Raw genomic sequence first — 144,179 nt, forward strand, 5'->3', positions numbered from 1 at the left:
ATATTAACAGTCTTTTCTAGCATTATCACAGTCTTGTCTATAAATAAATGACTGAACATACCTTATTGCAGCCTAACCTGCAAACCGTTCCCCCCAACTGAAGTTTTCTTGTACTCCTCAGTCCTGTGTGGGAACAGCAGTGGATTTTAGTTACAACATGCTAAAATCATCTTCCTCCCTGCAGAAATCTTCATCTCCTTTCTGCTAAAGAGTAAATAGTACACACCGGTACCATTTAAAATAACAAACTCTTGCTTGTAGAAAATAAAAACTACAATTCTAACACCACATTCACTTTACCCTTCCGATTGCTTAGAGCCGGCAAAGAGAATGACTGGGGGGTGGAGCTAGAGGGGGAGCTATATGGACAGCTCTGCTGTGTGCTCTCTTTGCCACTTCCTGTTGGGAAGGAGAATATCCCACAAGTAAAGGATGAATCCGTGGACTCGATACATCTTACAAGAGAAACCGCGAATGCAGCAAATTACTCGCTCTGAAAGATAGAAAGCGGCCCTGTACAGCAGCGCCAATCTAAACAGAGAACCGCAAATTCGGTGACACTGCTTTTCAATATATACAATCACGGCGAGTTTAGTAAACCCACTTGCTGTTTCAAGGCATACTGGTGTACTCAGTATTAGCTGAAATACAGCCGGTTAAGTAACAACAACCAGATCCTGTTGAGGAAATGCCGGTCCACTGTACACTGACTCATGAAAAAGGAGACTGTCACTCCTAATATTTAAGTCTAACACCAGGGCTCTCTGTATTAGGTTCATCACAGTGTGGTGTAAATTTCTTTAAAATTAGACTCCACTGCCCATATTAAATCCCTTATGTATGGATGTTTCAAGGGATAGGCACTAATCCCCACTAGGGATCCTTGACCATATAATGTATAAGTGCTGTCCTCCCACCTGGAAGATAAAAAAAGGCACATAACTGATCTGTAGTAGGGCAGGAGCAATTCTAGGTGTGATAGATGGCCACATCTATCATGGACCTGCAGAAAAAGAAAGAACAGAGTAACCAACTCTGGCTTTCTACACCAAGGGCAGCAAATATGTTAGATAAGTGAGCAAGTACCACCTCACTACTTTCTAACTGCTTAAAAGCCACCACTACTCTTACTCAAAAGATTGACGTGGACACAGCTAAACCCAAATCCTTGCTTGAAGGGAAAAGTACCCAAAAAAGGAATCAATATCTTCAGACACCAAACTTCACCTACTCCATTGACAGAGGCAAAGAGAATGGCTGGGGGTTATGGGTAAGGGAAGTGAGACTTAACAGCTTTGCTGTGGTGCTCTTTGTCTCCTCCTGCTGGCCAGGAGTGAATATCCCACTAGTAATTGGAATGATGTTGTGGACTCTCCATGTCTTAGGAAAGAAAAAACAGTTTACATCAACTTGAAATTAAGGGAGTACAATGCTTCATCGACCTATATAGAGGTACCTGGCACTTTCGTGTTTTTCACAGGGTGACGTATAGAGCAGTCCCACCCACTCTATACGTATGTCTGAAACGTGCATCCGTGGAGCAATTATTTATGTGCATGCGTTTTTTATCTCAAATAAAGAGTTAATAAAACTCTGGAGAGGCTCTTTTATTAGAAATATATGCCCATTTCCGCATTCGCAATTGTCTTATACCCTGTCAGTGTCCCCCTAATTTGAATTAGTTGACAATATTGCGTTAACGACTATAGGTGACTTTACATTCACTTTAATTAGCCCTTTTAGGATATGCACAGATCTCAACCTGTTTTATGTCCATTTAAGCTCTTGTGTGGGTTCTTGGGCTCCTCCTAGTGGTGGGAAATATATCCCACATGTTATAGAGCCCAATAGACCATCATCATTATACAAAATAAATCTTTATTTGAATCAAGTGCACAAATGCTGGCATATCAATTTCACTCAAGTTCAATTTTCTGTAGTTATTTTAGGCACAATGATATTCCACTTGTAATCTAGTTCAATATCTTTTAAGAATGAACAATGAAAAGCTTCTCAAATGCACTATAACCCCTTGTTACAAAAGGAACACACTGACACAGAACACCTCTAATGAAAAATGCTGCATTTATTTACAAGCATCAACATACAAATCACTATACTGTACATCATTGAATGAGTCCCTATATGTTGGATAAAGAAAATAAAGAACAGTTCATATTCAAGGATCTGATAGGGGAAAGGATGAATCTTTATATATTTATATGACAATATAGTCTGAATAGTAGCCAAAGTCTAACATGACCTGCTTACAGACTAGAGAACCAATATTAATATATTATATCTTTAAGTATTGGCTTAGGTGGTTGGAAACGTTTACATGTATTTGCACAACTTCCCCATAAAATAATACTCCTGTGTGTCCATTATGTTACACTGGTCCTATTTCATTTTGTGGGAAAGGCTTCTGTCTTTAAAGGGACATAATACCCATATGCTAAATCCCTTGAAAGTGATGCAGCATAGCTGTAAAAAGCTGAAAGGAAAATATCACCTGATCATCTCTATGTAAAAAAAGGAAGATATTTCACCTCAATTTCTTCAGCTTATAAGAGTAAGTGCTCTGTTAACAGTTATACTTTTGTTAAATTTTTCAACTTGCAGCTGGCAAATAGCTAAACAATAGCCAATCAGCATCATGGTCATGATATACGTTGCTGTGATCTCATAATCTTTCACTGAAATCTCATGAGATTTCATAGTAAACGTCCATAAACTGAACAGGGAAATAACATGACGGTGCCTGCACATGCCAGATGCACACTCCCTTGCAAGTCCTGAGACTAGTATCCTGAATGGCTGCTTAAAAGGGACATAAACCCATTTTTTTTCTTTCATGATTCAGATAAGAGTACACAATTTTAAACAACTTTCAAATTTAATTCTGTTATCACATTTTCTTATTTTTCTTATTATCCTTTGTTGAAAAGCAAGGATGTAAGTTAAGAAGTGTGCACGTGTCTGCAGCACTATATTACAGCAGTTTTGCAACAATGTTATACATTAGCAGGAGCACTAGATGGCAGCACTGTTTCCTGTCATGTAGTGCTTTAGGCATTTGCACGTTGTCTACCTAGGTATCTCTTCAACAAAGAATATCAGTAGAAGGAAACAAATAATTATAATAGAAGTAAATTGGAAACTTTTTTTTAAATTGTATTCTCGAACTTAATAAAATAAATATTTTGGGTTTAAAGTCCCTTTACAATGGGTTGTGAATACTTAGGACATTTTGAGGTAAATAGCTTCCTTTTTTACATAGAGATGAGTTCAGGTGATATTTTCTAGTCAGCTTTTTACAGCTATGCAGCATCACTCATGTGCTTCCACACTTGGGTATCATGGTCCTTTAAATGGCATTACCATTTTAAACCTTTTAGGAATGTAACTTTTTGTAAACATTATGATAAACATTTATAACATGTTAATGCTACTACAGTCGGTTTATTAAAGAGACACCATGTGAGGGAAGCTCCTGATGGATCTGTCGGAAAAGCATAGAGCATTTATTCCTTTCCTGGGAATTTCCCAAGCTGTGGAACAGTCTCGCTTGCAAGTATAGGATGTCTCTTATCTGCTCTTTACAGTCCACCTTTGCAAAATAAGATTTAGCCTCATTGAGGTTAAGTATGGCTGACTCCAGAGCTGAAACAGAGACAGAAAACGAATATTAGTAACCAGTATAACATTTATAAAGTGTGTTCTACCTATCAAAACAGGTTTTATTCTCCAGAAGTCTCGACTGACATTTATCAATATCAATAAGACAAATCATTTTGCAGATAATCTTTGGTTGTGTTTTAAGAACTAAAACAACGTTGGCAAAAGCTAACAGTCAGAAGTTAATTTTGAGCGCACGAAAGACGAATGCCGAGATTGGACATAACACAATTTTGTGTCTATGCACTTGTTGGATACACTCATTCTCTTCATGAACCAGTCTACTTAAAAGTGTTTGTTTTACTACTGAATTTTGTTAACGGTAACATACCAATATAAAAACATAATTTATGCTTCTGCATAGGGATAGTCCACGACTTCATTCCTTAATGTTGGGAAAAACAACACCTGGCCACCAGGAGGCGGCAAAAACACCCCAAGCCAAATGCTTAAATATCCCTCCCACTTCCTCATTACCCCAGTCATTCTGCAGAGGGAACAAGGAAAAGTAGGAGAAACATTAGGGTATAAATGGTGCCAGAAGAATAAAATAAATAATAGGGAACTGCCCATAGAAAAAAAAAATGGGCGGAGGCTGTGGACTCTCCCTATCCGGAACGAAAGGAATTTATCTGGTAAGCATAAATTATGTTTCTCTTCCTAAGATAGGGAGAGACCATAGCTTCATTCCTTACTGTTGGGAAAACTATACCCAAGTTCCAGAGGACACTGAATTAATAACGGGAGGGAACAAAAAACAAATAAAGGAGAATCACAAGAAAGAGCAGAAAGTTCATAAACTCTCCTAGCAGAGAAAGGTAGCCAAAAGAAACAAAACCTTCCAGGAATGAAACTTAATATCCACCATGTGCATAGGCTTAAATGAAGGAGCCTATTCTCTGAGGGCACCACAGCCTGCAAAACTTTTCTCCCGAAAGCTACTTCAGCCGAAGCAAAAACATCAAACTTGTAAAATTCTGAAAAAGTATGTAAGGAGGACCAGGTAGCTGCCTTACAAATCTGATCCATAGAGGCCTCGTTCTTAAAGGCCCAAGAGGAAGCCACTGCTCTAGTGGAATGAGCCGTTATCCTCTCAAGAGGATGATGTCCCGCTGTCTCGTAAGCTAAGAGGATGACACTCCTTAACCCAAAAGATAGGGAAGTCGAAGTAGCCTTCTGCCCCTTACGCTTCCCTGAATAGACAACAAACAAAGAGGAAGATTGCCTAAACTCTTTGTTAGCCTGAAGATAGAACTTCAAGGTGCGAACCACATCCTAATTGTGAAGTAAGCGTTCCTTAGATGAAGGAGGATTGGGACACAAGGAAGGAACCACAATCTCCTGATTGATGTTGCGATCTGACACAACCTTAGGAAGAAAACCTAATTTAGTATGTAAAACTGCCTTATCTGCATGAAAAATCAGATAAGGGGGCTCAAATTGCAAAGCAGAGATCTCAGAAACTCTGCGCGCAGAGGCAATAGCCAATAAAAAGAGAACCTTCCAAGATAACAATTTAATGTCAACGGAATGCAGAGGCTCAAACGAAACCTGTTGCAAAACCCGAAGAACAAGATTAGGCTCCAAGGAGGAGCCCCAGATCTAAACATAGGTCTGATCCTAATCAGAGCCTTAACAAACTACTGCACGTCTGGAAGCTCAGCTAGTCTCTTGTGCAATAAAACCGACAGGGCCGAAATCTGTCCCCTCAGGGAACTAGCAGAAAGGCCCTTCTCCAGCCCATCCTGAAGAAAAGATAACATCCTGGCAACCTTAACTCTGTGCCAGGAAAAACCACGCTCTTCACACCAGAATAAGTAGGTCCTCCACACCTTGTGGTAGATACGCCGAGTAACTGGTTTACGAGCTTTAATTAGAGTATCAATGACAATCTCGGAGAAACCTCTCCTGGCTAAGACTAAGCATTCAATCTCCACGCAGTCAGCCTCAGAGAATCTAGATTTTGATGAACAAATAGACCTTGTATCAGCAGGTCTCTGCAACAAGGTAAGTTCCACGGAGGAGATGAGGACATCCCCACTAGATCTGCAAACCACGTCCCTCGCGGCCACGATGGAGCAATTGGGATTACTGATACCCGCTCCTGCTTGATGCGGGCCACCACTCGAGGAAAAAGCGGTAATGGAGGAAAGAGATATATGAGTGAACCTCCAGGGCACTGCAATCTATTAGATCCGCTTGGGGATCCCTCAAACTCGACCCGTACCTGGGTAGCTTGGTATTGAGACAGGACGCCCTGAGATCTATCTCTGGCGTCCCCCACTTGCTGCATAGCTCTGCAAACACCTTGGGATGGAGAGATCATTCCCCTGGATGGAAGGATTGCCTGCTGAGAAAATCCGCCTCCCAATTGTCCACACCCGGAATGTGGATCGCTGACAGCGAACAGCTGTGGGCCTCCGCCCACTCCAGAATCTGAGATACTTCCTTCATCGCCAAGGATCTTCTCGTTTTCCCCTGATGGTTGGTAAGCCACCGAGGTTATAGTGTCTGATTGGAATCTGATAAACTGGGATGAACCCAGAAGTGGTCAAGCCTTCAAGGCCTTGAAGATTAATGGTAGTTCCAAAATATTGATTGGGAGAGAGGACTCCTCCTGAGTCCACAACCCCTGTGCCTTCCTGGCACCCCATCCAAATAGGCTTGCATCCGTAGACACAATGTCCCAGGATGGTCTTAAGAAGCGATCTGGACAGAGCCACCAAGAGAGAGATCTCTCGACCGGCTGTCTAATACAATCTGTTGAGACAGATCTGAATGATCGCCGTTCCACAGATCTGAATGATCGCCAGGTTCCATCTCAGACCTTTACAGTTGTAAAGGTCTGAGATGGAACCTGGCAAAAGGAATGATGTCCATGCAGGACACCATGAGACCAATCACCTCCATACACTGGCCACAGAGGGACTCAAGGAGGTCCGGAGGGCAAGACATTCTGAAGTTAGCTTGCAATGTCTCTTGTCTATTAGAAATATCATCATGAATATGGAGTCTATTATAGTACCTAGGAATTCCCCCCTAGTACTTGGGATAAGAGATAAACTTTTCCAAGTTTATCTTCCATCCATGTGATCGAAGAAGATTGAGAAAGGACTCAGAGAATTCCTTCGCAAGACGAAAGGGTGGTGCTTGCACCAGAATATCGTCCAAGTATGGGGCTACTGCAATACCCAGAGTTCTGCCAACGGCTAGAAGAGCCCCCAGAACCTTCGTAAAGATTCTTGGAGCACTAGCTATGCCAAACGGAAGGGCGATGAACTGGAAGCACGGGTCCAGGAATGCAAACCTCAGGAACTGAAAGTGTTCCCTGTGGATTGGAACATGAAGGTAATCCTTCAGATCTATAGTGGTCATAAACTGGCCTTCCTGAATTAAAGGGAGAATGGACCTCATCATCTCCATCATGAAGGAAGGCACACTGAGAAATTTGTTTAAGCACTTTAGGTCCAGAATTGGGCAGAAAGTTCCGTCCTTCTTTGGGACCATGAAAAGGTTTGAATAAAACCCCAAACCTCTTTCTTTGATAGGCATCGGGACAGCAACTCCTAAGGAAAGGCATCCCTCTTTTTTGGTCTGGTAGACAGATTCAAGAGAAGGAATCTGCCCCTTGAAACAGTCTGCCCCATACATGATCCGATCCCAGATCGGGGCCGCCCCTTCATGCTGATTTGTTTTTGGCGTGCTTCTTATTCTGCATGGATTTATGCCAGGATTGAGCCAGCTTCCAAGTACTCTTGGGTTGCTCGGCCTTGGAGGATTGTTGTCATTGGGATTTGTCAGAACGAAAATTAGAAGATTGTCGTCCCTTAGACTTGTTCTTCTTATCTTGTGGTAGGAAGGCACTCTTGCCTCCGGTAACCGTAGAAATAATGGAGGCCTGGACCAAATAAAATATTTCCCTTTAAGGGAAGAGAAAGGAGTCTGGACTTTGAAGTCTTGGTCTGCGGGTATGACTTCTACCAGAGGGCACAGCAGGCTAGGACTGCAAAGCCAGAGGCATTTGCATTTAGGTGAAAAATTTGCATTTTCGCATCACAGATAAAAGAATTAGCAATTCTCAGAGCTTTAATTCTGTCTTGAATATCCTTGAGGGGAGACTTCACCTCAATGAGTTCCGACAAAGAGTTGCACCAGTAGGTAGCCACACCGGAAACCGCAGCCGCCGGTTGAAACAAAAATCCTGTATGTTGAAACATCTTTCTCAGAAAGGTTTCCATTTTCTTATCCATCGGCTCTCTGAACGAAGAACTATCCTCAAGAGGTATAGTAGTACGTTTAGCAAGAATAGAGATAGCACCATACACCTTAGGAATGGAGCCCCACAAATCCAGCTGAAAGTCCAGGACCGGAAACAACTTTTTAAAAGTAGACAAGGGGGAAAAGGAAAAACCAATTATTTCCCATTCGTTCTTAATAATGTTCGCCATCTTAACCGGCACAGGAAAAGTCAAAGGAACTTTCCTGTCTTCGTAAACTCTGTCTAATTTAAGTATCATAGGTTCTTCACGCAGCGCGGCCTCTGGAACCTTTAATGTAGACAGAACCTCCTTTAATAAAAAAACCGCCAGTGCTCAATTTTAAATCTAAAGGACGTTTTCTCCTCAGCAGGAGGCTTAGATGCCAAGGACTCCGACCCAGAAAGTTCACCCTCTGAAGCTACAGAGGTTAACTCATCAGCGGATAACTGGGGCATAATAGCTAAATCCGATAAAATATTTAGATGACTCCGGATCAGGAGAGCTATGTTTAACCTTTCTCTTGCGTTTGTTAGAGCGAGGTAATGCACTGAGGGCTGCTGACACCACCGTTTGTAACTGCACAGCAAAGTCCGCAGGAAGAAGGCCCCCTCCGAAAGGAGAATTAGATGTGCTACGGGGAACTGCATGTGGCGTGGATAATGTAGCAAGGGTAGTAATCTCACGGGACGCAAAGTCCTGAGAGGTAGATGGCTCAGAGGGACTAAGAGCCTTAGCAAACTTGTCTCCCTTCTTAGACTTTATAATGGTGTTAAGGCATGTGGAACATAATTGAGTGGGCGGGAAAACCACGGCCTCCTCGCAATATAAAAAGGTATGATTTAGTACAGAAGGAGTACCTTCTAACATGTCAGAGTCCTCCATAGCTTAAGTTATACCCACAGAAGGACATAAAAAAACAATTTTTTTATTAAAGGAAACTGCACCTTTATACTCCCAATGGCTGGGGCACTCACCACCTCCTAGACCCAGACAGTTAACAGAGGAAACGCTCTTCTCAGGTTCAAGTCTCAGCCAGAATGGAGGAAATGAACATAAACCACACCCGGTCATATGGAGTCCAAGACAGTACTTCCCATGTTATTACAAGTACAGCAAGTAATAGGAGCTGTGCAACACTTTCAAAAACAAAAGTGAAACTTAAAAAAGTGAAACCCTATTTGTTCCAGCCAAAAACACACAGTCTCTCAGCCCAGGAAAGAAATCACACAAAGCAGCATGTAAATAATTAATAAACTGATGAATTAACCCCAACTGTTCAATAAACCCCCTTTATAAGGATATTAACCCTGGATCCTATCAAGGTATAAAGGAGCCACACTGTGATCCTGTTACAGCGTTTTATGTGTAAAAATTGAAACAATCTTACCTCCAGGATCCATGCTGTGGAACAGAACACAGCCTCTCAAGTGTGACAGTCTTATAGCAGCGCTCCTGACATGGACTTGAGTGAGAGAAAGCAGCCAGTGAAACTTGTCAACACTGATTGCTTAGGAGCTGTTAGCAGTAGTCTGGATGGTAGCGCAGAAAAACTTTCCCTGCATCTCCAGACTCTAACTTTCATCAATACTCTCACTTAGAAGTTGACATGACTACTTAAAACTCCAGTCCTATCTCAAAGGGCAGATACCCTTTTTCAGGACTTTCTGAATCTTCTGCCACCTCCTAACGTTAAGAAAGGCAAAGAATGGGGTAATGAGGAAGTGGGAGGGATATTTAAGCCGTTGGCTGGGGTGTCTTTGACTCCTCCTGGTGGCCAGGTGTTGTATTTCCCAACAGTAAGGAATGAAGCCGTGGACTCTCCCTATCTTAGGAAGGAAAAAACAGCTAAAGTAAAATTCTTGGAAAAAAGGTTAACACAAAACAGTGTAAATAGGGGCGCTATCACTTTAAAATTGTGCAATTCTGCACAAATAGAGACTCAGATACTTAGTATGGATCGATACTAAAAATTCAGTATAAATACAATACAATATTGCAATATATCGATAGAATGTAGGTAATACTTTACTGAATTTTGACTAAATAAGTATGTAAACTTAAAGTCCAATAAACATATGTGTTGTGAGTCACACAAACATGGATAGGCTGCTCTCCTCAGGAAAAAGTCTGTCCACTTCAAAGTATGTCTATAAGAAAAGGAGAAGGCGCCAAGATAGCGTAATTCTGCAAAGGAATTGCTGAGTATATAAACTTAGACTAAATACACCCACATGTAATCAAGCACTGTAACGTAGTGCAAACTGGGCAGGCCGGATCCTCTGAGTTGTCCAGCAAACACTCCTCAGGTGCATATGACAAAACGGTGCAAAAGAGTGTGTTTCACTCTGAGATATGCTCTATAAAAGAAACAATCCCCACATAGCGTAATACTGTAAAGAAATATTATTTGATTGGTAGGTGGATAGTTTACAGTCACTTGTGGTCTAGCACTGTAATGTAGTGCAGACTAGGCAAACCGGAACCTCTGAGTTGTCCGGTAAACTCTCCTCCACATTCAAATACAACCAGGTGTGTTGTATGTCTTTCAGCTCACTCGCAGGGTAAAAAATGCAATTACCATTCACAGAATAGTGATTATTTGTGAGTGGGAAAAAATGAATAAGCCAAAAATAGCAAGTAATTTTAAAACTTAAAAACAAGTGTTTATTAACCCCTTAGTGACCAGAGCACTTTTCCATTTGTTGACCGTTTGGGACCAAGGCTATTTTTACATTTCTGCGGTGTTTGTGTTTAGCTGTAATTTTCCTCTTACTCATTTACTGTACACACATATTATATACCGTTTTTCTCGCCATTAAATGGACTTTCTAAAGATACCATTATTTTCATCATATCTTATAATTTACTATTAAAAAAATTATAAAATATGAGGAAAAAATGGAAAAAAAACAATTTTTTCAAACTTTGACCCCCAAAATCTGTTGCACATCTACAACCACCCAAAAATACCCATGCTAAATAGTTTCTAAATTTTGTCCTGAGTTTAGAAATACCCAATGTTTACATGTTCCTTGCTTTTTTTGCAAGTTATAGGGCACTAAATAAAAGTAGCACTTTGCTATTTCCAAACCACTTTTTTTCAAAATTAGAGCTAGTTACATTGTGACACTGATATCTGTCAGGAATCCCTGAATATCCTTTAACATGTATATATATATATTTAGAAGACATCCCAAAGTATTGATCTAGGCCCATTTTGGTATATTTCATGCCACCATTTCACTACCAAATGCGATCAAATAAAAAAAAATGTTCACTTTTTCACAATTTTTTTCACAAACTTTAGGTTTCTCACTGAAATTATTTACAAACAGCTTGTGCAATTATTGCACAAATGGTTTTAAATGCTTCTCTGGGATCCCCTTTGTTCATAAATAGCAGACATATATGGCTTCTACGTTGCTTTTTGGTAATTAGAAGGCCGCTAAATGCCACTGCGCACCACACGTGTATTATGCGCAACAGTGAAGGGGTTAATTAGGGAGCATGTAGGGAGCTTGTAGGGTTAATTTTAGCTTTAGTGTAGTGTAGTAAACAACCCCAAGTATTGATCTAGGCCCATTTTGGTATATTTCATGCCACCATTTCACCGCCAAATGCGATCAAATTAAAAAAAACTTTAAATATTTCACAATTTTAGGTTTCTCACTGAAATTATTTACAAACAGCTTGTGCAATTATGGCACAAATTGTTGTAAATGCTTCTCTGGGATCCCCTTTGTTCAGAAATAGCAGACATATATGGCTTTGGCGTTGCTTTTTGGTAGTTAGAAGGTCGCTAAATGCCGCTGCGCATCACACGTATATTATGTCTAGCAGTGAAGGAGTTAATTAGGTAGCTTGTAGGGAGCTTGCAGGGTTAATTTTAGCTTTAGTGTAGAGATCAGCCTCCCACCTGACACATCAGACCCCCTGATCCCTCCCAAACAGCTCCCTTCCCTCCCCCACCCCACAAATGTCCCCGCCATCTTAAGTACTGGCAGAAAGTCTGCCAGTACTAAAATAAAAGTTTTTTGGGGGGGGTTTAGGTTTTTTTAAAAAAAATAAAAAATTCTTCTGCTGTGTAGGACCCCCCTTAGCCCCCAACCTCCCTGATCCCCCCACCAAACAGCTCTTTAACCCCCCCCCCGCCGCCTTTATTGTGCACCATATTGGGTACTGGCAGTTTGAAAAATAATAATGTATTTACATTTATTTTATTAAATATTTTTGTAGTGTAGCTGCCCCCCCCCTCAACATCCAACCCCCCACCCTCTCCCAGATGCCTTGATTTGAAAATCCCACCCTCCCCAGTCCTCTCTCCCACCCTCCAGATCTACAGCATATTGATGCTGTTTGCATTGATCTCTCGTGCGCGTGCACGCGCACCAGCACAAGATCCCTCCCCCCTCCTCCACCAATAACTGCCCACCCGCCTCCCTGGATGAGCTCCCACCCACCAACGGTAATGGCTATCGATAGCCGATGCAGAGAGGGCCACAGAGTGGCTCTCTCTGCATCGGATGGCTAAAAACAGTTATTGCAGGATGCCTCACTATTGAGGCATCACTGCAATAACATGAAAGCAGCTGGAAGCTATCAGGATCGCTTCCACTGCTTTCAAAGACCAACGACGTATGGGGTACGTCCTTGGTCATTAACTGCATTTTTTTGCAGGACGTACCCCATACGTCGTTGGTCGTTAAGGGGTTAAACACATAAATTCAGCAACGCGTTTCTCAGTAATGTCACGGTTTCCTCAGGCTGATTACATGTGAGTGTATTTAATCTAAGTTTATATACTCAGCAATTCCTTTGCAGAATTACGCTATTTTGGCGCCTTCTCCTTTTCTTATAGATAAAGTAAAATTCTGCCATTTTAAAACCTTGACATGTTCCCCCAGCTGATGACAAAATTCATAAACACCAAAGGTTGTACTGCTAAAAAAAAAGTAGCTATAGTCTGTAGCCACATAGTGAGAGCTGGAAGTACTGAAGTAGAACAAAAGCAGTAAATACCATTGCTCCACTGAACAGCTCCTTTAAAGTGTAGTTACACTTCCTGTGCCACCTTTTTCTTACACGTGACAGAAGATTCCTTTCAGAGGCACAGTAGCTAACATCAACATGGACATTTATAAGTATTACTTTTTTTATTGAGGTTTCATGCCAAAATTGCAGACAGTTTAAAAAAAATTAAGTCGTCTTTTTGAGAATGCTTAAACAGTGCCACATGTTATAATGGAACCTTCTGCATTGTATATAGTAAATTCACCACTTTTTGTATGACCATGTAGAAGAGGGGATCTAAGAGTATCTCATGCTATACTAACATAGAATGTCAGCGTTTAATACTTCTCAAACCTGCCAATGTGGCCAAACCTCAAACAATAAACCAAAAGGATTTGTAAGCATCTTGTCAACTAACCTCAAGCCATTCAAAATATTTGAAAATTACCTGAAATCTGTTAAATAGCATATCTAAGCAAACCGTTGCTATATATGCAAAAATATATTTAAAAAAAAATATATAAATTTATATAAAAAGGGGGAAAAAGCTTGTTACAGAACAGGTTTTGCAATCCCTTATCTTAGATATTTTAGGCTTTTATCTAGACATAATGGCACATATATGAAATGAAAAGTAACCAAGTACAACAGAGCTTGTTACTCCACCCCACCCAGTAGAAATTAATCTGTTAAAGGTGGTTCTTGGCGACAGAAAAAATGTATACACCTAAAACATGAAAATATATAATCTTTCACAAGATGTTTGGACCATATTTAAATGTCAACTGCAATTGTCTGTTACATGAAATCTGACACATCAAGTTACTTGTATTAACATATGTACTTTACAGTATCTGAACAAAGAGAATCAGGACCTCTTGTCACTTTATATTTATAGAGAGTGAACATGACTCAAGTCTTTGGGGTTTACACAGAAAAGTAAATGGTTTTCAGCAAACTGGGCTTGGGTCACCAGCTGGGAGATGCCACTCACTATCCAATTCAAGGACACTATGTTTCTCCAAGACCATCTTACTTCAAAATAGAATAATCCCAGTCCGGAGCACTCCAGCAAGGCTTACAAGCAACCTTACGGGGGGGGGGGGGGGGGGGGTTAAAGATGGTAGCTCCACTGGCACAATGAGTCACTAGGCCTCAATATAGCTCCTCCACCATAGAAGTAATCAGCTGTGCAATGATCAGATAAAATCTACCTTGGAACTATGCTGGTGGTATAGTAAGGTGAAATATTGAAGGATAAATAACATCCAGAGCTCTATATGATTAAGTTCATGTCTGCCTCCTGGAAGTTCCCCATAAAATATGAAATTTTGCTGTCACTATTATTAATGTTGTCCTGAGCTGTTGAAATTTGATCAGGATATGTAGTTAGACAAAAAGAGAAAACATAATTTATGTAAGAACTTACCTGATAAATTCATTTCTTTCATATTAGCAAGAGTCCATGAGCTAGTGACGTATGGGATATACATTCCTACCAGGAGGGGCAAAGTTTCCCAAACCTCAAAATGCCTATAAATACACCCCTCACCACACCCACAATTCAGTTTAACGAATAGCCAAGAAGTGGGGTGATAAAAAAGTGCGAAAGCATATAACATAAGGAATTGGAATAATTGTGCTTTATACAAAATCATAACCACCACAAAAAAAGGGCGGGCCTCATGGACTCTTGCTAATATGAAAGAAATGAATTTATCAGGTAAGTTCTTACATAAATTATGTTTTCTTTCATGTAATTAGCAAGAGTCCATGAGCTAGTGACGTATGGGATAATGACTACCCAAGATGTGGATCTTTCCACACAAGAGTCACTAGAGAGGGAGGGATAAAATAAAGACAGCCAATTCCTGCTGAAAATAATCCACACCCAAAATAAAGTTTAACGAAAAATATAAGCAGAAGATTCAAACTGAAACCGCTGCCTGAAGTACTTTTCTACCAAAAACTGCTTCAGAAGAAGAAAATACATCAAAATGGTAGAATTTAGTAAAAGTATGCAAAGAGGACCAAGTTGCTGCTTTGCAGATCTGGTCAACCGAAGCTTCATTCCTAAACGCCCAGGAAGTAGAAACTGACCTAGTAGAATGAGCTGTAATTCTCTGAGGCGGAGTTTTACCCGACTCAACATAGGCAAGATGAATTAAAGATTTCAACCAAGATGCCAAAGAAATGGCAGAAGCTTTCTGGCCTTTTCTAGAACCGGAAAAGATAACAAATAGACTAGAAGTCTTACGAAAAGATTTCGTAGCTTCAACATAATATTTCAAAGCTCTAACAACATCCAAAGAATGCAACGATTTCTCCTTAGAATTCTTAGGATTAGGACATAATGAAGGAACCACAATTTCTCTACTAATGTTGTTGGAATTCACAACTTTAGGTAAAAATTCAAAAGAAGTTCGCAACACCGCCTTATCCTGATGAAAAATCAGAAAAGGAGACTCACAAGAAAGAGCAGATAATTCAGAAACTCTTCTGGCAGAAGAGATGGCCAAAAGGAACAAAACTTTCCAAGAAAGTAATTTAATGTCCAATGAATGCATAGGTTCAAACGGAGGAGCTTGAAGAGCTCCCAGAACCAAATTCAAACTCCAAGGAGGAGAAATTGACTTAATGACAGGTTTTATACGAACCAAAGCTTGTACAAAACAATGAATATCAGGAAGAATAGCAATCTTTCTGTGAAAAAGAACAGAAAGAGCAGAGATTTGTCCTTTCAAAGAACTTGCGGACAAACCCTTATCTAAACCATCCTGAAGGAACTGTAAAATTCTCGGTATTCTAAAAGAATGCCAGGAAAAATGATGAGAAAGACACCAAGAAATATAAGTCTTCCAGACTCTATAATATATCTCTCGAGATACAGATTTACGAGCCTGTAACATAGTATTAATCACAGAGTCAGAGAAACCTCTTTGACCAAGAATCAAGCGTTCAATCTCCATACCTTTAAATTTAAGGATTTCAGATCCTGATGGAAAAAAGGACCTTGTGACAGAAGGTCTGGTCTTAACGGAAGAGTCCACGGTTGGCAAGAGGCCATCCGGACAAGATCCGCATACCAAAACCTGTGAGGCCATGCCGGAGCTACCAGCAGAACAAACGAGCATTCCTTCAGAATCTTGGAGATTACTCTTGGAAGAAGAACTAGAGGCGGAAAGATATAGGCAGGATGATACTTCCAAGGAAGTGATAATGCATCCACTGCCTCCGCCTGAGGATCCCGGGATCTGGACAGATACCTGGGAAGTTTCTTGTTTAGATGGGACGCCATCAGATCTATTTCTGGAAGTTCCCACATTTGAACAATCTGAAGAAATACCTCTGGGTGAAGAGACCATTCGCACGGATGCAACGTTTGGCGACTGAGATAATCCGCTTCCCAATTGTCTACACCTGGGATATGAACCGCAGAGATTAGACAGGAGCTGGATTCCGCCCAAACCAAAATTCGAGATACTTCTTTCATAGCCAGAGGACTGTGAGTCCCTCCTTGATGATTGATGTATGCCACAGTTGTGACATTGTCTGTCTGAAAACAAATGAACGATTCTCTCTTCAGAAGAGGCCAAAACTGAAGAGCTCTGAAAATTGCACGGAGTTCCAAAATATTGATCGGTAATCTCACCTCCTGAGATTCCCAAACTCCTTGTGCCGTCAGAGATCCCCACACAGCTCCCCAACCTGTGAGACTTGCATCTGTTGAAATTACAGTCCAGGTCGGAAGCACAAAAGAAGCCCCCTGAATTAAACGATGGTGATCTGTCCACCATGTTAGAGAGTGTCGAACAATCGGTTTTAAAGATATTAATTGAGATATCTTTGTGTAATCCTTGCACCATTGCTTCAGCATACAGAGCTGAAGAGGTCGCATGTGAAAACGAGCAAAGGGGATCGCGTCCGATGCAGCAGTCATAAGACCTAGAATTTCCATGCATAAGGCTACCGAAGGGAATGATTGTGACTGAAGTTTTCGACAAGCTGTAATCAACTTTAGACGTCTCTTGTCTGTTAAAGACAGAGTCATGGACACTGAATCTATCTGGAAACCCAGAAAGATTACCCTTGTCTGAGGAATCAAAGAACTTTTTGGTAAATTGATCCTCCAACCATGATCTTGAAGAAACAACACAAGTCGATTCGTATGAGATTCTGCTAAATGTAAAGACTGAGCAAGTACCAAGATATCGTCCAAATAAGGAAATACCACAATACCCTGTTCTCTGATTACAGACAGCAGGGCACCGAGAACCTTTGTAAAAATTCTTGGAGCTGTAGCTAGGCCAAACGGCAGAGCCACAAACTGGTAATGCTTGTCCAGAAACGAGAATCTCAGAAACTGATAGTGATCTGGATGAATCGGAATATGCAGATATGCATCCTGTAAATCTATTGTGGACATATAATTCCCTTGCTGAACAAAAGGTAAGATAGTCCTTACAGTTACCATCTTGAACGTTGGTATCCTTACATAACGATTCAATATTTTTAGATCCAGAACTGGTCTGAAAGAATTCTCCTTCTTTGGTACAATGAAGAGATTTGAATAAAACCCCATCCCCTGTTCCGGAACTGGAACTGGCATAATTACTCCAGTCAACTCTAGATCTGAAACACATTTCAGAAATGCTTGAGCTTTTACTGGATTTACTGGGACACGGGAAAGAAAAAATCTCTTTGCAGGAGGTCTCAACTTGAAACCAATTCTGTACCCTTCTGAAACAATGCTCTGAATCCAAAGATTGTGAACAGAATTGATCCAAATTGTCTTGAAAAAACGTAACCTGCCCCCTACCAGCTGAGCTGGAATGAGGGCCGCACCTTCATGTGGACTTAGAAGCAGGCTTTGCCTTTCTAGCTGGCTTGGATTTATTCCAGACTGGAGATGGTCTCCAAACTGAAACTGCTCCTGAGGATGAAGGATCAGGCTTTTGTTCTTTGTTGAAACGAAAGGAACGAAAACGATTATTAGCCCTGTTTTTACCTTTAGATTTTTTATCCTGTGGTAAAAAAGTTCCTTTCCCACCAGTAACAGTTGAAATAATGGAATCCAACTGAGAACCAAATAATTTGTTACCCTGGAAAGAAATGGAAAGTAAAGTTGATTTAGAAGCCATATCAGCATTCCAAGTTTTAAGCCATAAAGCTCTTCTAGCTAAAATAGCTAGAGACATAAACCTGACATCAACTCTGATAATATCAAAAATGGCATCACAGATAAAATTATTAGCATGTTGAAGAAGAATAATAATATCATGAGAATCACGATGTGTTACTTGTTGCGCTAAAGTTTCCAACCAAAAAGTTGAAGCTGCAGCAACATCAGCCAAAGATATAGCAGGTCTAAGAAGATTACCTGAACACAGATAAGCTTTTCTTAGAAAGGACTCAATTTTCCTATCTAGAGGATCCTTAAACGAAGTACCATCTGACGTAGGAATAGTAGTACGTTTAGCAAGGGTAGAAATAGCCCCATCAACTTTAGGGATCTTGTCCCAAAATTCTAATCTGTCAGACGGCACAGGATATAATTGCTTAAAACGTTTAGAAGGAGTAAATGAATTACCCAAATTATCCCATTCTTTGGAAATTACTGCAGAAATAGCATCAGGGACAGGAAAAACTTCTGGAATAACTACAGGAGATTTAAAAACCTTATTTAAACGTTTAGATTTAGTATCAAGAGGACCAGAATCCTCTATTTCTAAAGCAATTAGGACTTCTTTAAGTAAAGAACGAATAAATTCCATTTTAAATAAATATGAAGATTTATCAGCATCAACCTCTGAGACAGAATCCTCTGAACCAGAGGAATCATCAGAATCAGAATGATGATGTTCAGTTAAAAATTCATCTGTAGGGAGAGAAGTTTTAAAAGATTTTTTACGTTTACTAGAAGGAGAAATAACAGACATAGCCTTCTTTATGGATTCAGAAACAAAATCTCTTATATTATCAGGAACATTCTGCACCTTAGATGTTGAAGGAACTGCAACAGGCAATGGTACTTTACTAAAGGAAATATATCTGCTTTAACAAGTTTGTCATGACAATCAATACAAACAACAGCTGGAGGAATAGCTACCAAAAGTTTACAGCAGATACACTTAGCTTTGGTAGATTCAGCACTTGACAGCGATTTTCCTGTAGTATCTTCTGACTCAGATGCAACGTGAGACATCTTGCAATATGTAAGAGAAAAAACAACATATATATAAAGCAAAATTGATCAAATTCCTTAAATGACAGTTTCAGGAATGGGAAAAAATGCCAAAGAACAAGCTTCTAGCAACCAGAAGCAAGAAAAAATGAGGCTTAAATAATGTGGAGACAAAAGTGACGCCCATATTTTTTCGCGCCAAATAAGACGCCCACACTATCTGGCGCCTAAATGCTTTTTGGCGCCAAAAATGACGCCACATCCGGAACGCCGACATTTTTGGCGCAAAATAACGTCAAAAAATGACGCAACTTCCGGCGACACGTATGACGCCGGAAACGGAAATAGAATTTTTGCGCCAAAAAAGTCCGCGCCAAGAATGACGCAATAAAATGAAGCATTTTCAGCCCCCGCGAGCCTAACAGCCCACAGGGAAAAAGTCAAATTTTAAGGTAAGAAAAAATGTTAAATTAAAATGCATTATCCCAAATATGAAACTGACTGTCTGAAAATAAGGAAAGTTGAACATTCTGAGTCAAGGCAAATAAATGTTTGAATACATATATTTAGAACTTTATAAACAAAGTGCCCAACCATAGCTAGGAGTGTCACAGAAAATAAGACTTACTTACCCCAGGACACTCATCTACATATAGCAGATAGCCAAACCAGTACTGAAACGAGAATCAGCAGAGGTAATGGTATATATAAGAGTATATCGTCGATCTGAAAAGGGAGGTAAGAGATGAATCTCTACGACCGATAACAGAGAACCTATGAAATAGACCCCTTAGAAGGAGATCACTGCATTCAAATAGGCAATACTCTCCTCACATCCCTCTGACATTCACTGCACACTGAGAGGAAAACCGGGCTCCAACTTGCTGCGGAGCGCATATCAACGTAGAATCTAGCACAAACTTACTTCACCACCTCCATCGGAGGCAAAGTTTGTAAAACTGAATTGTGGGTGTGGTGAGGGGTGTATTTATAGGCATTTTGAGGTTTGGGAAACTTTGCCCCTCCTGGTAGGAATGTATATCCCATACGTCACTAGCTCATGGACTCTTGCTAATTACATGAAAGAAATAATGTTTCAATTTCCAGACTTTTCATACGTCCCTTCTTAAAATGATGTAGAATGAAAAGGAGGCCAGACGTTTATCAAGCCCTGGCCTACTTGTGGCCTAACATGAACCACACATTACTTTTGATTAACCTAATTAACATTAATTGGCTATGGATCTACAGCAAATCTGGAAAAAACATAGCCACAAGTTACTTACTTTCAGTTTTTTTCTGTGGAGTGTAGGATGCTGCTGAAGCCACTTGACATTTTGCCACTAGTAGCATGGCTCGACCCTTGTCTAGTACTGCTCCATGAGCCATGATAGGTTCTATTGCCATGTGTAAAATGTTTAAGGCTTGCTCCGGGATTCCAAGCATGAGCTGCGGAATAAAGAAAGCTAATAAAGCCACTGATGTGACAACTAATAATGTCAATGCTTGCATTAAAACAGAAAACATATAAACAAGACACAGCACATTAAAAATTAAGATCTCTCAATATCGTATGGTAGATAGTACCTATTCACAACACAGGTGTGTATTGCAAGCGTTCTGTACATGCACTTCATCAGAAACCAGGGTTATTTAGGTTAGGTTTGTAACGGTATCTTTTATGCATACCTGTGAGAAAGCCAAGTTTAGTAGTATCTCGGAGGAGAGATACTGCAGACGGTATTCTCGGGAAAGAGCTAGAGCTTGTAGTAATACAGGTATTGCCACTGGATGACAGGATGACCTCCAGTACAGCTCTGCTAAGGACAGGAGGATACTGGAAACAAATTAAACAACAAAAACACAAAATCCTCAGATTTTTTATGATATATTTAAATGAGATGAACACAATGCTACAGCTGCAATAACAATTTATACCAAAATTCTAATGTTTGGGTACTTTTGGAGTTGTGCAATTTCTTATAGATTCAATAATAAATATTTTTTTGTATAAAGAAGATTAAATAAAACATTTAAATATGTATGGCTTATGCTTTTTCATTTGCATTATGGAACATTATGGCTGCAATTTTTGGTGATCGAAATAACTCTTAAAGTGAATGTAAAGTTGAATAAATAAGTGCCCGGTTTTTAAAAATATTCATTAATATTTACATTGAGGCATTTTTTTTTTAAATAAATACTTACCTTTTTCCTTAAGAAAGATCCTCCGCCCGCAGCTCCTCTGTACTTACATCAGCAATGACGAAACCGGCCTCCTCCAATCATGGTGTGCACCCCGAGGCATACAGCTTGTGAGGCCACGCAACGATTGGAGGAAGCCAGTTTCGCCATTGATATGCTAAGTACAGAGGAGCTGCGGGCGGAGGATCGCCGGTCTGGGTTTCCTAAAGAAAAAAGGTATTTAAAAAAAAAAAAAAAAAACGCTTCAATGTAAATATTAATGAATGAGTGTCCCTGTTTTTATAGTATTTTTAAAAATCGGCACTCATTCATTAAAATTTACATTCACTTTAATTTAGTGTGCTGGTCTACAGTTTAGAAAATCAGTGAATGGGCATTTTTTTAAAATCTGTTTAAATAAAAATCTATAAATGTATGTTGAAATATTGTCTTCTAGACAAGAGAGAGAAATAATATGTACAAGGTTTCGTAGAGACACTGCAGGATGCACAATATGTTATGACACTGTGGGGTTTACATTCTGCTACTTAACACTAAGAATTTTAGGCTCTCTTCTCTATATTAAGAGAAATAGATAAATTGTGTTAAAAGAATTTTAACAAATACATTCCCAACTTTAAATAATACTGTAAAAATGGTTTTGGACATTGAATATTAGTACATTTATGGCCATTCGTAGATACTGAACTCTCTTGGGTGAAGGAAATACTAATCCACCTAGGTCAGTCTACCTTTCCCTATCGTCTCTATTATCTGTCTTTGTCTTACCATTATATAGCGCTGCAGAATCTGCTGGTGCATTACAAATAACCAACAGAAACTTCAGATATTTTTTATTAAAGAATACGGAATTACATCTGGATAGCTACTTCCATTCAAGCAAACGAGACAGTTTTAACAACTCGGCCCCAATGTATGATGAAGAATTGGGACCTGTGCACTGCAATAACTTCTAAATAAAAAAAATAATTAGGGAACATTTCATTCTGTTCTCCATTTTTCATGGTCACCATGGAAACATTACACAAGAATCATACTTAAGAATATAACAAACAAGGAGCTGTGCTCACCACATACATTTTGCCAGCAGGGTGGCATGAAATACTTTTCAGTATTGTATTATAAATGTTACTTTACCTATTTAAAAACAGAATTTATGCTTACCTGATAAATTACTTTCTCCAACGGTGTGTCCGGTCCACGGCGTCATCCTTACTTGTGGGGAATATCTCTTCCCCAACAGGAAATGGCAAAGAGTCCCAGCAAAGCTGGCCATATAGTCCCTCCTAGGCTCCGCCCACCCCAGTCATTCGACCGACGGACAGGAGGAAAAAAATAGGAGAAACCATAGGGTGTCGTGGTGACTGTAGTTAGAGAAAATAATTCATCAGACCTGATTAAAAAAACCAGGGCGGGCCGTGGACCGGACACACCGTTGGAGAAAGTAATTTATCAGGTAAGCATAAATTCTGTTTTCTCCAACATTGGTGTGTCCGGTCCACGGCGTCATCCTTACTTGTGGGAACCAATACCAAAGCTTTAGGACACGGATGAAGGGAGGGAGCAAATCAGGTTACCTAAACGGAAGGCATCACGGCTTGCAAAACCTTTCTCCCAAAAATAGCCTCCGAAGAAGCAAAAGTATAAAATTTGTAAAATTTGGCAAAAGTGTGCAGTGAAGACCAAGTCGCTGCCTTACATATCTGATCAACAGAAGCCTCGTTCTTGAAGGCCCATGTGGAAGCTACAGCCCTAGTGGAGTGAGCTGTGATTCTTTCAGGAGGCTGCCGTCCGGCAGTCTCATAAGCCAATCGGATGATGCTTTTAAGCCAAAAGGAAAGAGAGGTAGAAGTTGCTTTTTGACCTCTCCTTTTACCAGAATAGACGAAAAACAGAGAAGAAGTTTGTCTGAACTCTTTAGTAGCTTCTAAGTAGAATTTTAGAGCACGGACTACATCTAAATTGTGTAGCAAACGTTCCTTCTTTGAAACTGGATTCGGACACAAAGAAGGTACAACTATCTCCTGATTAATATTTTTGTTGGAAACAACCTTTGGTAGAAAACCAGGCTTAGTACGCAAAACAAACTTATCTGAATGTAACACCAGATAGGGCGGAGTACACTGTAGAGCAGATAGCTCAGAAACTCTTCTAGCAGAAGAAATAGCAACCAAAAACAAAACTTTCCAAGATAACAACTTAATATCTATGGAATGTAAAGGTTCAAACGGAACCCCTTGAAGAACTGAAAAAACTAGATTTAAACTCCAGGGAGGAGTCAAAGGTCTGTAAACAGGCTTGATCCTAACCAAAGCCTGAACAAATGCTTGAACATCTGGCACAACTGCCAGTCGTTTGTGTAGTAAGACAGATAAAGCAGAAATCTGTCCCTTTAGAGAACTCGCAGATAATCCTTTATCCAAACCTTCTTGTAGAAAGGAAAGAATCCTAGGAATTTTTATCCTATTCCATGGGAATCCCTTGGATTCACACCAGCAGATATATCTTTTCCATATTTTATGGTAAATCTTTCTAGTTACCGGTTTTCTGGCTTGAACCAGAGTATCTATCACGGAATCTGAAAACCCACGCTTTGATAGAATCAAGCGTTCAATCTCCAAGCCGTCAGCTGGAGGGAGACCAGATTTGGATGTTCGAATGGACCCTGAACAAGAAGGTCCTGTCTCAAAGGTAGCTTCCATGGTGGAACCGATGACATATTCACCAGGTCTGCATACCAAGTCCTGCGTGGCCACGCAGGAGCTATCAAGATCACTGAGGCCCTCTCCTGTTTGATCCTGGCTACCAGCCTGGGAATGAGAGGAAACGGTGGAAACACATAAGCTAGGTTGAAGGTCCAAGGCGCTACTAGTGCATCCACTAGAGTCGCCTTGGGATCCCTGGATCTGGACCCGTAGCAAGGAACCTTGAAGTTCTGACGAGACGCCATCAGATCCATATCTGGAATGCCCCATAGTTGCGTCAACTGGGCAAAGATCTCCGGGTGGAGTTCCCACTCCCCCGGATGGAATGTCTGATAGAAATAATCCGCTTCCCAGTTTTCCACACCTGGAATGTGGATCGCAGATAGGTGGCAGGAGTGATTCTCCGCCCATTGTATTATTTTGGTCACTTCTTTCATCGCCAGGGAACTCCTTGTTCCCCCCTGATGATTGATATACGCAACAGTCGTCATGTTGTCTGATTGGAATCTTATGAATCTGGCCTTTGCTAGCTGAGGCCAAGCCCTCAGAGCATTGAATATCGCTCTTAGTTCCAGAATGTTTATCGGGAGAAGAGACTCTTCCTGAGACCATAGTCCCTGAGCTTTCAGGGATTCCCAGACCGCGCCCCAGCCCACTAGGCTGGCGTCGGTCGTGACGATGACCCACTCTGGACTGCGGAAGCTCATTCCCTGGGACAGGTGATCCTGGGTTAGCCACCAACGGAGTGAGTCTCTGGTCTTCTGATCTACTTGAATCACTGGAGACAAGTCTGTATAGTCCCCATTCCACTGTTTCAGCATGCACAGTTGTAATGGTCTTAGATGAATTCGTGCAAAAGGAACTATGTCCATTGCTGCAACCATCAATCCTACTACTTCCATGCACTGAAAAACGGAAGGATGAGGAATAGAATGAAGAACTTGACAAGCGTTTAGAAGTTTTGACTTTCTGACTTCTGTCAAGAAAATCCTCATTTCTAAGGAATCTATTATTGTTCCCAAGAAGGGAACTCTTGTCGACAGACAGGGAACTTTTTTCTATGTTCACCTTCCATTCGTGAGATCTGAGAAAGGCCAGAACGATGTCTGTATGAGCCTTTGATTTTGAAAGGGACGACGCTTGTATTAGAATGTCGTCCAAGTATGGTACTACTGCAATGCCCCTTGGTCTTAGAACCGCTAGAAGGGATCCGAGTACCTTTGTGAAAATCCTTGGAGCAGTGGCTAACCCGAATGGGAGGGCCACAAACTGGTAATGTTTGTCCAGAAAGGCGAACCTTAGGAACTGATGATGTTCTTTGTGGATAGGGATATGTAGATACGCATTCTTTAGATCCACGGTAGTCATAAATTGACCTTCCTGAATTGTGGGTAGAATCGTTTGAATGGTTTCCATCTTGAACGATGGTACTCTGAGAAATTTGTTTAGGATCTTTAAATCCAGAATTGGTCTGAAAGTTCCCTCTTTTTTGGGAACTACAAACAGATTTGAGTAAAATCCCATTCCTTGTTCCGCCGTTGGAACTGGGTGTATCACTCCCATCTTTAACAGGTCTTCTACACAATGTAAGAATGCCTGTCTCTTTATTTGGTTTGAGGATAAGTGAGACATGTGGAACCTTCCCCTTGGGGGTAGTTCCTTGAATTCCAGGAGATAACCCTGAGAAACTATTTCTAGCGTCCAGGGATCATGAACATCTCTTGCCCAAGCCTGAGCAAAAAAAGAGAGTCTGCCCCCCACTAGATCCGGTCCCGGATCGGGGGCTACTCCTTCATGCTGTTTTGTTAGCAGCGGCAGGCTTCTTGGCCTGCTTACCCTTGTTCCAGCCTTGCATCGGTTTCCAGGCTGGTTTGGTCTGTGAGGTATTACCCTCTTGCTTAGAGGATGCAGAATTAGAGCCCGGTCCGTTCCTTAAATTACGAAAGGAACGAAAATTAGACTTATTCTTGGCTTTGAAAGGCCTATCTTGTGGGAGGGCGTGGCCCTTTCCCCCAGTGATGTCTGAGATAATCTCTTTCAATTCTGGCCCAAAGAGAGTTTTACCCTTGAAGGGGATATTAAGCAATTTTGTCTTGGATGATACATCCGCTGACCAAGACTTTAGCCAAAGCGCTCTGCGTGCCACAATTGCAAACCCTGAATTTTTTGCCGCTAATCTAGCTATTTGCAAAGCGGCATCTAAAATAAAAGAGTTAGCCAACTTAAGTGCGTGAACTCTGTCCATAACCTCCTCATATGCAGTCTCTCTACTGAGCGACTTTTCTAGTTCCTCGAACCAGAACCACGCTGCTGTAGTGACAGGAACAATGCACGAAATGGGTTGAAGAAGGTAACCTTGCTGTACAAAAATCTTTTTAAGCAAACCCTCCAATTTTTTATCCATAGGATCTTTGAAAGCACAATTATCCTCGATAGGAATAGTAGTGCGCATGTTTAGAGTAGAAACTGCCGCCTCGACCTTAGGGACTGTCTGCCATAAGTCCTTTCTGGGGTCGACCATAGGAAATAATTTCTTAAATATAGGAAGGGGAACAAAAGGTATGCCGGGCTTCTCCCATTCCTTATTCACTATGTCCGCCACCCGCTTGGGTATAGGAAAAGCGTCGGGGTGTACCGGAACCTCTAGGAACTTGTCCATCTTGCATAATTTTTCTGGAATGACCAGGTTGTCACAATCATCCAGAGTAGATAACACCTCCTTAAGCAGTGCGCCGAGATGTTCTAATTTAAATTTAAATGCCACAACATCAGGTTCAGCCTGTTGGGAAATTTTTCCTGAATCTGAAATTTCCCCATCTGACAAAACCTCCCTCATGGCCCCTTCAGATTGGTGTGAGGGTATGACAGAACAATTATCATCAGCGCCCTCCTGCTCTTCAGTGTTTAAAACAGAGCAATCGTGCTTTCTCTAATATGCAGGCATTTTGGATAAAATATTTGCTATGGAGTTATCCATTACAGCTGTCAATTGTTGCATGGTAATAAGCATTGGCGCGCTAGAAGTACTAGGGGCCTCCTGCGCGGGCAAAACTGGTGTAGACACAGAAGGAGATGATGTAGAACCATGTCTACTCCCTTCATCTGATGAATCATCTTGGGCAACTTCATTATCTGTGACAGTACTGTCCTTACTTTGTTTGGACGCTTTGGCACAATTATCACATAATTTAGAAGGGGGAGACACATTGACTTTCATACATATAGAACATAGCTTATCTGAAGGCACAGACATGTTAAACAGGCTTAAACTTGTCAGTAAAACACAAAAACCGTTTTAAAACAAAACCGTTACTGTCTCTTTAAATTTTAAACAGAGCACACTTTATTACTGAATATGTGAAAAAATATGAAGGAATTGTTCAAAATTTACCAAAATTTCACCACAGTGTCTTAAAGCATTAAAAGTATTGCACACCAATTTCAGAGCTTTAACCCTTAAAATAACGAAACCGGAGCCGGTTACAGTTTTAACCCCTCTACAGTCCCAGCTACAGCCTTTGCTGCGACTTTACCAAGCCCAGAGGGGAATATGATACCAAATGACGCCTTCTAGGAACTTTTCCAACTATCTTCAGGTCCTCACACATGCATCTGCATGTCTTGCTCTCAAAAACAACTGCGCAGTAATGGCGCGAAAATGAGGCTCAGCCTACAACTGGGAAGGCCCTTCCTGACTGGAAAAGGTGTCTAACATAGTGCCTGACGTTAAAAAACGTTCCCCAAGTTTATAAGTGTGAAATACCAGCATAAACATGTATAAAATGCCCAAATAAAGCAATCGATTTTGCCCATAAAAGTGTCTACCAGTTTTATAGCCCATATTAAGCCCTTTATTCTGCTTGAGACTAAGAAAATGGCTTACCGGTCCCCATGAGGGGAAAAGACAGCCTTCCAGCATTACACAGTCTTGTTAGAAATATGGCTAGTCATACCTTAAGCAGAAAAGTCTGCTAACTGTTTCCCCCAACTGAAGTTACTTCATCTCAACAGTCCTATGTGGAAACAGCAAAGGATTTTAGTTACTGTCTGCTAAAATCATCTTCCTCTCACAAACAGAATTCTTCATCTTTTTCTGTTTCAGAGTAAATAGTACATACCAGTACTATTTTAAAATAACAAACTCTTGATAGTAGAATAAAAAAAAACTACAACTAAACACCACATACTCTTAACCATCTCCGTGGAGATGTTGCCTGTGCAACGGCAAAGAGAATGACTGGGGTGGGCGGAGCCTAGGAGGGACTATATAGCCAGCTTTGCTGGGACTCTTTGCCATTTCCTGTTGGGGAAGAGATATTACCCACAAGTAAGAATGACGCAGTGGACCGGACACACCAATGTTGGAGAAAAGGGATTATCTACTCCAGAATTATTATAGTTTAAAGCGAAAGATAACAGAATTTATGCTTACCTGATAAATTACTTTCTCCAACGGTGTGTCCGGTCCACGGCGTCATCCTTACTTGTGGGAAATATCTCTTCCCCAACAGGAAATGGCAAAGAGTCCCAGCAAAGCTGGCCATATATTCCCTCCTAGGCTCCGCCCACCCCAGTCATTCGACCGACGGACAGGAGGAAAAAATAGGAGAAACCATAGGGTGCCGTGGTGACTGTAGTTAGAGAAAATAATTCATCAGACCTGATTAAAAAACCAGGGCGGGCTGTGGACCGGACACACCGTTGGAGAAAGTAATTTATCAGGTAAGCATAAATTCTGTTTTCTCCAGGTTACCTAAACGGAAGGCACCACGGCTTGCAAAACTTTTCTCCCAAAAATAGCCTCCGAAGAAGCAAAAGTATCAAATTTGTAAAATTTGGCAAAAGTGTGCAGTGAAGACCAAGTCGCTGCCTTACATATCTGATCAACAGAAGCCTCGTTCTTGAAGGCCCATGTGGAAGCTACAGCCCTAGTGGAGTGAGCTGTGATTCTTCAGGAGGCTGCCGTCCGGCAGTCTCATAAGCCAATCGGATGATGCTTTTAAGCCAAAAGGAAAGAGAGGTAGAAGTTGCTTTTTGACCTCTCCTTTTACCAGAATAGACGACAAACAGAGAAGAAGTTTGTCTGAACTCTTTAGTAGCTTCTAAGTAGAATTTTAGAGAACGGACTACATCTAAATTGTGTAGCAAACGTTCCTTCTTTGAAACTGGATTCGGACACAAAGAAGGTACAACTATCTCCTAATTAACATTTTTGTTGGAAACAACCTTTGGTAGAAAACCAGGCTTAGTACGCAAAACAACCTTATCTGAATGGAACACCAGATAGGGCGGATTACACTGTAGAGCAGATAACTCAGAAACTCTTCTAGCAGAAGAAATAGCAACCAAAAACAAAACTTTCCAAGATAACAACTTAATATCTATGGAATGTAAAGGTTCAAACAGAACCCCTTGAAGAACTGAAAGAACTAGATTTAAACTCCAGGGAGGAGTCAAAGGTCTGTAAACAGGCTTGATCCTGACCAAAGCCTGAACAAATGCTTGAACATCTGGCACAACTGCCAGTCGTTTGTGTAGTAAGACAGATAAAGCAGAAATCTGTCCCTTTAGAGAACTCGCAGATAATCCTTTATCCAAACCTTCTTGTAGAAAGGAAAGAATCCTAGGAATTTTTATCCTATTCCATGGGAATCCCTTGGATTCACACCAGCAGATATATCTTTTCCATATTTTATGGTAAATCTTTCTAGTTACCGGTTTTCTGGCTTGAACCAGAGTATCTATCACAGAATCTGAAAACCCACGCTTTGATAGAATCAAGCGTTCAATCTCCAAGCCGTCAGCTGGAGGGAGACCAGATTTGGATGTTCGAATGGACCCTGAACAAGAAGGTCCTGTCTCAAAGGTAGCTTCCATGGTGGAACCGATGACATATTCACCAGGTCTGCATACCAAGTCCTGCGTGGCCACGCAGGAGCTATCAAGATCACAGAGGCCCTCTCCTGTTTGATCCTGGCTACCAGCCTGGGAATGAGAGGAAACGGTGGAAACACATAAGCTAGGTTGAAGGTCCAAGGCGCTACTAGTGCATCCACTAGAGTCGCCTTGGTGTCCCTGGATCTGGACCCGTAGCAAGGAACCTTGAAGTTCTGACGGGACGCCATCAGATCCATATCTGGAATGCCCCATAGTTGCGTCAACTGGGCAAAGATCTCCGGGTGGAGTTCCCACTCCCCCGGATGGAATGTCTGACGACTCAAATAATCCGCTTCCCAGTTTTCAACACCTGGAATGTGGATCGCAGATAGGTGGCAGGAGTGATTCTCCGCCCATTGTATTATTTTGGTCACTTCTTTCATCGCCAGGGAACTCCTTGTTCCCCCCTGATGATTGATATACGCAACAGTCGTCATGTTGTCTGATTGGAATCTTATGAATCTGGCCTTTGCAAGCTGAGGCCAAGCCCTGAGAGCATTGAATATCGCTCTTAGTTCCAGAATGTTTATCGGGAGAAGAGACTCTTCCCGAGACCATAGTCCCTGAGCTTTCAGGGATTCCCAGACCGCGCCCCAGCCCACTAGGCTGGCGTCGGTCGTGACGATGACCCACTCTGGACTGCGGAAGCTCATTCCCTGGGACAGGTGATCCTGGGTTAGCCACCAACGGAGTGAGTGTCTGGTCTTCTGATCTACTTGAATCACTGGAGACAAGTCTGTATAATCCCCATTCCACTGTTTCAGCATGCACAGTTGTACTGGTCTTAGATGAATTTGCGCAAAAGGAACTATGTCCATTGCTGCAACCATCAATCCTACTACTTTCTGACTTCTGTCAAGAAAATCCTCATTTCTGAGGAATCTATTATTGTTCCCAAGAAGGGAACTCTTGTCGACGGAGACAGGGAACTTTTTTCTATGTTCACCTTCCATCCGTGAGATCTGAGAAAGGCCAGAACGACGTCTGAGTGAGCCTTTGCCTTTGAAAGAGACGACGCTTGTATTAGAATGTCGTCCAAGTACGGTACTACTGCAATGCCCCTTGGTCTTAGAACCGCTAGAAGGGATCCGAGGACCTTTGTGAAAATCCTTGGAGCAGTGGCTAACCCGAATGGGAGGGCCACAAACTGGTAATGTTTGTCCAGAAAGGCGAATCTTAGGAACTGATGATGTTCTTTGTGGATAGGGATATGTAGATACGCATCCTTTAGATCCACGGTAGTCATAAATTGACCTTCCTGGATTGTGGGTAGAATCGTTCGAATGGTTTCCATCTTGAACGATGGTACTCTGAGAAATTTGTTTAGGATCTTTAAATCCAGGATTGGTCTGAAAGTTCCCTCTTTTTTGGGAACTACAAACAGATTTGAGTAAAATCCCATTCCTTGTTCCGCCGTTGGAACTGGGTGTATCACTCCCATCTTTAACAGGTCTTCTACACAATGTAAGAATGTCTGTCTCTTTATTTGGTTTGAGGATAAATGAGACATGTGGAACCTTCCCCTTGGGGGTAGTTCCTTGAATTCCAGAAGATAACCCTGAGAAACTATTTCTAGCATCCAGGGATCCTGAACATCTCTTGCCCAAGCCTGAGCAAAGAGAGAGAGTCTGCCCCCCACTAGATCCGGTCCCGGATCGGGGGCTACTCCTTCATGCTGTTTTGTTAGCAGCGGCAGGCTTCTTGGCCTGCTTACCCTTGTTCCAGCCTTGCATCGGTTTCCAGGCTGGTTTGGTCTGTGAGGTATTACCCTCTTGCTTAGAGGATGCAGAATTAGAGCCCGGTCCGTTCCTGAAATTACGAAAGGAACGAAAATTAGACTTATTCTTGGCTTTGAAAGGCCTATCTTGTGGGAGGGCGTGGCCCTTTCCTCCAGTGATGTCTGAGATAATCTCTTTCAATTCTGGCCCAAAGAGAGTTTTACCCTTGAAGGGGATATTAAGCAATTTTGTCTTGGATGATACATCCGCTGACCAAGACTTTAGCCAAAGCGCTCTGCGCGCCACAATTGCAAACCCTGAATTTTTCGCCACTAATCTAGCTATTTGCAAAGCGGCATCTAAAATAAAAGAGTTAGCCAACTTAAGTGCGTGAACTCTGTCCATAACCTCCTCATATGGAGTCTCTCTACTGAGCGACTTTTCTAGTTCCTCAAACCAGAACCACGCTGCTGTAGTGACAGGAACAATGCACGAAATAGGTTGAAGAAGGTAACCTTGCTGTACAAAAATCTTTTTAAGCAAACCCTCCAATTTTTTATCCATAGGATCTTTGAAAGCACAATTATCCTCGATAGGAATAGTAGTGCGCTTGTTTAGAGTAGAAACTGCCCCCTCGACCTTAGGGACTGTCTGCCATAAGTCCTTTCTGGGGTCGACCATAGGAAATAATTTCTTAAATATAGGAGGGGGAACAAAAAGGTATACCGGGCTTCTCCCATTCCTTATTCACTATGTCTGCCACCCGCTTGGGTATAGGAAAAGCGTCGGGGTGCACCGGAACCTCTAGGAACTTGTCCATCTTGCATAATTTTTCTGGAATGACCAGATTATCACAATCATCCAGAGTAGATAACACCTCCTTAAGCAGTGCGCGGAGATGTTCTAATTTAAATTTAAATGTCCCAACATCAGGTTCAGCCTGTTGGGAAATTTTTCCTGAATCTGAAATTTCCCCATCTGACAAAACCTCCCTCATGGCCCCTTCAGATTGGTGTGAGGGTATGACAGAACAATTATCATCAGCGCCCTCCTGCTCTTCAGTGTTTAAAACAGAGCAATCGCGCTTTCTCTGATATGCAGGCATTTTGGATAAAATATTTGCTATGGAGTTATCCATTACTGCCGTCAATTGTTGCATAGTAATAAGCATTGGCACGCTAGAAGTACTAGGGGCCTCCTGCGTGGGCAAAACTGGTGTAGACACAGAAGGAGATGATGTAGAACCATGTCTACTCCCTTCATCTGATGAATCATCTTGGGCAACTTCATTATCTGTGACAGTAGTGTCCTTACTTTGTTTGGACGCTTTGGCACAATTATCACATAATTTAGAAGGGGGAGACACATTGACTTTCATACATATAGAACATAGCTTATCTGAAGGCACAGACATGTTAAACAGGCTTAAACTTGTCAGTAAAACACAAAAAACGTTTTAAAACAAAACCGTTACTGTCTCTTTAAATTTTAAACAGAGCACACTTTATTACTGAATATGTGAAAAAATATGAAGGAATTGTTCAAAATTTACAGAAATTTCACCACAGTGTCTTAAAGCATTAAAAGTATTGCACACCAATTTTCAGAGCTTTAACCCTTAAAATAACGAAACCGGAGCCGGTTACAGTTTTAACCCCTCTACAGTCCCAGCTACAGCCTTTGCTGCGACTTTACCAAGTCCAGAGGGGAATACGATACCAAATGACGCCTTCTAGGAACTTTTCCAACTATTTTCAGGTCCTCACACATGCATCTGCATGTCTTGCTCTCAAAAACAACTGCGCAGTAATGGCGCGAAAATGAGGCTCAGCCTACAACTGGGAAGGCCCTTCCTGACTGGAAAAGATGTCTAACATAGTGCCCGACGTTAAAAAAAGTTCCCCAAGTTTATAAGTGTGAAATACCAGCATAAACATGTATAAAATAAAGCAATCGATTTTGCCCATAAAAGTGTCTACCAGTTTTATAGCCCATATTAAGCCCTTTATTCTGAAAATGGCTTACCGGTCCCCATGAGGGGAAAAGACAGCCTTCCAGCATTACACAGTCTTGTTAGAAATATGGCTAGTCATACCTTAAGCAGAAAAGTCTGCTAACTGTTTCCCCCAACTGAAGTTACTTCATCTCAACAGCCCTATGAGGAAACAGCAAAGGATTTTAGTTACTGTCTGCTAAAATTATCTTCCTCTCACAAACAGAATTCTTCATCTTTTTCTGTTTCAGAGTAAATAGTACATACCAGCACTATTTTAAAATAACAAACTCTTGATAGTAGAATAAAAAAACTACAACTAAACACCACATACTCTTAACCATCTCCGTGGAGATGTTGCCTGTGCAACGGCAAAGAGAATGACTGGGGTGGGCGGAGCCTAGGAGGGACTATATGGCCAGCTTTGCTGGGACTCTTTGCCATTTCCTGTTGGGGAAGAGATATTTCCCACAAGTAAGGATGACGCCGTGGACCGGACACACCAATGTTGGAGAAAATCCCTTTAATACCCATTCCCCAGTTTTGCAAAGCCAACACTGATATATTAATATAGTTTTTACCTCTGTGATTACCTTGTTTCTAAGCCTCTGCAGACTGCCCCTTATCTCAGTTCTTTTGACAGACTTGCATTTTAGCCAATCCGTGCTAACTCCGCAGAAATGAGCATAATGTTATCTATATGACACACATGAACTAGTAATGTCTAGCTGTGAAAAACTGTCAAAATGATAAAAGGCGGCCTTCAAGGGCTTACAATTAGCATATGAGCCTCAGGTTTAGCTTTGAACAAATACCAAGAAAACAAAGCAAATTTGATGATAAAAGTAAATTGGAAAAGTTTAAAATTGCATGTTCTATCTGAATTAAAGTTTAATTTTGACTAGACTGTCCCTTTAAAGCACAAATTAATTGCATAACTTAAGACATTGGTTTTTATAATAATTTGTGCAACTGTATAAATTTAATGTTAGCTCATTTCAGCTTAAAGTGAAGGTCCATTTTGATGAATTAGTGCCCGGTTTTTAATAATCCTATTAAAAACAAGGGCACTTTAATTCATCAAAACTGATATTTCACTGTTGTCTTCAAAAACTTACCTTTTAATCCTGGCAGCTGCTCCAGCACTTCCCTCCGCCCGTCGCAAGCAGTCTTCTCGGGTCCAAAATGACGAATCCGGCTTCCTCCAATCACAGCGTTGCAACAGGCCAAGATTCCCCCGGGGGGGAAGCTGTGATTGGAGGAAGCCTGATTCGTCATTTCTGACGTCTGCAGAGGCTTCCGACAGCTGGGGGAATCGCTGGAGCTGCAGCAAGGATTAAAAGGTAAGTTTTTGAAGTAAACAGTGAAATGTCAATTTTGATGAATTAAAGTGCCCTTGTTTTTAATAGGTTTATTAAAAACTGGGCACTAATTCATTAAAATGGACCTTCACTTTAATATTGTCTTATATTTTAAGCGAATGGTAAGTAAAATCAGCTACAGGATACAAAATAGACAATTAGGGCCATGAAGACATTGCATAACAAGTTTTGGTTTGGAGAACTCAAGTGGCTTGCATAGAACTGTGACCTAAACCCTATTGAAAACCTTTGGGATGTATTGCAACTCCAAATGAAAGCCTGACCGCACACAAAAAATCTTTTGGGTGAATGGGCACAAATTCCTACAGATACACTCTAAAATCTTGGGGAAAGCCTTCCCAGAAGAGCGGCAGCTTTTATATCAAGAAAGGGGAGGCAACTCCATATTAATTCCCATGGAATAGGATGTCCAACAAACTCATATAGGTGTGATGGTTAGGTGTCCATATACGGTACCTTAAAATATTTCAATAAATCTCCATATTCTAAGTGGGATTGATGAAACACCAATTGCTTTTTAGGATTTTTTAGGATTCTGCCAAGTCACGTAACTTCATTAAAAGAAGAAAAAAAAAAATCAGTGATATACAGAGGATCTAGTAAACTGCAAGCCATTGATTGTCCACCACCTTCATTGATGGCCCCTAGCCCAAAAGGTTTTACAGCACAAACTGTAACCCATTAATTTTTCTTTATCAAGATGGTCACTGAGTTGCAACATTTTCTCAAGTACTGAGGATTCCCTGCTCATAACTGTCTGTTGCTAAATGGACAGGCAAGGATTTATGATGACACTACCTGACAGTGCCCTGGGTTGACACTGGACATAATCAAGTTACATGTCCTGTTGGAACTTCAAACCAATGTTAAGTTCTGACTTGCCCAGACCTATGTGGAAACAGATGCCAGGCTATAGATCAGTTCTAGTAACCTTCCAGCAGCCCTGTGAGTAAGACCAAAGCAGGGCCGACACTAGAAATTGACCATTGATAAGGCCATTCCCCCCTTTGGCATGTGCAATTTTTGACCAAGTGACTAAAACATATATGCACTTTATTCTTATGTGTAGTCAAACTTGGAAATGTAAAGGTAGTAACACACAGACACACTCATACACTGAAACACACACTCACACATAAGCATTCACATATAGAGACACTCTAGCAGACACGCAAAGAAACACACACCCACTCAGACACTCAGCACTTGTTTACATTGACCTGACAAGTAATGAGGTAAGACTACAGTTTTGTCAAAAAGAATATTTACAAAACAAAATATGGAGTTCTGATTATCTTTTTGTGAAGGAAGATGACAACTATATGATGACAACAGCATGCAGTGGTTGAAAGGAAGGGCCCTGAACTGACTAAACAATAATTTAAAGGTTAATTGGTGACTTCCCGGAAAGGTCTCAGTCTCAAAGTCTGTAGAAAGATGTGAATAATCAGTAAGGTCAAAATGTCCACACACAGACATCCACAGAAAAAACACAAAGACATACACATATACACACACCCTCACAGAGACACCCACATAAAACACAGACATATGCACACTCCCTGACAGAGATATCCACAGAAAATACACAGACATATGCACACAACCTGACAGACATCCACAGAAAATAGACATATGCACACACCATCACAGAGACACCCACAGAAAACAGACATATGTACATACCCTCACAGAGACATCCACAGAAAACATACATACACACACCCTCACAGAGACACCAAAAGAAAATGCACACAGACATACGCACACACCCTTACAGAGACATCCACAGAAAATGCACAGACACACAAACACCTTCACAGAGAGACCCACACACAAAAAAATACATACACACTCCTAGAGACACCAACAAAAGCATAAAAGACAAACACAGACACTCACAGGAGGTACAATTTCTGCACATTGCCATACCCTAAATCAACAGTGTGTGACATGCATGATAAAAAATAGCAGAAATGAAGAGATCACTTTTTAAAGAATATTTGTAAATGTGCAAACAAAAATACTTCTATGAATTCAAAATTGTACATTAATGATCTGTCAGAATGGGTAGATGACGAAAAGTACTTTTTAAAGGTAGACATATGTTTGGGTTACCCCCCACACACATTTTTCCCAACCAAGAGCACCACTTCAATTCTGGTGTACAGATGTTCCCATCTGTCAGGTTATGGATTTTGAAAATGCTGTACTCTATATGGTCTTGGTGGAACCATAAGCTGTGGTACTCAGTCTCATACCATTAGATCTGGTTAAATGCAGGATTTAGGCTTGTTTGTATGCATTTCAAAATGAAGTCAACTGTAGTGTAAACTGAACAGTGTTAATTTAACCTGTCTCATTTCAAACACTGAGCAATCTTAGCCTGAGTGTATAAAATTTTATGCAGATGTAAAAATCTTAGATAAAATGCCTCCTTTCATCTGGAAAGTCCTTGCATAAAGGGGCAGTAAACTGGAATGATATATATATATATATATATATCATCTGCCAAAAGAGCACCTACCACTTGTGTATTGAGGGGGAAACATTTCTGCATGGTTTTAAATATAGAATTTCAACAGCATTGTCAAATAATCATAAATACACTGCTGCATATTGGTAAAAAAAAATTATGGACCCCTGTCCCCACCATACAACTACCACACTGAAGTTACAAACCCAAATTGTACAAAGAAATAAAAAAACATTTACTAAGTAAGTCCTACCTCCTCTGCAAATGAAAGTGATCTGCCTTCTGACTCAGGCACACACTGTACAAACTAATAAATTAATAATAGTTGTGCTTGCCTCATGGGGCCCCCTGGCCCAGTGGACCCCTGACAGGAGTCACCCCTTTCAACCCCTGATGGTGGCCCTGGACCACAAACTTAAGCAAAGCATCTTGACATATAGTCATTTGTCCCTGTATTTGAGGTTCTGAACATCCAAGTAAAAAAAAGGAACGACAGTTGGAAAAGTACTGAAGGACTTTGATGTTCTCTTTTAGGGCCTGATAATCAATCTATTGCTGCATCCAATGAGAAATGTTAATTTCTGTCTCGATAGTCTCTGCATGGACCTCTGCATACAGAGAAATTGTTGTTTCTATAGGAAAGTATAGGTCTCGCTACCTTAGAACAATCTGAAATCTTTGCTAATGCTTTCAAATGTCAGGTGCATGGAGGGGGCATATTTTTTAAAAGATGTTTGCATACGATGTAAAGGTGCGTGTCAATCTGAAAACTGATTAGGTGGGGATAGAACTATCCCATTATCAACGTTCTACATGTATCTGAGCTGAATACATAAAATTGTGCCAATTAGCTTTAAAAGCACCTGAATACTTTTAAATTTTTCATACAGTAATAAAACAGATGACTAGGTTCATATAAATTTTTCGTCTTTCAGCCAACCTCTTGGGAAAAAGGAAAAAAAAAAAAAAAAGTAAAAATGTACAGAAAAAAAACCTCCAAATAAATCTACTCTTATGAGGATAGGACAATTACTGAAGTGGGTAAGGTTTATTCATGGACGAACTTATGATCTTGTTATATCAGAGTGACTGAAGGAACTACTCAGACAATGCTGGCATGAGGATTAAAAAGTAAAAATGAACTGCAAGACCAGTATGCAGAAATCTTTTATCACAACTAGTGGATTACTCAGAAAAGAATGAAAAGCCTTACAATTAGGGTTGCACCGATACCGTTTTTTTTACCAAGCACAATACAGACTAATGATTTAAGATAACTTCTTTATAATTATGAACCGTAACTCAATGCACTTTTAAATAATTAAACCTTTTTATTTGTTTGTTGTCACAAAGTCCACAGAACATGTTTATAAATAAAAATATTACAATATAATATATTAATAATAAAAACAATAAATAACAGCTGCAGCAGTTGGGGTTGGAAAGCTACAATTTAAAGGGGTGATTGCTGGATGCAATTGGGTTGTAGGATGCCTATATAACATCAATCAGACATTTGTATTTAATATAAAGTAATATAATTTAATTCTAAAAAAAAAAAAAATGGGGGAAGGAGTGTCCCAGTAATCCCCTTTGAGAAAAATGGGGCATTTGCATTCTACAGACTCAACAGAAAATAGGGCTGGTTTTCATATTTTTCCAGGGTTGCTTTTTATTCCTAGTCCAGCCCTGGCGAGTACAGTATCGTTTAAGCACAATTGTTCAAGATGAGAACTATCAGTATAAAAGGCAATCTAGCAATTAGAATAATTTTTCTAAAGTTAGTGGCAAGTTTTTATTAAGGAACAGAAGCATCTCTGCATGTTCAGCTAGAAGTCTGTTTCTTTTAACAGTAAGGAAGTTGGACGCTAAACTGAACAATATTTAATTTTTCACACTACTGCATGAGGCAGAAAGATATTTTTGGGCCATTTTAGCCAGAGCTGGAAATCTCAGTTTATTAACTGCCCAGTATTTTAGGGGTTTGTCTGAATGAGGTACAGTGATCTATCTCAGGTATGTATGTATGTATGTACAGTATGTATGTATTGGGTACTTGTAAAGCGCAGCTAATCACCCGTAAGGGTCTAAAGGCGCTGCTCATTTTATCAACTTTGGAAAGATGAAAGGCTGAGTGGACCTCACCTGGGATCAAACCTGCAACCCTTGGGTTGCTACAGATGAGAACTATCAGTATAACCCGTAAGGGTCTCAAGGCACTGCTCATTTTATCGACCTCGGAAGGATGAAAGGCTGAGTGGACCTCATCGGGGATCGAACCTGCAACCCTTGGGTTGCTACAGAGCTCAGTCACAGTGCCTTAGCATGCTGAGCTATCTGTACGGTCTCCGGTAGGCTTCTAGCTGTATAGTAACAGCTTTTGGAGCACTGCTCTCAAATGTACAATAATACAAATAACAGCAATTTGTATTGGCAGAACAGAAGCGAACAATATTTAGTTAAATCTTCACTCCAGCTTAAAATTGAATGGGAACATGCAGTTTGAAAAATGCCACAAGAAGTGTATGGGTAGGAAGTGGAGGTATCGGTTTAAGTATTGGTGCATTTGCATGAGTACAAGTACTCATGCAAATACTTGGTATCGGTATCCGTGCAATCTTACTTACAATTACCTTAATTATACCTTAATTATACCAAATTACATAAAATGGAACTATCACCATCCAGACAGCACTTACCGTATCATCATCTCAATGTTCTTTTTCTTTTGGCAGTGGGTTAAGAGCACCTGTAACATTTTATGGGCCTCTGCAGTTTGATTCTTAGCTTTTAATACAATGGCTTTCCTGAAAACGAAAGGAGTTATATATTTTTGGTAAACAACAAAGCATATAAAATGTATTATTTAAAAAATTAAGACGCCAATCACAATCTATTGGGAGCAGCGTTTTCTCCTCTTTTCCAGCCAAAAAGGCTACTTTTCAATTGGCCAGGGTCACAATATTGTTTTTTTGTGCACTCGCAAAAAGGTTTTCAGAATCTCAAAAAAAAGTGCTATTCTCCCAATTGAGCTGAAAAGATCTCGGCTATCAAAATATTTTCAACTGCTTTTCGAAACTTTTTTTGGCTTATTGTATTTGATGCCTCTAGGCAGCCGATAAGTCCTTGAAATGGCATTTTGGACTTATGTTATGCACTCAGAAATGGCCACAGGAGACATTCTATAGGTTTATTAAAATACGTGGCATTGATTCATTAAAGCTCCATTCATCCCTACTGGAGAGGATGTATACAGGGAACACAGAACAGAAGAGATTGCTTAGTTATCCATTGCAATCCTTTTCTATTCGCACCACTGCTATCCATCAAAATGCATCCTTGAAGTTGTCAGGATGGGCAGACTGTGCACTGTTGTTCTATCGCTATATGGCTGCTTTCCAACTTTCACTAGTATTATTTTAAAAAATATTTATTTCTATCGTTTGTTAAAAGGACCATTCACATTTAAGCATGAACTAAAAACAAAATAGCAACTAAGAATTTCTATACAAAGAAAAAAAAAAAAAAGTATATTTTTTTACTGGATTTTAACATTCATTAAACTGTAAATCATGACCCTGCTACTTTGTATCTTCCTAAGAGACACTTAAATGGGATTGCACTGTTGTGAATGTGTTTTTATAGAGGACACTCATCCAAGCACGCTAAGGTCAAACTCGTCCACGAGAGTGCCTTTCAAAGAGCCTGCGCCTACATTACTGATCTTGTAATCTGGAATGAGCATTCATGACCATGAGTTCAGTAATATAGGTGCATAGCACTTTGAAAGGCACTCTTGTGAGACTTCTCAATGCAGAATGAACAAAGGGGTTACTTAAATAGAGATATTTGTAACCTTAAGAGGTGTGAATAGACAATTTTATGGGTTAGAAACTAGGAGGTCTGACAAAAGATGTACCTGTACAGTCCCTCCACATTGTCAAGTGCAGTAATACCAGTCACAAGAGAATCTGTTGTGTGATATTTTCCATCATTCATTGCCCTGTCAAACTGGATTTTCTGATCGCACAGCATCCAAAGCTAGACAAAAAGAAATTAAAGTTAGTAGAGCGGCCTCTTTATCACCACATGCTGCTAAATATCCAGTACAGAATAATACAAGACATATATGTACTTATTTATATTAGGGCTATATATGTGCAATGCTACCTTTGCATGCTGGCAGTTTGGGGGGAACCTTTCCTTCAGATGTTTTAAAATCTCAGACGATGCAGAAAAACAACCCTAAAACAAACATATTTGTTGATTAACAGACAAACATGAGCATTTTAATTTACCATTTTAGCAGATATAGATATATATACTGTAGATCTTAAAAGGGACAGTCTACTTGAAAATGTTTATTGTTTCAAAATATAGATAATCCCTTTATTACCCATTCCCCAGTTCTGCATAATATTAATATACTTTTTACCTCTGTGATTACTTTGTAGCTAAGCCTCTGCAGACTGATCATTATCTCAGTGCTTTTTACAATCTTGCATTTTAATAAATCAGTGTTGATTCTTGTATAACCATTATTCTCCACGAGAGTGAGCACAATATTATATATATATATATATATATATATATATATATATATATATATATATATATATATATATATAGCACACATGAATTAGCACTGTTTGGCTGTTCACGATTTAAAAAGCTAATCAAAAGCACTGAGAAAAAGGGTGGCCTGCAGGGGCTTAGAAACAGGCAAATTTAGACGTTATAAAGTATATTAATAAAACAATGTTGGTTAGGCAAACCTGATGAATAGTTAGTAAAGACTATATTTTTAAACAATAAAACAATTAAGCAGACTGACCCTTTAAGAATGCTTGCATGTCACTTTTTTTCCTTTTTCCCAAAATACCAACTTGAGGTTTGCAAATTGATAAAGATCCAGTGGTGAGCAGTTTCTTCCATCTGCTCTTGGCGACGTATGGAAACGCCAAGCTTCAACAGATTTATATGTGTATCTTACCTGCTCTGCATGTATCTCTGCAAGATGGCACAGAACTACAGCAAAGGACTCAGTGTTGTTTTGTTGAACACCCACATTTACAGCATCCAAGCTGTTCATACTGAGAAGCATTTGTGCCTGCTGCAGTGCCATAGTGCTGCAATACACAAAAATAATGCCTTTATCTCATGCTGAAGTCATTAAGAATTTAATATTATGACACAATTTCCATATAGAGACAATTATGTATCACTGTTAGAAAATAAATAAAGATCTTAACAAGAAGCAAGTGAGCAGTGCATACCTTTGGCCATACATTCTCCATATAGCGGTCTTCTGGGCAGTGCTGATATCAATAAGCTCGGATAGGCTGTGCTTCCAGTGGAGGAGGTCAGAATCCTTTAGAGCATCCATAAGTTTATTCGCTGTCTTTCCAGCAAATGCTCTTTGCTGAACCAAAGACTGAATACCAAGGGAAGCCAAATACTGCAAGAAAATAATAATGTAGCTTAGGAAGTTTTAGCAGTAATGTGGTACTGATGTGGAAAAAAAAATTACATTAAATTTTATTAATCCATTCACAATGTCATGATTTCCCAGAGGTTTCTGTCAGATTATTTTGGGGATTTTTTTTTCTATCTAGAAGGTATGATAACATATTCTTGTTTGTGTCTGTAGATATAACATACCTGTTTTTCACAGCAAACATTGAGAAATAGACTTTAAAGGGACATAAACCCAACATGTTTATTTTATGATTCAGATAGAACATACAATTTTAAACAACTTTCAGATTTCCTTCTATCAAAATTGCTTCATTCTCTTGATATCCTTTGTTGAAGGAGCAGCAATTCACTAGTCAGAGCTAGCAGAACATACTGGGTGAGCGATTGACAAGAGGCATGTACGTGCAACCACCAATCAGCAGCTAGCCTACAGACCTATAATTGTCAAAGGATAACAATAGATCAAAGCAAATTAAAATAACAGAAGTAAATTGAAAAGTTGTTTAAAATTCTATCATGTACACAGAATCAACCCCTTATAATGAATAGAAGATTGTTTGGAGTGGACTAGATCTGCACAAATGACCTAATGTTAAATAAAACTATTTATTTTGTTATCATTAAAGGGCCACTGTAAGTAAATATTTTCTATGCCTGTTACAAACTAACTACCCCAAATATGCTTTTTATCAATAGCATTTCATTAACATATCTCTACCGTATATCAGAAATCTTGTCTGCAAATTTAATTGTTTTCCAAACCCACTCCGTGGGTATCCTTTGCTCTGTACCAATCCGTTTACAATACCTAGGTTTCAAAATGGCGCTTTAAACACAAAGTTATTGGTTTAAGTATTTTGAACACGCAGTGCTGAAAATAGTGGGCAGGATAACGTGACATCATCGGCGAATAAAAGATATAACTTTTAGAACGTTATAAAACTTCGTTTTGGAGAAAATATAGGTCAGTAGGTTTTAATTAATGTTTATTAACTTTAATATGTTAGTTGTTTAGCTTAAAAATTATAACAGAAAGTAATCCTTTAAGGTAATGATTATTTTTCTCCTTCAAATAAAGTACAGCAGAAAAGTTTTTTCAATAGTAATGATTAACCTATTAAACTAGATATAGTTCATCTCCCAATGATTTCATAATTATTTATGTATTTCTTATGGTTTATAACTAAATAAAAAAAATTCTAATATAACTGAAAAATAATCTGGAAAGTTATTATTCCAAAAACGAAGACTTTATGTAAAGAAAACATTTTTTAAAATTAGTCTTAGTGACTAGTTTTATAAATTGTGATTTAAATCAAATCCACCCTTTTGATAACAATAGATGCTCGCCATAGAAACTACAATCAACTGCCTACTAGGTGATTTAAGCTTTAAAAAGCACGACACCCCTCTTTTGGTAATCATTGCTTGAACGCAGCAATCCTCATCTTTCAACTAATGGCCTCTGTGTCCAACCAGCTACCAGCTGATACGGCTCTAGTACTATTTTGGGGGTTTTGTTGATGATTAAGAGGCCTTTCTTACCATTCACCTTCAGAATACACCAGTATACCCCTCATTTGAAAGAGTTTGGTTCCGCCATTTAAATTGACCATGTTATGTCTTTAGAACTTTAAGTGATTGACAAAATAATGGTGATCACCTGGCAGAAACCACTAGCCTCATTGTGTTGTGTTGTTGAGGTTACTTATTAGATCTCTGAACTAATATATAAAATAAAGGAATAAAAATAAACGAGAGAACTGTGTGTTTGTAAAAGGACAATTCTTGGTGCAACTATTGGATGGTGTTTTTTAAGTTTGCTTCTCTAGGCAGGATTAGACAGGGGTAGGAACAAGCATACATTGTCAAAATGGGTTAAATGGACATGAAACCAGATATGTTTCTTTCAGGACTCAGATAGAGAATACCGTTTTAAACAACTTTCAAATTTACTACTATTATCATATTTGCTTCATACTCTTTGTATCATCCTTTGTTGAAGAAGCCACAATGCACTACTGGGAGCTAGTTTGAACACATTAGGTGAGCCAATGACAAGAGGCATATGAGTGCAGCCACCAATCAGTAGCTAGCTCACAGTAGTGCACTGCTGCACCTGAGCTTACCTAGGTATTCTATTCAACAAAGTATATACCAAGAGAATGAAGCAAATAGAGACCCTGGATATAGAACTAAAATAGTTTTAAAGGAATATAAAAGTCAAAATTAAACTTGCATGATTCAGATAGAGCAGGTCATTTTAAGACACCTTTAAATTCACTTCTATTTTCACATGTGCTTCATTCTCTTATTATACCTTATTGAAAAAGAATACACACAATATCCTACACCAGTGGGAGCTAGTTGCTGATTGGTGCTTGCATACATTTGTCTCCTGTGATTGGCTAACTAGATATGTTCAGCTAGCTGCCGGTAGTGCAAAGCTGTTCCTTCAGCAAAGAATAAAAAGAGAATGAAGCACATTTGATAATAGAAGTAAATTGGACAGTTGTTTGAAATTTTATGCTCTATTTAAATCATGAAAGAAAAGTTTGGGGTTTCCTAACCTTTGAGCAATTATTTATTAACATGATTGTAAAGAAACCCAGACACTTACCGGTAACCCAAAGTGTACAGCTTTTTTTACTGAATTTTCTAAGAGAACGCTGCTGTCTGCACCTTTTTTCTGCTTCAAGATGTAAAGCCAGCTCTAGGATTGGAACAGAATTAAATATTAACAAAAGAACTGCTTATCCACCACATCAAAAACGGCAACAATAAGGAAAGTGGTTTGCATTTTAACAACCGAATGTGAGGAGAGGAGTTGCACTTGTTCAGGGTTGTTGGCCAGTTAAACCTTACAGAATTGCCATACAAGAAATGAAAAGTTGTAATATTTAAAAGAATAATTTTTTTTATAAACATAAAAACATGATACAAGATCTCTGTTTTTATATCCAATCTACTATCAACCGTGCTTTCTCCTGATCCAACTGATATTTTTAAAGGAACATTTTGAGATTGTAACTTATAAAATATTGAATTCAATTTTTTTAACACTTGCTAAGAATATTAATATGCTGCAAAACAGAAAAACATTTAATTTATGAAGTGTTTAATGTCCCTTTAAGCTCTCCCTTGTCTCTGGTACTATTCACACACTAAGTTTTAAAGGGATAGTAAAGTAAAAATTAGACTAATGATTCCAATGAGAATGCAATTTTTAACAACTTTCCAATTTACTCTATTATCAAATTTGTTTTGTACTCTTGGTATTCTTAGTTGAAGAGGAAATCGACATAATATCATAGGAGCTCAGGAGCGTGCACGTGTCTTCAGTACTCTATGACAGCAGCATTTGTGACAATGTATAATACCGCTACAATCAATGCTGCAAAACACTACTGCCATAGGGTACTAAAGAAACGTGCACACTCTAGCACACCTATGAGACTATGAAGATTTACTCTCTTTAGCAAAGGATACCAAAAGAACAATGCACGTTTGATGACAGAAGTACATTAGAAAGTTGTTTAAAACTGCATGTTCTATCTAAACAATAAAAATTTAATTTTGACTTCACTGTCCCTTTGACCCTACCTCTCCTTCCAACTATTTCCTCATTTCTGACCCAACATTCATCTTCAAGTTGCTTGAGAGAATAATCTGTAACAATCTAGTTTAAAGTGACAGATGTAAAAAGCCACACAACACTCTATGTTCCCATGTGATTCAATGTTACAGATCAGTTTTACTGTAATTTACTGCTTTAGTAACATACATACCAATGTCCTATTCTAGTTGTACTGTAATTTACTGCTTTAGCAACACATATACCAATGTCCTATTCTAGTTTTACTGTTATTTACTGCTTTAGCGACACACATACCAATGTCCTATTCTAGTTTTACTGTAATTTACTGCTTTAGCGACACACATACCAATGTCCTATTATAGTTTTACTGTAATTTACTGTTTTAGCAACACACATACCAATGTCCTATTCTTGTTTTACTGTAATTTAGTGCTTTAGCAACACACATACCAATGTCCTATTATAGTTTTACTGTAATTTACTGCTTTAGTAACACACATACCAATGTCCTATTCTAATTTTACTGCTTTAGTAACACACATACTAATGTCCTATTCTAGTTTTACTGTAATTTACTGCTTTAGTAACACACATACTAATGTCCTATTCTAGTTTTACTGTAATTTACTACTTTAGCAACACACATGCCAATGTCCTATTCTTGTTTTACTGTAATTTACTGCTTTAGCGACACACATACCAATGTCCTATTCTTGTTTTACTGTAATTTACTGCTTTAGTAACACACATACTAATGTCCTATTCCAGTTTTACTGTAACTTACTGCTTTAGCGTCACACATACTAATGTCCTATTCTAGTTTTACTGTAATTTACTGCTTTAGCGACACACATACCAATGTCCTATTCTTGTTTTACTGTAATTTAGTGCTTTAGCAACACACATACCAATGTCCTATTCTAGTTTTACTGTAATTTACTGCTTTAGCGACACACATACTAATGTCCTATTCTAGTTTTACTGCTTTAGTAACACACATACTAATGTCCTATTCTAGTTTTACTGTAATTTACTACTTTAGCAACACACATGCCAATGTCCTATTCTTGTTTTACTGTAATTTACTGCTTTAGCGACACACATACCAATGTCCTATTCTTGTTTTACTGTAATTTACTGCTTTAGTAACACACATACTAATGTCCTATTCCAGTTTTACTGTAACTTACTGCTTTAGCGTCACACATACTAATGTCCTATTCTAGTTTTACTGTAATTTACTGCTTTAGTGACACACATACCAATGTCCTATTCTAGTTTTACTGTAATTTACTGCTTTAGCGACACACATACCAATGTCCTATTCTAGTTTTACTGTAATTTACTGCTTTAGCGACACACATACCAATGTCCTATTCTTGTTTTACTGTAATTTACTGCTTTAGCGACACACATACCAATGTCCTATTCTAGTTTTACTGTAATTTACTGCTTTAGTAACACACATACCAATGTCCTATTCTAGTTTTACTGTAACTTACTGCTTTAGCGTCACATACCAATGTCCTACTCTTGTTTTACTGTAATTTACTGCTTTAGTAACACACATACTAATGTCCTATTCTTGTTTTACTGTAATTTACTGCTTTAGCGACACACATACCAATGTCCTATTCTAGTTTTACTGTAATTTACTGCTTTAGTAACACATATACTAATGTCCTATTCTAATTTTACTGTAATTTACTGCTTTAGTAACACACATACCAATGTCCTATTCTAGTTTTACTGTAATTTACTGCTTTAACAACACACATACTAATGTCCTATTCTTGTTTTACTGTAATTTACTGCTTTAACAACACACATATAATGTCCTATTCTTGTTTTACTGTAATTTACTGCTTTAACAACACACATATAATGTCCTATTCTTGTTTTACTGTAATTTACTGCTTTAACAACACACATAAAATGTCTTATTCTTGCTTTGACTACTGGAAAGTCTGTTCCTACCTTTATTAATTTCAGTGAGAAACCCAAAGTGTGCATAAAAGTTAACGATTTTTTATATGATGGTATTTGGCAGCCAAATAGTGGCATGAAAAGTGGCCTAGATCAATACATTGGATTGTCTACTGTGTATATATATATATATATATATATATATATATATATATATATATATATATATATATATATATATATATATATAATAAAAAAATTATCCGGTGAAGAACTTATAGGGCAATGAAACTAAGGGCGAAAAAGAGAAAAAAATAACGGAAAAGAAGGGCATGTGGTGAATTCCAAACTGCTGTTTTGCAAAGACCTGCTTTAGCTGCTCAGTAGGTAGATAAAACTCAATACTTAAACAAGCCCTGTTGGAACTAGAACATCTTTGTCTTGGAAGGCTATTACCTATTGACTATTACCTGGCATAATCCAGCAGGAAATCATAGTTTCTGCTGGGGTATATCCTCTCTTATGTCCCTGAGGTATGACAAATAGTCTATATGATTTACACCAATCTTTGGATGTCATTCATTGTCTTTCTCAGTAAATTGCACCAAAGCAATTTGCCTTCTATTTTTCTCTAAAAGGGACATGAAACCAAAAAATGTTTCTTTCATGGTTTAGATAAAGCATACATTTCTAAACAACTTTCCAATCCATTATCAATCTTGCTTCATATTCTCTTGGTGTAATTTAATGAAGGAGCAACAATGCACAACTGACAGCTAGCTAAACTCATAAGCCAATGACAAGAGGCATATATGGGCAGCTATCAATCAGCAGCTAGCTGCCAGCTCCTGAGCCTACCTAGGTATGCTTTTCAACAAATGATACACGAGAATAAAGCAAACTAGATAATAAAAGTAAATTGAAAAGTTTAAAATTGTGTGCGCTATCTGAATAATGACAGAAAATTTTTGGGTTTCATGTACCTTTAATGAAAGTTGGCAAAGCAATATTTTGTTAGTTATGGAAATCAGACAACTTAAGGCAAAAATTCTGGAAAAGTTTTGAAAACCTGGGGCGAAACTACTGCTGGTGCAGACAATGCCACTACAACGGGGCCCAAGGGCTGGGGGGCCCAGTGAGCAGTTAGAGAATTATATGTCTGCAACACTGAGAGAGGCAGTAAATGCTTGTCAGGTGGGTAGGATATTATGTTATTAATTTGAATGTATGTTTTGATGTGCCTCCATCAGCTGTCTTGCCCTTCTTGATTTTTTTTTACTGAGCCGCACTTCTCCAACTTCAGCCCAGTCCTTACAGAGCCAGTAATCTGCCTGCCTGTCGCTGAAGTGACCGGTGGGCTGTGGAGTGAGAGGTCTGCTGTGCAGTGCTTATTTATGATCGTTTCCCCCTTGCTGTATTTTGCATAGTGTTTGCTTTCAGTTTTGAAGTCGGAGCCCTTACTACGAAAGGCAGCACTGTATCTGTAGTCTGACCCTTTTGCTACAGCATGAGGGAAATATATGAGACTGTGGGGTTTATTATTTCAAATACTGCACGATAAAAAAAAAAAAAAATCAGTATCTGAGCTGCTCTGCTACAAATTTTTATTTTCTGAGGATTTTTTTTTTTTAAAATTAGTATTTTATTTTAGCTTTTACTAAAAGTGTTCTCAATGAAAGGCAGGGAGGGGAGTAACATGCTATAAATCTGCCACATGTCTACTAACTGCTCAGTTTAACCTAAAGAAATGTTTTGCTCGTATTCCTTTTTTTTTTTTTTTTTTTTTTTTTAATAACTCTTGCTTGGAAAGTAAATGTGAAAGCCCCTACTGGTTTTGTGTGTATGTGTACACACTTGTGTGTGTATGTGCGCGCGTGTGCATGCTCTTTTCAATTTTTCTTTTAAAAAGTACAGCACACTAAGATCTGGATTTGCACACATCTTAATGTGTTGCAATTTCACATGAAAAAAATGCGGCTCTGAAAATAGCAAGCAGCACGAGTGGCTGCCTTCTTCCTAATTCGTTTGCTATCAAAGCATTCAAATGCACACTCCTATTTCCTATAGAAGACCAGATATGGTTATTTGGTAATTGAAAGTAGAATTATTATTAACGCTTTTAAAACAATCATAGCTAACTATCCAATCCCAGATCTGATATGTTCATGTAGCAGAATGTTTCATGGCGTCTTGATGACAGCACTAGGAATAAGTCTTGTCCAATTTCTAATTCAAAATATTCCTGGATGAGTCCATTGTCTTTGGTGTCGAACACCTGGAAATAGTGACAGGTGCATTAAGCTAACTAGAAGTTGTTGGGATAGATTATAAAATATATTTCTAGCAAGTCCTACCTATGTTTTAACTGAAGGAATAAGTCTGTTCAGTTGCCATGCTCTGAGGTTCTGGGTGAAGATAGAATGTTTCCTCCATAAAGAAAATTGTAGGATATTGATTTTAATTTACTTGCCTTTCAAGTCACTTTGAAAAGTGTCCAGAGATAGGTGAATAACAAAAAAGGAAATTTATGCTTAACTGATAAATTGATTTCTTCTACGATACGACGAGTCCACAGATTCATCCTTACTTGTGGGATATTATCCTCCTGCTCACAGGAAGTGGCAAAGAGCACCACAGCAGAGCATTTGACCGAAGGTATAGGAAGAGAAAAGAAAAGCTAAAAGGTGTAGAGGTGACTGAAATTTTGAAAACCAAAAATATAATCTGTCTAAAGTGACAGGGAGGGCCGTGGACTCATCGTATCGTAGAAGAAATCAATTTATCAGGTAAGCATAAATTTCCTTTTCTTCTACTAGATACGACGAGTCCACGGATTCATCCTTACTTGTGGGATACAATACCAAAGCAACAGGAAACTGATGAACGGGAGGGACAAGACAGATACCTAAACGGAAGGCACCATTGCTTGAAGAACTTTTCTCCCAAAAATAGCCTCCGAAGAATTAAAAGCTTTCTGACCCCTACGTCTTCCAGAATAAACAACAAATAAAGAAGATGTTTGACAGAAATCCTTGGTCGCTTGTAAGTAAAACTTCAAGGCCCGAACCACATCCAAGTTATGTAACAGACGCTCCTTCTTAGAAGAAGGAATAGGACACAAGGAAGGAACAACAATTTCCTGATTAATATTCTTATTTGAAACAACCTTAGGAAGGAATCCAGGTTTAGTACGCAAAACCACCTTATCAGAATGGAATATAAGATAAGGCGAATCACATTGTAATGCAGAAAGCTCAGAAACTCTTCGAGCAGAAGAGAGAGCAACTAAAAACAAAACTTTACAAGATAAAAGCTTAATATCTATGGAATGCATGGGTTCAAACGGAACCCCTTGAAGAACATTGAGAACTAAATTCAAACTCCATGGCGGAGCAATATGTTTAAATACAGGCTTGATTCTAATTAAAGCCTGACAAAAAGACGTAACGTCTGGGACATCCGCCAGATGCCTGTGTAGTAGAATTGACAAAGCAGAAATTTGTCCTTTCAAGGAACTAGCTGATAATCCTTTCTGCAATACTTCTTGGAGAAAGGACAAAATCCTAGGAATCCTAACCCTACTCCATGAGTAACCCTTGGATTCGCACCAATAAAGATATTTACGCCATATCTTATGGTAAATCTTTCTAGTGACAGGCTTGCGAGCCTGAATCAAAGTATCAATGACCGACTCAGAGAATCCCCGCTTAGATCAAATCAAGCGTTCAATCTCCAGGCAGTCAGCTGCAGAGAAGTTAGATTTGGATGTTGGATCGGACCTTGAATGAGAAGGTCCTGTCTCAACGGAAGTTCCCACGGTGGCAGAGAGGACAAGTCCACTAGATCCGCATACCAAGTCCTGCGTGGCCATGCAGGCGCTATTAAGATTACCGAAGCTCTCTCCTGTTTGATCCTTGCAATCACACGGGGCAGGATAGGAAATGGTGGAAACACATAAGCCGGGTTGAACGACCAAGGTACTGCTAGGGCATCTATCAGTACAGCTTGGGGATCCCTTGACCTGGACCCGTAACGAGGAAGTTTGGCATTCTGATGAGATGCCATCAGATCCAATTCCGGTGTGCCCCATTGACGAATCAAAGATGCAATCACCTCCGGATTGAGCTCCCACTCGCCCGGATGAAAAGTCTGACGACTTAGAAAATCCGCTTCCCAGTTCTCTACTCCTGGGATATAGATTGCTGATAGATGGCAAGAGTAAGCCTCTGCCCATCGGATTACCTTTGAAACCTCTATCATCGCCAGAGAACACTTTGTTCCCCCCTGATGATTGATATATGCTACAGTCGTGATAGTGTCCGACTGGAAACTTATGAATTTGGCCAAAGCCAACTGAGGCTACGCCTGAAGCGCGTTGAATATTGCTCTCAGTTCCAGAATATTGATTGGTAGAAGAGACTCCTAATGAGTCTAAACACCCTGAGCCTTCAGGGAATTCCAGACTGCACCCCAGCCCAAGAGGCCGGTGTCCATCGTCACTATAACCCATGCTGGTCTGCGGAAGCACAGTCCCTGGGACAGATGATCCTGTGACAACCACCAAAGAAGAGAGTATCTGGTCTCTTGATCCAGATTTATCTGAGGAGATAAATTTGCATAATCCCCATTCCACTGTCTGAGCATGCACAGCTGCAGTGGTCTGAGATGAAAGCGTGCAAACGGAATGATGTCCACTGCCGCTACCATTAATCCAATGACTTCCATACACTGAGCCACTGATGGCCGAGGAATGGACTGAAGTGCTCTGCAAGTATTTAGAATCTTTGACTTTCTGACCTCCGTCAGAAATTTTTTCATGTCTACCGAGTCTATCAGAGTTCCCAAGAATGGAACTCTTGTTAGTGGAACTAGTGAACTCTTTTCTATATTCACTTTCCAACCGTGAGTTCTTAGAAATGCCAACACTATGTCCGTGTGAGATTTGGTCAGATGATAAGTTGACGCCTGAATCAAAATATCGTCCAGATAGGGCGCCACTGCTATGCCCCGCGGCCTTAGAACCGCCATAAGGGACCCTAGCACCTTTGTGAAGATTCTGGGAGCTGTGGCCAACCCGAAGGGGAGGGCCACAAACTGATCGTGTTTGTCCAGAAAGGCGAACCTTAGAAACTGATGATGATCCTTGTGGATAGGAATGTGAAGATACGCATCCTTCAGGTCCACGGTGGTCATATATTGACCCTCCTGGATCATTGGTAAAATTGTTCGTATAGTCTCCATCTTGAACGATGGAACTCTGAGAAAACAGAATTTATGCTTACCTGATAAATTACTTTCTCCTGCGGTGTATCCAGTCCACGGCTTCATCCATTACTTGTGGGATATTCTCCTTCCCTACAGGAAGTGGCAAAGAGAGCACACAGCAGAGCTGTCCATATAGCTCCCCCTCTAGCTCCACCCCCCAGTCATTCGACCAACGGTTAGGAAGAAAAAGGAGAAACCATAGGGTGCAGTGGTGACTGTAGTTTAAACAAAAAAATTACACCGCAAGAGAAAGTAATTTATCAGGTAAGCATGAATTCTGTTTTCTCTTGCAAGGTGTATCCAGTCCACGGCTTCATCCATTACTTGTGGGATACCAATACCAAAGCTTTAAGACAGGTACCCTTTAAACGGAAGGCACCACTGCTTGTAAAACCTTTCTCCCAAAAATAGCCTCCAAGGAAGCAAACGTATCAAATATGTAAAATTTGGAAAAAGTATGCAGCGAAGACCAAGTCTCTGCCTTACAAATCTGTTCAACAGAAGCTTGGTTTTTAAAAGCTCATGTGGAAGCCACTGCTCTGGTAGAATGAGCAGTAATTGTTTCAGGAAGCTGCTGGCCAGCAGTCTCGTAGGCCAAACGGATGATGCTTTTCAGCCAAAAGGAAAGAGAGGTAACAGTCACTTTCTGACCTCTCCTCTTACCAGAATAGACAACACAAGAGGAAGATGTTTGTCTGAAATCCTTAGTTGCTTGTAAGTAGAACTTTAAAGCACGAACCACATTAAGATTATTTAACTGACGTTCCTTCTTCGAATACAGAGAAGGAACAACAATTTCCTGGTTAATATTCTTGTTAAAAATAACCTTATTAAGAAAACCAGGTATGTAACGTAAAAACTACCTTATCTGCATGGAACACCAGTGGAAGGTGAATCACACTGTAAGGCAAATAACTCTGAGACTCTTCGAGTAGAAGAGATAGCTACCAAAACAAAAAATTTCCACGATAACAACTTAATATCTATGGAATGTAAAAGTTCAAACGGAACCCCTTGAAGAACTGAAAGAAACTGGATTTAGACTCCATGGCAGAGCCGCAGTCTTATAGACAGGCTAGATTCTCCTAAAGCCTGATTAGACACCTGTACGTCTGGGACCTCTGCCAGACACTTGTGTAAAAGAATAGACAGAGCAGATATTTGTCTTCTTAAGGGACAAGCTGACAATCCTTTCTCCAGTCCTTCTTGGAGGAAAGACAACGTCCTGGGAATCCTAATCTTACTCCATGAGTGACCCCTGGATTCACACCAACAAAGATATTTTCGCCATATCTTATGATAGATTTTCCTGGGGACAGGCTTACGAGCCTGAGTCAGAGTATCTATAACTGACTCAGAGAAACCACGCCTTGATAGAATTAAACCTTCAAACCCCAAGCAGACAGACGTAAAAAATTAGATTTGGATGCTTGAACGGACCCTGTAGTATACACCTTGCCACAGCACTGCTGTGGCCCTACCTGCCCTTAGGGACCAGATTTGGGGGGGAAAAGCTTCCTTGACGTCCTCAAACAGCAGCAGGACCCTCCATGAGAAGCAGCATGAATTTCTCTGCAATTCCAAGTGCGCATCTGAGGCGCGAAATTAGGCCCCTCCCACTCCACTCCGGAGCTGTAAGGCCTAAGAATTCACTCCTAAGTGAATAAAAGTTAGCCATGTGGGAAATAACCCCTGAAAAGAACCCAAAGGGACTTCCAAGTGTCTTACAAATGATTTAACTAAATAAAAAATTGATTGCCCTGTATTAGTGTCAACCAGCATAATTAGCCCTGATATGTAAGCATTCAATTCCATACTAAGTCTGTGAACATAGCTTACCCACCCCTCATGGGGATATTGTCAGTCACTTCTAGCATTATCTCAGTCTTGTCTAGAAATAATAACTGAACATACCTTATTGCAGTGTACCCTGCAAACTGTTCCCCCCAACTGAAGTTTTCTGGTACCCCTCAGTCCTGTGTGGGAACAGCAGTGGATTTTAGTTACAACATGCTTAAATCATTTTCCTCTCAGCAAAAATCTTCATCACTTTTCTGCTAGAGAGTAAATAGTACAAACATGTACCATTTAAAATAACAAACTTTTGATTGATGATAATAAAAACTACAATTCTAACACCACATTCACTTTACCCTCCCGTAGAGAGACCCTAGTGCTTAGAGCAGGCAAAGAGAATGACTGGGGGGTGGAGCTAGAGGGGGAGCTATATGGACAGCTCTGCTGTGTGCTCTCTTTGCCACTTCCTGTAGGGAATGAGAATATCCCACAAGTAATGGATGAAGCCGTGGACTGGATACACCTTGCAAGAGAAATTTGTTTAGGCACTTTAGATCTAAAATCGGTCTGAACGTTCCCTCTTTTTTGGGAACCACGAACAGATTTGAGTAAAACCCCTGTCCCTGTTCTAGTTTTGGAACTGGACAAATTACCCCCATGGTATAGAGGTCTTTTACACAGTGTAAGAACGCCTCTCTTTTTGTCTGGTCTACAGACAAACGTGAAAGATGAAATCTCCCTCTTGGGAGAAAATCCTTGAATTCCAGCTGATACCCCCTGGGTCACAATTTCTAATGCCCAGGGATCCTGAACATCCCTTGCCCAAGACTGAGCGAAGAGAGAAAGTCTGCCCCCTACTATATCCGGTCCCGGATTGGGGGCTGCCCCTTCATGCTGTCTTGGTAGCAGCAGCGGGCTTCTTAACTTGTTTACCTTAATTCCAGGCCTGGTTAGGTCTCCAGAATAACTTGGATTGTGCAAAATTCCCTTCCTGCTTTGTAGCGGAAGAGGGAGTAGAGGGTCCACCTTTAAAGTTTTCAAAGTAACGGAAATTATTTTGTTTAGCCCTCATCTTAACAGTCTTATCCTGAGGCAGGGCATTACCTTTACCTCCAGTAATGTCAGAAATGATTTCCTTCAGTTCAGGCCCGAATAGGGTCTTACCTTTAAAAGGAATAGCTAAAAGCTTAGATTTTGATGACACATCAGCAGACCAAGATTTAAGCCATAACGCTCTACGCGCTAAAATGGCAAAGCCTGCATTTTTCGCCGCTAATTTAGCCATTTGAAAAGCGGCATCGGTAATAAAAGAATTAGCTAGCTTGAGAGCCTTAATTTTATTAAAAATATCATCTAATGGGGTCTCAATCTTAAGAGACTCCTCTAGAGCCTCGAACCAAAAAGCTGCTGCAGTAGTAACTGGAACAATGCACGCTATAGGTTGTAGAAGAAAACCCTGATGAATAAACAATCTCTTTAGAAGACCCTCTAATTTTTTATCCATAGGATCTTTGAAAGCACAACTGTCCTCAATAGGTATAGTTGTACGCTTGGCTAGGGTAGAAATAGCTCCCTCCACCTTAGGGACCGTTTGCCAGGAATCCCGAATGGTGTCAGATATGGGAAACATTTTCTTAAAAGTAGGAGGGGGAGTGAACGGAATGCCTGGTCTATCCCATTCCTTGGCAACAATGTCCGAAATTCTTTTAGGGACTGGAAAAACATCCGTGTAAGTAGGTACCTCTAGATATTTATCCATCTTACACAATTTCTCTGGTGGTATTACAATAGGGCCACAATCATCCAGAGTCGCTAAAACCTCCCGGAGTAACAGGCGGAGGTGTTCAAGCTTAAATTCATGTCCGAGTCTGTCTGAGGTAACACTTTTCCTGAATCTGAAAGCTCTTCCTCAGACAGCAATTCCCCGACCCCCAAATCAGAACACTGTGAGGGTACATCGGAAATAGCCAATAAAGCATCAGAGGGCTCAGTATTTACCCTAATACCAGACCTACTGCGCTACCTTGTAAACCTGGCAGTTTAGATAATACCTCTGTAAGGGTAGTAGACATAACTGCAGCCCTATCCTGCAGAGTAAAAGAATTAGACGCACTAGAAGTACTTGGCGTCGCTTGAGTGGGCGTTAAAGGTTGTGACACTTGGGGAGAATCGGATGGCATAACCTGATTCTCTTCAGAATGAGAATCATCCTTAGACATACTTTTATCATTTAAAATATGTTCTTTGCAATGTAAGGCCCTTTCAGTACAGGAGGGACACAATGTAAGTGGGGGTTCCACAATGGCTTCTAAACACATAGAGCATTGACTTTCCTCAATGTCAGACATGTTGAACAGGCTAGTAATAACCACAAAAAGTCTTGAAAACACTTTATTTATTGAAAAAAAAACAATTTTGAAAAACGGTACTGCGCCTTTAAGAAGTAAAAAAGCGCACAATTTTTCCAAATCTGCTTTAGAATGCTATAACGTTCAAAAATTTAGCATATATGTAATTTATATTGTAGCCTAAGATTGCACCACAAGTAAGGGACACATTTGAACATAAAAACGTTCTTGCAATAAAACGTTATGTTGCCCCAGAGTCAAACCATGCTGCCATCCTTTGCTGCATTTAGCCCATAAACATTCATACACAGGTCTCCAGTAATACCCCTTTCTTATATATAGGATTACTGCTTACCCCTTCCCTGATGGGAACTATGTCAGCCTGTTCTGAACTATCACAGTCTCTCCAGAAATAAATGACTGAACATACCTCAAAGCTTGTAGCATGAAAAACGTTCCCCACACTGAAGCTTCTCAAGTACTCCTAGGCCATTCTGTGGGAACTCCTCTGGATCTTAGTGACAACTGCTAAGATCATCAACCTCCAGGCAGAAATCTTCTTCCATCTGCTGCCTGAGGAAAAATAGTACTCACCGGTACCATTTAAAAAAAAAAAAGAAAATAAAAACTATCATTTTAACACCTCTTTCACTTTACCTCTTCCTATTACTAGTATAGGCAAAGAGAATGACTGGGGTGGAGAGAAGGGAGGAGCTATATATACAGCTCTGCTGTGGTGCTCTTTGCCACTTCCTGTTAGCAGGAGCATAATATCCCACAAGTAAGGATGAATCTGTGGACTCGTATCTAGTAGAATAAATATCCAGAATATTTGCAGGATACCTTAAGGATACTGATCTTGGAAGTTTGCCCCAAAACCATATGTTCCTGAGTCTATGTTAAAGGGACATGAAACCCACATTTTTTCTTTCATGAGTCACAACTTTCTTCTATAATCTTCATTGCTTAGTTGACTTGGTATCCCTTGTTGAAAAGGGATATCTAAATAGGCTCAGGAGCTGCTGATTGGTGGCTGCACATATATGCCTTATGTTATTGGTTCACACAGTGCATTAAATAGCTCCCAGTAGTGCATTGCTGCTTTTTCAACAAATAATACCAAAAGCAAATTAGATAATAGAAGTAAATTGGAAAGTTGTTTAAAAACAGAATTTATGCTTACCTGATAAATTACGTTCTCCAACGGTGTGTCCGGTCCACGGCGTCATCCTTACTTGTGGGAATATCTCTTCCCCAACAGGAAATGGCAAAGAGTCCCAGCAAAGCTGGCCATATAGTCCCTCCTAGGCTCCGCCCACCCCAGTCATTCGACCGACGGACAGGAGGAAAAATATAGGAGAAACCATATGGTACCGTGGTGACTGTAGTTACAGAAAATAATTCATCAGACCTGATTAAAAAAACCAGGGCGGGCCGTGGACCGGACACACCGTTGGAGAAAGTAATTTATCAGGTAAGCATAAATTCTGTTTTCTCCAACATTGGTGTGTCCGGTCCACGGCGTCATCCTTACTTGTGGGAACCAATACCAAAGCTTTAGGACACGGATGAAGGGAGGGAGCAAATCAGGTTACCTAAACGGAAGGCACCACAGCTTGCAAAACCTCTCTCCCAAAAATAGCCTCCGAAGAAGCAAAAGTATCAAATTTGTAAAATTTGGCAAAAGTGTGCAGTGAAGACCAAGTCGCTGCCTTACATATCTGGTCAACAGAAGCCTCGTTCTTGAAGGCCCATGTGGAAGCCACAGCCCTAGTGGAGTGAGCTGTGATTCTTTCAGGAGGCTGCCGTCCGGCAGTCTCATAAGCCAATCGGATGATGCTTTTAAGCCAAAAGGAAAAGAGAGGTAGAAGTTGCTTTTTGACCTCTCCTTTTACCAGAATAGACAACAAACAAAGAAGATGTTTGACTGAAATCTTTTGTAGCCTCTAAATAGAATTTTAGAGCACGAACTACGTCCAAATTGTGTAACAAACGTTCCTTCTTTGAAACTGGATTCGGACATAAAGAAGGTACAACTATCTCCTGGTTAATATTCTTGTTAGAAACAACCTTTGGAAGAAAACCAGGCTTAGTACGCAAAACCACCTTATCTGCATGGAACACCAGATAGGGCGGAGAACACTGCAGAGCAGATAACTCTGAAACTCTTCTAGCAGAAGAAATAGCAACCAAAAACAAAACTTTCCAAGATAGTAACTTAATATCTATGGAATGTAAAGGTTCAAACGGAACCCCTTGAAGAACTGAAAGAACTAGATTTAGACTCCAGGGAGGAGTCAAAGGTCAGTAAACAGGCTTGATCCTAACCAGAGCCTGAACAAATGCTTGAACATCTGGCACAGCTGCCAGTCTTTTGTGTAGTAAGACAGATAAAGCAGAGATCTGTCCCTTTAGAGAACTTGCAGATAATCCTTTCTCCAAACCTTCTTGTAGAAAGGAGAGAATCTTAGGAATTTTTATCTTATTCCATGGGAATCCTTTGGATTCACACCAACAGATATATCTTTTCCATATTTTATGGTAAATCTTTCTAGTTACCGGTTTTCTGGCCTGAACCAGAGTATCTATCACAGAATCTGAAAACCCACGCTTTGATAGAATCAAGCGTTCAATCTCCAAGCCGTCAGCTGGAGGGAGACCAGATTTGGATGTTCGAATGGACCCTGAACAAGAAGGTCCTGTCTCAAAGGTAGCTTCCATGGTGGAACCGATGACATATTCACCAGGTCTGCATACCAAGTCCTGCGTGGCCACGCAGGAGCTATCAAGTTCACCTAGGCCCTCTCCTGTTTGATCCTGGCTACCAGCCTGGGAATGAGAGGAAACGGTGGAAATACATAAGCTAGGTTGAAGGTCCAAGGTGCTACTAGTGCATCTACTAGAGTCGCCTTGGGATCCCTGGATCTGGACCTGTAGCAAGGAACCTTGAAGTTCTGACGAGACGCCATCAGATCCAAGTCTGGAATGCCCCATAATTGAGTTAGTTAGGCAAAGATCTCCGGGTGGAGTTCCCACTCCCCCGGATGGAATGTCTGACGACTCAGATAATACGCTTCCCAGTTTTCCACACCTGGGATGTGGATCGCAGATAGGTGGCAGGAGTGATCCTCCGCCCATTGATTTATTTTGGTCACTTCTTTCATCGCCAGGGAACTCCTTGTTCCCCCCTGATGATTGATATACGCAACGGTCGTCATGTTGTCTGATTGGAATCTTATGAATCTGGCCTTTGCTAGCTGAGGCCAAGCCCTGAGAGCATTGAAGATCGCTCTTAGTTCCAGAATGTTTATCGGGAGAAGAGACTCTTCCCGAGACCATAGTCCCTGAGCTTTCAGGGATTCCCAGACCGCGCCCCAGCCCACTAGACTGACGTCGGTCGTGACAATGACCCACTCTGGTCTGCGGAAGCTCATTCCCTGGGATAGATGGTCCAGGGTCAGCCACCAACGGAGTGAATCTCTGGTCTTCTGATCTACTTGAATCATTGGAGACAAGTCTGTATAGTCCCCATTCCACTGTTTGAGCATGCACAGTTGTAATGGTCTTAGATGAATTCGTGCAAAAGGAACTATGTCCATTGCTGCAACCATCAACCCTACTACTTCCATGCACTGCGCTATGGAAGGACGTGGAACAGAATGAAGAATTTGACAAGTGCTTAGAAGTTTTGACTTTCTGACCTCTGTCAGAAAAATCCTCATTTCTAAGGAATCTATTATTGTTCCCAAGAAGGGAACTCTTGTTGACGGAGACAGAGAACTTTTTTCTATGTTCACCTTCCATCTGTGTGATCTGAGAAAGGCCAGAACGATGTCTGTATGAGCCTTTGCTTTTGACAGGGACGACGCTTGTATTAGAATGTCGTCCAAGTAAGGTACTACTGCAATGCCCCTCGGTCTTAGAACCGCTAGAAGGGACCCTAGTACCTTTGTGAAAATCCTTGGAGCAGTGGCTAACCCGAATGGGAGGGCCACAAACTGGTAATGTTTGTCCAGAAAGGCGAACCTTAGGAACTGATGATGTTCTTTGTGGATAGGAATATGTAGGTACGCATCCTTTAGATCCACGGTAGTCATAAATTGACCTTCCTGGATAGTGGGTAGAATCGTTCGAATGGTTTCCATCTTGAACGATGGTACCCTGAGAAATTTGTTTAGGATCTTCAAATCCAAAATTGGTCTGAAAGTTCCCTCTTTTTTGGGAACTACGAACAGATTTGAATAAAATCCCATTCCATGTTCCTTTATTGGAACTGGGTGTATCACTCCCATCTTTAACAGGTCTTCTACACAATGTAAGAACACCTGTCTAGAAACATAGAAACATAGAAACATAGATATTGACGGCAGATAAGAGCCATAGGCCCAGCAAGTCTGCCCCACCTTACCTAACAGTATAAACTTATCTAGTTCGTAGGATAGCCCTATGCTTGTCCCATGCATTTTTAAAGTCCCCCACAGTGTTTGTTGCTACTACCTCTTGAGGAAGTTTATTCCATAAATCAATCACTCTTTCTGTAAAGAAGTGCTTCCTCAAATTACTCCTGAATCTACTACCCTTTAGCTTGAGCTCATGACCCCTTGTTCTTGAATTTTCCATTTTATGTAAAATACCCACAGCCTCAGTTTTACTAAACCCTTTAATGTACTTGAAAGTTGCTATCATATCACCTCTTTCCCTTCTCTCCTCTAAGCTATACATATTTAGGTCATTGAGCCTATCCTGGTAAGTTTTATTTTTTAGACCATGTACCATTTTGGTAGCCCTCCTTTGCACAGATTCAAGTTTGTTAATATCCTTCTGAAGATATGGCCTCCAGAACTGCACACAATACTCAAGATGAGGCCTAACTAATGATCTATAAAGTGGCATAAGAACCTTACTATTTCTGCTGCAAATACCTCTACCAATACATCCAAGCATTCTGCTAGCCTTACTCGCTGCCTTACTACATTGTTTACTAAGTTTTAAATCATCTGAAATAATAATTCCCAAGTCCTGTTCCTCGTCTGTAACAGTCAGTAAAGTGTCATTGAGTCTGTAATTAACATTTGGATTTTTCTTCCCTAAATGCATTATTTTACACTTTGCTGTGTTAAACTTTAGATCCCAGTCGTTTGTCCAATCCTCCAATTGTTGTATATCACTTCTCATTTTGTCTACCCCCCCTGGAACATCCACTCTGTTGCAAATTTTTGTATCATCTGCAAAGAGACATACTTTCCCCTGTAGCCCTTTGCTGATATCGCAGATAAATATGTTAAACAAAACAGGCCCCAGAACTGACCCCTGAGGAACACCACTAGTAACAGCCCCCTCTGCTGAATGAACTCCATTTACTAAGACACTTTGTTTTCTGTCCTTAAGCCAGCATTCCACCCAGTTCACAATTTTTGAATCTAGACCAAGGAGATATAGTTTGTGAATAAGTTTATTGTGTGGGACGGTGTCAAATGCTTTACTGAAATCTAGATATGCTACATCAACTGCTCCTCCTTTGTCTAATACTTTTGTTACATAATCAAAGAAGTCAATTAGATTAGTCTGACATGATCTCCCTGAAGTAAAACCATGCTGATTTTGGTCCTCTAAATTGTTTGTCTTTATGTAAGTCATAATTCTTTCCTTTAAGAGGCTTTCCATTAATTTCCCTACTACTGAAGTTAAACTAACTGGCCTGTAGTTGCCAGATTCTTCTCTACTGCCCTTTTTATGAAGAGGTATTACATTTGCTATTCTCCAATCATCTGGGACAGCTCCTGTTAATAGTGACTGATTAAACAGATCAGTTAATGGGACAGTTAGCACTGAACGAAGTTCTTTTAAAACCCTTGGATGAATATTATCAGGACCCACTGCCTTTGTAACATTTATTTTTGATAATGCTAACAAAACCTCATCCTCTGTAAAAAGATTACTGTTAAGCTTGTTTCTATTTTGCATAGCATCCCTTAATGTAGACATTGTATCTTCACAATCTTTAGTGAAAACAGAACAGAAGTAATCATTGAGACAGTCTGCAATCTGCTTATCTCCTTCTATTATTCTACCATCAACTGATTTCAATTTTACTATTCCTACCTTATTTTTTCTTCTTTCACTGATATATCTAAAGAATGTTTTGTCCCCATGTTTTACTGACTGTGCTATCTTCTCTTCTGCATCAGCTTTAACCTTCCTAATTAACTGCTTAGTCTTTTTTTGTTGGAGTCTCCATATTTTCATATCATCATCTGCTTGTGTGTGTCTGTAATTTTTATAAGCTATCTTTTTTGTCTTTACAGCATGTGCTACTTCTTTGGAAAACCAAATTGGTTTCCGCTTTCTTTTACTTTTACAGACATGTCTAATACAGTGTGCGGTTGCATCTAAAATGGCACCTTTCACAAATTCCCACTGTTCTTGAACCCCTGTAATAAGATTTTTCCCCTTTAAATAGTTTTTTAGGTATTCTCCCATTAATGAAAAATCTGCCGTCCTAAAGTCTAAAACTTTTGTTTTAGTCTGGGTGTCTATTTATTTGGTTTAAGGATAAGTGAGACATGTGGAACCTTCCCCTTGGGGGTAGATCCCTGAATTCCAGAAGATAACCCTGAGAAACAATTTCTAGTGCCCAGGGATCCTGAACATCTCTTGCCCAAGCCTGAGCAAAGAGAGAGAGTCTACCCCCTACTAGATCCGGTCCAGGATCGGGGGCTACTCCTTCATGCTGTTTTGTTAGCAGCAGCAGGCTTCTTGGCCTGCTTACCCTTGTTCCAGCCTTGCATCGGTTTCCAGGCTGGTTTGGGTTGTGAGGCATTACCCTCTTGCTTAGAGGATGCAGAATTAGAGGCCGGTCCGTTCCTGAAATTGCGAAAGGAACGAAAATTAGACTTATTCTTGGCCTTGAAAGGCCTATCTTGTGGAAGGGTGTGGCCCTTTCCCCCAGTGATGTCTGAGATAATCTCTTTCAATTCTGGTCCAAATAGAGTTTTACCTTTGAAAGGGATGTTAAGCAATTTTGTCTTGGATGACACATCCGCTGACCAAGACTTTAGCCAAATCGCTCTGCGCGCCACGATTGCAAACCCTGAATTTTTCGCCGCTAATCTAGCTAATTGCAAAGCGGCATCTAAAATAAAAGAGTTAGCCAACTTAAGTGCGTGAACTCTGTCCATAACCTCCTCATATGGAGTCTCTCTACTGAGTGACTTTTCTAGTTCCTCGAACCAGAACCACGCTGCTGTACTGACAGGAACAATGCACGAAATGGGTTGTAGAAGGTAACCTTGCTGTACAAAAATCTTCTTAAGCAAACCCTCCAATTTTTTATCCATAGGATCTTTGAAAGCACAACTATCCTCGATAGGAATAGTAGTGCGTTTGTTTAGAGTAGAAACTGCCCCCTCGACCTTAGGGACTGTCTGCCATAAGTCCTTTCTGGGGTCAACCATAGGAAATAATTTCTTAAATATAGGGGGGGGGAACAAAAGGTATGCCGGGCTTTTCCCACTCCTTATTCACTATGTCCGCCACCCGCTTGGGTATAGGAAAAGCGTCGGGGTGCACCGGAACCTCTAGGAACTTGTCCATCTTGCATAATTTCTCTGGAATGACCAAGTTGTCACAATCATCCAGAGTAGATAACACCTCCTTAAGCAGTGCGCGGAGATGTTCTAATTTAAATTTAAATGTCACAACATCAGGTTCAGCTTGTTGAGAAATTTTTCCTAAATCTGAAATTTCCCCATCTGACAAAACCTCCCTCATGGCCACTTCAGATTGGTGTGAGGGTATGACAGATTGCTATGGAGTTATCCATTACAGCCGTCAATTGTTGCATGGTAATAAGCATTGGCGCGCTAGATGTACTAGGGGCCTCCTGCGTGGGCAAAACTGGTGTAGACACAGTAGGAGATGATGTAGTATCATGTTTACTCCCCTCATCTGAGGAATCATCTTGGGCAATTTCATTATCTGTGGCAGTACTGTCCTTACTTTGTTTGGACGCTATGGCACAATTATCACACAAATTTAAATGGGGAGACACATTGGCTTTCATACATATAGAACATAGCTTATCCGAAGGCACAGACATGTTAAACAGGCTTAAACTTGTCAATAATGCACAAAAAACGTTTTAAAACAAAACCGTTACTGTCTCTTTAAATTTTAAACAGAAAACACTTTATTACTGAATATGTGAAAAAGTATGAAGGAATTGTTCAAAAAATACCAAAATTTCACCACAGTGTGTGTCTTAAAGCATTAAGAGTATTGCACACCAATTTTCAGAGCTTTAACCCCTAAAATAACGGAACCGGAGCCGTTTACAAATTTAACCCCTATACAGTCCCAGCTATAGCCTTTGCTGTGACCTAACCAAGCCCAGAGGGGAATATGATACCAAGTGATGCCTTCTAGAAACTTTTCCAGCTACTTTCAGATCCTCACACATGCATCTGCATGTCTTGCTCTCAAAAACAACTGCGCAGTAATGGCGCGAAAATGAGGCTCAGCCTACAACTGGGAAGGCCCTCCCTGACTGGAAAGGTGTCTAACATAGTGCCTGCCGTTAAAAAACGTTCCCCAAGTTTATAAATGTGAATTATCAGCATAAACATGTATAAAATGCCCAAATAAAGCAATCGATTTAGCCCATAAAAGTGTCTACCAGTTTTATAGCCCATATTAAGCCCTTTATTCTGTTTGCTTGACTAAGAAAATGGCTTACCGGTCCCCATGAGGGGACATGACAGCCTTCCAGCATTACATGGTCTTGTTAGAAATATGGCTAGTCATACCTTAAGCAGAAAAGTCTGCTAACTGTTTCCCCCAACTGAAGTTACTTCATCTCAACAGTCCTATGTGGAAACAGCAATCGATTTTAGTTACTGTCTGCTAAAATCATCTTCCTCTCACAAACAGAAATCTTCATCCTTTTCTGTTTCAGAGTAAATAGTACATACCAGCACTATTTTAAAATAACAAACACTTGATAGAAGAATAAAAAACTACATTTAAACACCAAAAAACTCTTAACCATCTCCGTGGAGATGTTGCCTGTGCAACGGCAAAGAGAATGACTGGGGTGGGCGGAGCCTAGGAGGGACTATATGGCCAGCTTTGCTGGGACTCTTTGCCATTTCCTGTTGGGGAAGAGATATTCCCACAAGTAAGGATGACGCCGTGGACCGGACACACCAATGTTGGAGAAATCGCATGCTCTTTCTAAATAAATAAAAAAAATATTGGGATTTCATGTCCCTTTAAGATTAAACTAGATTGGTTCTCATAGGGGCAGGTCCGACTAAGATTCTCTCTCTGCAACTAACAAACTGGACGTTTTAAAGCATCTGGAAATGAGGTTTGATGTGAAAAAGATATCTTAACCACTCTTGAAGAAGCCTGAGGTGCTACCCAGTCCACTTTATGATGTGAAAAGCACATCTAGATTCTGACTCACAAGCAGGTCAGAGGTAGTAGGCTGTGAGTTAAATCCACCAAAGAAACATTTGATTCCGGTCTTTTTTTATTTTTGTTTCTCCAAGAAAATGATTTGTTGAGTTGGAATCTAGAACAATTTTGTCCAAATTGAGAAGCCAACTAAAGCAAAGATCAGTCCAGCACCCAAGGTACAAAGCACGCCACAAAGGGTAACTACTCAATACCCAAATGACAAACTCCAAAAATCCAAAGGAGTGGCAGAATATAAAATGTATTCATGTAAGCACAAGGTTACAAAAAGCAACAGATCAGAAGAATGTCATCTATATAATACAAACCTTGAGTACCTTCTATTTCTGCTATCAGTGGAAATTGAACTTTCATTAAAATCCTTGGGGTGTGGAAAGACCAAAAGACAGACCTATGAACTGGTAGGGAGCATGTTGACAGCAAACAAAGTATATGAAATGGTTAATCTGCAATTGGGATATGCAAGTAGGCATACCTGGAATCTATGAAAATAAGAAAGCAATTTAAGCTATATATTTTTTCGGTTTAAGAAGTGACTCAGTCGTAAAGGGACAGTAAAGTCAAAATTAAACTTTCATGATTTAGATAAAGATAACAGTTTAAAACAACATCCCAATGTACGTTATTAAATTTGCTTTGTTCATTTGATATCCTTTGTTGAAGAGTAAAGCTAGGTAGACAGAAGAGTGCACATGTCTCTAGCAGTCCATGGCAGCAGTTTTTAATCTAGGTATAACATTGCTAAAAACAATTGTTGCAAACACTGCTGCCAGATAGCTAGAGACACTTGCACACTCCTGAGCTCACTAAAGATTGCTCTTTAACAAAATTGATAACAGAAGTAAAAAATGCCATGCTCTATCCAATTCATTGAAGTTTAATTTTGATTGTACTGTCCTTTAAACTTCTTGAACTATTCCAAGCAGCTCCTTCAAATGCAGCAACATTGTCAGTTGAATTTTACATAATAAACAACAATAACAATAGAAGAAAGGGAAACCTCCATTTACTTGTGAGTTGTGCAAAACAGTGCTGATATGAGGAGGATAAGAAAGAGAGAAGAAGATACACGTACCCAAAAGGGGGACGAGAAAGGAGAGAAAGATGCTGCTATACCATTGTTCACCGACACTTGATGTAGGTAGATTGGTGGGGTTATATCACTACCTGGAGTTGAGACTAAGTGTACTACCTATACAAATTAAAAGATTAGTGTAGGGGTATATATCTATCCTGTAGATAGCTATTTCGTAATGAGTTGAATTTTTGCAGTTACGGTCAGCGTGAGAGTATATTGTGTTAATAGGTTTTGTGTTTAAGATAATGCTCCCAAGTGGCTAGGATTTCTGTGTAAGTATCCATTTTATCATTTATCATGTAATAGTACTCTTCTAGTTCTAGAAATTCTGATACCCGATACCACCACATCTTCAGAGTTGGAGTAATCCTGCTTTTCCAGTTTTTGGCTATTAAATATCTGAGACATTTAAATTCTTATATAGCCTTCTCTAATTCCCACTTAACACTCAACCTGCATCAGCTAATGATACATTTCAGAAGTCCTTGAAATGTAACAGATGCAAACTGCAAACTCAAAATGCAACGTCTGGATTTGTCAGCCTGTTGGAAATATAAACACTTCTTCCTCTAGTCTACTTTGCAATGATAGAGTTTAAAGTAGTTTAAGTGAAACAAAATGGTACCAGCGAATGGCAGCTGTATGGAAGGCCCTTTTTAACGATAGTACCAAAGCAAAAGTATTCATATCATTAGCATCCACCCACACGTACAAATCAGAAATAGAAAGTCCTTGATGTAAACATTAAAGGGACACTGAACCCAATTTTTTCTATAGTGATTCAGATAGAGAATGCAATTTTAAGCAACTTTCTAATTTTCTCCTATTATCAATTTTTCTTCGTTCTCTTGCTATATTTATTTGAAAAATAAGGCATCTAAGCTTTTTTTTGTTCAGAACTCTGGACAGGACTTTTTTATTGGTGGATGAATTTATCCACCAATCAGGAAGGACAACCCAGGTTGTTCACAAAAAATGGGCCGGCATCTAAACTTACATTTTTGCATTTCAAATAAAGATACCAAGAGAATGAAGAAAATTTGATAATAGGAGTAAATTAGAAAGTTGCTTAAAATTGCATGCTTTATCTGAATCACAAAAGAAAAAATTTGGGTACAGTGTCCCTTTAATAGGACCAAAAGGGAAAGAAGAGGAAAACATTGGAACCACTCCATTGTTCCTATACCCTGTTGCAGCTTGAATACCAATAAGGGCTCGCACAACTTATGTCTCCTACCAACATAGAAAACAAGTAGTACAAATGAAGAATAAGAACCCAAACTGCTTCAGGAATGAGCTTAGCTTTGCCATACATTATAGAGAATACAAATAAAAAAAGAATGAAGGAGGACAGAGGTAAAGGGTCTAAATTCAAACTAAACAAGTGGGTCAGATGAAGTTCTACTAATCACCCCACTGAGAAAGAACTCTTCAGTGGCGAGTTTAGACTAGAGTGAAAATTTTATTTTCCTGTGTTATTTAAAAAATGATTTATTCAGCTATACATACCAGACAGTGCTGCAAACACACATGATCACTGGACTCTTGCGCTATTCTTATCGCCTCCTGAAGTGCCAGCTCAGCTTGTTGACTAAAAAAATGCACAATGTATTATTGCAAGATAAAAAAAAAAAAAAAAAAAAAGCTTCTGATGTTATTAAATACAGAATGGAATACTGAGCTACAGAGATAAAAGTGTAATTCTTAGTATTTTTAAAGGAACGGGTTGGTTGCAAAAATTGCATGCTCGGATTTGTTAAAGCATGTAATTATTTAATCACTGATCTTTGCTTTGCAGGAGCGAAACAGTCTTGCACAGGTGCCACGAGCATTACAGCCAATGGTCCAATATTTATAATTCATGGCATGTGAGATAGCTGCGGCAAAAACTGTAAAAAAAAATAATACTAAAAAAATAATATGTAGCATTTTTGCATAAATTTTAGTAAATAATATTGAAAATGGCCCAGTCACCACTGCTGTTACTGTGATCACCTTACTAAATTGTCATCAAGGGTAGCCACATGTGAAATAGGGACCTATACAGGCTTTTGAGGGTTATAACATAGCATAGAGAGGCCCCTCTGTGTAGCACAGAAATAAATGCACTTTTTTTTTTTCTTTCAAGGTGTTCACTCTTACCACAGTGATAACCTGACTATACAGACAAAATGATGGACTTGTCTACTATAAAATAAAACTTTATTAAGGGTCAATAGACATGCCAGATTTGTTGATTGTGTATATAATGTAACATCCTCAAGCAAATCCCAAGTTGTTGTTTTTATAACTTTAAAAAAAAAATAAAAAAAAAAGAAGAAGATCTGCTTGATATTACTGCTCCAAGACCATAACCATTTTAGAGAGTAGACAATTATTTTTCAAATGAGGAGTCTTGGCAGTGTGTAGGTGCTAAGAGAGTGGTGATTGAGGGGTTTGAATAATCTCCCCCCATCCAACTCCCTTGCAGCTATTTGTTTCAGCCCTTTGTGACGTCACCACGTACGCACGTGGTGATGTTACCGGCACACCCATGAAGCCGGGAAGCAGCTCCCATTAGGCCAATAAATAATCCCCATCCTGTAATGCGGGGGATCACCAAAAACAGCATTTTTAACAGAAATCCCCCTGCACGACGAAAAGGGCTCGTCATGCGCCTGCAGGATGTGCTCATCGAAGGGGTTAATGCTTTGTGTTAACCTCCACAGTTAGTAGCGCTAGTCACACAACTCAGCTGTGTGATTAGCGCTACTGACTGGATCAGCGAAAGTTTCAGCTCTGCTGGTCCCAAGTGGTACTTCTCCTATGCATGGTATAAATACATAGTATTAAAGGGTCAATAGTCTTAAAATTAACAAATTAGAGCATGTATTTTTTTTTTTTACTATAATGGCCTTGGAACGCATAGATCAACATAAGTACCATACAAGCGAGTTGAGATTTATGGTGCTGGACCATGTGCGTCCTAATTGTAGAAGAAGTGGAGATATAAATAGTTATTTTACAAAGAAGCTATGTGGATACATAAATGAAATGTTATATCCAAAGGGCCTTAATAGTGAGTTTCACTTGGCCTCCGTTCTGTAATTTATTTGTATTTTTTTTCTATTTCTTGTAATCTTTGGTAATAATGTTGCAGGGTGGATTTAAACATTTTTTTTTAAAAGGGACACTGAACCCAGTTTTTTTCTTTTGCGATTCAGAAAGAGCATGCAATTTTAAGCAACTTTCTAATTTACTCCTATGATCAATTTTTCTTCGTTCTCTTGCTATCTTTATTTGAAAAAGAAGGCATCTAAGTTTTTTTTTGTTCAAAAGACACTGGACAGCACTTTTTTTTATTGGTGGATGAATTTATCCACCAATCAGCAAGGACAACCCAGGTTGTTCACCAAAAATGGTCCGGCATCTAAACTTACATTCTTGCATTTCAAATAAAGATACCAAGAGAATAAAGAAAATTTGATAATAGGAGTGTGTCTAATGTATGGTTTCCTATGAAGGGTGTGAGTTCATTGTATAAGGAGTCAGCTTGAGAAAGGGGCAGGGGCCTTAAAAAATACCTGTATGCCATGCACCACTGCCATTAATAATTGTGGTTAAGAACATTAGAATACCTGTCTTTTTTCTTTGGAACATGTATGTACATATGGAAGGTTAACACAAATCCCATCAATTTTCTGCAGTTCATCATTTTAGGAGTTATTTTAGCATGTTGCAGTTCACAGTATATGCAAACTCTATTCACAAATACAAACGTACTAGTGTCCAAAGCGGCAATGCAGAGCAGCTAGGTTTAGAGCAGCGTATCGAAGGCTTCGTCCATAACCTTCATCCCCATTACTTTTACTCTCTGCACCGGTGAGGATCAAGCGGTCGAAGTAATGCAGAAGACTGTGAGTAGAACTGAAGACATCTTGGACTCTCAGGCTATTTAAATAGCTTAAATAATGCTTAAAGAAAAAAAAGAAAGATACATTTCTATAGCAAGTACATCTTTGTGTCTTTTTTTTTAATTAAATGAAAAAAAAGTGAGAGATAGGGAGAGAGAGATAGGGAAAGAGATAGAGAGATAGAGAGAGAGAACAGTAACAGCTTCCCACATAACAGGTATTTGAAAATTATTCTCCAAGAAGTCATTGTTAATATAGTGTGAATTTCAGTGCAGATGATCAAATCCACCAGCAAACACTGCAATATGTGCTAAATGGTGAACATATAGATACAGGTACAAATCCCCACACCGGAATTCCAAAAGCAAGAATTATTCTGAAATCCAGACTGTCACTAATATTTTTGTATTATTATTAAAACAACAGCTATTACCTTTCTGATTACAGTACGGTGCTTTCTAATGGTACTATGCATACAAAAGTATTAAAAATGATATAGAACTACCTTTAATTTGCATGTAGAATCTGTATTATGACGTAAACATTACCTAAATGACATAAGATATTGTTGTTTACACTTGGTCCCATCCAATATCCAAGCTGTCCCATTTTACAGATACAAATATTCTTAAATCCAAACCTTTGCCTGTCCCAAGCAGTTTGGATAACAGAATTTATGCTTACCTGATAAATTACTTTCTCCAACGGTGTGTCCGGTCCACGGCGTCATCCATTACTTGTGGGAAATATTCTCCCCCACAGGGAAAGGCAAGGAGAGCACACAGCAAGAGCTGTCCATATAGCTCCCCCTCTGGCTCCGCCCCCCCAGTCATTCGACCGACGGTTAGGAGAAAAAGGAGAAACTATAGGGTGCCGTGGTGACTGTAGTGTATAAAGAAAAATTTTTCAACCTGATTAAAAAACCAGGGCGGGCCGTGGACCGGACACACCGTTGGAGAAAGTAATTTATCAGGTAAGCATAAATTCTGTTTTCTCCAACATTGGTGTGTCCGGTCCACGGCGTCATCCATTACTTGTGGGAACCAATACCAAAGCTTTAGGACACGGATGAAGGGAGGGAGCAAATCAGGTTACCTAAACTGAAGGCACCACGGCTTGCAAAACCTTTCTCCCAAAAATAGCCTCCGAAGAAGCAAAAGTATCAAATTTGTAGAATTTGGCAAAAGTGTGCAGAGAAGACCAAGTTGCTGCCTTACATATCTGGTCAACAGAAGCCTCGTTCTTGTAGGCCCATGTGGAAGCCACAGCCCTAGTAGAGTGAGCTGTGATACGGTCAGGAGGCTGCCGTCCGGCAGTCTCATAAGCCAAGCGGATAATGCTTTTCAGCCAGAAAGAGAGAGAGGTAGCAGTAGCTTTTTGACCTCTCCTCTTACCAGAGTAAACGACAAACAAAGATGAGGTTTGTCTAAAATCTTTTGTTGCTTCTAAATAGAACTTTAAAGCACGAACAACATCTAAATTGTGTAATAAACGTTCCTTCTTTGAAACTGGATTCGGACACAAAGAAGGAACAACTATTTCCTGGTTGATGTTCTTGTTGGAAACAACTTTTGGAAGAAAACCAGGCTTAGTACGCAAAACAACCTTATCTGAATGAAAAACCAGATATGGTGAATTACACTGCAAACCAGATAATTCAGAAACTCTTCTAGCAGAAGAAATAGCAACCAAAAACAGAACTTTCCAAGATAATAACTTAATATCTATGGAATGTAAAGGTTCAAACGGAACCCCTTGAAGAACTGAAAGAACTAAATTTAGACTCCAAGGAGGAGTCATGGGTCTGTAAACAGGCTTGATTCTAACCAAAGCCTGAACAAAAGCTTGTACATCTGGCAAAGCTGCCAGTCGTTTGTGCAACAAGACGGATAATGCAGAAATCTGTCCTTTTAGAGAACTAGCTGACAACCCTTTATCCAAACCTTCTTGGAGAAAGGAGAGAATCTTTGGAATTTTAATCTTACTCCAGGAGAATCCTTTGGATTCACACCAACAGATATATCTTTTCCATATTTTATGGTAAATCTTTCTAGTCACAGGTTTTCTGGCTTGGACCAGAGTATCTATCACAGAATTTGAAAACCCACGCTTGGATAAAATCAAGCGTTCAATTTCCAAGCAGTCAGCTGCAGAGAAACTAGATTTGGATGTTCGAATGGACCTTGTACTAGAAGATCCTGTCTCAAAGGTAGCTTCCATGGTGGAGCCGATGACATATTCACCAGGTCTGCATACCAAGTCCTGTGTGGCCACGCAGGAGCTATCAGAATCACCGAGGCCTTCTCCTGTTTGATCCTGGCTATGAGCCTGGGAAGGAGAGGAAACGGTGGAAACACATATGCTAGGTTGAACGACCAAGGCGCCACTAATGCCTCCACTAGAGTCGCCTTGGCATCCCTGGATCTGGACCCGTAGCAAGGTATCTTGAAGTTCTGACGGGACGCCATTAGATCCATGTCTGGAATGCCCCATAATTGGGTTAACTGAGCAAAGACCTCCGGATGGAGTTCCCACTCCCCCGGATGGAAAGTCTGACGACTCAAATAGTCCGCCTCCCAGTTGTCTACTCCTGGGATGTGAATAGCAGATAGATGGCAGGAGTGATTCTCTGCCCATTGGATTATCTTGGTTACTTCCTTCATCGCTAGGGAACTCTTTGTTCCCCCCTGATGATTGATGTACGCAACAGTCGTTATGTTGTCCGACTGAAATCTTATGAACCTGGCTTCCGCTAGCTGAGGCCAAGCCAGGAGCGCATTGAATATAGCTCTTAGTTCCAAAATGTTTATCGGGAGAAGCGACTCTTCCCGCGACCATAGGCCCTGAGCTTTCAGGGAGTCCCAGACCGCGCCCCAACCCAAGAGGCTGGCGTCGGTCGTGACGATGACCCACTCCGGTCTGCGGAAACTCATTCCCTGAGACAGGTGATCCTGGGTCAACCACCAGAGAAGTGAGTCCCTGGTTACCTTATCTACTTGAATTTGGGGAGACAAGTCTGTATAGTCCCCATTCCACTGATTGAGCATGCATAGCTGTAATGGTCTTAGATGAATTCGAGCAAAAGGAACCACATCCATTGCTGCGACCATTAGTCCTATTACTTCCATGCATTGAGCTATGGAGGGTTGAGGAATAGAATGAAGAACTCGACAAGCTTTTAGAAGCTTTGCCTTTCTGACTTCTGTGAGAAAGATCTTCATTTCCACAGAATCTATTATTGTTCCCAGAAAAGGAACCCTTGTGGACGGTGACAGTGAACTTTTTTCTATGTTCACCTTCCACCCGTGAGATCTGAGAAAGGCCAACACAATGTCTGTATGAGCCCTCGCTTTGGAAAGGGACGACGCTTGGATTAGGATGTCGTCTAGATAAGGTGCTACAGCGATGCCCCTCGGCCTTAGGACCGCTAGAAGGAACCCTAGCACCTTTGTGAAAATTCTGGGAGCGGTGGCTAAACCGAATGGAAGAGCCACAAACTGGTAATGTTTGTCCAGAAAGGCGAACCTCAGGAACTGATGATGAGATTTGTGGATTGGGATATGCAGATACGCATCCTTTAGATCCACGGTAGTCAAAAATTGACCCTGCTGGATTGTCGGTAAAATTGTAAGAATGGTTTCCATCTTGAAGGATGGAACTCTGAGGAACTTGTTTAATATCTTTAAATCCAGAATTGGCCTGAAAGTTCCCTCTTTTTTGGGAACCACAAACAGGTTTGAGTAAAAACCTAGACCTTGTTCCCCGGAGGGGACTGGGTTTATCACTCCCATCTTTGATAGGTCTCTTACACAATGTAAGAATGCCTGTTTCTTTATCTGGTCTGAAGATAAGCGAGACAGGTGGAACCTTCCCTTTGGAGGAAGTCCCTTGAATTCTAACAGGTATCCCTTGGAAACTATCTCTAGTGCCCAGGGATCCAGAACATCTCTTGCCCAAGCCTGAGCGAAGAGAGATAGTCTGCCCCCTACCAGATCCGGTCCCGGATCGGGGGCTACCCCTTCATGCTGTCTTGGTAGCAGCAGCAGGTTTCTTGGTTTGTTTACCCTTGTTCCAGCCTTGCATGGGCTTCCAAGCGGGTTTGGGCTGGGCCGTGTTACCTTCTTGTCTAGCGGCAGTGGAGTTATTAGCCGGTCCGTTCCTGAAATTGCGAAAGGAACGAAAATTAGACTTGTTCTTAGCCTTAAAAGGCCTATCCTGTGGGAGGGCATGGCCCTTACCCCCAGTGATGTCTGAAATAATTTCCTTCAATTCCGGCCCAAAAAGGGTCTTACCCTTGAAAGGAATATTCAGTAACTTAGTCTTGGACGACACATCTGCCGACCAGGATTTTAGCCAAAGCGCCCTCCGCGCTACTATAGCAAAACCTGAGTTTTTCGCCGCCAATTTCGTTATTTGAAAGGCGGCATCCAATATAAAGGAATTAGCTAACTTTAATGCGTGAATTCTGTCCATGACTTCTTCATAGGAAGTCTTTCTGGAGCGACCTTTCTAGTTCTTCGAACCAAAAGGACGCCGCTGAAGTGACAGTAATAACACACATAGCTGGGTGAAGGATGAACCCTTGCTGAACAAAAATCTTTTTAAGCAATCCTTCCAATTTTTTATCCATAGGATCTTTGAAAGCGCAGCTGTCCTCTATAGGAATAGTTGTGCGCTTCGCTAGTGTTGAAACAGCTCCCTCAACCTTCGGGACCGTTTGCCATGCGTCCCTTCTAGGGTCTACTATGGGAAACATTTTCTTAAATATAGGAGGTGGGGCAAAGGGTACACCTGGCTTCTCCCACTCCTTTTCCACTATGTTCGCTACCCTCTTAGGTATTGGAAAAGCGTCGTCATGCACTGGGACCTCTAAAAATTTGTCCAATTTGCACAACTTCTCTGGTACTACCATGGAATCACAGTCATCCAGAGTAGCTAATACCTCCTTAAGCAAAGCGCGGAGATGTTCTAGTTTAAACTTAAATGCCACTAGATCAGGTTCTGCCTGTTGAGAAATTTTTCCTGAATCTGAAATTTCACCCTCAGACAGCCCTTCCCTTACAGCGAATTCCGATTGATGCGAGGGTAAAATAGATAAGGCATCGTCAGCGTCCGATTGTTCATCCTTTTTATCTGTATTTAAAACTGAACAATCACGCTTTCTCTGAAAAGCTGGCAGTTTGGATAAAAGATTTGCTATAGAATTATCCACTACTACTGATAATTGTTGCATAGAAATAAGCACTGGCGCGCTAGGTGTCGCCTACGCGGGCAAAGCTGGTATAGACACAGAAGGAGAGGATGTAGAGCTATCCCCACTACCTTCATTAGATAAATCATCTTGGGCAACATTATGAAAAATAACAGAGCTGTCCTAATTTTGTTTGGACGCTATGGCGCAATTATCACAAACACTCGAAGGGGGAACCACATTTGTCTCTATACACACAGAACATAGGTTATCTGATGGAACAGACATGTTAAACAGATTTAGGCAGGCAAACAATGCAATAAAAACGATTTTAAACAAAAACGTTACTGTCTCTTTAAATAATAAAATGACACATTTATTTCTGAATGTTCAAAAAACTATGAAGGCAATATCCGATTTTTCTGAAATTTGGACCCCAGAATCTTAATGCTTAGAAAGTATTGCACAGCAAATATGGAGACTCTAGCTCTTAAAACAAGCAAACCGGAGCTAATTGTTGGATTTAACCGTTTTTATACACTACAATCCCTGCTACAGACTTGTTGCAGCTTTTTACCTTCCTTAGGGGTCACCATTCACAGAAAAAAGCCTTTTGGAGTCACTTTCTGAGCCACAGGACCCTATCTGCATGCACTGCCTTGTAAATCAACTGTGCAGCTGAAGCACCAAAATGAGGCTTCCTCCCTCAGCACACTAGAGTGAAGGGGCCTTCCTGACTAGATTTAGGTGTCTAAAACAAGCCAGATCAATAAAAAACGTTCCCCAGTGTATGTGAGTTTATAAAATATTTCAAATGGTATCATATTGTAATAAAAACCAATCGATTTTGCCCCTAACAGTGTCTACCAGCATAAAAAACAAAAAGGGGAAGCCTGTTATCTTTTTTGCTGAGGTGAAAGAAAAATGGCTTACCTTTTCCCCTGAGGGGAAATATGACTGTCATCTAGCATTAGCCTGTGTTGTTAGAAGGAGACCAGTCATACCTGAAGCAGATGAGTCTGCAAACTGTTACCCCCAACTGAAGTTCTCTTGTTTCAACAGTCCTGCGTGATAACAGTAATGGATTTTAGTTACTGTCTGCTAAAATCATAGCCCTCTTAAACAGAAATCTTCATCACTTTTCTGTTATAGAGTAAATAGTACAAGCCAGCACTATTTTAAAATAACAAACTCTTGATAGAAGAATAAAAAACTACAACTAACACCACAAACTCCTCGCCATCCCCGTGGTAGATGCTACTTGTTCAGAGCGGCAAGGAGAATGACTGAGGGGGCGGAGCCAGAGGGGGAGCTATATGGACAGCTCTTGCTGTGTGCTCTCCTTGCCTTTCCCTGTGGGGGAGAATATTTCCCACAAGTAATGGATGACGCCGTGGACCGGACACACCAATGTTGGAGAAAAAAGGTTTTGTACTTGTATAAGCTTTGTAACAAAACAAAATTGGAATCAGGGTGGATACAAATCAATGATTTATAAAATAAATACATTCAAAAACTCATTGTGTGAGCCAATGGCAAAAGGCATATATGTACAGCCACCAATCAGCAGCTAGTTCCCAGTAGTGCATTCCTGCTACTGAGTCTTCCTACATATGCTTTTCATCAAAGGATACAAAGAAAATGAAGCAAATTAAATAACAGAAGTAAATTGGAATGTTGTTTAAAATAGCATGTTCCATCTGAAACGTGTAATTTTCATTTTGACTTTACTGTTCCTTTATTCCCCCTACAAATCTATGTACACATAATCATCCCCTTTCAAAGTTTTAAGAAGCTCAAGAGTTTGCAATGGAATAGATCTGCACAAGGACTTTTAAATGTGCTGAGGGAGGGGTGAGCAGTAAAAATGAAAGTGAAACCTATTTAAATTGTTATTATTTAAAAGTAATGGGTTATTTTTCTTTAGTTAAATAAAACTTATTTTTCTACTTCCATTAAAGTACAGCTGAAGTTGAAAAAATATGAATGATTAAAGGGTGTTCTATTGAGAACTCCAACACATCGAAAGCTCCAATCTTACGTCATTTGCGGTGATTCCATACATCTGATTGGTCCATGTCCAGTGAGTGACAGGATTCACAACCAATCAGATGGGCCCTGTAATCACCTATCTTCACTATCTATTTTGCCTCCCCCTGGGTCCCCCTTGTAAACCTCATTCCCCAAGGTTTACTTGGGGTGTATGCCAGAGGATCGGCGGTGCACCCCCAGACAGAAGCAAAACAGATATTAAAATAGAAGATTGGAGTTTTCGAGGAATTGGAGTTCTTGACAGAACAAGGGCAAGGCCGGATTGGCCTACCAGGATATTTCCTGATGGGCTGCAGCAGCTGGGGCTGAATAGCTACAATTTAAAGGGGTGATTATTTGGATGCAAGTGGGTTGCAGGGTGCCTATATAACATCAATCTAGCATTTTTATTTAATGCAAAGTAATATAATTTAATTCTGAGAAAAATGGGGCATGTGCATTCTACCAACTCAACGGAAAATAGGGCTTCATATTTTTCAGGGCTATTTTATTCCCAGTCCGGACCTGTTAAAGGAACATGAAACCCTAAATATTTCTTTCAGATAGTGGTTTTAAACAACTTTCTAATTTACTTCTATTATCAATTATTCTTCCTTCTTTTGGTATCTTTTGTTGAAAAGCAGGGACGTATGTGGCAGCCGTTTTGCAAGAATGTTATCTTTCAGGAAATACTGCTGCCATCTAGAGCTTTTCTGTCATGTAGTGCTCCAGGTGCCTACCTAAGTATCTCTTCAACACAGAATATAAGCACATTTGATAATAGAAGTAAAATATATATTTTTTTAAAATGGTATGCTCTGTCTGAATTACAAAGGAAAATGTTTGTGTTTCATATCGCTTTAACCTATTAACCTGGTAAAAGCTCATTGCCCAATTATTTTATAATTATCTTTGTATTTCTAATGGTATATTACTGATTCAGTAATTTTCAGATATAACTGGAAAAATAATCTGAAAAATTATTATTCTAAAAACGAAGACTTTATTTAGAAAACCATGATTTAAATTGAGTCTCAAATCCACCGCAAATAGAATAGTAACTTCAGATATAACTGCAAATTACTGAGTGTTATTATATTATTAACAAACATCTCTGTTGGCCCCATGTATCAAGCGGCGTGCAGACAAGCTTCTCTGATTGTCTGCTAACCCATTTGCATAATTACACACTCCAATGGGTGTGTAATGCCCACCCCTTCTCTCGCGAGAAAGAAGGATCTGTCAATCAACCCGAGCGAGTGAGTTTGGGGTGATTTCTCTTCACCACTTCAGAGGTGGTGAAGAGTGTAAGAAGCAGCGCCTAATGACCGCTGCTCCTTACATTGCGGGAAGCAGGGTCGCACGTGTGAACTTGCTTACGCTGCTTCGTACATGGAGCCCTTAATAAGCAAACAAAAGAAACCCTGAGGACAAGAGAAGAGAGAAAAAAAAAAAAAAGGAGGTGGTTTCTAGTACTCCATGATGACATTTCAGTTACACCACTTATTAATGTGTGCAAGAGATATGGAGGCACAATCTCAATGGCAAGATGTGTATAAGGGTGCGAGGCTTCCTCACTGCAGCCATGTCAGTACAGGTAAGAGAGAGAATCTAATAGGTTTCATGCTGTTAGGAAAGAGCTACCACTTGGTTAGAATATATGATATAGCTGTACGATTGAAGATCAAATTCCACTTATCTAAGGGGATTGCAGTAGAAAATTGTTTGTTTGCTTTTTCTTCTTCCCAGGCATAGGTGTACCCCAGGCAGAGTAAATTGATATATATTTAATAGCAAGAAAGTGCTATAAAGGAGGTTTTGCTAAGACAGAACTTTTCAAATGTCCCGGGAGAGCCTAGTCTCTCCAGATAAATGTTAGTAGAAGTTTGTAGTTGTATGACAGGACTATAGGAAAGCCAGCAAGACAAAGAATTCAAGGGACTAAATTCACTATCGCTATATATATTTAATCTATCCATGAGACATAATATTTTCCCTGGATATACTGCAGACTATAGTTTTATACATAAAATTACTGTTTAAAAAAAATAAAATCTTGTGGTCTGGTAAAATATAGGATCTTTGATATTTCAAGTGATTTGTTCTTTGGAAAAGTTATGTTGAGAGATTACACATTTGTTGTGTTTAGCAGAAAAGAAGTGCAACATTAAATATACTATATGCATATCCAAATTCACAATACTTAAAATTATCACATTGATCAACCAAGTGACAGTTTTAAAAGAAACTTACTGCTTCTGCAAAATCTGGATTAAACTTCAGCAAACTGTTCAGCTCCTTTTGCAACAGGACAGGAGACAAAGCTTTGTTCTCATCATTCTTCAGTAAAGCAGCCTAGAAAAAGGGGTAAATGTTAGATCTGCACATAAGCACCTAACCTTGCTTTTGTACATTTGGGTTCACACCTTATGAATAAGTTATCTGATCTATACCAAAGCTTATTCTAGGCATTGATAGGTTCCATGGGAAAACCAAAATGATCAATCTTCACAGCAACAAATCTGCATAAACATAATGATCCTATGTAGGATACCCTCTATAGTTTTATCACCCCCGTTCCACTTACTCTACCTCTTCATCCATCTTCTATCATGTGTGCCATTAATTACTGTGCAGATACCTAGAAACTTGATTTGCATATTGTAGGCTGGGGCCTAGTGTATGTAGAAGAAGCAAGTGAACTCACTCTGCTATCCTACATTACTGCTGGCCACTAGGCTTCTGATTGCCCGTGTTTAGAGGATACAAAGAGGATGAAGATGGAGGAGTAAATTGTGATTGGGTAATAAAACTACTAATAGAGGGAGAGGTCAGGTCCAGGACTGAGGCAGATTATGTTTATGCTGGTATGTTGCACTGAAGATTTATTTAAAAACACATACACAAAAGCAACAGCAGAATATAGAGCAAGGCTCACTTATATACTGTGTCTGGGTTTCACACTTAAAAGATAAAATAAACTGGGGGGGCGGAGCCAGCAGAGCACACGATTGGTCGCATATCTTTTAGAGCTCTAGCTCTTACTGATTTAAAATTACTTTAAGGCGCATGTATTCCACAAAATAAACCTCTCTTTGCTAGGGGGTTACATTCCCGACTCCTAATCAACATTTGGCATTTATTGATCTTCATTACCGACACACTGATTATACGCTGAGACTGAAGATCTCATATGCAGCAGTTGCGACGGCAGCCATCTTACCGCCCTGGTGGACTTTTGCTCAACATGGATAATCATGGTCAGCTACTACTTGAAATTGCCAAACTACTAACTTCCTACCAACTTCGGTTCCATGCAGATCTGGATGAAGCCCTTGGCTCTGTGGAGGACCGCAGGTTTGCGGCAGAGGCTTCTTCATGCCCAGCAGCTGGGATTACTGTCAGGGGAGAGGATTTAGGGCCTCAACGATCACCACTTACCTCTACTAGAGTGCTTTCTGAGGAGGTACTATGCTACGATGCTGCAGTGATTGCAGACAGATCTGAGCTGCCGAGTGCTACTTTTAAGAGCTCCGATATGGAAACAGTGCGACAGAGAACCCACTGCGAGTGCCGCATGGCCCTAGAGACAAAATCAATCACACAGGCATCCATCCCTCCCGGACAAAAACGGTACTATCTGACCCACTCACCATTGCGGAACAGTAGTCTGACAAATCTGTTTGAACATGGTTCCCTTGGCACTTACTCACCATTTCCCGGGCTCATCCAGACTTCACGGCATGACTCGCTGGGAGTTAAACAACTACAGGGACACTTACCACCCTTAACGCAGACCAGCCTTAAAATAGGCATTGGCTAAACTTGGTATTGAACTGCGCTCCACTGTTGTATTTGCCTAGCAGCAGATTAGCAGTGAGGACGTTTTTGAGGAGTGCATAATGTGACTTTTCTATCTCTATTAGATTTGTGGATAAATATTCTTATAGTTCAAACAAGTTCATGGTATATACATCCTTTAGAGCCAAACTGTTATTCATGATGGGAATGGAAGATGAAAGGACAGAATGGGGATTGAGATGCCTATACATCTGTTAACGGACTGTCAGAACTTTATGTCCAATGCTGCAAGGCATAGGGCCCATGCCCTGCAGCGGACCTATTCCCTATTTTTCCACCCATATAGTTACAACCTAGATTGCCAGGGATTGTCATGCTTATATGTTTTTTTCTTTTTTTAAATATATGAGTCCTAATTATGTGTTTGGATATGTACATTAATACTGGTCCCTGTGCTGAACTACTGCTACGATAGCCAAGATATAGGGGTCTATAAGCAAAACTGAAAAGGTTCATTTTCCCAAACAATCAAGATGCCCAGCAAATCTCTAGGGGACAAACTCTTACTTCCACACAATATATGTTTTGCTCACATTATATGGCGTATTTATACTGAATACCCCCCTTTCCCATCACATTTATCAATATACTCTGATGTTGTTTATTCTGTGGCTCTCTCATAGCATACTACATTTGTATTTAACTTCCCTCTGCATTGTTTGTTTAATAGCTAGGGCCTAAGCAATATTACTATGTGTTAAGCTCATCCTGTTAAAATGTAATTATCAGTTGGATAGTTCTCTTCCTTCTGTGTTCTAATTAAGTGATTTCTACATATGTTTTTTATTTCACGGTTACATCTACATATACTACCACCTCCCCCCCCATCACATAAGGAACCTCCTAGTCTAGGAGATCTAAGTGCGCGGTTTGTCTCACTTATACCGCAACTCTAACTGCTAATGCATATTTTTTTTTGTGCCACTTCCGTATACAATATTTCTGATATTGTGCTTCATGATTACTATCTAAGCTATTCACACATTGCTTGCACAATTATCACATTACTATATATACCCATTAAGGGTTCATAAGTGGCCCTACATACTTAATATTCATGAGTGACCCCTACTATATCCCTCTATTGATACATGCTAATGTTAAATGGAGGAATTGTATGCCCATAAGTCTTTACACATGCAAGCAGGGGTTACGTTTGTTTATCTTTGTTTACTGTACCTTCCTTAACTAGAATTAAAACTGAGGATACTACAGTTAATCGGTACCTATTTGGAACCACATATAGGCATATGCTGAGCAATTTAACCTGCAACATACCATAGAGTTTGCTTTAATCCGTATTTTTCTCTCTGATACCTTGTAACTCTGTTGTATTTATTGTAGTGCAATGGCAATGTATATATTGACTGATATGTATGACTTTGACTTGTCTTGCACTCTATTTTTGGAAACATGTAAGTTATATCCTCAATAAAAATTTTGGGGAAAAAAAAAAATGATAAAATAAACTATATATCTATGACATGTCCTTAATTGGATTCCATGCGGTTCATAAATGAAATTGTTGATCCACTACATTTTGTGGTTTGCTATTTAAATTTAAGATAGACAAAACCATTGTTCTCCCCAGGACCTTTCTAGTGGGTGCACCTCCCAACTGATTTTACTGAAAAAACGGCTAATATTTTAGCCAATATTAAGCTAAAATAAGCGAATATTAAAAATGCTTAATTTTTATTGCACAAATTATCATTAAATATATTTGTTAAATTATGCAATTAATTTGTGCTTTGCATAGCAGAAAATTATATAATATTAGAAAATATAACACTGCCCCCACCCAGCTACTTCATAATGCCACCCGACTACTTCATAATGCCACCCGGCTGGTAACATTTTCTGTGGAGAACACTGAAACCGGTTTGTAAAAAGGTTAGGATTATTAAAACCTGCACATCCCTCCACAGAAATGTCAGCAGTGTATCCAATGAAACAGGGAATTATATGCAAATATGCTTCACAATGCCCCATGTTCTTGCTTCCCGTATCAGTTTTAAAGATGGATTCCCTTATGCCAGTGCATATTCAAGCAAATGATCATACCTGATGAGAGAGAAAATACTCTGCTTGTTTTTGGGACAGAGGTCCACTGCAAGCCAGGTCTTCTTCTCTAGGAAAATTAGAAACAAAAAGTGTAAAAGTAGATCTATAACATTTTAGAAACAACGGATTTAAAAAAATAAAAAATAAGAAGAATCATATACAGTGATCTTAAAAAGATTGTTTCTCATGAGTTGGGTAAACAGAATTACCAGGTCTTTAAATAGTCATTCTGGTGAGATATGCTTTAATACAGGTTAAACACATATTTAGGATGCACACCAGGTGCACTCCCATGCCGTTCCTGAGCAGAATAATGTTGGTTACACTCCTAATTGGCTAAACTGACGTACCCTTCTCAGAAGCCTGGGTGCAAACTTACAAACCTTGTTTAAAGCCCTTTGCATGTATAAGAAATACGCATCAATTCAATAATACAATGCTTTAATTAGAGCATTTTATGATCACTTTTATAGAATTAACAGACCCCATTTGGCTAATCTCTCGTTATAACGTAAATCCTCCAATCCTTCTCGGAACCTTTATGGTTTCACAATGTTTTTTTTTGTTTGTTTTTTTTAAAAAGTCACTTATTTTACCAAGTTTACCCTGTGCTATTGGTATCTTTGGAAAACATACCTAAGTAGGCTAATGAGCGTGAACATGTATTGAGCACTGTTAAAGGGACAGTCAACACCAGAATTTTTGTTGTTTAAAAAGAAAGATAATCCCTTTATTACCCATTCCCCAGTTTTGCATAACCAACACTGTAATAGAAATACACTTTTTACCTCTGTGATTACCTTGTATCTAAGCCTCTGCAAACTGCCCCCTTATTTCAGTTCTTTTGACAGACTTGCATTTTAGCCAATTAGTGCTCACTCCAGGGTAACTTCACGTGCATAAGCTCAATGTTATCTATATCAAACACATGAACTAATTCCCTCTAGTGGTCAAAATGCATTCGGATTAGAGGCAGTCGTCAAGGTCTAAGAAATTAGCATATGAACCTGCTAGGTTTAGCTTTCAACTAAGAATACCAAGCAAAAAAAGCAAAATTGGTGATAAAAGTAAATTTGAAAGTTGTTTAAAATTACATTTCCTATTTAAATCATGAAAGGTTTTTTTGGACTTGACTGTCCCTTTAAGCAGCACTTTTTGCAAAACATTTTAGATATCTAGTTCTTAAGACATGCACAGAAGCTTGGAATGTAAACGTTATAACTGTTTTAGATATAAAACAGCCTTAATGGGGTGAAATTCTGAGACGTCGTCTTTGTGGGCTTGGGAAATAAGTGCGTAAAACCAGAAAATATCTTTGGCTCCAGGCACAATGAAGTGCAGAAATAGTTTGCTAAACACCTGCAGCCGAGAAGATGTATTTAATATGGCAAGATACTGCACTCTCTCGTAAAAAGTACAGTCATAGGCGGGACCCTGTCTTCTAAAGGAATGGAGCAGGTAACCTCTGATCCTAACCTCTGATCCTACCCCCCTCTCACTGAGAGGTTCTGTAGCTCGAAAGTAACTACTAAATTAGTGCAGATGAACACAGAAATGACACACTTTCAAGATTATTGCGTTAACTATACAATAATTGCAGGAGAAATTATATGTACATATAGGGGAATATTTCGCCAGATCGCATTTGTTATTTGATCACTGTTTTGATATAAATTTTAATCCTCATAATGATGTTCAGATATCTCCACCTGGAGTAAGACTGATGAGGTGGCAAGCAGTGATCGTATACTGCACAACACTCCACATCAGACAAGACAGTTTTCAAGGAAGAGTCTTACACCAACATGGATCTGAATGAGAGTGGGGTGCGCTAGAGAAAAACTACTCCCCATGCAAATTGCCACACAAAAAGTGAGACACACAAACTTTAATACAGTCGACGTTTCTTATGCCACTACTATCAGCTGCACTGAGACTACACCGGGACCATTCTTACTGATGTACTACTTAGATGTTGCCCTATAAGATGAACTCCTGGTAACCTGCTCAAGAGGGAAGGAGGAACCTAATAGTGAAAGTTTTATTGTTTTTTTTTAATTATATGCTCTATCTGAATCATAAAAGAAAAATGTTGGGTTTCATGTCCCTTTAAATGTTGGATGCCTCAACTTTATTCGTAGTAACTTTATATTTCCTTAAATCCTGTGATACACTTCAGTATCAACCTTCATGCACAACTATTGGTTAAAGTTGATATATTTCTCAGTTTTGGTAATCGTGTGTATGCGATTATAGAGATGGATCCCAAGGATATTTCCTAGATTTGTGAATCTTGTAAGCAACTTGGCCATTTTCAATGCTAGTGCATATCTATATTCCGGCCTAGCTCTTTTTTTTCATATCTGTTGATGTATCATAAGTGCACCATGATATTCTCATATTAAGAGCTGTGTTCTACATATTCCATCTGTTTATGTTCGTTTCAAAACCTATAAATAGCTAATATCCATGGGACCCAAGAGTGTTCTCGTATTTACAGTTATACCTTCTGAAGTATATTACGAAGGTTTATCAAATTAATCATATTAAAAAAAGAGGTTGCTGAGATTTTCATTGCTGTATTATTTATTACAGGCAGCATATTTTTTATGTTTTTTGCTTAAAGGGACAGGCAACCCCAAAATTTTCTTTCATGATTCGGATAGAACATACAATTTTAAACAACTTTACAATCTTCTTCTATTATCAAATTTGCTTCATTCTCTTGTTATCCTTTGCTGAAGGAACAGCATTGCACTACTGGCAGCTAGCTGGACACATCTAGTTAGCCAATCACAAGAGACAAATGAGTGCAGGCACCAATTAGCAACTAGCTCCCACTAGTGTAGGATATGTGCGTATTATTTTTTCAACAAGGGATACCAAGAAAACAAAAAGCACATTTGAAAACAGAAGGGAAGCTAAGTGTCTTAAAATTACATACTCTATCTGAATCATGCAAGTTTATTTTGATTTTCCTATCCCTTTAATGTGGAATGTTAGCATGTGTATTTCAAGTTGTGTTTTTACTATATGCTTTTTTTTTTGTCTATATATTTTTATATTAACCTCAATAAAAATGATTATTTAAAAAAAAAAAAAAAGGAGGAAACAGCATGTTAATGAAGAACCTATTTACCTAATAGGGAAATCAAGGTCTTCCTTCTCCAGCTTTCGTTCACTATCATCATCATCATCGCTATTTGTCAGGTCCATATCTGCCTCATCATTTTCTTTCTTCAAATCTGTTGTGCTTTTCTCACTCTGAAAATACTGCTGCAGTGATGTATACAGTTTGTACACCTGACTGAACGAAAGCTTATTATACGCCAAGAACATATGCCGAAGGTACAGCCCTATAATGTAATACGAGATGAATCCATACATCAAAAAGAAAGAAAACAGAATGATTTAATTCATTCAAGTGTTTTTTTAAATCAGATAAAGTACAGGTATACCTCACTTTACAGCGCTTCACTTTACGCTTTGTGGAGCTGAAGTTCAACCTCCATGGATTTTGAACAGTGCTGTAATCTTTGTGAGATTGCGAGAAAAGTAACTGGCACCATTTTGCGCAGTTCACTCTGTTTACAGCATTACAGTGCAATCTGTGTCTTAGTGCTATAGTCTGGCAAATTTTACTACAGTAATTGTCACTGTTTTACAGGTACAGCATTTATTGAATACTAATTGAATACTGTGCTGTTTGAGTGTTAAACTAAATGTAGCGCTATTGCACCCCTAATATTTGTTAGTTCAAACATGTTTTCAAGTTTTTAAACACTAGCAAGTGAAAACAAAGCTAAAATTGCCTTGTTTCACTTTAAGGCGGTTTTCACTTTACAGCGGGGCTCCGGTCCCTAACCCGCTGTATGAGCGGGGTATACCTGTAACTGTAATTTTACTGACCACTTGACAAGTGTTTAAAAAAAAAAAAGTTTAGTTTAGCAATACAATGGGACACTGAAAGCTCTTCTTCAGATACCCGAGTGTAACAGAGGTTTCATAATGGCCGCACCCATGATTAGAAAAAGGTGTATGAAATGTATTTAGTGTTTAATGTCCTTTTAAAAAAGGGACATAAAACCCAAATTCTTTCTTTCATCAGTCAGAGCATACAATTTGGGAGCTAGCTGAGCAAATTGGTCAATTAGCTCCCAAATGCATTGCTGCTCCCGAACCTACCTATGTATGCTTTTCAACAAAGGATACAAAGAGAATAAAGTAAATTAGATAACAGAAGTAAATAAGAAAGTTGTTTACAAGTGCATAAATCTGAATCATGACGCATGCTTCTCTCTAGTATTTTTAAACCTTCTATCATTTCCCCCAGTAAGATATTGCTTTAAAATAACATACCAACAACGCTCGTTTTGTTCACCTCATGATCTGTACCACAGTAAAAGTCATCAAGATCATCAAAAAACTGCTCCATGTCCTTTAGCCCTTGCTCAGCCATCAGTTTTATCCTTAAAAAGGGAATACAAATCAGAGGTAGATAGAAAAAAGGTCATGGTCTCATTTGCATCAGGTTACATTTTGTCCTACACATAAACTAAAGTGTACTGATGTGCATTACAGGAATTGAGGCAAAATCAATAATGCTTTATGGAATAAATATTAAACAGTGGTCCTTTGGTAAAAACAAATACATTAAATCATAAAAAGAAACAGATTGTATAAAAAAACAGTGCTTACTTGTTTTCTTGCAAAATTAGCACTTAGAATGTCTCACTGTAGCCCCTGCCCTCAATGCAATGAGTGAAGACATTTTTTAAACTTAAAGGGACAGTCTAGTAAAATTACCTTTGAAGACATTTTGACAGTTTTTAACAGCTAGACAGCGCTAGTTCATGTGTGCCATAAAGATAATATTGTGCTTCTAGTTACCTGGGAGTCAGCACTGATTGGCCAAAATGTATGTCTGTCAAAAGAACTGAAATATGTCTGCAGATGCTTAGATACAAGGTAATAGAGTTAAAAAGTGTATTAATATAACCGTGTTGGTTGTGCAAAACTTGTGTCAGTTCTGAGCATGAGCAAATTTGACTCCTTGTTTATCTAGTCCAGAGGTCACCAACCAGTGGTCCGCGAAAAGATGTTGGTGGTCTGTGACACCATCAAGCAGGAATTAATTTCCTCTGATGTTGTCACCCCCGTCACGTCGCAACTTTCTACAATGCCTGGCTGGACATCAGTGAAAACCGACGGAGGAGTTAAATTACAATGCATTTTAACTCCTCCAATCCGGTGCGCTGCTCAGAGGAAGATGCTTCCATTCTAAAGCCAGTAGAGGTTGGTATAGTTTTGCTTGAAATAGTAGAATTAAAGTATATAAAAAAAGAAAATCTTTAAAAAAATATATATATATATATATCTCATATTTCATTTATTTTCTTCCCTTTACCTGTCTCTTTGTAGTAGTTTTCCCAATATCTTCAGATGGACTTATATCACCGTTTGTCTTCCTCCCCTCCATCTTCTTTTTTTTTTTTTATTAAATATTATTTTTCATTCTAAGAATTTTCCCGCACACAAAGCCATTCCACCTGAATTCCAGTAATTGCCATCCAGCAGATCAGCCATATCCCACCAGTATTATAGTAATTGCCAGTAACATCAGTCATTGTTAGCTCACATCCATATTGCGAGCTTTCTGATATAAACTTAATTTATGACTCCAATGTCTGTCCATGATCATAAGTAGTTTTGAATAATTCCTAACTGGGGAGGTAACTTGGAAGTCTTGTTGTCCTTTTAAACATAATTCTTTTTTTCCCACTTTCTGCCTCTCTGTTTCCAGCTCAAAAGTTGGCCCTCACCCTTCATCTGTCATTTGGAAGTATTCTCTCAGTTCTCTCTTTCAGTTATTATTATCGGTTATTTGTAGAGCGCCAACAGATTCCGCAGCGCTATAAACAAAGGGGGAAGTACAACAAAACAATTATAGGGTAGAGGGCCCTGCCAAGAGTTGCACTGTTGTAGTCAGCTCTTAAGAAGGTGATCTACAAACAGCTGGACTCTTAGGCTTACATGCTAAGGGGGTTCAGGGGATTGCAGTGGAGGAGAGGAACTGGTATTAGGAAAGGTTAGCGTAGGTTGTATGCGTCCCTGAACAGTAGAGTCTTTAGGGAGCACTTGAAGCTTTTAAAACTAGAAGAGAGTCTTGTGGAGTGAGGCAGAGAGTTCCACAAGATGGGAGCCAGTCTGGAGAAGTCCTGTAAACGGGAGTGTGATGAGGTGACAAGAGAGGAGGAGAGTAGGAGGTCATGAGCAGAGCGAAGGGGACGGGAGGGAGAGTATCTGGAGACAAGGTCTGAGATGTAGGGGGGAGCAGTGCAGTTGAGGGCTTTGTATGTAAGAGTGAGAGTTTTGCGTTTGATCCTAGAGGCAAGAGGAAGCCAGTGAAGGGATTAGCAGAGAGGCGCAGCAGATGAAGAGCGACGTGTAAGGAAGATGAGTCTGGCAGAGGCATTCATTATGGATTGTAAAGGAGCTAGGCGGCAGGTGGGGAGACCAGAGAGGACAGAGTTGCAGTAATCAAGGCGGGAAAGAATGAGAGAGTGGATTAAAATCTTAGTTGTGTCTTGTGTAAGGAAGTGTCTAATTTTAGAGATGTTTTTAAGGTGGAAGCGGCAAGCTGTAGCCAAGGACTGAATGTGAGAGTGAAGGAAAGATCTGAGTCAAATGTGACCCCGAGACATCGGGCATGCGGGGTAGGGGTAATGATGGAGTTGTCGACAGTTAGAGATATTTTGGGTGGAGATTTTGGAAGAAGGGGGGAAAATGAGGAGCTCAGTTTTGGAGAGATTTAGCTTGAGGTGGTGAGAGGACATCCAGGAAGAGATGTGAGAAAGACAGTTAGTAACATGGGTTAGCAAGTAAGGAGATAGTTCTGGTGCAGAGAAGTAGATTTGGGTGTCATCGGCATACAAATGATATTGGAAACCGTGGGACTTAATTAGGGAACCTAGTGATGACGTATAGATTGAGAAGAGAAGGGGACCGAGGACAGAGCCTTGCGGTACTCAGACAGAAAGTGGTGACGGGGCAGAGGAGGCCCCAGAGAAGGCTACACTGAAGATACGGTTTGACAGGTAGGAAGAGAGCCACGAAAGGGCTGTGTCACAGATGCCGAAGGATTGGAGGGTTTGGAGCAAAAGAGGGTGGTCGACAGTGTCAAAGGCTGCGGACAGATCAAGGAGGATAAGCAGAGAGAAGTGGCCTTTTGATTTAGCTGTAAGTAGGTCGTTGGTGACCTTAACAATAGCTGTCTCTGTGGAGTGAGAGGGACGAAATCCAGATTGCAGCGGGTCAAGAAGGGAGTTTAACGTAAGGAAATGGGATAGGCGTGCATATACTAGTTTTTCGAGAAGCTTTGAAGCAAGAGGGAGGAGGGAAATAGGGCGGTAGTTGGATGGGGAGGTAGGATCAAGGGAAGGTTTTTTGAGGATAGGTGTGACCAGTGCATGTTTCATCGATGAGGGAAATGTACCAGTGCTGAGGGAGAGGTTGAAAATGTGTGTGAGTATAGGGGTGAGGGTAGCAGAGAGAGAGGGGAGCAGCTGTGAGGGGCTAGGGTCAAGGGGACAGGTAGTGAGATGAGAGTGCAGTATAAGTGCTGAAACTGCTTACTCAGTAACAGGGGAGAATGAACTAAGTTTCAGGTTATGATGGTTGTGGTTGAGTGAGAGCATTTGAGGGGGGGAGAGAATGGAATTATGTTGAGAGCTGATTTCATGTCTGATGGAATCAATTTTGTTAATGAAGTGACTGGCAAAGTCTTGAGCTGACAGAGAAGTTGTATTAGGAAGTGGGGGAGGGCGGAGGAGAGTATTGAAAGTGGAGAACAGACGTTTTGGGTTTGAAGAAAGATTAGAGATAAGAGTAGAGAAGTAGTGTTGCTTGTGAAGATTAAGGGCAGATTAGTAGGAGTTCAAGATGAATTTGTAATGAAGAAAATCAGATGAACTCCGTGATTTTCTCCAATGCCGTTCAGCAGTACGGGAACATCTACGTAGGTACCGTGTCAGAGGAGTATGCCGGGGCTGGGGATGAGTGTGTGATTTCCGAGCAGTGGTAAGAGGGGCGAGATTGTCAAGGACAGATATAAGGGTGGAATTATAGTGGCAGATAGATTGTTCAGGGCAGGAAAAGGAGGAGAAGGATGAGAGGAGCGGTTTAAGGGAATTAGCAAGTTGTTGCTGATCTAAAGACCTAATAGTTAAAGGGACATGAAACCTAAAAAATGTCTTTCATGATTCAGATACAACTTACAATTTTAAACAACTTTCTAATTTACTTCTATTATCTAATCTGTTTTATTCTCTTGGTATCATTTGTTAAAGGAGCAGCAATGCACTAATGGTTTCTAACTGAACACATGGGTGAGCCAATTACAATCAATATATATATATATATATGCAGCCACCAATTAACAGCTAGAACCTAGGTTCTCTGCTGTCCCTGAGCTTGCCTAGATAAACCTTTCTGCAAAGGATAACAAGAGAAGGAAGCAAATTAAATAGAAGTAAATTGGAAAGTTGTTTAAAATTGTATTCTCTATCTGAACCATGAAATATTTTTTTTTTAATTTTTAATGTCCCTTTAATTCCAAAATATAATTCTTACAAGTGTGTAAATATATAAATAATGTAAACGTAGCTATGATCATACTTGTTACATACAGTATGTGTGTGTGTGTATATATATATATATATATATATATATATATATATATATATATATATATATATATATATACACACACACACACACACACACACACACATCAGAGAGGTTTGTACCTTTTAAAAAAAAAAAAAAATGCTAGTGGTCCACGGGATTAAAAATGTCCGAAAGGTTGGCAACCCCTGATCTAGTCTATTCACATAATACTAAACTAACTCTGGAAGTTTTATGACATCATGCTAAATAAGCTTCCTGTAGAGACCACAGCTTTCTTGTATGGCTGAGACAGGAGGTATTGGACACTTCACAAATTACGTTTAAAAAAAAAAAAAAAAAAGTTAAATCTATTTATATAGATGAATAATACATATTGCAGTGATTTTAATTTCAACAATGAAACTGTGTTTAATGTCCCTTTAAGTTCTGTGTTTAATAAGGTAAAGTTACTTCAGTTGCATACATAGATTAAATATAATTATTGTTAATATCCTTAAAGGGACAGTCTAGTCCAAAATAAACTTTCATGATTCAGATAGGGCATGTAATTTTAAACAATTTTCCAATTTACTTTTATCACCAATTTTGTTTTGTTCTCTTGTAATTCTTAGTTGAAAGCTAAACCTAGGAGGTTCATATGCTAATTTCTTAGACCTTGAAGGCCACCTCTTTTCAGAATGCATTTTAACAGTTTTTCACTACTAGAGTGTTAGTTCATGTGTGTCATATAGATAACACTATGCTTATGCACGTGGAGTTACCTGGGAGCCAGCACTGATTAGCTAAAATGCAAGTCAGTCAAAAGAACTGAAATAAGGGGGCAGTTTGCAGGGGATTAGATACAAGATAATCATAGAGGTAAAAAGTATATAAATATAACTGTGTTGGGTATGCAAAACTGGGGAATGGGTAAAAAAGCGATTATCTTTTAAAACAATAAAAATTCTGGTGTAGACTGTCCCTTTAAAGTTTAAAATATAAAAGCATGGACAGCAGATTTCACTATGCCCTTATAATTCTTGGCAGCCTGGGATTTACACATACTCAGTCACTGTCAAATGCATCTTTGACTCTATGTAAAATGTGCTTCTTTAAAATTGTACTCATGAGTATCAACTACATTTACATTTTAGATCATGGAGTAAAAATGTGTCTTCCTTGGGGGGCTTAAATGATCATTTCTATGCCTGTCAAAGCTGGAGTCTATATTACCTCAGCTTGTTTCCTAAGTAGTTTAAATCATCTGTTATTTGATATTTGTGAACTACAATTTTCATGGGTCCAAGAGTGATCCTTTTTGATATACTCGGAGTCCAAGAGTGGCTCATTTTATTCTTATCGTATAAGATACTAATGTTAAAATCCTCCCCCCCATTTAATTTTTTTCTCTTTTATTGTGATTTGAGAACCAAAAGAGGCCTCTGATATCGAGGAGGATGAGATACTTGTAATTAAAATACTTATGTTAACATCCTTCTCCTCCAATTAACTCTTTGAATTACTTGTGTTATTGCAGTCCAAGAGAGGCCCGTGATATTGAAGAGAATGAGCAAATTATAAAAAAAATAAAAAAAATAATGAGGTTGTTACTTATAGCTTCTAATATTATACAGTTTAAGATGTATTATTTGAGGTGACCTATGTTTACTTTTTCTTTTGTGCTGTTCATACAGTACATTACACTACTAGCTGGTAACTGTTAGCATAAAAATACTATAATTCATTGCGCAAGTAGTTTTAGAACTCCATTTTGCTATATAGTTTTCAGCTTTACTATACAGAGGTAGCCTCTTATACTTTAACATAGTTATTATAGAGATAGACGTGTATTTATATCTATGTATATTGCACTGACAATTTTATTTTTCCTTTAGTATTATTTTGTCACCCTTGTCATGTGAAGGTATGTTTTTTTTCTTTGTACCCTCAATAAAAATTATAATAAAAAAAGATATATAAATAAAAAGCAGAACTAGAAAGCGTGGGGTCCTAAAGTCTGTCCTTTTTCCGCTCTTGACGCAAATAAAGTAACCTGACACAGCTTACATGTTGTTGACAAATAGTCTTACTAACTTGCAATTGTAAGTTATTTCCAGCATAACATATATAGCTGGTAAAAAAAAAAATATTTAAAATATCAATAACATTGGGCAAACCTAGTATATATACACAATTATATTTTCAAGTTGTGTATGTTTATGTAGAAAAATATGCCAGAAACTTTTGAAAAAAATACAATACCTGATTTGCACTGAACTTGCACAACCTGGACAACACTGCTCAATAATCTTGAGTAACTTTGAAAGTGTCATATCTGGGCCCTAGAAGATTCAAAATTAAATATTTAACATCAATGTATAAGATTTAATAAAAGATTTGTTTAAAAAACACACAAGGTTCCACAAAGAGGCATATGTTAAAGTATATTTTACTTCTAAACAAGAAAGGTATAGTTCTAAGTATTTGATTTTGAAAGAAAGCTAAAAATGTAGTGAATGTCCACATTAAAGTTGGTGAATCAAAAAATATTTCCCTTTTATATTTGCTGTGATACAATTTATTGTTCTTATGGTCTTTAAATGTTCTCTCTCTCATACAGGGCCTGACAATCACAACCTCGCAGACATGGAGAGAAATCACACTTTTTTTTAGACCTATGTATTGTAATGTAGGAGTCTTTGTTTCACATAAAGAACACTGCATAGCAACAAAATATTTTTCAAGATAAAATTTGTCTCTCTAAATTATTGTACCGATGAGACTTCTTAGAATATCTCACCTGAGCGAGGAGATTTTGCCCACAGAAGGTTAAAGGGACACTAAACCCAATTTTTAGATAGAGCATTATGATTCAGATAGAGATTAAGCAACTTTCTAATTTACTCCTATTATCAATTTTTCTTTGTTCTCTTGCTATCTTTATTTAAAAAGCAGGAATGTGATGCATAGGAGCCGGCCCGCTTTTGATTGAGAACCTAGGTTATGCTTGCTTATTGGTGGGTAAATGTAAGCCTCCAATAAGCAAGCGCTATCCATGGTGCTGAACCTAAAATGGGCTGGCTGCTAAGATTTACATTCCTGCTTTTAAAATAAAGATAGGAAGAGAACGAAAAAAAAATGATAATAGGAGTAAATTAGAAAGTTGCTTAAAATGTTATGCTCTATCTGAATCATGAAAGAAAAAAATTTGGGTTCAGTGTCCCTTTAAAGAAATAAAACTGCATACTTTATTATTATTTTTAAGAGATCTCCATATAAGTTGACCATATCTCTTAAAGACCAATAAAATGGTCTATAAATTAAGCTATATAAAAGACTTTACACAACAATTTGAATTGATTATAACAGTCTTGGGGTTTTTCCCTAACTTTTGGGCTCCTTTCTGGTTGAGGCATTTCTCACTAATATAGGTTTGATGTGGTATCGCGAGTATATCTAGCATGGTTTGGCACCTAGTTTGGTAGCCTGGTTGATTCCAAAGCTAGGATCCAGGACCATGCAGAAATTGTGTGTTGCACTATTATTTACTTATAGAACAACTAAAACAAGTATTTAAAAACATCTTTCTAATGAACATTCTTGCAAATTAGCTTATACATATAGTTAAAAGGGGCATGAAACCCAATGTGTTTTATTTCAACATTGAGATAGAGCATATAATATTAAACTACTTTCTAATTTACTTTAATTTTCATCACTCTCTTGGTATCTTTTGTTGAAAAGCAGGGACGTAAGTTCTGGAGCACTATATGGCAGCTGTTGTGCAAGATTGTTACCATTTGCAAGAGCACTAGATGGCAGCACTATTTCCTTCTAGGTAGTGTGTCAGACAACTACCTAGGTATCTCTTTAACGAATACCAAGGGAACAAAGCAAATTTGATAATAAAAGTAAATCTGAAACTTTTTTTTTTTAAATTGTATGCGCTGTCTGAATCACAAAATATATTTTTTGGTTCACATCACTTGATTTAAAAAAAAAAAAAAAAAAAAAAAAAAAAAGCTTATTTTGAATTGAATCCCATTTAAAGTAAAAATTAATTTTGATAAAAAATCTTAATGCCATTGATCCATATTATCACCCTGAATGTAGTCGCTAAGCTTTTTTTAAAAAAATCCATTGTTATTTTTTTTATATTTATTATTTTTAAGACATACCATACTTACTGATTCTCCGCCCACCGGCTCATTTCCTGGTTTGTCTATTTCAGAAATAAGAGTGGTCCCACCCGCTCTTAAGTGGTCATCCGTGCGTGCTACTTTTGAAGCATCCTGTATTGCGCATGCGATAAAATACGATCTCTGCTGTGATACATAATATCGTAGCAGAGATCGTATTATCTGTTTCTGTGCCGTCAATGCAGATGCGTGTCTCATGAACAAGCATCTATACAGGCAAGAGATTCAATGAGACACGCATGCCACTGGGGAAGCTGGAGCGGCTGTCAAGTGTAAAAGGTAAGTATTTTTTCCCAGCACGAGTGAAATGTAAATTTTGATGACTTAAAGTGCCCCTGTTTTTAATCTAATTTTTAAAAACCGGGCACTTTAGCCTCAAAATTTACATTCTCTTGAATAGAAACAAAAGGAAAAGCAAAAAAAATGTAATATTAGAAAAACATATATATATATATATATATATATATATACACACATATATATATATATACACACACACACATCCATCCATTAAAGGGCCATGATACCCAAACGTATCACCTGAACATCTCTATGTAGAAAAGAAAGATATTTTACCTCAAAATGTCCTAAGTATTCTAACCCCATTGTAAAGCAGCAAATCAGTATGCCTGTCCCGGGACCTGCAAGGGCACATGCTTCATGCACACTCATGTTATTTCCCTATTCATTTAACAGAAGTCTACTATGAAATCTCATGAGAGTTAAAGGGACAGTTTACTCAAAAAGTGTCTCCCCTTTAATTTGTTCCCAATAATTAATTTTACCTTCTGGGGTGTATTAAATTGTTTACAAGTATTTCCATTACCCTCATATTGGCATTTGAAATAGTTTATTTAGCCTGTGGTAACCCCACCCATCTTGAAAGTTTTTGGCCTCAAGGCCAAGCTGTGTTAACACAGCCAGTAGAAGAAATTACACTCCCAGTGGGATATAGAATAGATAAGGTAATAAAATTTTACATTGTTCTCTCCAACTATTGGCGATTGGTTTATGGACAGCTATAAGATAAAGAAGGTGTATGTTCACAATGTGATACTGTAATGAGATCTGATTATACCTAAAAGCTCAACCCATTTTATTAGGTTGTGGCTTCAAAACACAAAATCAGCTAATTCATATACACAAATAAAAACGTAATTGGAAACACATTAAGGGAAAAACTATTTTATAGTATACTGTCCCTTTAAGTGAAATCTAATTAGATCACAGTAAAAGAGTTCATGGCCTTAGCGCTGCTGCTGATTGGCTGCTGTTTATTTCGTTTGTTTTTTTTTGTTTTTAACCGCCAGCTGGGCAGTAACTGAAAGATAACTTTTTACACAGCACTTACTCTGGTGAGTTGAGGAAATTGAGGTAAAATATCTTCCTTTTTTACATAGAGATTCTCAGGTGATATTTTCCTGTCAGTTTTTTACAAATATGCTGCATCACTTTCAGGTGATTTAACAAATGAGTATTATGTCCCTTTAAGTGCACTCACAGGACTTGAATTATTCCTTTATTTTATTATATCATATTTTCCTATATTGAGTCAACGTTTCAGCCCTCTACGGAGCCTTTGTCAAGACATTAAACCATTAGTGATCTGTCACTATATTCTTAACATCGGATATTGATCCTGTATAGCACTATTCATGTTCCTTCCTGCATACCCTGTAGCATGTGTAACTCATAAGTGTCCAGGAAAGCATGGCCATAGTGGCAACCCTACAAACAGCTCCATGGAGGGACGAAACATAAGAAGATATTACTTGGAAAATATGATATAATAAAATAAAGGAATAATTAAAAGTCCTGTGAGTGCTGATAATGGATGTGGATATAAATATTGTGACTTTAGGTAGCACCCAGGCATTGATATAACAGTGAGTACAGGGCAACAACAGGCTGGTAGTGCCTTTTAGTTAACCGATTCATCACTTTGATGTCCTATCCCGTTTAAACATTTTAACATTCAAGATGTGAAGTGTTTGGACACTAATATTTCTCTATGATTGTTTTTATGCGCATACTGGTGCTCTGCATTTAAAAGCAATGCACACTGCTATATACTGATAGATTTACGGTTTCCATCTTTCCCTGAACTGAATGAACATGCTTAAAAAGGGACATTCCAGCAAAAATTGGAATCCACATGGATGCATTTCAGTTTTGAATAGAAACATTTTTGTAATACACATGCATTAGCAAAAATGCTTCTAGTAAAAGTTATAGCTGTTTCAAAAGTGTATTTAAGTATGCACCGTGCACCAGCATTTTGAACACAGCACTTGCACAGAGAGCCTAAGGTGCTTGTACCATCTGGTAAAGACTCAATTTGTTTATTGCGGACATAATACAAGCCCCACTAATGCTCTGAGCAACTGCAGTATTTAAAATAATGGTGCACCGAGAATATCTAGTTATGCTTCACATGCACGTGCAGATTAAAATGTTAACACTAAAACAGTGATAACTTTTACTAGAAGCATTTTTGCTGATACATATATATTGCAACTATGTTTCTATTCAGAGATGTAATTCAACTATGTGCATTTATATTTTGACTGGAATGTCCCTTTAACCCCTTAATGACCAAGGACGTGCCAGGAACGTCCTACAAAAAAACACCCTTAACGACCAAGGACGTTCCTGGCACGTCCTCTGGGGTTTGACACGATGGCTTCCAGGGTATAGCAGTGATGCCTCGTTATTCAGGCATCACTGCAATACTCTTTTTACCCCACCGATGCAGAGAGAGACACTCTGTGGCCCTCTCTGCATTGGACATTGATGGGGCTGATCTTTGGTGGGTGGGAGCTGCAGTAGGGAGGCGAGTGGGCAGCCCCTCGATGTTAACATCCGTATGTTGTTTCACGGATCCGGTCGGCAAGTGAGGGTGGGTGGGGCGGTGTGCGCCGCATTTACCCGGCAATAGTAAAAGTCAATAAAAAGGAGGGAGAGGGAGGGTAGAATCCATACGTGCTGGGGAAGGGATATGGGAGGGGGAGGGTGGGTAGGGTATTGAGGGGGGGCAGCTACACTACAGAAAATATAAGTTTTGAATTTAAAAAAAAAAAAAAAAAACACACACATTTTGGGGGACAAATTAGGGACTGGCTATTTTTTAACAAATGGGATCCCAGAGAAGCATTTAAAACCATTCATGCAATAATTGCAGAAGCTGTTTGTAGCCTTGGTCCCAGACGGTCAACAAATTGAAAAGTGGTCTGGTCACGAAGGGGTTAAAAAAAAGTGTAATAATCAGGAATTGTGACATTCTGCTATTGAGATAACAGTGTTAACCCTCTGCCTGTGTGCTGCAACCAAGGGGTTACTTGGACGTCAAGGAAGCAAAAACCAACATTTATCGGAGCTCCTGCTCACCTGCAGAATAGGCAAAATCTGCTTATTCAACCGTCTCTTCTCCAACAAACTGATCTCCTTATTTTTAGTCATTTCACTCAAAAGCACCAAAACCGAGATTTTATACGGTGTCACCCAGTCTTTAATACCGAACACGTTAGCGTGAACAACCCCATTTGTCATCATAGGGTTAAAATATAGACTCTCGTGAACACTCGCCATGACCGACGCGGAACCAAATATACCAATATAGGTCCGTCACAAATTCCCTCCCTGTCTTCAAATGCCAACCATGTTTACATCACGTCGTCAGAAATTCAACCAATTACACCAGAACGTTCTAAAGCAGGAACACTACCGCTTTACTAAACATTCCCCAGGAAACACGTATATGGGTAACGTTCCGACAGAATAAACCATTTAAATTAGTGTATAATTTGCTTCAGAACAGGCATGTCATGGTGTATGAGACAGCGACTCATTATTTGAGCTTTGTACTTTGTATAACTCTATAGATACATAAAATCAGCTAGGGCAACTATTTTCTCGTGTGATCTCACAGTATACAGCTAACATTAAAAAAAAAGTACAAAAATGTGAATTGTAAAACATTTATGAAAAGTGAATCAGTATTTTTATTAAAAATATTTCATGGAACCTCCACAATACATTTCAATTTTACAACTTTCATTTATTCATTTAAAGTATTAAGAGTAAAAATTAATACAGTTTAAAAACAGAAATATTATTTTATGATTCAGATAGAGCATGTAGTTTTGACACTATCTAATATACTTGTTATATACAAACTATTTGGCATATGCACAAACTCAGAATATACTTATACTAGTCTGTGATTGGCTAATGTCTGTCACATGATACAGAGGGCTGGAAAAGTAGAGAAAAATTAAATTTGTCAGAAATAAATCTGCTTATTTGAAATTCAGAGTAATTGTTATTGTCTTGTCTTTTTATAACGTATTTGTTAATTCTACAATTCTACTGCATTGAGTGGTCCTTTAATAAAATTTTAATTAGAGGCAATATTTTTATCATGGGAAAAAGGAGAGTGTGTGTAACACAAGTATCCTATATTAGTCCACAAAGGAAGTTTATGGAGGGTGCTGAGTGCCAAAATTAATGAGTAAATATAAATGGAAAAGAAGCACCTATAGCAGCACTTGCTTATAGAGAGTATGGGGAGGTACGGACCTCTGTTATTAAAATATAACTTAACCCCTTAATGACAACTGACCTACCAGGTATGTCATGCATTAACAAGCAGTTAATGGCAATAGACGTACCTGGTACGTCAGTTGTCTAACAGAGTGCTGGAAGCGATTGCGATCGCTTCCAGCAGCTCTGAGGGTATTGCAGTGATGCCTCGATATGGAGGCATCCTGCAATACCCCTTTACAAGCCTCCGATGCAGAGAGAGCCACTCTGTGGCCCTCTCTGCACCGGAGCGTCGTTGGTGGGTGGGAGCAAGGCAGGGAGGTGGGTGGGTGGGCGGCCTGCCAAGGGCCTGTGATGTGGAGGGGGGCGGGATCGGAGGCCGGATCTGAGGCGGCAGTGTCCGGGGGCGCGCACGGACGTGCACGGGGGCGGTGGGCGGGCACGTGCACGGGGCGGGAGCGGGTAGGAACTGCTACACTACAGAAAAATGTAATTCAAAATTGGGAGAAAAGGGGGGGATTTTAATGTAATAAACAATCGAAGGGTAAAAAATAATAAAAGCATATTTTTTTTAATAAACTGGGTACTGGCAGACAGCTGCCAGTACCCAAGATGGCGCCCATTAAGTTAGAGCGGGAGGGTTAGAGAACTGTTTGATGTGGGATCTGTGAGGTTGGGGGCTAAGGGGGGATTCTATACAGCAGCATATGTAAATATGCTATAAAAAAAAATATATACCTTTTATTTTAGTACTTGGAGACTTTCTGCCAGTACTTAAGATGGCGGGAACAATTGTGGGGTGGGGGAGGGAAGAGAGCTGTTTGGGAGGGATCAGGGGGTCTGATGTTTCAGGTGGGAGGCTGATCTCTACACTAAAGCTAAAATTAACCCTGCAAGCTCCCTACAAGCTACTTAATTAACCCCTTTACTGCTAGCCATAATACACGTGTGATGCGCAGCGGAATTTAGTGGCCTTCTAATTACCAAAAAGCAACGCCAAAGCCATATATGTCTGCTATTTCTGAACAAAGGGGATCCCAGAGAAGCATTTACAACCATTTGTGCCATAATTGCACAAGCTGTTTGTAAATAATTTCAGTAAGAAACCAAAAATTGAGAAAAATGTAAAGTTTTTTTTTTATTTGAACGTATTTGGCGGTGAAATGGTGGCATGAAATATACCAAAATGTGCCTAGATCAATACTTTGGGTTGTTTACTACACTACACTAAAGCTAAAATTACCCCAAAAAGCTCCCTACATGCTCCCTAATTAACCCCTTCACTGCTGGGCATAATACACGTATGTGCGCAGTGGCATTTAGCGGCCTTCTAATTACCAAAAAGCAACGCCAAAGCCATATATGTCTGCTATTTCTGAACAAAGGGGATGCCAGAGAAGCATTTACAACCATTTTTGCCATAATTGCACAAGCTGATTGTAAACAATTTCAGTGAGAAACCGAAAGTTTGTGAAAAAATTTGTGAAAAAGTGAACGATTTTTTGTATTTGATCGCATTTGGCGGTGAAATGGTGGCATGAAATATACCAAAATGGGCCTAGATCAATACTTTGGGATGTCTTCTAAAAAAAAAATATATACATGTCAAGGGATATTCAGAGATTCCTGAAAGATATCAGTGTCCCAATGTAACTAGCACTAATTTTGAAAAAAAGTGGTTTGGAAATAGCAAAGTGTTACTTGTATTTATGGCCCTATAACTTGCAAAAAAAGCAAAGAACATGTAAACATTGGGTATTTCTAAACTCAGGACAAAATTTAGAAACTATTTAGCATGGGTGTTTTTTGGTGGTTGCAGATGTGTAACAGATTTTGGGGCTAAAAGTTAAAAAAAAGTGTTTTTTTTCCATTTTTTCCTCATATTTTATATTTTTTTTATAGTAAATTAGAATATATGATGAAAATAATGCTATCTTTAGAAAGTCAATTTAATGGCGAGAAAAACGGTATATAATATGTGTGGGTACAGTAAATGAGTAAGAGGAAAATTACAGCTAAACACAAACACTGCAAAAATGTAAAAATAGCCTTTGTCACAAACGGACAGAAAATGGAAAAGTACTGTTGTCATTAAGGGGTTAATAACGATCAAAAAAAATATAAAAATCAGTAGGAGACGGATAATACAAACAACATATAGTGTTAAAAAACGGCACAGATGGATACCTACAAACAACAACCCAAAGAGTGATGATATCACTGGTAGTTAAATACTGGGATGAATATAGGGCCCCCTAATATTCTATATGGGCACATATTAGTCTATTAAGTGGACACTGTCCAAACATGTGAAAGGGGTAAATACCCCAATAGGGGGTGCCTATATATAGACACTGAGTTACTGGCCTAATCCGAATGTGGAACAATTTTCACACAAACAGATATGTAAAACTGTATGAACAATTCAACCACTAAAATAGAGGGGACACAGTCCTAATTACATATGAAGCAAACAGGCCAGAGAGATATACACAGAGACTGTCACGAAAACCTCAGGATTTAACTAAGAAGGGGTTAATTCTGTGTAGCTTGAACTCAAAACAGTTATTTGTTTTTCAAGAAGAATTGTGACTTGTGTTTTCTTTGAAGTGCCAGGAGCCTCCTAAATAGCCCCACCAAATGTTATTGTGTATGCATTGAGTCATAAAGCCACTCAAGCTCTTAGTTTCAGAAAATACACAGGAAAGGGTTTATGGCTTAGGCTGTCAATAGAATGCATGATACAAAACAGGGTCTCCATCACAAAAACTGACCAGGTCACTGAAAGGACATTGGTATATTATGTAAATATGTGTGTTAAAACTGTTATAACCTTAAATGAAGGTAAATATGACAACCTATGGCATATTTGATATCAAACCGATTCTCCCAATGAAACTAAGAGTTTCCCGATATGTAAATATAGAAATAGTTACCTAGCAGAAATTATAATGGATTGTATAATTTCAAGCAAGAACTTAGTCTATTGAAGGGCATAAAGACAGGGGGGTTTCTTAGCCCGCCCAGGAGGGTGTGGTCAGGCAACCTGATCTCTGGAAAATGGTATAAGAATCTTATGTTTTTAACAATAAGGTGTTCATTCTTACAAGGGGAGCTGCTTTACAGAAGTAAGGAGCCATCATTTTCATGCCAGCCCCTGGCGCAGATCTTGAAGACTAGGAAAGTATTCAATTCTGTTTTTCTCCTTTTTATTTTAAAACAATGTTTGCGTGTGTAATTTTATTTGTAACAACTTTTTATTAATAATGCATTGTGCATAATACTTTTGGCATAATAAATAATTCCTTTATTAAGTTTGGCCTTTGTCTAATAATTGAACCACGTTACTGAAAGAGACTGGAATATTAGAACTGTATAATTTAGGTTATTTTCTGCTAAATTGTATTTAGAGGGTTAATGTGTAAAGTCTGGGTTTTTTCTTAGGATTTTCCCTTTAATAAATTTTAAGTGGTGGCAGTATTGGAGCTATAGGATTGTTGGTTTAGTGTGGGTGGCATTAAAAGGGAGTTTAGGGCATTTCTCTTACGTCTAGTACAGACTAGGGAGTGTGGTTAACCCTTGCACCCACTAAACTGAATCACAAGCTTGCCTGGTGTTGCTAGATTGTGACCTATTAGTGACAGTAAAAGGGGGCTGATAACCCTTTCTGTACCAAATAAGTGACTGGCGCAGGGTTGGATAACCTTGGTTCGTCACAAATTGGTGGGCAGCGGTGTAGATAATTTTTTTATTATTAGATTTTAGTGCGTGTGGATTTGCTAGTGTGAAAATCCCAGTACTAAATGAAATTTTTTCTTACAATTTCCAAAGGCTAAAACTCAGTGCATTATATAATCACACATTTCAAACAGTCCCCTTCCCTATTCTCTGTTTTTCTTTTCTATTTTATTTTTGCTATGCAATCATACGAGCAGCAATCTAAAGAGACACTGGTACTCTTATGCCAGGAGCGTGATATCTCAGGAGAGATGTCCGCAGCTGGGGGCAGCGATTCATCAGGATCTGGGGATCCATTGGACTGTTATTTGCAAACTGTTCTTAAGCATATGGGCTCAGTGGATGCAAGTTTGTGCATGGAACTGATTACAAAATTTTATGAGAGACAGGCTGCTGCAGCTGAGAGACAGGCTGCTACAGCTGAGAGACAGGCGGCTGCGGAAGCTGCTGAGAGACAGGCGGCTAGGGAAGCTGAGAGAGAGTCTCTGGCAGCTGAAAGACAGGCTGCTGAACGACAGGCGGAGAGAGAGTATCAGCTACAGCTTGCACGGTTGGAGAGAGGTACGGTCTCCCCTGTTGTTAGTGAACCTAGAGACCCACCTGCTCCCAGAGTGCGTGCAGAGAATTTTCTCACCCTGGAGAAAGATGGAGATGTGGATGTATTCCTGCGTAGCTTTGAGAAAGTTTGCAGACAGTTCCAGTTGCCAAGGGAGCAGTGGGCCAAATACCTTACCCCTGGCCTGAAAGGTCCTGCACTGGAGGCGTTTGCTGAACTACCCTCAGAGTTTGATCAGGACTATGATTCCATTAAAGCTGCACTGCAGAGGAGGTATAATCTTACTCCTGAGGTGTACAGGAAGAAATTCCGTTCTCTGCAGGTTTGTCAGAGAGCTTTACTACAACTGTTGGGAACTTAAGGACAGCCTTTAAACAGTGGGTCAGAGGATTAAAAGTTGCCACTATGGAGGAGCTGAAAGATTTGATTGTGAAGGAGCAATTTATGCAGCTGTACCCAGCCGAAGTTCAAGAATGGGTTTTGGACCGTAAACCCATAACAGCATTGGAAGCTGGTGAGCTGGATGATTTTTACACAGCCAACAGGTCACCAGAGAATGGGAGACAATCCTTTTCTAAGGGGGGATCCACCTGGAAAGGAGCTGCTGCCCGACCCCCCTTCACAAAACCTGCTGTGCCTTTATCTAGTGTGTCTGCTCCCTCTGGGAAAGGAGGGGCGGGTGCTGCACCTGGGCAGGGAGATACCCGCAAGTGTTTTGCTTGTCAAAAAATGGGTCACATCAGCACTAACTGCCCAGAGAGGAAGAAACCTTCAGCATCAGCAGGAGGAGGCCGCTCCTCAGGATTATCATCTTCGGTTTTGTTTGTAACCCGGCCAGAGGAAAGTACCAATGAGAACCTACAACATGTGACTGTTGGAGATAAGGTAACATTAGGGCTCAGAGACACGGGTGCAGAAGTGACTATTGTGCGTCCAGAGCTAGTGAGCTCGGAGGACATTATCCCTGGAAAGACTCTAGCAGTAAAAGGGATTGGGGGAGTACAACCTGCAGCGCCTATGGCACGAGTATATCTAGATTGGGGAGCAGGAAGAGGGTTAAGAGAGGTGGGAGTGTCAGATAATATTCCTACAAATGTATTGCTCGGTACTGATTTGGGTAGATTATTGTCACAGTATATACCTGATCATGATACCTGTGACCTAGATAAACAAGATAAGGTTCCTAATGTACAAGAGACCATGTGTAACTATGCTCAGATATGTGCTGAAGGGAGGGGGGGGCAGGGTGTGTGTGTGACGCAGCCTTTACCTGAACCAGACATGTCTGTAGGGCCCTGTGAAAATATGGGAGGATGCACTGACAGAGAGAGAGAGCTGAATGAGAATGACATTCTGTTGGTGTGTGAACCAATCATCCCTAAGTACCAAAAGTGTGTAGAAGTAGTGCCAGAGGGGGAGGGCCCCTCTGTATCAGTGGTGACCCGACAGCAGTCTGCCCAGATTAGGGAGCAGGGGGTGCTTCAACCTGAGGACCTAGGGGAGAACACTGATAAGGAAGGTGGGGGGCCTCAAACAGCACAGTCACTAATAATTGGTCAGAGTCAGGATTTTCAGCAGGCCCAGGGGACCGATCCCACACTAGAGAAGATCAGGGACCTAGCTAGGCAGCTGCCTGCTGACTCAGATAAAGAGAGAGTGTACTGGGATAAAGGGAGGTTGTACCGGGAGTCCATTCCAGTGGAGGGACAGGATCCCTGGCTAGCTGAGAGACAGTTAGTGGTACCTAAACGGTTTAGAGCGCAACTGTTGGGAGTGGCCCATGAAATTCCTATGGCAGGACATCTGGGGGTACAGAGAACCAAAGCCCGGTTGCCCCATCACTTTTATTGGCCGGGGATGGGTACTGATGTTGCTAATTATTGACGCTCCTCTCCTGCATGTCAGAAAGTGGTGAAACCTGGAGATGTGGGACGTGACCCTTTAATTCCCCTCCCCATAGTGACTGAGCCCTTTGAGAGGGTGGATGTGGATATAGTAGGGCCCCTAGCTATCCCAAGCAGTTCAGGGAAAAGATTCATTCTGACGGTAGTGGATTATGCGACCCGCTACCCAGAGGCGGTGGCCCTGTCATCTATCAGGGCTGATAAAGTGGCTGATGCTTTATTGGGTATCTTTGCAAGGGTAGGTTTCCCTAAGGAAATGCTAACTGATCAGGGCACGCAATTTATGTCTGGCCTGATGCAGAGTCTATGTAAAAAGGTGCAGGTAGAACACCTAGTGACTAGCCCATACCACCCCCAGACCAATGGCTTGTGTAAAAGGTTTAATGGAACCCTGAAGCAGATGCTCAAAACCTTTGTGGAGTCACAGGGAAAGGACTGGGAGCGTTACCTGCTGCACCTCCTATTTGCTTATAGAGAGGTGCCCCAGGAATCCACTGGTTTCTCCCCCTTTGAACTCCTGTATGGACGCAGAGTGCGTGGCCCCCTTGATCTGATCAGGGAGGGCTGGGAAGGATAATTGGGTGCTCAAGAGACCTCGGTAGTAGACTATGTAATAAGGTTCAGGGACAGAATGCATAGCCTAGTGGGGGAGGTACAGGAAAATCTAAAGACTGCCCAGTCTAAGCAGAAGCAGTGGTATGACCTGAATGCCAGAGAGAGAGTGTATGATGTGGGACAGAAAGTGCTTATTTTAATACCCATGAGACAGAACAAACTACAGTCTGCCTGGGAGGGTCCATTTATTATCCTAAAGAGGATGAATGATGTGAACTATGTGGTGTCTCTGGATGAGGAGGGTAAAACACAAAAAATATATCATATAAATATGATAAAAGCCTATTATGACAGTGAACCCACCGTGTTAACTGTGTGTAGTTTGCCTGGAGAAGAGCATGAGACTGACCCTCTTGTTGATTTACTGGCCCCCACCAGGAAAAACAACACCCTAGAAGCTGCCCAGATTAGTGCCCACTTAACTGGGGATCAGCGGCATCAGCTGTCTGAGGTGCTTAGGCCTTACTATAGCGTGTTCACAGGGAAGCCTGGCAGGACACCCTTAGTCACACATCATGTAGATACTGGGAATCACCATCCCCTCAGACAAACAGCGTACAGGGTATCCTTGCAGGTCAGTGCTGACATAAAAAGGGAGATAGAGGAGATTCTAGAGCTGGGAGTGATTTGCAAATCCCACAGCCCCTGGGCCTCCCCAGTAGTACTAGTACCACTAGGTTCTGTGTAGATTACAGAAAGCTAAACTTAGTGACTGAATTTGATGCCTATCCTATGCCTCGCATAGATGAACTACTGGACAGGCTAGCAGGGGCCAAGTTTCTTAGCATCATGGATCTCAGCAGGGGATACTGGCAGATCCCTATGACCCCAGAAGCACAAGATAGGTCTGCCTTTATCACTCATTTTGGGTTATATGAATTCCAAGTGATGCCCTTTGGGATGAAAAATGCCCCTGCCATATTCCAGCGGCTAGTTAACCACTTATTGGAGGGGCTAGAGGGGCAAGCTGTTGCATACCTGGATGATATTGCAGTGTTCAGTGATACCTGGGAAGAACACTTCACACATTTAGCCAGTGTATTGGACCGAATAGCCACTGCTGGGCTAACTATAAAACCAGATAAGTGTCAGCTGGGCATGGGGGAGGTCCAGTACTTGGGTCACCTGGTGGGAGGAGGGGTACTGCGCCCCGAGCCAAGTAAAACTGAAGCCATAATGGCCTGGCCCACCCCTAAGACAAAGAAACAGGTTATGTCCTTCCTGGGTACCGCAGGGTACTATAGAAAGTTTGTGCCACATTATAGTACCATAGCCAAACCCCTAACAGACCTTACAAAAAAAAGTCTACCTCTAACAGTCAAATGGACCCCTGAGTGTGACAGGGCTTTTAATTTATTGAAAATTACCCTTACGGACTCCCCTGTACTACAGGCCCCTGATTTCCACAGGAGATTCGTAGTGCAAACGGATGCTTCTAACTATGGGCTTGGGCCTGTGCTGAGTCAGGTGGATAAGAAAGGTGAGGAGCACCCCATTGTGTACCTCAGCAGGAAATTACTTCCACAAGAAGACATATGCCACTGTGGAAAAAGAGTGCCTTGCTATAGTTTGGGCCTTGCAAAAGCTACAGCCTTATCTGTATGGACGCCAGTTTACCGTGATAACTGACCACAACCCATTACACTGGTTACATAGGGTAGCTGGCTCAAATGGTAAACTCCTCAGGTGGAGCCTGGCTCTACAACAACATGAGTTTACCATACAACATAAAAAGGGCGGTATGCATGGTAACACTGATGGTCTGTCACGCCAGGAGGAGTGTCCTCTTTGATACGCATCGGGAGTGGCTTGTAGCCACCCCCTTTTGCGTCTCTTATTGGGGGAGGTGTCACGAAAACCTCAGAATTTAGCTAAGAAGGGGTTAATTCTGTGTAGCTTGAACTCAAAACAGTTATTTGTTTTTCAAGAAGAATTGTGACTTGTGTTTTCTTTAAAGTGCCAGGAGCCTCCTAAATAGCCCCACCAAATGTTATTGTGTATGCATTGAGTCATAAAGCCACTCAAACTCTTAGTTTCAGAAAATACACAGGAAAGGGTTTATGGCTTAGGCTGTCAATAGAATGCATGATGCCAAACAGGGCCTCCATCACAAAAACTGACCAGGTCACTGAAAGGACATTGGTATATTATGTACATATGTGTGTTAAAACTGCTATAACCTTAAATGAAGGTAAATATGACAACCTATGGCATATTTGATATCAAACTGATTCTCCCAATGAAACTAAGAGTTTCCCGATATGTAAATATAGAAATAGTTACCTAGCAGAAATTATAATGGATTGTATAATTTCAGGCAAGAACTTGAAGGGCATAAAGACAGGGGGTTTCTTAGCCCGCCCAGGAGGGTGTGGTCAGGCAACCTGATCTCTGGAAAATGGTATAAGAATCTTATGTTTTTAACAATAAGGTGTTCATTCTTACAAGGGGAACTGCTTTACAGAAGTAAGGAGCCATCATTTTCATGCCAGCCCCTGGCACAGATCTTGAAGACTAGGAAAGTATTCAATTCTGTTTTTCTCCTTTTTATTTTAAAACACCGTTTGTGTGGGTAATTTTATTTGTAACAACTTTTTATTAATAATGCATTGTGCATAATACTTTTGGCATAATAAATAATTCCTTTATTAAGTTTGGCCTTTGTCTAATAATTGAACCACGTTACTGAAAGAGACTGGAATATTAGAACTGTATAATTTAGGTTATTTTCTGCTAAATTGTATTTAGAGGGTTAATGTGTAAAGTCTGGGTTTTTTCTTAGGATTTTCCCTTTAATAAATTTTAAGTGGTGGCAGTATTGGAGCTATAGGATTGTTGATTTAGTGTGAGTGGCATTAAAAGGGAGTTTAGGGCATTTCTCTTACGTCTAGTACAGACTAGGGAGTGTGGTTAACCCTTGAACCCACTAAACTGAATCACAAGCTTGCCTGGTGTTGCTAGATTGTGACCTATTGGTGACAGTAAAAGGGGGCTGATAACCCTTTCTGTACCAAATAAGTGACTGGCGCAGGGTTGGATAACCTTGGTTCGTCACAGAGACAAACCCAGTAAATGTACATCAGACGGACGCTGCCTTCAATACACAATCCCTATATGTGAAATATGTTCCACATAGATCTGTTAACTTAGCCTAATTATAATACTAATCACTTGGTACTACTTGCTTTGGGCTTTTCCCTTAAATATTATTTAGTGTTATATTAGTATTGTCCGTGTGTGCGAAATTTGTGCCACACTCGGATTAGGCTAACTGTACTGGGTTTGTCTCTGTATATCTCTCTGGCCTGTTTGCTTTATATGTAATTAGGACTGTGTCCCCACTACCATGCCTCACCTCAGAGTGAGCATAATTGGTTTGGGAAATTGGTGAGTCAGAATCAGCAGTCATCACTGTTCCACAAGCAGTGAGTGTCACTCATTTGGGTCATAGTGTCATAAGGATTGACCCATTGAAACTAGGAGGTAAATAATAAATTCAACCAACAACTAGCAAACTAATTGTACAAATGGTTACAATAGAGTGTGAGAAGTCTAGCTCTGCAAAAAAAGGTGTTTACATGACTCTGCAAGACTGGTTGAAATAAAAGGGTATATCATTCCATTGCATTCAAACTGTTAAACTTTATTATGGAATAAATAGGAGGCATCCATGAATGATCATTCATACACAACAACTTAGGCTAAATTTTAAAAACACTTCAACCAGGAGGTAATAATATATCTCTTAAAAGTATTATGATGCTAGTAGATCAGCCAGCAGTTTAATATTTAAATATATACTAAACCCTTACAATCCGAGGGCTGAATTTACAATTACTCTTAAAGTATAGAACTGCTGAGCTGAATTAGCAAATAGTAATTATACTAGAGACTTAAGTTAGACCATAGTAAGCAGGATTAAAACACAAAGAAGAGACAAAGCTACTCCTGAGGACCCCTAGGCTATCAAACTGCAAGCTGCCTCTCTAAGTCGCACACCCTCATTCGATCTCAGATCAAGCCCTGTCCCTGTAACCTTTCTGTTAGCCACATATCAGAATCAAACCTCAGATCAAATTTCATGTTCTTGCTGCTCCTGGCAACCACATTCCCAAATTAATTGCTGCTCATTTGATCGCACCCGTAGCACCGGATTCCGGGACAGACTGAGGCCAGAAGAGCGGGGTTGCGCCGGTGGAGCAGAGGGGTACCCGTGGGTCACTGGAGGACGAGGAGGTGCGGTATTAGGGCGGATCATTGGAAGGGGTTTGGGTCGAACCATGCGTCGGACCTCCATGAACTGGTCCACCAAAACGGCTGCTTGGTCTACCATGGCGATTTTCCAATCCCAGACCCATTCTCGTACCTCCGGCGAGTAGTGTTCATAGAAGTGTTCCAGCAAGATGAGCTAGGAGGCTTGGGCCAGGGTGGTGACTTGTCAACCCAAGAACCAATAGTCCAGGGAGCTGGTGAACTGATGGGCCAACTCAGTAAAGTGTTACCCCTCTCTCCTTTTCAGACTCCGGAACTTGAGACGATGTGCCTCTGGATTGATGGCATACCAGGCCAGGATGTGTTCCTTCACCCGGTCATTGCTCCACTTATCTTCCAGGGGAATAGCCTCAAAAGCGTCCAAAGCCCTTCCCGACAGTTTGCCGATCAGGAGGGTGACCCAGTCTCGGCAATGCCCTGTAGTTCACACTGAGTCTCGAATACCTGGAGGTACCGATCGATTTCCTCCTCTCCATCTTTAAAGGCACGGAAAGCCTCATGGGGTAACTCTTTTGGGGTGAAGCAGGCCTCAGATCGGCCAGTGTGGCTCCCCCATAGCTTTCTGGACATCCAACATTTTTAGGTCAAGTAGTGTCGGCAATGATCTGTGTGATGATCTCCTGTGGCGGGGTGGTCCCATAGAGCGCTAGCCGCCACTGGATCTCCCACTGGACCTTGGACATCTCAGTCCCTCTGTTTGAGGGTTCGCTGGCCCGGTCACTGCCTCGGCCACTGCCGGGCTCACTGGCCTGATCACTGGCTCTATCGCCTTCCATGATTGCTGCCTTGGATTTTTTGTGGGCCACTTGTACACAAGCTTCCAGCAAGTCTTTAAGGGTACTTTTTTTAAGCCTGGAGTATCGCTGCTCCGTCCAAAGGGAGCCTGGTGGTGGTTTGGATGTTCCAGGTAGAAGGAAACATCCCACTGCTGCCAACCAGTTGTGACAAACACTGGATACCCCGACTGGGTATCTCCGCCAAACGATCCTTCTTTATCCTGGAACCTGTAGCTGTAGAGTAGGGGAAAGTGATTTTAGCAAGAAGTCCACCCTAATAACCAGACAAGACCAGTATTAAGGTGAAACACAAACAGACTTTATTGGGATAAACACACAGCTTATATACACATTTGCCATCTGGCGCCTCCATAGGAGCCATAGGAATTTAGAGATCCCATAATAGCTAGGTTGTAGTTTCAGGGTGATCCTGAGGGAGCTGTGGCTATTCCGGGGTATCATTGGAGAGCCCCGGACCCCCAGATGTAACAGTCCAAAAAGCGACATGATCCGTGGCTGGGGGCCGGAGCGGTAGCCTGGCAAAGGTTTACTCAGGATCAGAATGAGGTAGCGAGGTATCCAAAACCCCAGGTTCTTGAGTGAGCTCCCTCCTAGGAATCACCCCAACCCATGCCCATCAGAGGTATAACAAGTCCCCAAAAGAGCGGAGCTCTGGGACAAAGGGCCTCTGGACCTAAGATAAAGTTTAGCGGAGATCTCTAGCGAGCCCAGCCGGCGAGTATTTCCATAGGATCCCGGGTGGGCCTCGGCAAGTCAGAAAGGGGCCGAGCGGGGCAGTGATCAGCTCTTTCAGGGCAAAGTGCAATCAGGTAAACCATAAAAGGGGAACTGGTGGGAACACAATAATTCACAAGAGAAGAGGGGGTTGGCCTTGTAAGCCTGATATCCGTGACATATATCAGATCTATTTCTGCCATAATTTAACACATTTTGGGCCAGATTACAAGTGGCTCGTAAACAGTTACATGCAATCGATAAGGGGTTTATCATGGCTGTTTGCGCATGTCAGGTTTTTCACTCGTCTTACAAGTTAAAAGTAAACACAATTGCTTTATTCCTTAAGCAGGGTCCATAGGTACAAACATACAAACAACGTTTCAAGCATGCAATAGGCTCTTATTCATGTCATCTAAATTACATACAGGTTTGTCTCTTTTATACCTGTGCACATCTCATCAATCAATCACTAGCTGAATTCTGCTGCCATCATGTGGTCATTTAAAAATATACAAGTACACATTTTTTGTATTAGTCAGCTTGGATATACACAATACAATCTATTAAAAACGTAAACTAATACACTTTTAAAAATACAAAACTAGAATAATGCACATATTTCTCTACCAGGTAACTTATATGAATAGAGACCAATGAAAATCACTGTTTTCAGGCTTCAAATGTTGTTTGTATGTTTGTACCTATGGACCCTGCGTAAAGTGAAGGTAAACTTTGATGAATGAAAGCCCGTTTTTAAAAAATACTATTAAAAACAGGGGCACTTTCATTCATCAAAGTTTACAAAGCAGCCGTTTTGATTAAAAACTTACCTTTTTTTTCTTTTCACAGCAAGAGCAGCTTCCCCCTCCTGGTAATCCTCTCTTCACACGTCAGCAATGACTAATCCGGCTTCCTCCAATTACGGCTTTCCCCCCAGGGTAGTCATTGCCTGAGGCCATGCTGTGATTGGAGGAAGCCGGATTAGTCATTGCTGACGTGTGAAGAGAGGATTTCCAGCAGGGGGAAGCTGCTCTGGCTGTGAAAAGAAAAAAAGGTAAGTTTTTAAACAAAACGGCTGCTTTGTAAACTTTGATGAATGAAAGTGCCCCTGTTTTTTATAGTATTTTTAAAAAACAGGCTTTCAGTCACCAAAGTTTACCTTCACTTTAAGGAATAAAGGTCTGTTTAAAGAATTGGTGGTTGGAAACAGTTTGTATTTTCACACTCATAATAACACCATCTAATAAAAATTATTAACAAAAATAAAGCACATATAAGTTATAAAGGCTCAAAGATATGAAGTCTCAGCTGTTAGAAAAAAAAGGCAGGCAAAGGGATTTAACATAGAGATACATACATATACATATCTAACCATGTATGTATATATATATAGTAGAGTAGAAAACAGCACTCTCTGGACTTAAATTTAAACAGATAGTTTAATAGGTAACGTTTCAGGGAATGCTCCCCTTCATCAGACCAACAACATAAAAGTGAATCAAACATTTAAACATACATAGACCCCTCCCCCTTGTGCAAAAACCACCAAAACCTGGTTGTCATAGGAACCAAACATACAGTGCATAGTAAATACAAATAGTCAAGCAATAGTCACATCACAGAACCCAAAAATAAATAATCATTATAAATGGGCAGCTATACAAAGAGCCATTGGTAAATGTAATGTAAATCAGTGCATCCAGCCCCATATCAAATGTTACTGTATGGTATATAAGGAGAAAATAGAATACAATTCAGCATCAGGCTGTATAAAACCATTCTATTCAACACAGTTTACAAATAGTCAAGCAATAGTCACATCACAGAACCCAAAAATAAATAATCATTATAAATGGGCAGCTATACAAAGAGCCATTGGTAAATATAATACAAATCAGTGCATCCAGCCCCATATCGAATGTTACTGTATGGTATACAAGGAGAACATAGAATACAATTCAGCATCAGGCTGTATAAACCTATTCTACTCAACACCGTTTACAGGCCGGTGAGCAAATGTCCCAAATAGAACATCGCAATAATACCTGCCTTAAGTACCTAAAGCGGTCCTATATTGCACGTAATGTTGATACAGTAGCAATAAACTCTAACATTAATCTGGTATCGATAATCCTAATACAAGGGTCGTACACTAACTTCACTCCCCTTTATTTGTTAAAATACAAGGTAACAACTGTAAAGATTGATAGAGCAGTGATCGTCATACCGGATCATAACTGTAGCCCAGAAGTGTCATCCCGTGCGGCAGTGTCAAATGCAGGCCTATGCAAATGCTTACAAACTACACCGTGTATCGCACAGTTTAGAAGTGCGCATGCGTATCGCCCCGGGGCGGTCCGCCCCCGAAAAAACATAATTTATGCTTACCTGATGAATTTATTTCTCTTGTAGTGTATTCAGTCCACGGGTCATCCATTACTTATGGGATATATTCCCTTCCCAACAGGAAGTTGCAAGAGGATCACCCAAGCAGAGCTGCTATATAGCTCCTCCCCTCACATGTCATATCCAGTCATTCGACCGAAACAAGACAAGAAAGGAGAAACCATAGGGTGCAGTGGTGACTGGAGTTTTAATTAAAATTTAGATCTGCCTTAAAAAGACAGGGCGGGCCGTGGACTGAATACACTACAAGAGAAATAAATTTATCAGGTAAGCATAAATTATGTTTTCTCTTGTTAAGTGTATTCAGTCCACGGGTCATCCATTACTTATGGGATACCAATACCAAAGCCAAAGTACACGGATGATGGGAGGGACAAGGCAGGAACTTAAACGGAAGGAACCACTGCCTGTAGAACCTTTCTCCCAAAAACAGCCTCCGAAGAAGCAAAAGTGTCAAATTTGTAAAATTTTGAAAAAGTGTGAAGCGAAGACCAAGTTGCAGCCTTGTAAATCTGTTCAACAGAGGCCTCATTCTTAAAGGCCCAGGTGGAAGCCACAGCTCTAGTGGAATGAGCTGTAATTCTTTCAGGGGGCTGCTGTCCAGCAGTCTCATAGGCTAAACGTATTATGCTACGAAGCCAGAAGGAGAGAGAGGTTGCCGAAGATTTTTGACCTCTCCTCTGACCAGAGTACATGACAAACAGGGAAGAAGTTTGACGAAAATCTTTAGTTTCCTGTAAATAGAACTTCAGGGCACGGACTACGTCCAGATTATGCAAAAGTCGTTCCTTCTTTGAAGAAGGATTAGGACATAATGATGGAACAACAATCTCCTGATTGATATTCCTGTTAGAAACTACCTTAGGTAAAAACCCAGGTTTAGTACGCAGAACTACCTTGTCTGAATGGAAAATCAGATAAGGAGAATCACAATGTAAGGCCGATAACTCAGAGACTCTTCGAGCTGAGGAAATAGCCATCAAAAACAGAACTTTCCAAGATAAAAGCTTAATATCAATGGAATGAAGGGGTTCAAACGGAACCCCTTGAAGAACTTTAAGAACCAAGTTTAAGCTCCACGGAGGAGCAACAGTCTTAAACACAGGCTTAATCCTAGCCAAAGCCTGACAAAAAGCCTGGACGTCTGGAACTTCTGCCAGACGTTTGTGTAAGAGAATAGACAGAGCAGAAATCTGTCCCTTTAACGAACTAGCAGATAAGCCCTTTTCTAAACCCTCTTGTAGAAAGGACAATATCCTAGGAATCCTAACCTTACTCCATAAGTAACCCTTGGATTCGCACCAATATAAATATTTATGCCATATCTTATGGTAAATTTTTCTGGTAACAGGCTTCCGTGCCTGTATTAAGGTATCAATAACTGACTCCGAGAAGCCACGCTTTGATAGGATCAAGCGTTCAATCTCCATGCAGTCAGCCTCAGAGCAATTAGATTTGGATGTTTGAAAGGACCTTGTATTAGAAGGTCCTGCCTCAGAGGTAGAGACCATGGTGGAAAGGACGACATGTCCACTAGGTCTGCATACCAGGTCCTGCGTGGCCACGCAGGCGCTATCAGAATCACTGATGCTCTCTCCTGTTTGATCTTGGCAATCAGTCGAGGTAGCATCGGAAATGGTGGAAACATATAAGCCATGTTGAAGACCCAAGGGGCTGTCAGAGCATCTATCAGCGCCGCTCCCGTGTCCCTGGACCTGGATTCGTAACAAGGAAGCTTGGCGTTCTGGCGAGACGCCATGAGATCCAGATCTAGTTTGCCCCAATGATGAATCAGTTGAGCGAAGACCTCCGGATGAAGTTCCCACTCTCCCGGATGAAAAGTCTGGCGACTTAGAAAATCCGCCTCCCAGTTCTCCACACCTGGGATGTAGATCGCTGACAGGTGGCAAGAGTGAGACTCTGCCCAGCGAATTATCTTTGAGACTTCCAACATCGCTAGGGAACTCCTGGTTCCCCCTTGATGGTTGATGTAAGCCACAGTCGTGATGTTGTCCGACTGAAATCTGATGAACCTCAGAGGCCAAGCTAGAAGAGCATTGAATATTGCTCTCAACTCCAGAATATTTATTGGGAGGAGTTTCTCCTCCTGAGTCCATAATCCCTGAGCCTTCAGGGAGTTCCAGACTGCGCCCCAACCTAGAAGGCTGGCATCTGTTGTTACAATTGTCCAATCTGGCCTGCGAAAGGTCATCCCCTTGGACAGATGGACCCGAGAAAGCCACCAGAGAAGAGAATCTTTGGTCTCTTGATCCAGATTTAGTAGAGGGGACAAATCTGAGTAATCCCCATTCCACTGACTTAGCATGCATAATTGCAGGGGTCTGAGATGCAGGCGCACAAATGGTACTATGTCCATTGCCGCTACCATTAAGCCGATTACTTCCATGCACTGAGCTACTGACGGGCGTGGAATGGAATGAAGGACACGGCAAGCATTTAAGAGTTTTGATAACCTGGCCTCTTGTGAGTGGTGATAGAGAACTCTTTTCCACGTTCACCTTCCACCAATGCGACCTCAGAAATGCCAGAACTATCTCTGTATGAGACTTGGCAATTTGAAAATTTGATGCTTGTATCAGAATGTCGTCTAGGTACGGCACCACCGCTATGCCTCGCGGTCTTAGCACCGCTAGGAGTGAGCCCAGAACCTTTGTAAAAATTCTCAGGGCCGTAGCTAACCCGAAGGGAAGAGCTACAAACTGGTAATGCCTGTTTAGAAAGGCAAATCTTAGGTACCGATAATGATCTTTGTGAATCGGTATATGAAGGTAGGCATCCTTTAAGTCTACTGTGGTCATGTATTGACCCTCTTGGATCATGGGTAGGATGGTTCGAATAGTTTCCATTTTGAATGATGGAACTCTTAGGAATTTGTTTAAGATTTTTAGGTCCAAGATTGGTCTGAAGGTTCCCTCTTTCTTGGGAACCACAAAGAGATTTGAGTAAAACCCTTGCCCTTGTTCCGTTCGCGGAACTGGGTGGATCACCCCCATTACTAAGAGGTCTTGCACACAGCGTAGAAATGCCTCTTTCTTTATTTGGTTTGCTGATAACCTTGAAAGATGAAATCTCCCTTGTGGAGGAGAAGCTTTGAAGTCCAGAAGATATCCCTGAGATATGATCTCCAACGCCCAGGGATCCTGGACATCTCTTGCCCAAGCCTGGGCGAAGAGAGATAGTTTGCCCCCCACTAGATCCGTTTCCGGATCGGGGGCCCTCTCTTCATGCTGTCTTAGGGGCAGAAGTAGGCTTTCTGGCCTGCTTGCCCTTGTTCCAGGGCTGGTTAGTTTTCCAGCCCTATCTGTAACGAGCAACAGGTCCTTCCTGTTTTGGAGCGGAGGAAGTTGATGCTGCTCCTGCCTTGAAGTTACGAAAGGCACGAAAATTAGACTGTTTGGCCTTTGATTTGGCCCTGTCCTGAGGAAGAGTATGACCCTTACCTCCAGTAATGTCAGCAATAATTTCTTTCAAGCCGGGCCCGAATAAGGTCTGCCCTTTGAAAGGAATATTAAGCAATTTAGATTTAGAAGTCACGTCAGCTGACCAGGATTTAAGCCATAGCGCTCTGCGCGCCTGGATGGCGAATCCGGAGTTCTTAGCCGTTAGTTTGGTTAAATGTACAACGGCATCAGAAACAAATGCATTAGCTAGCTTAAGTGCTTTAAGCTTGGCCATAATCTCATCCAATGGAGCTGTGCGAATGGCCTCTTCCAGAGACTCAAACCAGAATGCCGCAACAGCAGTGACAGGCGCAATGCATGCAAGGGGCTGTAAGATAAAACCTTGTTGAACAAACATTTTCTTAAGGTAACCTTCTAATTTTTTATCCATTGGATCCGAAAAAGCACAACTATCCTCCACCGGGATAGTGGTACGTTTAGCTAAAGTAGAAACTGCTCCCTCCACCTTAGGGACCGTCTGCCATAAGTCTCGTGTGGTGGCGTCTATTGGAAACATTTTTCTAAATATCGGAGGAGGGGAAAAGGGCAGTACACACCGGTACCGCAAAGTATCTATCCAACCTACATATTTTCTCTGGAATTGCAACCGTGTTACAATCATTCAGAGCCGCTAATACCTCCCCTAGCAATACACGGAGGTTCTCAAGCTTAAATTTAAAATTAGACATCTCTGAATCCGGTCTCCCTGGATCAGATCCTTCACCCACAGAATGAAGCTCTCCGTCCTCATGATCTGCAAATTGTGACGCAGTATCGGACATGGCTCTCACATCATCAGCGCGCTCTGTCCTTAACCCAGAGCTATCGCGCTTGCCTCTTAATTCAGACAATTTAGATAATACCTCTGTCATAACAGCAGCCATGTCTTGCAAAGTGATTTGTATGGGCCTCTCTGATGTACTTGGCGCCACAATATCACGCGCCTCCTGAGCGGGAGGCGAAGGTACTGACACGTGAGGAGAGTTAGTCGGCATAACTTCCCCCTCGTTGTCTGGTGATAATTTCTTTACAGATAAAATTTGACTTTTATTCAAAGTGACATCAATAAATTTAGTACACATATTTCTGTGGGGCTCCACATTGGCCTTCAAATTTAGTGAACAAACAGATTCATCTGTGTCAGACATGTTTAAACAGACTAGCAATGAGACTAGCAAGCTTGGAAAATCCTTTCAAATAAGTTTACAAGCAATATAAAAAACGCTACTGCGCCTTTAAGAAGCACAAAAAATCATCACAGTTGAAATAACAATGAACCAAATCAGTTATAGCAACCAAATTTTCACAGTAAATGTATTAAGTTAGCAAAGCATTGCACCCACTAGCAAATGGATGATTAACCCCTTAATACCCAAAAACGGATAATCAATTTAACAATTAACGTTTTTATCACAGTCAAACACACTGTCACAGGTCTGCTGTGACTGATTACCTCCCTCAAAATGAATTTTGAAGACCCCTGAGCTCTCTAGAGACGTCCTGGATCAAGGAGGAAGAAGCAGGAAGACTGTAACTGAATTTTTACTGCGCAAAAAAGCTCTAAAATAGGCCCCTCCCACTCATATTACAACAGTGGGAAACCTCAGTTAATCGTTTCTATGTAGAAATAAACGACAGCCATGTGGAAAATCATGCCCCAAAAGATTTATCACCAAAGTACCTCACAGAAAAACGAATAACATGCCAGTAAACGTTTTAAACATGCACTTTAAAAGTTAGGTAGTGTTATTAATAAGCCTGCTACCAGTCGCTTCTACTGCAGTTAAGGCTCATACATTACCTCAGTATTAACAGTATTTTCTTAGTCAATTCCATTCCTTAGAAAATTACTTATTGTACATACATTCATCAGCCTGATACCAGTCGCTACTGCATTTAAGGCTGTACTTACATTACATCGGTATCAGCAGTATTTTCTTAGTCAATTCCATTCCTTAGAAAAATAATTTACTGCACATACCTTGTTTGCAGGATTCCCCAAACGCTATTCCCTTTCTGAAAGTTACCCCACTGCTCAGAATGTGCGAGAACAGCCAGTGGATCTTAGTTACTTCTGCTAAGATCATAGAAAACGCAGGCAGATTCTTCTTCCAAATACTGCCTGAGAACAAACAGCACGCTCCGGTGCCATTTAAAATAACAAACTTTTGATTGAAGAAATAAACTAAGTATAAAAAACACCACAGACCTCTCACAACGTCCTATCTAGTTGAGTTGCAAGAGAATGACTGGATATGACATGTGAGGGGAGGAGCTATATAGCAGCTCTGCTTGGGTGATCCTCTTGCAACTTCCTGTTGGGAAGGGAATATATCCCATAAGTAATGGATGACCCGTGGACTGAATACACTTAACAAGAGAAACCCAAACAGCGTAACAATTGGCTCTAATGGACAAGCCCCTACATGTATATATGTAAAATTGTGACCAACGTGTACTGGCTAGAATATAATGTTAAACAGAAGGCCACTACTGTGACACAGCGTTTGTGCTTCCATATGAGAAATTCGGGTATAGACAAATATGTAAAGGTGTAACTAAATGTGGATGGTCAGGGGCAAGAGAATAAACATTATCCAATAGGCAAGTTCATACCTCAGATTACTGAGTGACTCAGCCCATATTACGTAAAGGCCCCCATAGAGGATAAGTGCAGATCAGTCATTACAAAAGCAATCATAGCGCTCAGCCCTGGAATCTACATTCTAATTGGCCCTAATGGGACAAGGCCCACCGCATCAAGATACTGTGTCCTAAACTATCAGGATAGCACCCACAGTGTTAAAGGAACAGGAAAACTTAACAAACAGGTTAGGTCAAATCTCGCTTAAAACATATGCACGAGAAACCAAGGTAATATGGTATATGATTCAGTGTTATAGTATATTAACACAAAACCCAACATGAACAAAGTTCTCTCATTCTTGCAGGCCAGATAGTCATAATAAAACCAGCTACAAGGATAGTATGATGTGTTAACTAACAGGATAGCATGATGTGTTAACAAACAGGGAGAAGTAAGTGCAACAATATGTAAACGGAATAACTTATCCAAGACTCTACTTAGTCAAATGTCACTAATGGCAGCAGGGAGAGTACTCCCAAAGCCCCCCATATGTTGGGTAAGCAAGGATAGGGCACATATATATGAGGAAAGTGTGATGAGTGCAAACACATCTACTTAGTAAGATGAGATGCACAATACACTGATGCACATGCTGCAGTCAAATAATCAACAGTCAGAGAAAATCATACAAAATCATAAAAAACAGTGCCAGTCTATACCCATATTCAAACCTCTGGGGTGTATGGTGTCCAATTTAAAGATCCACTCTGCTTCTTTTTGTAGGAGACGAGTGTCCCTATCACCGCCCCTAGGAAGTGGGGGTACGTGGTCAATAAGCTTAAATCTAAGGTCAGCAACAGAGTGACCCTTCTCCATGAAATGTCTGGCCACCGGCTGATCACTCTTCCCTTTTTCAATTGCTGTCCGGATTGCACTCCTATGGTTGGCCATTCTTTTCTTGATGTCGTCAGAGGTTTTACCGATGTAAAAAAGTCCACAGCTGCAATTCAACATATATACCACAAATTTCGTGGTGCACGTAAGATAGTGCTTAATATCTTGTAGCTTGTAATGTTGTGTGGGTGTCTGAACTGTTTGCATTGCAACATGGAGTTGCACGTCACACAACTAGGACATTTGTAGGAGCCTCTTTTGGTAATTGGTGTGACTTTATTATAGCTGTCAATGGGGTCTGTTTTCATCAGAATATCCTTTAGGTTCCTTCCCCTTTTGTACCCAATCCTGGGTGGTCCATAGTGCTGGTAAGGTAATGATGGGTCTGTCTGGATAATCTCCCATTTTTCCTTTAAAGTTACCCCCAGTGTTCTTGTGCTGGGAGTGTATGCTGTGACAAAATTCATTCTCTTCTGGTGATCACGCTTAGTAATCTCCATATTCACCTGGGACCTTGCTTCCTTTACAATGTTGCTTTTGTATCCTCTGCTGTAGAATCTTGATTCCATTTCATTTAATTGTACCTCCTTCTTCTCAACAGAAGTATTGTTGCGGCAGACCCTCAGCATTTGTGCCCTGGGGATCGCCTTTATGAGTGATCTGGGATGGTAGCTGGAGGCGTGTAGCAGTGTATTTCTATCAGTAGTCTTCTTAAATAGAGTAGTTCCAAGTTTATTGTCAACCTTAAAGATTCTTAGATCCAGGAAGTCCACTTCGTTATAACTGGAAACCTCTTTAAGTTGAACCTGTCCCCCTATTTCATTCAGGGATATGACCCATTCACCAAAGGACTCGATCGTTCCTCGCCAGATTATCATGATATCGTCAATGTACCGCTTGTAAAAAAGTACCTGTTGGTTGTCATATACCTTGAATATGCTTTCTTCAACATACTCCATAAAGAGATTTGCAAATGCAGGTGCCATATTCGAGCTCATGGCTGTCCCCATGAGCTGCAGGTAGAATCTTCTCTCAAATTTAAAATAGTTCATGAGTAGTGTACTCGTCTTTCATTATCATTCAGAACATGTTGGCTAAGGTTGACAGTTACATCCTCCTCCTTCTGCGTGGTAACGGGGGTCTTCTTCCAAAATCCACCCCTGCGTGTGTGTGGTCTTCGCCCCTTCCCCTGGAGCGGGTGGTGATGCCTAAAAAAGGCTGTGTATTGTGCTGATTCTCTGTCTCCTGTAGCCGATCACTCGAGTACTCCGTATCTGAGCCAGAGCTAGAGTCCACAGTATTCAGTTGTCGGTGTGCATATGTTCTGAACCTCCTTTGTCTTCTTGGTTGGTATTGGGCTCTTTCAACAGGTCCAAGTGTCCACCGGTACACTTTTTTATCTTTATAATCCTCCATAACATAACCCAGCTTCTTATTTTTAAAGGCAATTAGGGCATTGTTGTATTCACGTAATTGGGTATTGATTTTCTCCATCCAATTTTCTGACTTGTCTTGTGTTAGGATATGCCCTTTGACTTCCTCCAGATTGCTGATATCCTCCTTTGCCTTCTGCATCTGACTTCTGACTTCCTCAACCACTAACAGGATTAAATCCAAGGAGCATTTATTCAATATTGCCACCCATTTCCTGCAAAAATCAGAGTTTTGTCTGCCTATAGTGGGCACATTATTGATTCTAAAGCCCCTTGGTATCAGTCTTTTTCTGTGGTATTCTGAGAGGTAGATGCCATGAAGTTTAAGATCTACCTCTCTTTTCTTTAATTTGATCAGTTGGTTGTATACAGTCACTGCATTTTCTGCTGGATCTTCAGGTAGAATGGTGTCAAACAGTATCCTTGCTGCATTCAAGTCACTCATGGATAGTGTCTCAGCACCCTCCACATCTGCTGGGATGGTTGCTGTGGCCTGTGTGGGTTCAATGTGCTCCATTGTTGCTTTTGTAGTGAATAAATAATCCCCAGTGAAATATCCACACTGTGGTGATGATATGAGATTAGATCACAAGTCCGGTAGTACAACAGAGTGAGGGATCTGATGTTAAATTCGCTGGTGGGTGCATCAGAATGGTGAATAGTAGGCAAAATGAGTCAGTTGCACTCTCACAAACAATTTTCCAAGGGCCAGGGTGCTAGAGTAGATGAAATGTAGTAGAGTAGAAAACAGCACTCTCTGGACTTAAATTTAAACAGATAGTTTAATAGGTAACGTTTCGGGGAATGCTCCCCTTCATCAGACCAACAATATACAAGTGAATCAAACATTTAAACATACATAGACCCCTCCCCCTTGTGCAAAAACCGCCAAAACCTGGTTGTCATAGCAACCAAACATACAGTGCATAGTAAATACAAATAGTCAAGCAATAGTCACATCACAGAACCCAAAAATAAATAATCATTATAAATGGGCAGCTATACAAAGAGCCATTGGTAAATGTAATGTAAATCAGTGCATCCAGCCCCATATCAAATGTTACTGTATGGTATATAAGGAGAAAATAGAATACAATTCAGCATCAGGCTGTATAAACCCATTCTATTCAACACAGTTTACAAATAGTCAAGCAATAGTCGCATCACAGAACCCAAAAATAAATAATCATTATAAATGGCCGCTATACAAAGAGCCATTGGTAAATGTAATACAAATCAGTGCATCCAGCCCCATATCGAATGTTACTTTATGGTATACAAGGAGAACATAGAATACAATTCAGCATCAGGCTGTATAAACCTATTCTACTCAACACCGTTTACAGGCCGGTGAACAAATGTCCCAAATAGAACATCGCAATAATACCTGCCTTAAGTACCTAAAGCGGTCCTATATTGCACGTAATGTTGATACAGTAGCAATAAACTCTAACATTAATCTGGTATCCATAATCCTAATACAACGGTCGTACACTAACTTCACTCCCCTTTATTTGTTAAAATACAAGGTACAAAAAGTGTACCGGTGGACACTCGGACCTGTTGAAAGAGCCCAATACCAACCAAGAAGACAAAGGAGGTTCAGAACATATGCACACCGACAACTGAATACTGTGGACTCTAGCTCTGTCTCAGATACGGAGTACTTGAGTGATCGGCTACAGGAGACAGAGAATCAGCACAATACACAGCCTTTTTTAGGCATCACCACCCGCTCCAGGGGAAGGGGCGAAGACCACACACACGCAGGGGTGGATTTTGGAAGAAGACCCCCGTTACCACGCAGAAGGAGGAGGATGTGACTGTCAACCTTAGCCAACATGTTCTGAATGATAATGAAAGACGAGTACTCATGAAGGGCCTCTCTTTTGTACCCACAACTAAACCTGATGACTTTACCACATATATTGATACTATGCGCTTCCAGAGACAATTGAAATTGGGAGATTTTTTCCAGGGAAAAGTGTTGGAAGATAACAGACACCCTTTTAAGAAACCCAGCACGTTTGAACCTCCCACAACTAATCCAAGTATCAAAACCTATACTCGCATTGTACAACAAAGATTAAGACAGGGTGAACATGGCCCCAGCAGAAATAACATGACAGCAAGCGATTGGGAGGCTGTACAATCCCTCAGGAATGACTCTACAATAGTCATATGCTCAGCGGATAAGGGTGGTGCAGTTGTCCTGCAGGACTACCAGGATTACAAAACTGAAATAGACAGACAACTGGCGGACAGTTCTACCTATATGCCTCTACCGTGTGATCCGACCATTGCATATCATTGCATATAAGGCACAGATTGATTCTGTTATTGAACATGCAGCACGCATGAATTGGATAGATTCAACTACTAAAGAATGGTTGACTACAGACTATCCAGTAAGACCAATACTATATACGTTACCAAAAATACACAAACAATTGATACACCCACCTGGACGCCCCATAGTTTCACCACGGGGGTCATTGCTACAACCCCTGGCCAAGTTTGTTGATTCTTTGCTACAACCTCTAGTGGTGAATATGCGGTCTTATCTACGGGACTCCTCTGCCCTTATCACGTATCTTACCACACTGACTGACATACGACCAGGTGATGTGCTTGCCAGCCTCGATGTCACAAGCTTGTACACCATTATACCGCATGAAATGGGGATGGAGATTATCACTAACTGCCTTGAGAGATGCCCCTATGTGGGACCACCAACCAGTTTTATTGTTGAACTTTTATCCTTATGTCTCAAATTGAACTATTTTAAATTTGAGAGAAGATTCTACCTGCAGCTCATGGGGACAGCCATGGGCTCGAATATGGCACCTGCATTTGCAAATCTCTTTATGGAGTATGTTGAAGAAAGCATATTCAAGGTATATGACAACCAACAGGTACTTTTTTACAAGCGGTACATTGACGATATCATGATAATCTGGCGAGGAACGATCGAGTCCTTTGGTGAATGGGTCATATCCCTGAATGAAATAGGGGGACAGGTTCAACTTAAAGAGGTTTCCAGTTATAACGAAGTGGACTTCCTGGATCTAAGAATCTTTAAGGTTGACAATAAACTTGGAACTACTCTATTTAAGAAGACTACTGATAGAAATGCACTGCTACACGCCTCCAGCTACCATCCCAGATCACTCATAAAGGCGATCCCCAGGGCACAAATGCTGAGGGTCTGCCGCAACAATACTTCTGTTGAGAAGAAGGAGGTACAATTAAATGAAATGGAATCAAGATTCTACAGCCAGCAGAGGATACAAAATCAACATTGTAAAGGAAGCAAGGTCCCAGGTGAATATGGAGATTACTAAGCGTGACCACCAGAAGAGAATGAATTTTGTCACAGCATACACTCCCAGCACAAGAACACTGGGGGTAACTTTAAAGGAAAAATGGGAGATTATCCAGACAGACCCATCATTACCTTACCAGCACTATGGACCACCCAGGATTGGGTACAAAAGGGGAAGGAACCTAAAGGATATTCTGATGAAAACAGACCCCATTGACAGCTATAATAAAGTCACACCAATTACCAAAAGAGGCTCCTACAAATGTCCTAGTTGTGTGACGTGCAACTCCATGTTGCAATGCAAACAGTTCAGACACCCACACAACATTACAAGCTACAAGATATTAAGCACTATCTTACGTGCACCACGAAATTTGTGGTATATATGTTGAATTGCAGCTGTGGACTTTTTTACATCGGTAAAACCTCTGACGACATCAAGAAAAGAATGGCCAACCATAGGAGTGCAATCCAGACAGCAATTGAAAAAGGGAAGAGTGATCAGCCGGTGGAGAAGGGTCACTCTGTTGCTGACCTTAGATTTAAGCTTATTGACCACGTACCCCCACTTCCTAGGGGCGGTGATAGGGACACTCGTCTCCTACAAAAAGAAGCAGAGTGGATCTTTAAATTGGACACCATAAACCCCAGAGGTTTGAATATGGGTATAGACTGGCACTGTTTTTTATGATTTTGTATGATTTTCTCTGACTGTTGATTATTTGACTGCAGCATGTGCATCAGTGTATTGTGCATCTCATCTTACTAAGTAGATGTGGTTGCACTCATCACACTTTCCTCATATATATGTGCCCTATCCTTGCTTACCCAACATATGGGGGGCTTTGGGAGTACTCTCCCTGCTGCCATTAGTGACATTTGACTAAGTAGAGTCTTGGATAAGTTATTCCGTTTACATATTGTTGCACTTACTTCTCCCTGTTTGTTAACACATCATGCTATCCTGTTAGTTAACACATCATACTATCCTTGTAGCTGGTTTTATTATGACTATCTGGCCTGCAAGAATGAGAGAACTTTGTTCATGTTGGGTTTTGTGTTAATATACTATAACACTGAATCATATACCGTATCACCTTGGTTTCTCGTGCATATGTTTTAAGCGAGATTTGACCTAACCTGTTTGTTAAGTTTTCCTGTTCCTTTAACACTGTGGGTGCTATCCTGATAGTTTAGGACACAGTATCTTGATGCGGTGGGCCTTGTCCCATTAGGGCCAATTAGAATGTAGATCCCAGGGCTGAGCGCTATGATTGCTTTTGTAATGACTGATCTGCACTTATCCTCTATGGGGGCCTTTACATAATATGGGCTGAGTCACTCAGTAATCTGAGGTATGAACTTGCCTATTGGATAATGTTTATTCTCTTGCCCCTGACCATCCACATTTAGTTACACCTTTACATATTTGTCTATACCCGAATTTCTCATATGGAAGCACAAACGCTGTGTCACAGTAGTGGCCTTCTGTTTAACATTATATTCTAGCCAGTACACGTTGGTCACAATTTTACATATATATATATGTAGGGGCTTGTCCATTAGAGCCAATTGTTACGCTGTTTGGGTTTTTCGGGGGTGGACCGTCCCAGGGCGATACGCATGCGCACTTCTAAACTGTGCGATACATGGTGTAGTTTGTAAGCATTTGCATAGGCCTGCATTTGACACTGCCGCACGGGATGACACTTCTGGGCTACAGTTATGATCCGGTATGACGATCACTGCTCTATCAATCTTTACAGTTGTTACCTTGTATTTTAACAAATAAAGGGGAGTGAAGTTAGTGTACAACCCTTGTATTAGGATTATGGATACCAGATTAATGTTAGAGTTTATTGCTACTGTATCAACATTACGTGCAATATAGGACCGCTTTAGGTACTTAAGGCAGGTATTATTGCGATGTTCTATTTGGGACATTTGTTCACCGGCCTGTAAACGGTGTTGAGTAGAATAGGTTTATACAGCCTGATGCTGAATTGTATTCTATGTTCTCCTTGTATACCATACAGTAACATTCGATATGGGGCTGGATGCACTGATTTGTATTACATTTACCAATGGCTCTTTGTATAGCTGCCCATTTATAATGATTATTTATTTTTGGGTTCTGTGATGTGACTATTGCTTGACTATTTGTAAACTGTGTTGAATAGAATGGGTTTATACAGCCTGATGCTGAATTGTATTCTATTTTCTCCTTATATACCATACAGTAACATTTGATATGGGGCTGGATGCACTGATTTACATTACATTTACCAATGGCTCTTTGTATAGCTGCCCATTTATAATGATTATTTATTTTTGGGTTCTGTGATGTGACTATTGCTTGACTATTTGTATTTACTATGAACTGTATGTTTGGTTGCTATGACAACCAGGTTTTGGCGGTTTTTGCACAAGGGGGAGGGGTCTATGTATGTTTAAATGTTTGATTCACTTGTATGTTGTTGGTCTGATGAAGGGGAGCATTCCCCGAAACGTTATCTATTAAACTATCTGTTTAAATTTAAGTCCAGAGAGTGCTGTTTTCTACTCTATTACATTTCATCTACTCACCCTGGCCCTTGGAAAATTGTTTATGAGAGTGCAACTGACTCATTTTGCCTATGTATATATATATATACAGGGAGTGCAGAATTATTAGGCAAGTTGTATTTTTGAGGATTAATTTTATTATTGAACAACAACCATGTTCTCAATGAACCCAAAAAACTCATTAATATCAAAGCTGAATATTTTTGGAAGTAGTTTTTTTTTTTTTTTAAACTTTTATTTATACCACAGGAGGGAGAAATAGGCACCAAGAAAGGAAAAACAATAACAGCATTGCAACACTACAGGAACGAATTGCAACACTACATGAAATTCAGACACTTGAAAGGGAAATGGATAGGACTGAGCTGGTTGTTAATGGTTCCAGCAGTGGGAATGGGGAGGATTCAGATGAGGAGACTCCAGGATGTAGCTGGGTCACAGTAAGAGGGCGAAGTAAGCGGAAGAGACAGGCCAGTTCTGAGCTGGTACACCCCAATAGATTTGCAAGATTAAGTGAAGATGTTGGGGATATCAGTTCAGGGGTGGCAGTGTCAGAGAGGGCTGTGTTGCCTAGTATAGTGAACAGTCCTTTAGCTGTGGAAGAGGAGCATACTATGGTGGGCAGTCCTTCAGTCATGGAAGAGGGGCATACAAGTCAGGGCCAGAGGCAGATGTTGGTGGTAGGAGACTCTATTATTAGGAAGGTTGATAGGGTAATTTGTCATCCAGACCCTTTACATAGAACAGTTTGCTGTCTTCCAGGGGCTCGTGTTAGGCATATTGTGGAGCGTATTGATAGATTGTTAGAGGGATGTGGGTCTGATCCTGCAGTCATGGTGCATATTGGTACTAATGAAGGAATCGGTGGGAGATGGAGAGTCCTAAAAAATGACTTCAGGGAGTTAGGTAGCAAGCTTAAAGCAAGGACCTCCAAAGTAATATTTTCTGAGATATTACCAGTGCCGTGTGCTAATTCAGTAAGGCAGAAGGAGTTAAGGTCTGTTAATTCATGGCTAAAGACATGGTGTAAAAATGAGGGGTTTGACTTTTTAGAACACTGGGCTGATTTTTCACTAGGGTACAATTTGTACAGTAAGGATGGATTGCACCTGAATGACATGGGTGCAGGTGTGTTGGGGGAAAGGATGGTAGCACGTTTAGAGAACCTTTTAAACTAGGCAAAGGGGGGGAGGGTCAGTTAGAACAAAATAGAACAGAGAGATCAGTCTGTGAATATGACAATCCCTTAATATCTCAAGGAAGGGATGACTTAAGAAATGTCACATTGGAAAATATAAAGGAAAGCACACCAAGTAGCAGCAGAAAGCACATGAAAATTAAATGTATGACAACAAATGCAAGAAGCATGACAGGTAAAATGGGGGAGCTGACGCTCTTAGTTGCAGAAGAGGACTCTGATGTTATCAGTATAACTGAAACTTGGTGGGATGATTCACATGACTGGGCAGTTAACTTAGAGGGGTATACATTATTTAGGAGGGACAGGAATAATAAAAGGGGTGGAGGAATCTGCATGTATATTAAACCTAACCTTAAACCTACAATAAGGGAAGATATTTATGATACAAGTGACAATGTAGAGACCCTGTGGGTTGAAATAAAGAGTGGGGGGAAAAATCCTAAAAAAATATTACTAGGAACATGCTACAAGCCTCCCAACATTAGTGACCCGGAGGAAACTCAACTACTTATCCAAATAGGTAAGGCTGCTAATAACAGTGCTGTAATTATGGGAGATTTTAACTACCCTGATATAAACTGGGCCAATGAAACTAGTAATTCAGCTAAGGGGGATAGATTTTTAAATGTTCTCAGGGATAACTTCTTGTCACAATTAATAGAGGAGCCAACTAGGAGTAAAGCTATATTGGATTTAGTGCTATCAAACAATACAGATATAATATCAAACATAGAAGTTAAAGAACATTTGGGTAACAGTGATCATAACATGGTCACATTTGAAATCTATTTTCAAATGCAGTGTTTTAAAGGCTTAACTAAGACTTTTAATTTCAAGAAAGCAAAATTCAACGATTTAAGGAAATCATTAAATAATATAAATTGGGACAATGTATTTTCTAATAAAAATACAGAGAATAAATGGATAATATTTAAAAATGTGTTAAATAAATATACATATCAACACATACCATATGGTTATAAAATTAAAAATAAAAAAACAAAGCCATTATGGCTAAATAAAAATGTGTTAAGAGAAATTAGGAAAAAACGTAGGGCATTTAAATTATTAAAAGAAAATAGTACAGACTCAGCATACAATATTTATAAGGAATGTAACAAAGCATGCAAAAAAGCAATCAAATTAGCCAAAATTGAAAATGAAAAATTAATTGCTAAGGATTCTAAGTCTAACCCTAAAAGGTTCTTTAAGTACATAAATAGCAAAAAATCTAAGAAGGATAATATAGGTACATTAAAATGTGTGGAGGGTAGCATGATAAATAATGACAGGGAGAAGGCTGAGGTACTAAACCAGTTTTTTTCTTCAGTATACACAAGAGAAGAACCATTGAATGATACTTTTGAACATAATAGAACATGCCAGTCCATACCACTAACTGGGTTTTGTTTAGAGGATATCAGGAAAAAACTGGAAAATATTAAGGTAAATAAAACTCCAGGCCCAGATGGAATACACCCAAGGGTGTTGAGGGAACTTAGCACTGTTATAGACAAACCTTTACTCTTAATTTTTCAAGACTCATTATCCTCAGGCATGGTACCCCAGGATTGGCGTAAAGCTGATGTGGTGCCACTCTTCAAAAAGGGAAGCAGGGATGATCCAGGAAGCTATAGACCAGTTAGTCTGACATCAATAGTGGGGAAGATATTTGAAGGGATTATAAGGGATTATATTGATGAGCATATTCGTGTAAACAAGATTATGAGTTCTAATCAGCATGGCTTTAGGAGAAATAGATCATGTCAAACTAATCTGATTAGATTCTACGAGGAAGTAAGTCAAAATATAGATAAAGGGGAATCAGTGGATGTGATATACTTAGATTTTGCAAAGGCATTTGATACAGTGCCACATGAGAGATTAATGCACAAAATTAAGGGACTGGGAATAGCTGAAAATTTTAGCTCATGGATAAATAACTGGATAAAAGATAGGGAGCAACGAGTAGTAGTAAATGGATCATACTCAGATTGGACAAAGGTAATCAGTGGCGTCCCCCAGGGATCAGTACTGGGCCCTGTTCTTTTTAATATTTTTATAAATGACTTGGAGCAAGGATTAAATAGCGACATCTCTATTTTTGCAGATGATACTAAGTTAAGTAAGGTCATAAGGTCAGAGCAGGACGAACTGTCTTTACAAAGGGATTTGCTAAAATTAGAACTATGGGCAAGTGAATGGAAAATGAGATTTAATACGGAAAAATGCAAGGTTCTACATTTTGGAAGTAAAAATAAGCAGGCTACGTATTTTTTAAATGGGACAAGACTTAGCCAAACACAGGAGGAAAGGGATTTGGGAGTAGTAATAGTAATAACAAGCTAAAGATGGGTGCACAATGCAGGGCAGCGGCTTCAAAGGCTAATAAGATACTAGCATGTATTAAAAGAGGTATTGATTCAAGGGAGGAAAGCATAATTCTGTCATTATATAAAGCCCTGGTAAGACCTCACCTTGAGTTTGGAGTGCAGTTCTGGGGACCAATTGCTAAAAAAGATATTGCAGAACTAGAAAAAGTTCAGAGAAGGGCCACAAAGCTAATAAGGGGATTGGAGAAATTAACCTATGAGGAGAGGCTAGCCAAACTGGGTCTGTTTTCTTTAGAAAAAAGGCGCTTGAGAGGTGACATGATTACTTTATATAAATATATTCAAGGCCCATATACAGAGATGGCAGAAGCTCTGTTTATTCCAAGAAAATTGTTTCTGACAAGAGGTCATAATTTAAGGTTGGAGGAAAGGAGATTTAATCTCCTGCAACGGAAACGTTTTTTCACTGTGAGAGCAATAAAATTGTGGAACTCATTACCAAAGGAGGTAGTGAATGCCAATACCATAGATACATTTAAAAATAGTCTGGATAAGTTTCTGTATACTAACAAAATTCATGGATATGATTGCTAGTATTAAATGGGTCACATTTTAATGGGGTTATTTAAGCTTAACTGGAGCTTTTTGTAAGTATTTTAGATTTGTATAGGTTGAACTCGATGGACTTCAGTCTTTTTTTCAACCTTATCTACTATGTTACTATGTTAGCATTGAAATGCAATACATACAAAAGAAAGTAAGTATGTCTCAGCTTATACAGGACTCTGACTTTAGCATCGTATAAAGAAAGTCCATTGAGTATGACTTAATAGTCCTGTGTCAGGGTATTATAGAAATCAAAGTTCATGCCTCCTCTCCTCTCCTTTTTCCTCATTTTCCTTTAAATATTTACAATAAACAACAATAAACAAAGAAAAAGAAATCAAAAAAGAGAAAGAAAAATTATAACAAACAAAGAAAAAATAAAGAAAGAAAGGGGGGATACACCACCAGAGTCTGTGGTATCCCCTACTTACCCGGAGCTCCCCTGGACCGCCAGCCGCCTCGTGATATACTGGAGTAAGAGGTGTATGAGGCATATTGTGTTGGAATGTACCTATCTATTGCGTGATTATGTTAGAAAAACACCACTTTCCCCTAAGGTTTTCCTTCAGGATGAAGTCGCTGCCTTTAAATGGATGTAGGACACGTTCCCTGATAGTGTCAGGCAGATGTAGCAGGTAAGGTTCCCATTTCTTTATGTACTTAGCTATCCTCTGTTCAATATTCCCCCTAACATCCGCTTGTTCTATGAGCATCTGTGTGTGTATCTTGGTAAGTAGTTTTCGAAGAGGTGGGGATGAGCTATCTGCCCAGTGTTGTAGGATCACTTGTTTTGCAGTCAAAATAGACACAGAAACAAAAGTATCATAGGGGCGGACATTGTGTTCTGGGAGTAAGAACAAGACTCTTTGTGCCGAAAGGGAGACTCGAGTTTTTGTGACTTTAGATAACCAGTAGGTTAATTTACCCCAGAACCACTGTAGCTTAGGACAGTCCCAGAATAGGTGAATCCAATCAGGATTCGCATAGTTACATTTAACACATACATCCTGTGCTCCCGGGATCCATTTGGCCCTGAGAGCTGGGGTAATGTAAGCTTGTTGCAGAATTTTGATGTGCGTCTCTCTCAGGTTTGCTGATAACGTGATGGATCTAACTTCAGTTAAACTGTTTAGAAGCCGTTCGCCGTCAATCTGTATGATTCTACATCTGGACCATTTTGATGTCAGTTTTTGAGTGGTAAGGGTGTCAAAATGCCTGAGCACTAGGCTATATGTGTTTGCCAGCTTATAAGAACCCTGTTTAGCCAGTGAGCATAATGCGGTCAGATTATTATTTTCTGTGTGTAGGAGACCATCAGCTTTTAATTGTGTGACATAGTGCCTACACTGTAAATATGCAAATCTATGTGTCTTTGGGAGCGAGTACGTGTTTTGTAAATCTTGAAAGGGATGAACCGTAAGAGTTAGGGGGTTAAATAGTTGCCCGATTCTGGTGAGACCCTTTTCCTGCCATGCCCGAAATACTTCAGTGGTGTATCCAGGTAAGAAAGAAAGGTTACCCTGAATTGGGAGGAATTTGCTAGCAGTAAATTGTATGCCCCATAACTTGCCCAGCTTGGCCCATGCTCTCAGTGGGTCTCTAAATAGTATATGATGTTGGATTTTTGGAGGTAAAGAGTTAAGCCTGGCATGTGGTAGGAAGGCTAGATGCATCGGGCATGCTATGCTAGTCTCTAGAATAGGGGTGGTAAATTGTCCATTTCCAGTCAGCCAGTCCAGTACTATTTTCGTCAGTGTCGCCCAGTTATACCATGCAATATTTGGAAGGCGTAGTCCTCCCTTCTCATACGGCATGGCCAAAGTCGTTCTATTTATTCTTTGTTTCTTACCTTGCCAGACGAATTGGCCTAAAGCAGATTGGAGTGTTTTAATGTCTTTGTGAGTTAGCAACAAGGGGAGCATTTGTAAGGGGTAGAGTATCTTGGGTAGAGCTATCATTTTAAAAAGATGTATTCTACCAGTCAGTGACAGTGGAAGTCCGCTCCATCCTTGTAATGTGTCTCTAACGTTCTGGACCATCCTGTCTATGTTTAGAGGGTATAATTTGGAGGGGTCAACGTGTATTTGTATGCCCAGGTATTTAAATGTGCCCTCTGTCACTTTGAATCCGCTGTTTAATAGCGTGTTATGTGTAGTGTTTTTCAGCCAAGTTAACTCTGATTTATCTCTGTTAATTTTGTAACCGGAGAATGATCCGAAACTGTCAATGATTTCGATAAGTTTGGGTATACCGAACTCTGGGTTGCCTACAAACAAGAGGAGATCGTCAGCATAAAGCGAGAGGTGTTGTCTGATTCCGTTTATCTCTAATCCCTCACTGTGCTGTCGGATGTAACAAGCTAGGGGCTCTATGGCCAAGTCGAAGAGGAGGGGCGACAGGGGGCATCCCTGTCGAGTTCCCCTTTGTAGAGCAAAGGAAGTAGATAGCCCTCCATTGATGATCAATGAGGCTTTAGGAGCTGCATATAGCTTTTGGATGAGGTTAAAGAAAGCACCCGTGACGCCAAACTGTGTCATGGAGGAGTACAGGTGGTCCCACTCAATTCTATCAAAAGTCTTTTCGGCGTCTAGCGCCAAAAGGCAAGCATCTGGTAAGTTAGAGTCTGTGTCTGAGTGGGTACCATACCAATAATGGGCGGACACCGCCAGGGTCTTTCTTAGATTTACCACTGAGGAGCGACCGGTAATGAAACCCGTTTGATCCGGGTGCACCAACAGGGGTAGAACCTTTGCCAGTCTGTTTGCTAGTATAGTCGTCAGTAATTTATAGTCGCTGTTAAGCAACGAAATAGGTCTGTAAGAAGGGGTGAGTGTGGGGTCTCTGTCCGGTTTGGGAATGATGCAAATGTTAGCTTCAGTAAAGCGACAGTTGGGGCGGGTATTATGTAGTAGATATTCCGTGTATAGGGATGCTAATATGGGGCTAACCTCTTTCTCCAAAATCTTATAGTACTCTGCTGGCAGCCCATCAGGGCCTGCTGCTTTGTGTAGTTTGAGTCGCTTAATCCCTTTGGAGACTTCCTGCTGGGATATTGGGGCATTTAAATTTTCTCTTTGTTCGTCTGTGAGGGTAGGGACTACAAGATCTCTCCAGAATTCACTTTTTTTCCCTATATCTATGTGTTGTTGGGAGTACAGAGTTTGGTAATACTTAACAAATTCAGTCAAGATCTCCTCAGACTGTGTTGTCAGTCCCGATTCCGTCCGAATAGCAGTAATAAATGACTTAGGGTTGTGGGCTTTGACCAAGTTGGCTAGTAATTTACCCGCCTTGTTGCCATGTCTATAAAAGTGTCCTTGTCTGTAGATAGTATGTCTACTGTCTTGTTGCTCTAAAAAGGTATCTCTAGTTTTTTTTAGATCGTAGTATGTTTGTCTCGTTATATAGGAAGGTTTAGAAAGGTAGTTGTTGTATGCCTCTGTTAATTGCGTCAAGAGGTCGCTGTCTGTCCGTCTGGAAATTTTATTAGTATGTGCTACGAAGGCAGTAATATGACCCCTCAGGACTGCTTTAGAGGTGTGCCATAGGAGGTCTAGGTTATCTAAGTGTTGGTTATTGTCTGATAGATAATGCGTCCATGCCTGTGTAAGACACTGACGAAAGCCTATATTATTATACAGGTGGGAGGGGAATCTCCAGGATTTACTTGGTTGTTTCTGCGGTACAGGTTGCAATTTTATATGTATTGGGGCATGATCCGATATCGTGACCTGACCTATCGTAGGTGAGTGAATCTGGGGCGACAGTGCAGCCGAGGTCAGGAAGAAGTCAATGCGTGACAAGGTATTATGTGACTTGGAAATGCAGGTATAGTCCCTCTGGTCTGGATTTTGTGTTCTCCATACATCAGTCAGGCCTAGTGTTTCCTTGAATGTATGTATTAGTCGAGTCTCCCTTTTATATCTGGATATGTCTTTATTGGTTGTAATCCCTAGGGAGGGGTCTCTAAACCTATCCAATGGCAGTGTTTGTGCTAAATTGAAGTCTCCTCCAATTATTAGAAGTGAAGTGTTGTGAATAGCCAATTTCGCAAGCAAGGTGGTCCAGAATGTGGGGCAATACGCATTAGGGCCATAGACATTGCACAGGATATAGGTGGCAGTTTGTATATGCATTGTTGTAATTAAGTATCTGCCTCCGCTGTCTACCTCCGTATCTGTAAAGGAGATTGGTAGCCCTTTCCTAGCCAGGATTGCCACTCCTCTCTTCCTACCCTCTGTTGGTGTGTAGAGAATTTGACCCACCCATCTAGATTTAAGTTTCTCATGTTCGTTGGCAGACAGTCTGGTTTCCTGAATCAGTGCTATATCAGATCTAAGTGTGTTGAGATGTTGAAGTATCATACTCCTCTTCGCTGGGGAGGTTATCCCACCCACATTCCAAGAGGTAACCTTATAATTTATTGCCATAGTGGTATACTTATAATGAGGAGTATGCGAGCCACCAAGCGGGGGCTCCATACTATTGTCTATAGTGAGTGATTGTGTGTATATGAGGTGGGTGTGGATAAGACTCACTGCGGATGTTAGACCTTGTAGATGCCAGCGGCTGACGGATCCGTAGGTACCCCGGGTTCAATCTAAAAGAAAGATGAACAACTGGCATTAGCAGTGCTTTATAGAGCATACATAGTGGTAATTTATCAGAGCAATACAGACTATGTCTCTTATGTCTAATTGGTTGAGCAGTGGAGCAGGAAATATTAGAACTAGGAAACAGGGTCATTCCTTCTCGTTGGTCGGTTTTGTCCCCTCTGCATAGGGCATATGGGGTCCAGCCGTTATAAACAGTATAATAAGAAGAGGGGGCACCTAAAGGGAGAATATCTCTCTTAGATATCTGGACATTATTCTGAGGGGCCAGACATGGTTTAATGGACTTAAGGGAGCAATTAGACACAAAGCCTTCATCTCCTCTAACTAGCGACAAGTCAGGTAGACTTGTAAACAGATCTGACACTGTGCGTGCCGGGTGCCACCCAATAGTGATTAGGCTATGCAGGGCCACATATGCGTTGTATTCTATTATAAGCATGTAGTCCATAGGGGACCATGCATCTGTGAGGATATTAAAGGCTGGGGGTATAGGAGGTGACTGTAGTGTAGGCAAAACATAACATAAGGTAAACATAATAACAGGACACAATAATATAGTGTAAACAGTTGTGGCAAACAGTGCAATAACAGTAAAAACCGTAATAACTTTAGAAATATAAATTTTCCAGTCCATTCCACTTTCCACCTGTGTGGTGGGAGCGGTGGGGGTCATAACCTCTTGTAAAGCAGTTGCCAAAATATGGCTCCAGGTACATGTGCACTTCCATGGTGCTCCTTCTGTTCTGGAGATTATCCAAGAATCTCTCCTTCCATGGGAGAGCAATTGTGTTGTTAGATTGTCTATAGTAAGACAGAGGAAGGTTGGGAAATGGTTGTGCTTGGTCAGCGAACATCCCCCTGTTCCTCTGCATCCAAGTACGCTTGTAGGTCTTTAGGTGTGCGGAAGAACTTGGGTCCGGTCGGCGTCTGCAGCCTCAATTTGGCAGGGTACAGCAGGGAGGCCTGTCTCCCCTCCTTATAGAGGCGAGAGCAAAGAGGAGCAAAGTCCTTACGTAGCTTGGTTACTTCTGTAGAAAAGTCCTGAAAGATCAAGAGTTTTTTGCCTTCAAACATCAAGTCTCCCTTGTGGGCCCGGTAGGCTCGTAGGAGCGCAAGTTTCTCCTGATAATTGAGGCACTTAAAGATTGTTTGACGGGGTCTGGAGTTAGAGGTTTCTAGGCCATTATCTGGGCCTATTCGGTGCGCTCTTTCTATATCAAAAGGAAGGTGGTCTGGATTTATCCTGAGCATTTTAGGGAGAGTCATTGCTGTAAATTCTAGGAGGTCTTTGCCTTTTACAGATTCGGGGAGTCCCACTATTCTGAGGTTGTTTCTCCGACTGCGATTCTCTAAGTCCTCCACTTTTTCTTGCAAGGCTTGGTTTTGGCGTAAGAGTTGTCGTACAGATGTGGTGGTAGATTCTTGTCTGTCCTCCACATCAGAAATACGCTGCTCTGCCTGTGTTAGTCTCGTAGAAAATTGGCGAACCTCGCTGGTAAGGGTGTCCACACCCGCCTGGAGCGACTCCATTTTTGGCAAGAAAAAGGATTTAAGCTCTTGCAGCAAGCCCGTGGGATCTATGATAGAAGTATCTGAGGCTCTGGGTGGGGTCGAGGGGACTGCATGTATTTCAGCTGTGGCCTTTCTTTTGTCTAGCTGCTTGTTTCTGGAGGACATTTTCCCAACCAATGAATTGGGGATGGAAGGAAAATACTGATCCAACTTCATGCAAAGGCTCTGTAATGAATGCTGTGTAATAGCAAGGAAAGTCAGATGTAATGCTGTTCAGTGACCACTAGATGGTGCTGTAGGACTATGTTCACACAGTAGTCAGCTATTTTGCAGCTAAGTAATGGTTCCTATCAAAGTTCCAGGTCTTTCTTTATTATTCTGCACGTTGTGGGAGCCACAAAAGTTTTCAAATGTAACAGGTCCCCCAGGTATTAAAATACAGTAATTAGGCTGTGGTATTGACAGTTCAGCATATGAAAGGAAATCTCCCTGCAGATGTGTAAGTTCAGCAGGTCAAAAACCATGAACCGGGGCTTAAAAATTAAACAATAACTGTCCCAGAAGAAGTTCCAGTGTCTGTCTGGGGTATATTAAAGGCAGTGGTGTCCCAGATGTTAATGGGCAGAGTAGGCGTAGCTTTTTCACCCCAGGTTCTCCCAGGAATCACCCTCAACAATCTTACCGGCCTTTTGCTGTGTCTGGCTCGGTCTGTGGATCTCGAGGGCACAAGCTATCCCTCTGCTGGCTCCAGCTACAGAAGCGGTTTTCCTTGTGGCTCCTTCAGAGCCCGGTAGCAGCGTCGGTGCGAGGGGGCTTTTTCAAGATGGTGCCCGCAGATAGAAAGGCTCTGCGCAGCGTTGTGTCTTATTTCGGTCCTTCCCTGGGCAAGGGCGATCTCCGGCCCTTCACGGTACTCGGTCGGCTGGGGGGGGGTTAGATGCCCAGCAAGACTTGATCGTGGGAAAACGGCTGGCAGCGAGCAATATAGGTTTTATACCGTCTGGGTTGTCTTGGAAGTAGTTTTTAGTTTGTTTGTAGTTTTAGCTATTTTAGGGGGATATCTGTGTGTGCAAGTGACTATTACTGTGCATAATTATTAGGTAACTTAACAAAAAACAAATATATACCCATTTCAATTATTTATTTTTACCAGTGAAACCAATATAACATCTCAACATTCACAAATATACTTTTCTGACATTCAAAAACAAAACAAAAACAAATCAGTGACCAATATAGCCACCTTTCTTTGCAAGGAGACTCAAAAGCCTGCCATCCATGGATTCTGTCAGTGTTTTGATCTGTTCACCATCAACATTGCGTGCAGCAGCAACCACAGCCTCCCAGACAGTGTTCAGAGAGGTGTACTGTTTTCCCTCCTTGTAAATCTCACATTTGATGATGGACCACAGGTTCTCAATGGGGTTCAGATCAGGTGAACAAGGAGGCCATGTCATTAGATTTTCTTCTTTTATACCCTTTCTTGCCAGCCACGCTGTGGAGTACTTGGACGCGTGTGATGGAGCATTGTCCTGCATGAAAATCATGTTTTTCTTGAAGGATGCAGACTTCTTCCTGTACCACTGCTTGAAGAAGGTGTCTTCCAGAAACTGGCAGTAGGACTGGGAGTTGAGCTTGACTCCATCCTCAACCCGAAAAGGCCCCACAAGCTCATCTTT

General features: G+C 40.3%; 1 protein-coding gene across 1 annotated transcript; it reads right to left on the reverse strand.

Moving 5' to 3' along the window:
* Nucleotides 1-2,066: 2,066 nt before the first annotated feature.
* Nucleotides 2,067-102,064, reverse strand: ANAPC5 (anaphase promoting complex subunit 5). Its single transcript, XM_053701738.1, has 17 exons — nt 101,808-102,064; nt 96,484-96,563; nt 89,914-90,023; nt 88,694-88,910; nt 85,555-85,621; nt 81,883-81,984; nt 72,277-72,467; nt 70,024-70,105; nt 45,646-45,738; nt 42,824-43,005; nt 42,541-42,676; nt 41,718-41,792; nt 41,467-41,588; nt 40,247-40,354; nt 20,821-20,968; nt 20,418-20,580; nt 2,067-3,663 (listed from the first exon to the last, which is right to left on the reverse strand). Exons 1-17 carry the CDS (start codon nt 102,006-102,008, stop codon nt 3,452-3,454), a joined length of 2,289 nt encoding a protein of 762 aa, XP_053557713.1. The 5' UTR covers nt 102,009-102,064; the 3' UTR covers nt 2,067-3,451.
* Between the last annotated feature and the right edge of the window lie 42,115 nt (nt 102,065-144,179).

This window comes from Bombina bombina, chromosome 2 (assembly GCF_027579735.1).
Source record: "Bombina bombina isolate aBomBom1 chromosome 2, aBomBom1.pri, whole genome shotgun sequence".
In the NCBI taxonomy this organism is placed as follows: domain Eukaryota; kingdom Metazoa; phylum Chordata; class Amphibia; order Anura; family Bombinatoridae; genus Bombina; species Bombina bombina.

What these genes read in the sequence shown, in the direction of transcription:
- ANAPC5 (XM_053701738.1), bottom strand. Translation starts at nt 102,008, where the DNA reads ATGGCGAGTGTTCACGAGAGTCTATATTTTAACCCTATGATGACAAAT. An exon ending in AGATTTTGCCTATTCTGCAG is followed by an intron (nt 96,564 to 101,807) that starts GTGAGCAGGAGC and finishes TGAATCTTCTAG; the next exon opens with GGCCCAGATATGACACTTTC. An exon ending in GAACAAAACGAGCGTTGTTG is followed by an intron (nt 88,911 to 89,913) that starts GTATGTTATTTT and finishes ATTACATTATAG; the next exon opens with GGCTGTACCTTCGGCATATG.